Source organism: Gordionus sp. m RMFG-2023, chromosome 2 (genome assembly GCF_954871325.1).
Source record: "Gordionus sp. m RMFG-2023 chromosome 2, tfGorSpeb1-WG-v2, whole genome shotgun sequence".
Lineage (NCBI taxonomy): Eukaryota > Metazoa > Nematomorpha > Gordioida > Chordodea > Parachordodidae > Gordionus > Gordionus sp. m RMFG-2023.
This window is the reverse complement of record NC_088776.1, coordinates 14,263,236-14,407,414: the sequence shown is the minus strand read 5'-3', so window position 1 is coordinate 14,407,414 and position 144,179 is coordinate 14,263,236. Positions and strand designations below refer to the sequence as shown.

General features: G+C 26.3%; 4 protein-coding genes across 8 annotated transcripts; 1 reads left to right on the top strand and 3 right to left on the bottom strand.

The window, feature by feature from the left end:
• Window positions 1–671: 671 nt before the first annotated feature.
• Window positions 672–24,498, bottom strand: LOC135925519 (uncharacterized). Of its 3 annotated transcripts, XM_065460889.1 has the most exons (4): window positions 24,353–24,483; window positions 6,971–7,131; window positions 1,927–2,791; window positions 673–1,834 (listed from the first exon to the last, which is right to left on the bottom strand). In XM_065460889.1, exons 2-4 carry the CDS (start codon window positions 7,016–7,018, stop codon window positions 1,668–1,670), a joined length of 1,080 nt encoding a protein of 359 aa, XP_065316961.1. In that variant the 5' UTR covers window positions 7,019–7,131; window positions 24,353–24,483; the 3' UTR covers window positions 673–1,667. The 3 variants fall into 3 exon arrangements, with proteins under 3 accessions (XP_065316962.1, XP_065316961.1, XP_065316963.1); XM_065460890.1 differs by lacking the exons at window positions 6,971–7,131; window positions 24,353–24,483 and adding an exon at window positions 10,441–10,491 and having other exon boundaries at window positions 672–1,834; XM_065460891.1 differs by lacking the exon at window positions 6,971–7,131 and having other exon boundaries at window positions 24,353–24,498.
• Window positions 24,499–37,575: 13,077 nt separating this feature from the next.
• LOC135923923 (large ribosomal subunit protein mL45-like) lies at window positions 37,576–44,565 on the bottom strand. The gene is made up of 6 exons (XM_065458934.1): window positions 44,498–44,565; window positions 44,269–44,454; window positions 44,076–44,228; window positions 39,033–39,226; window positions 38,532–38,723; window positions 37,576–37,989 (listed from the first exon to the last, which is right to left on the bottom strand). The coding sequence occupies exons 1-6, from the start codon at window positions 44,529–44,531 to the stop codon at window positions 37,762–37,764; spliced, it is 987 nt and encodes a 328-aa protein (XP_065315006.1). The 5' UTR covers window positions 44,532–44,565; the 3' UTR covers window positions 37,576–37,761.
• A 28,335-nt stretch (window positions 44,566–72,900) lies between these two features.
• Window positions 72,901–114,953, bottom strand: LOC135923308 (uncharacterized). 3 transcript variants are annotated; one of them, XM_065457984.1, is made up of 25 exons: window positions 114,853–114,953; window positions 114,629–114,696; window positions 114,361–114,487; window positions 106,035–106,134; window positions 99,418–99,543; window positions 99,215–99,317; window positions 97,567–97,676; window positions 92,542–92,703; window positions 92,119–92,337; window positions 91,479–91,596; window positions 91,244–91,398; window positions 90,382–90,607; window positions 90,108–90,255; window positions 87,995–88,185; window positions 87,586–87,740; window positions 87,321–87,404; window positions 86,650–86,819; window positions 83,594–83,717; window positions 81,237–81,359; window positions 80,750–80,893; window positions 80,392–80,484; window positions 76,399–76,639; window positions 76,112–76,278; window positions 73,731–73,871; window positions 72,901–73,526 (listed from the first exon to the last, which is right to left on the bottom strand). In XM_065457984.1, exons 1-25 carry the CDS (start codon window positions 114,891–114,893, stop codon window positions 73,167–73,169), a joined length of 3,696 nt encoding a protein of 1,231 aa, XP_065314056.1. In that variant the 5' UTR covers window positions 114,894–114,953; the 3' UTR covers window positions 72,901–73,166. The 3 variants fall into 3 exon arrangements, with proteins under 3 accessions (XP_065314056.1, XP_065314057.1, XP_065314058.1); XM_065457985.1 differs by lacking the exons at window positions 106,035–106,134; window positions 114,361–114,487 and having other exon boundaries at window positions 72,902–73,526; window positions 114,853–114,926; XM_065457986.1 differs by lacking the exons at window positions 106,035–106,134; window positions 114,629–114,696; window positions 114,853–114,953 and having other exon boundaries at window positions 72,902–73,526; window positions 114,361–114,466.
• A 16,110-nt stretch (window positions 114,954–131,063) lies between these two features.
• Window positions 131,064–136,624, top strand: LOC135924103 (metallo-beta-lactamase domain-containing protein 1-like). The gene is made up of 4 exons (XM_065459149.1): window positions 131,064–131,220; window positions 131,258–131,424; window positions 131,465–131,579; window positions 136,084–136,624. Exons 1-4 carry the CDS (start codon window positions 131,064–131,066, stop codon window positions 136,260–136,262), a joined length of 618 nt encoding a protein of 205 aa, XP_065315221.1. The 3' UTR covers window positions 136,263–136,624.
• Window positions 136,625–144,179: the final 7,555 nt, after the last annotated feature.

Below are 144,179 nucleotides of genomic sequence, written 5' to 3'. Positions count from 1 at the left end.
ATAGCAGGGCAGTTAAAACACCCATTTATAAATACGCGCCTGTTTTTAAATAAATTAACTGAATCCAAACAAGTAATCATTGGGAATTTTTATTTTATAAATTTTCCAATTTTTTTTATAATCTATCTATCTAATCTATAGCTAATGGATAAAACGAATACACAATGTCATAATTAATTAACGTATTTTTATAAAAATAATAGTTAATATTGTGATAACATAAACATCAGTTTTCAATAAATATATTTAAACATAATATGGTTCTTAAAACAAATACCATTTAATAATATAGAGGGCGCTAAAATTTTAATAATCTTTCTATTATCGAATTAAGTGAATAAAATAATCCCAAGAGTTCAATCAGAAATCGGGAAAATTTTAAAACATAAAATCCAAAATAAATCCGCCAAAAAGAGTGGCAAAAAATCGCTTAGATTTCCAATAAAAGTTTGAAATTTTATTCGATATTTCATGAATCATTTAAAAACAAAATAAATAATATATTATTTTTATTATAATATTTTTTTTTAAAAAAATAACAAATTGGAAACTAAATATTTTTTTTTGTTGTAAATCACAGATTTTAAATTTTATTACAAATGTGACAAAAAATATTGCAATTTGGACATTATTATTTTTTTAAACATATAATATAAAAAAAGGAATATTTATTAATATATTGTGAATTATTTTATGCATTGGGTAAATTTTTTATTATTATTAATTTATATTAAATACATTAATGTGACTTATTTTTTAACTAACGAAAGTTTAGAATGTCATTCATTCATAAATATTCTTCTTTTTTTATCATCAATATGAAAATATAAATAATAATTATTTAAAATATTGAGCATAACAAAATTTTTCTTCTCTTATTCAAATCACAATGTTGTTTTGGGGAAATATAAATGATGGAAAAGTTTAGCGGGAACAAATTTCGAAAATAATACTTTATAAAATTTTGGACAAACAAAATTACATTATCAAATAACCTAATTTTCTATATCAAAATGAATAATAATAAAAACCTAAGAGAAAAAGTATAAATTTTCAGTCTGTTTTAATCATGACCGTAAATGACGTAATTAATACCTTCAAAAAAATACAAAAGGTATAAATATTATAAGTAATATAAATAATAATGTATCATTTAAATGCTTAGGTTTCAGAAATAAAAATATATGCTTTATTTTAAAACAATGGAGTTTGATGTACTATGAAAAATGATAAATTTTACTTAGTTTATTATCTGGAAAACAAAATGGTTAAAAACAAATTTAAGTATTAGGAATCATTTTTTTAAAAATATATATATATATGTTTTATTATAATCAATGTTTGAACTCTTTGGTGAATTTTATAAAAAAAAACAAAATATTATTCGAACTATTAACGTCTAACCTTGTTTTTTTCTAGTCTATATAATTTGAACCCTTTTTTTACTGCGATTAGTATTAATTAAAATTTTAATAATTAGTGTTTATAGTTGTGATGGGAAGGAAGGGGGGGGGGTTAAAATTATTGAACAATATTAGGTGTGTATAATCGAATTATTTAAACATAGATAAGACATTGCTTATTCAAATAGTATATATATTTTTACGAATCAATAGAAAGATTTCACATTAATATCTAATTTCTATATTTAAAAAAATCCTTTCGATTTAAGACGCGTGAGCAATAGGGACCACACTTATTTCACATCCATGAACATAATCTGGTCCTGACCAATCAGAGACTGACATTTGTCTTGCACTATTGTAGTTGCCCCAGTAATTCGATGTTTTCACATTTCTATTAGGTGGCGGTCTAAGGTATGTTCTTTTGGCTTCTTCATAAATAACATTTATAAGATTATTTATGAATGTAAACAACATGGATTCCTTTTAAATAAATTTAGTAAACATTTATCTCAAGATAAACCTTCATAGTAGGCGTCCTCGAAATCGTCGCAATAATTTGCTTTACATTTTTGAGCGGCAGCTTCTTTGAGAAACAGATGGGGAAAATAAAGTTCCTCTCCGTCCGGTCTAGCAATAGATTTAATAGGACGGAAATGGGGTTTGTAAAATTTATCCAATGGTTTTCCACGCGGATATAGTTCATCCGATCTGGGTTTGGTATTATTATCGATAGATAACGTTTGGTCAGACATGGTGGTTTTGTTTTTGAGTTTGTGAGGACGATTATTTGAAGCGCTGTCGGAAAATATGGTAGGCCCTTTTTTAAATTTCTCGTCACCAAAGGGGACCCGCGCTAGTCCTTTATTGTAATCATCAATGATTCTCGGGATAGGAGCAGTAGATTCATTTTTAGCGATATTTTTACACGAAATCTGAGCTGATGTTTTCGCTTTCAATCGGTTATTGGCGTCTAAGCGATATTGGTTTTGGGATTCGGTGTGAATCCATTTTCGCGGGTTGTCATTAAATGGTGATGAAGTAGATTTCGCGACGTTGTAATAATAATTATATGGATCATTGCTGGCACTTAAATTTATATCGTTTTTTGGGTCGTTGTTTAAAAAGTCGCACTTTATATAATGAGGAACGGAGGCATGATTATCAGTCGAATTTGATTCGCTGTCAATGTTTTGGAGTTCGAATTGGTAATCAATATTGGCCCATATATCATTATTATTGTGATCATTTTCGAACGACATTTTGTTGGAATTGGATTGGCCCTGCGGCACAATTTGTCCTAACTTTTTTTGGTTCAATGGAATTACAATAGAGGAAGAAGCTTGACTAGGATAAGCTGAAAGAACGTGATCAGATATGGGTTCAGACTTAAATATATATTTTTTTAAAAATTATGACTCCTGTATTCAAAATTTAAAATTCCTCATAAGAATTGGTTTTCACCTATTAAATTATATATAAAATTAATCTAAATAGTATCATATAAGCTGGATATAAACCCAAGTTTGTAATCCAAAGCTTGACATGAAATCTACCTCAAATCGTATAAATATTCCCTAAAATACTTTAAAAAAATTTGTAACCAAGTTGGGCTCCGACCTATAACATAAAAGGATAACTTGAATTGAATATAAAATTCTCTGGATTAGGGCAGAGCAATTTAACATAATTTAAAGATATATCATATTTAATTTTATTTTTCTATAAAAAATTTAATAAAAATCGGGAAGGAATTGAGAAAATTAAATTTAGAGGGCTCAGGTCTAAATACAGCTATTCAGAAAATCAAATAGACACACATTTAAAAAAAAATATAATTTTTAATTATACTAACACTACTAAAAACCCCCAGACCAGATTTACGAAAATATCGAATAAATTTTACAAAAAAAAATGATGGTATAAAAAGTTTTATAATAATAATACAAAGTCCCCGTTTTGACAAAAATTATCTGACTGGCGGCTAATAAAAAATGGTAATTTTCACTTATTTAAAAGTTAAATATAATTCTCAATATGTTGAAGAAAAGAAGGTTTTAACCCTATCTTTGTTTTATTTAGTTGATCCTTCAATTAGAGATCTACATGAAAATTTTTATTTGGGCCGCAAAAAATAGATGCTCGGCTCGATTAATAGAGGAGAATAGAAAATTATTCTTAAGGCTAATTTTGCTAAAATAATATTTTTTACTTTGCTTATAATTTTAATGATTATGATGGTTCATTCATAAATACGATTTACTTTTCCTATATTTTTTGTGTTTGTTGTTTAATAAAAAAATCATGAAACCTAAATCTTGTTATTGATTATTTTTCTGTAGGATTCTGGCTTTTAAAAAAATCTGACCAGGTAGGGTAACCTTAATATAAAAAATGGAACCGGGCAGGAAAAAACTAAATCCTAGCCTGGCTGGAAAATTTCCATTGCAGACTACTAATCCCAATCTATCTCGATAATTTTATAAAATTAACCTCCTTACAAAGTATAATTAGACAAATATTTTAAGGTATGAGATATTGCAAGGTTTAAAAATCGTTGTGATGATCTACAAAATTTTCATCTATCCGATCTAATATTTCCTTACTAAAAAACCGATATTTTAATTGATTTTATTTACCATTTAACCAATGTCATTAAAAATTAATTATTTTCTATTCAAAAGAATTATAAAGCACATTTTGTTTTCTACTCTCAAAAAGTTAATTATCTCATTAAAATATGGACAATGTTTAAGGCTGAATGTAGTATTGAAAATAGATTGATTTTGCCATTTTTTAAAAGTGACTAATCAAGATTTTAGCCAAATTATTGTTATTTGAAATTTCGACAATAAATTTTCAAGCCCTTCTGCCAACTCTGGGCAAAATTTTTGGATAGATAACTTTCGGCAAAAGTCTTGAGTAGGCTAAATCGAGCCATTTAACTAGCTTAATGTGACTTGTTAGATATTTTAAAATCCATTTTTTGTTGCTCAAATTTTTAGTATCTCTCTCTTAAAATAATTCTATTTTTTTAAACATTACAAATAACTATTATTAATTTATTATTACGAAATTATATAAAAATAAAGATATTAATTATAAATATAATTACAATATATAAACAATTGAAATATCGGATCAGTTATTTTAAAAATATCGGCCCGATCCAACATTAATATCAGCACGGTCATATTTATATTATAAAAATATTCAATTTCAAATTTTTACCAGCTTGAGAGCATACAATGTCATACAAACACTAGTCTCATTTTATTAACTAAAATCAACAAATTAAATGAGGAAACCAAACCGTATTTTCTTATGACGTTGACACACTTATTATAATGCCTATCTTAAGAAAGAAAAATCCGCTCCAGTTGCTAAAATTATAATGGTTTAGGTTTGGTCACGCTTCTCCTGCTAGTTAACGTTCCACTCCGGTTCGATTTTAAGCTTATAACCTATAATAAGTATCATAAGACAACTTCCTATGGTCAATTTGAAACGGTGGGAGTTATATTTCATTCATTTTAAAGAAATATTTTGACCACAAAAAATTTACTATATAAAAAGTTAAATTTTTAAAATTTTCATTTACAATTTATTTTTAAAAAAACCAAAAAAAGGAAGGAAACACTATGAAAATCGATATAGATAAAGGAGAGAGACATTATTATCCTAAAGTTATTATATATGATAGTCTTAAAATATTTGGTGAAGCGTGTGTTTGTTTATATAATATAAATGTCTGGCTGGCTGGGATAAAGAAAGAAATATTAGAATAAATAATAATAATAGAATAAAAAATTATTATTTCGTGGTTGGCTAAAAATATAAATTACCTTGAAAAAATTCGATACTAAAAATTGATTTTTGAAAAAATATTTTATCCCTTTTTTACTAGTCTGTCTGACCAGGCTTTCACAGTTAGCGCAAATTTGAAGTAAATAAAAAAAAACACAAAGAATATTTTGTATACTTAGCCGTGAATTCGCGCTAACTTTCATGTCGGAGAATGGAAAAAAAATGTATTGTGTATAAATCGCAGCGAATCTATTCTAACTATGAATGAGGGGTTAGTCTCATCCAATATTAACAACGTATTTGGTAATTATCTTCCTATCCGTCAAGCCTCAGTTAATTTTTTTTAGGTTTTTAAAAATAAAATTTGGTTATTAGCAAGTCTGAAGATTTTGTTCTTTTGTGGTACAACAAAGGTTTAAGACATCTATTTGCGAAATCTTGAGACTTAGTCAATATTTTTCTGGCTAAAATATTAAATTGACCATTTTAAAAAATTGGCTCAAAACTGTATAATTACTGAAATAAAATCAGAAAATGTCTCGATTCGAAATATGTTTAAAAGCCAAAGTGGAACAATTTTTTGGTCGCGGAGGGTATAAATACCTCGTTCAAACCCTGCTGAAAATCAATTTGTATAATTTCTATCTCTTCTTTGTCATTCATTTAAATCTATCATATTCAAATCACACGTGTACTGCAAAAAAAATCGCATGGTACCTTCCCTAATAAATGGACGGTCGTCTAAATGAAAATGGTTCATATTCTACTTATATTATTGGCATGGGAATAAGTTTTTTTCTTCAATATTTAATATTATTAATATAAAAATTTGTTTTTAAAAGGTAGTCATGTTAAAACAAATTTAATTTAATAAGTTTAAGATTTAAATAATAACTTTTCAATTAAAATAATTCATTCATTTCGAATTCTTTTTAATAATTAAAAATAATTTTTTTTTAAAGGAAAGTGATTTTTAACAGATGAGACGATACTAGTAATTTTGTTAAATTTAATAGCAGAGCTTATACATGCGTTCACTTATCATCAGAGACCTGCAGGCCCGGGTACACGAGCCGTATTATAATTTTTTTAAATATATCCGGGCCGGGCATGAAATTTTTCCAAAAAAAATATCCGGGCCATATATTTTAAAACCAAATATTTCATTAGCTATAAAAATCATAAATAAATAAATATATTTTAAAAAGATCCGGGCCTGGCCGTGCACATTATACTATATATCCTTTGTTTATAGCATGGGCATTGTAACTTAAGCAAATTTATAATTTAGTTTTTAGGTCTCAATGGCGCTCAAATTAGACCATCTATCAATCATATGCTATATAAAATACTTTAAACAAACAACCAAATTAAATCACATGATAATAAAGTTTTTTTAAAAAAAATTATCTCTTATTACTGATTAAAATTTTAACTATATCTATAAAAGGGTAAGAAAATATATTTTGCCCAATTATTGAAGTTCCAATTTTTACTTTATAATCTTAACTAGATAAAAATGGTTACTTTGTTCCTAAAATCATGCTTTTCATTTGGGAAGTTGCAATGTTACTAATAACAAATTACTTTTTACTTGTAATTATTATTTTATATTTTTTAATGGCTAACTTATTTTACCTATTTTCCGCTTTTTTTAATCCCAAAACTATCTTTAAATAAATTATTAAAATCTTAATGAAATTTGAATTTAGACAAATTATGCTAATTTAATTTAAATAATTTACTATAAAAAAATTTACCCCTAGATCTTTGACATAGGCTACGAAGCGAGAAAATAATTCCGTCATATTTATAGCGTCTTATAAACAGGTGAGATACAATTTTTTAGAATCCTAATATTCCATATCTCTTTTATTTTGATATTTCTCTAAATTTTGCGCCCCCAAAATCAATATTTTCACTGGCAATGTATTTTTTTAAAATAAAATATTTTAAGATGTAAAAAAAAATTTGATATTAAAAAAAATAAGATTTTTCGATTGCAAGTTAAATTAGTATGCCAATATTATTATATAAAATATTTCCCTTTTTTGTATATATTTTTTTTATTAGAAAAATTAAATAATTTTAATGAAAAAAAATTTATATTTTTGTTTTCAAAAGTTGAACATTCTCTCTTTTTTCCTTTTTTTTTAAAAAAATATCATTAATTATTTTTATTTTTAAAAATATTTATATATTTTTTTATACGCAAAATTATTATATTTTTCAAAAAAAAAAAATTAAAAAAAAAATTCAGACGCAGACGATGTCGATAAGCTAGTCGGCCAGCCATTTTTATTATTTTTCATATTATTTTTTGAACAAAAATATTTTCGCATTTTTTTTCCTAGAAAAAAGAAGAAGAAAAAAAATAATATTATAAATATTTTTTTATATAAAAAAGAAATAAAAATAAATGAATGAAAGAAGAGAATAAGTTAATAAAGAGAAAATAATCTTGCAACATGAATGGAAAATTAATTAGGAAAAAAGAAATAGATATTTTTTAAAAAGGTAAAAAAAAATAAAACATTTTATATTACAATTATTACTAATTTACAGACGCCTTCGCTTTATAAAAAGGTATGCAAATTTATTTTTTTTTAAATATTAAAAATTCATAAAAGGTCTGTCATCAATTTAGTAAACATCTTTTGAAAATTTCCCCTATTATGCCTATTTGAAAAAAATCGATTACAAGTTAAATATATTTCCTTAAATTCTTACAAACATTCAAATTATTTTATAAAACATTTATAGAGGCCAAATTACGGGTTTTTATGTTAAATAAAAAAAATTAATATTACATAGACAGACCTAAAAAATTATTTGAAATTTTTATTTTATTAACCTATTTTTAATTTATATAATATCTTCTCCAAAAACCACATCATCACACCCGGTATTTATTTATTTGTTTCTACTTATATAAATTTAAAGTATATCACAGATTTAAAAATAGATAAATTTTTATCTTTCAATTTTCCTATTCGGTTTAAAAAAAATTTTTTTTTATAAAATAATATTTTAATAGAAAACACAAATTTTTCTTGAACGAAGCTCAATCTCTAATTTTGTGTTTTTTTTAAAATTTAGCGTTAAGTTTCCTCTTAGAGGCCTTACGTTATTTTTTATAAAATGTGTTTTAAAATAGTGCAGAGCGACTGCGCATTATCTTAGCCAAAGATATTTTGAATGAAGATTGACACCTATGTGTAGAAGTAAATAATTAAATTTTTTTAAATATATGTTTTTTTCTTACCATTTAAAAAATTGACTAAGTGATATTTTTGGCCGGTATCTCTTTTGGCCCGGATATTTTTGTTCGGGTCCTTATGACCAGGAACGAAAAATAACAATGATACCAAATACTTAAAAAAATTAAAATAGTGTGTCCTTGTTTAAAGTATATTTAAAAACCAATTAAGTATCAAAATTAAGTCGTATCAGGACGCCGCCTATATGCTCGAATGTTTCAAAGCTAGAATGCTCTGGAATGATCTTAGTCTTGGAGCCAGCACGGTGCTTTAGAATCAATGGAAAAATTATGAAAAACCAAGACCAACCTATTAGAACCTAATATAATTATTTAAATCGTATCAATTATAATTTACCAGTTGTAAAATTATGATTGATAGATCATTTAACATTCAATAACCTCATATTTTAAATTCTCCTTTAAAATCATTTACAAAATATAGCCAATTAAAACCTCGGAAACAAACTTGAAAATCTGATCCGGACTAAAAATTTGAACCCTGTAGGCAAAAATTCTCCATATCAAGAATTCTTAAAATTGTTAAAATAAGATTCGACCATTGCATAAACATTTTTTTTAAAAGTGTCCTAATCCAAGGCCAGACTTTCCACTTTCCCAAGTAAATTAAAGAAAATTGGCACTATCTGTTTTGTAACCGTTCTAATGTCCAAAACTTTTTATCCAGCCAAAAGCAAGGTTATTTATAAAATATTTCGCAAGTTTAAAAGAAACTGACAATATAAATTTCAAACTCTCAAATATTTTGTAATACTGTTTTACTACCCGCCATTTTTGTCCTCTCCAAACCCGACCTTTTTAACATTTTTACGGGTACCCGTGGCTCTCTAATACAGAGAAAGGAGCATGATGTAATTGCATCATAAACGACAAAACTAGTGAATCTCACATTGGAGGAATAAAAAAGTAAGAAAAGTTTTCAAAATTTCCCTTTTAATTACGAATAGGCTGATTTGTAAATGCAAATATTACTTGATCACATGTTTTGATTTTTTTACTCCATTTTACTTTAGCTTGATGACGAACTAGAAATATTTCTAAACCAAGTTGTTAAACTTTTCGAATTTGATCATTTTTCGTCATCTTTCAAAAATTCATTATTTAAAATAAATTTGAATCTAGCTATCATTACGGTTAAAAGTTGGGTTTCTAGTAGAGATCAGCCCCTCCTGGTCCGTGAAAATTTCCAATCGGAGGTTTCGGCCTGACTTGTAATTATTTTTAACCAGCTTGGCCTAAATATATTTTGTACAAGTTGTTCAACCGGCAATCATTTTTTCGGCCCGTAAAACTATTTTAAACAATTTGCCTTGCCTAACCCGGAAATCTATTTTCCAGGGCCGTTGCTGCGATAAGCTCTAGTATTATATATATTTTTTATATTATAAATTACGGGAATAATTTTTTTTACTCATTTTCTATAATCTAGACAACTTTTTTTCACTTTAATTTGAGCTTAATTCTGTCTGCTCAATACTAAAAGTAGACGATATTTTGTTTTTCGAATATTTTATAAAAGATTTAAAAAATTTTTTTGGACTGCCATTGATTTTTAGAGAAGAAAAATCAATATTATCTAATTGTGCGCCTAGCGCAGTGCTTATGCTTATAAACAATTAATCATTTTTTTAAAAAAAAATTGTTATTAATTACAATTATGGTTTAAAATTTGAAATGACGTATTTGTGAATTTGTTTTTATATTGCCCTTTTTAATAAAATATAATCGAATCTCAAATATGATATAATGATCGAATAAATTATCAGGATGAGATATCCCCATTAAAGTTCAGCACAACTTGGTTTCTAAACTGGTTGTTAAAAATTTCGAAAGATTTTAGACCTAGCTCTTATTTGCTCGATCTGTAAAATATTTCGACCCGGCTCGAAAAAATATTTTTGTATAATTTCCCTGTCCAAAAAAATTTTCTGTACAAATAGTCCGGATTACCCCAATTTTTATAGCTCGGTCCGCGCTTCGGGACATGCAGATTTTTGATCTTCATGGCAAGAGGAGACGCTTTATTAATATCATATCATTCCCGCGAAGAAAGAAAACATTATATTTGTAATACAAATCATAATATGATTGGTCTATAATATAATAAAAGGCCAAGGCGTAAAAAATACTCCCGCGTCCAGGTGAAAACCAAATGTCTATAGATCAAATAACCAATTTATGGGGAGTTTCCCGTTTTTTGCGGTGGCAAGATTTATTGGTACACCTTCTCATTACGTTTAAAAGATTGTAGAATCTATCAAAGCAAATATTATCCATAAGAAACACATTCGCGATCGCGTATATTCATTATGTTCACTTATGTTCGAATCCATATTTTACATATTTTTGTTTGGATCACCACTTAAACATATGGTTATAATTTATATAAATTAATTCGGGTTATTTGAGTGATATGACCCGTTGATTGAAGGATCACTAAGAGCTTCGACCTGGGTTCAGACTGGGAGCTTTTTTTAAAACTAACTTATGTACATTTGCGCGTTACAGGATGTGATAAATAGCAGATCAGAAGCCAGAGCATGATTTGGTGGGGTATGTATCTATTTATTTATGTATATTAAAAATGGACCTTTTACGTTTGAGAAAATTTATTGCCAAATTCTTAGGCGATTGTTAACTAGATATCTACTTTAACTACATTTAAAAATAACATTAATTGATTTTAGAATAAAAATATTTTGTAAGCAACATGATTAAAGGAACAGTTTTTTATTCGCATTCGGAAAACTACAATCAATCATTTTATACAATACGATTGACCTAAAACAATACTAGGGAAACATCAGAGTAGGTACTTATACACCCTTTAAGCCTATAAATATATTACCCCCCCCCCCATTAAATTTGGCCCTTATAAACAGGTGTCCAAACCGAACCGAACCATTAAACCGCTAAAAACCGGTATTTTTATCGAGCCTAAACCGAACCTAAACCTCTACAAAAATTTCTAGCCGAACCTAAACCGAACCGCTAAAATGCCTCTGAACCGGTTCAAGTCTTATAATTTTATGCTTATAAAATAATGTGTAAGTTATTACTAGTATATTGCAAAAATTTTAATGATATTCTAATTGTTTTAAAGATTATTATCAATCAAATTTAATTGATAAGTGTCAGTCATAATTTTTATAAGCATTAGTATATTGCCATTTTAAAACATTTATTAAATTTTAAGCTTATAAATTAAATGCCTAGAGAAAAATTTAATCCATAGTATTAATAATGATACATCAAATCTGATATCATACTGGCAGTGCCGGCTACCTAAGTTAGCGTAAAAAAATGCTTTTCAACAATTAAATTTATATTATCTCCTTATAACTGTAATTTGAGTGAGACGAATTTTGAAATATATTAATTGTGCGGCTTAGTAAAAAATTTTAAATAATTGTTCATATTAAAATTAATCATTGATATTTATTTGTTATATTTATAAATAACATTATTTTATAATGTGCAATTAATAAAATAAAGGATTTATGTGTTTTTTTATTTTAATTATGAAATAAAAAAAAATTCTTCCATATACATAACTCGGATGTAGGTTGAATACAAAAGCGTTCAAACCGGTTTTTAGAGGTTCAAACTGAACCGATATTTTTATTTTTTGCAAACCTGAACCTTGAAACCGTTATTTTTATCCGAACCTGAACCGATATTCGTTTCTGTTTGGATCCCTGCTAATAAACTTCCATGCTACTAAATAAAAAGCAACAAAAAAGAAAATTTAAATCAAAACGACTCCCTTCCAATTTTATTCAAATAACCAGAGCATCTTCATAACTACTTACCCTCCGCCACCACTTAAGTAGGTGTTCCTGCATCAGATAGGCATATTAATCATTGAGTCTGAAAATCCTGGAAATCATTTTTATAGTAGAAATTTAAAAGTGGACTCTTTATTGACCGAAATTTTTTAAATTCTACTGTTTTAAAGTCGGGTCCGCAAGTCTGGGATACATATTATATTTTATTTCCTTGACAAATATTTATAATTTGCCGTGCTCTTATCATTTTAGGAATGAAAACGGTAGAAAATGATCATCTTAACTTTTTTTAAAAATTCTATTTAAGCAAAAATCTTTTTATTTTGAGTAAACCTCCCCCCCCCCCCCAACTTTCATGCTAAAATTATAAGAACAATCAATACCATTGGTCATTTCCAAAATCATTTTATTTTTTCGAGGGATTTTCTAAATCTAGAATCTAAGTTATAACATATGCTGGATGGGTGGCAACTTATTATGATGAAAATAAATAAATTACTGTAATTATCTAATTGACTACTACCTCTCAAAGCAAACAAATTTTTCAAAATACCAGAATACCCCCCCCCCCTTCAACATATACATCATATGATTTTAAAAAATAAGTCGGTGGAGGGACGTAAAAACTGGCAATTACGTCGCCATATTTATCTAAAATTAATAAAGCTTATGAATAGCATTAACAATGTATATGTTAATAATTGTTGAATTCGATCTCTAAGGAAGCGGACTGCTCAAATTAAACAGTTCCTCAAAATATATAAAGAGCTCAAAACGATATAAAATTTGAAAAATTTTTTTAATCACTAAAATAACAAGGATTATTTTATTTCTGTTATCGCAAAAAAAATATTTACGGATTACAGACAAACATTTTATTGATAAAAAACGAAAATTGATGAGACTTTAAATTCCTTTGAAACATTTTTTTTTGTCACTACAAAAGAATGGAAAAAAATTTATAATTGTGAAAATAAAATTAATTTCATTTTTTCTGATAGGAAAATGATCAAATAGAAATAATTCAATTAATAAAAAATATATATATTTATAAATTTAATCTTTGTAATTACATTTACAACAAAGTGACTAATACAATTTTAACTCTTGATACAATCTATAAAAACGGTACAATTTTAGCTCTTGATACGTTGTTAAATGGGTCAATTTTATAAAACGGCTAACCCAATATTTTTGCCAAAAAATATAACGCAAGCTTAGATATTTTGCTCAAGTATGGCAGAAAGGTATGGGCATCTATAAAGGAATTCTCAAGGCTTCCATAATATTACAGTTTAACAACACTAGATCTATAATAACTGGTATAATTTAGCTCTAATCTATGCTAGTCTTCTACTCTAATTTCTTATTTAATTCCGAGAAGAAAAAATTTGTTCAATGATTCGATCGATAGGACTATTTTATTTTAAAGATTTAAATCCAATCATCCAATTATTATTTTAGAAATGGTCCAATTCGATTTTTTTTGTTGAATGGACTGAGTGGCTATGCCCCAGGTGGGGTAAATAGGCAAAGGAAAATAACTTTTTGTTCCTAGAGGTAAACGTCTCAAATTTAGTCAAAAGATGTATTTTTTAAAACTAACTTTACTATATTTACCACATCTTATTTAGAAATGGGAACTCCACGTACAAAAAATATTAAACAAATTTTCGCACTTCAAGATATTTTTTTGCTTTAAGGTTTTATATATCCACCAAAAACCTACTTGTCAAAAGGGCTTAATATTTAAAGTGATAGATTTAGAGCATCATCTCATAAAAATACATTATTAAAATCTAAAAGAATAAAAATTTTAAATAAATGATTTGGCCTTGTGTTTATCTCCATTTATAAAAGTAATAAATTAAAAGCGAAGAATTGGCATGCTATGAAAACCGTCCTGAGTAGGCAAATTCTACTTTTCACCCTTAAAAATAAAATATTTGGTCTTTTGCGGCCCAAAATTTGATATTTGTCACTTTATCCCTCCATCTAACCTGGGATTCGATGGTAAATAACAAATAGCATGACTTTTATTAAATCCTAGATAGTGTACACACTACTAAAGGTAGGGAGCTCCGTTTTTATTCATTTTTTAGTTCTAATAATGAGGATATATGATACAATTAGTTTAATCACATAAATATTATAGCCAAAAGGTACAATAACTGCCATATAATCCAGTCCCTTAATATTTTTCAAGAAGAGCGGATAAAATTATAAAGGCAATAAAAAAAATTGATGTTCTTGAAAATTGGAAAAACAAATTTTTGATATTTTGTCGCGAGTTCGGTCCGAATAACAGTTTTGAAATCAAAGTCCGGTTCGACCGATTCCGAGAAAATAACTTTCCGAGTCCAACCAATCCTTCCATCCTAGTTCAGTCTGACGTGATAAGTCCAAAACAATATTAAGATGAACCCTTTATCTAGTCAAGATGATCGATTCTGAAAATAAAAATGCTAAAATCAGATTTAGTTAATTCTAGAAATCCCTGGCAGGATTGAAAAAAAATGAATATAGAATAGTATATAATCCTACACAATACAATAACTTGTATATTGCCTTTGACTTATAAAAATTTGACCATACTACTTTAAAAATAAAATTTGCATTTGAGTATTTTAGCTTTTAAAATGTGAATATTTCGATTAGCACATACAAAAGTTTATCATCTGATTAATAGTTAGTTGCTAAAGGGCACAAATATTTCAGACCGAGTTGCATAAATTGTGTAAAATATTTTTATGGATCGGACCTGAATTTCGCAATTTTGTAATAAGCATAGATTTGGGCAAATTCGTGTTTTTTTCTTATTGTAAATTATTTTAAGGGTCGGGCCGAAAACCTTTTTTAAAAAAATTTCCATGAACCGGTTTGAGCCAACTTTTATTAGTTGTATTAATTCCGAGTAAATTCAAGATTTTTAAGTAATAAGTATATGTGTCGTACGGGATAAGGAATCGGTGAGGAGTCTGAATCTTTCAATTTTAAATCATTTACTAAAGACACTTTTTAAATTTGAAAAAATTTTGACCGGAAATTCATTACAGCATGTGTAGAGTATCTACCAAGAGAATTTGACTTGAACTTTTGAACTGCGAATAATTTGAATTAATTATTTTATCGATTTTTTCATATAAATTTAAAAATTTATAAAAGTTCTTGGCAAAATTATCTGAAATTCGCAGTATGTGAAAAACTGTCTACATGATGGATTGGAATCTATTTCCAGGCAAATCAGATTTCTTAAATTCAAAAATCACCCTTTGTAGGTGGTTTAAAACTAATCATATGAATTCCATATCTCACGACATATATATATATATCAAAGACTTACGGGCCGCTATTAATTTCTTAAATATACCCGGGGCAGAGCCTAAAATTATTTTTTTTAAAACACCCAGGGCCTAAAATTTTTTTTAAATAAAATACCCGGCCAGATCCGTTATATCTTAAATAGGCATTATTAGCCAAAAAAAATTAAAAATAAGTTTAATATATTTTTTAAAACCCGGGCCAGGCTCTGCATGTCTCTGATATATATAATTAAAACTACCCTTAACTTTATATTAATGTATTTATATTTAGTTTTAATTTTTCTATATATAATTTAATTACCATGAAATGCTCTTGTATGGCTATAGTTTAGTCCACGCAATAAAAAATAATGACGCAATTATCCCCTCCCTCTTGCCATTCATGTAACGGGGCTGGAATCGATTTAATAAATATACCCATATTTTTTTACGTTATATTTTTCATAGACCGCAGAGGTATCATTTGCACGGCCAGGCCTGGATTTTTTTTTTCAAATATAATATATTTACTTTTAATTTTTATAGCTAATCTAATAATGGCCGTTTAAAATATTTGGTTTTAACATGTATTTAAATAAAAAATTAGGCCTGCAGGTCTCTGATATTTATATTTAATAACTAATTTGTATTGAATCTCAAATTCATATATTATTGAAATGAAATCATTTTGCAATATTTTATACATAAAAACAAAACCATGTCACAAAATAAAATTATAGCAATATCATAAATACGGGTTAAGGGGAGACAAAATAAAAGCCATTTATAAATAATGATTAATATCATATTTCGGTGTAAAAAAACAAATTTATGCAAAAATAATGAATATAAATATATTTCTTCTTTCTGAAATAATATACTTTTTTAATCCCCCCCCTCCCTAGAAGAAACTATAATACACAGTGATTTCCATTCTAAAAAATAAAATAATAGAGCAGATATATAGCCTGTCTAATTGAGCTCTTAGGGATAGCACTTGAGCGATTTAAAAAAAGTAATTCTTGCATGAAAAGAATTTATTATCACACCTTACGAATCATTATATCGCCAAATATTTAACAAAAATAAAAGCAATGCAAATTTCATCTTAAAATATTTTACGGCGCGCGTTATCCAATATTGAAAAAATCCTGATTTTGCCGGAATTGTATTTCAGCATGTTACAGATAGATATAAAATATATACCAATGCGAAATTATTGTTTTTTAATATATGAGCAAATTTTTATTTTTTTCGAGCAGGCTCAAATTCAAATATATACACTTAAATGACAAGAGATAGCGAATAGTGACACCCTTTTAATCAGCCAAATTTTATATGAATCCCACTAATCACAATCCATCACCGGTGCTATTTAAATACTTAGTTAAAAAAAATTTTTAAATGAGATATTTCATAGGATTGGAATAAATATTAAAGGTATATATGACTAAAATTACCGACATTAATTTGGCATATATATAGTAAAGAAGCCCGGCTGGTTAAATTTTACAAAAAGTTCGTCCTGTTAAAAAAAAATTTGCACGAATTTTCCAGCCGTTGATTTATAATACCTATATATCTAATTATTCTCTCTAACGCCAATAAAGGCTTTTATATCAGTCCTCTATGGTTATCCTAACCAACGTTTAAAAATCAATTATGTTTGATATATATTGTGTATTTTGTTTTTTGTCAATTTACTAAATTATTTATGGTTTAGAATTATACGTTGTCAAATAAAGAAAGGTTAGAACTAAAATGATACTAAATCAGACTAATATCCTCGATTATATATACTTTTCTATAATATTCGTCAAATAAAGAAAAGTTAGAACTAAAACGATACTAAATCTTTATTAAGTAATAAGATAAAAACATAATCAAAATAAATTAATATAAATTAAAAGTTAAAGATTAAAAAAAATTAAAATTAAAAATTAAAGATTAAAAAAATTAAGTTCGTAAAATCATAATTTAATCATCATTTTTCGCATCATAATTTCTCCTTATATATCCTTTTTCTTTAATCAACATTTGCATAGTCTCAATTTGTACCGAGATTTAATTCTTGTAGATTTGAATATCTTTGGGCTTCGTAATTTTATTTAAAAGTAATTTGCCTGTCTGGCGTTTTTCTTAATCTAGTAAATTTGCATGTTACCACAATTACAACAGATAACGAGAATATAAAGAACAGGCCCGCTATGCCCATTTGGATGGGGGGAGGGGCAGTAAATAAATTTTTCCCAACAGAACGAATATTTGAGTTATTTGATTGAATTTGAACACAATGATTTCATTTGAAAAATAAAAAAATATAATTGTGACCAATATATTCATATAAAATTAGATGGAAGATAAGAATTGACATATAGCTGAAAAGAAATAAGATGATTTAATATTTTTTACAAATATTATGATAATAACAATGTTGGTTTAGTTAATTGTGCTCGCATAATACTCGTTAGGGTTTCAATTAAAAAAATATATGTAATCAAGAAAATTATTTATGACTATATTAGAATTGATGTTATGACCAATGAATGAGCAATGTAAAACTAATAAAAAATTAGCATTAACAATATAATTTTGGTTGAAATTTATTTTAAATTTATACTTTCAATTATGTCCTAATAAAACCAACTAAAGAATTTATACTTCAAATGGGGGGGGGGGGGGAAGGCGTTACCAGCTCTCCTCAGTTCTTTTTTAAAAATAGTTTTAAAAAATTTACGCGGCTCTACGCAAGTCTGACTTTGAAGATCTCATCTTAAAATAATAATTAAGATTCACAATGGTGCTCAAACCAAACAAGTAGATACGGTATTTATCAAAATTTCTTTGTGTTAATGGTAAATAAATATATTAATTACCCCATTCCCCCTCTCAAAAAAAACTAATTATAAAATTTCTTATTTTTTAAATGTGAAAATTTTATGGTCAAAGATATAATATTTAACTCGTTTATAATAAATTAAATTTAAAAAGTTATTGAACTGTTATTTAACGATGGAGAAAAACGTTTTAGCATTAATAATATGCCCACAAACACATTATAAAGTAATCTAACAGTGCTGTCAACTAGCATTTATTACTTAGATGTGTAAAGACATATGGTATGATGAATTTCGGAGCTTAGAGATGACACCCCGGTCACCGACAGGCCTGGACAGCCGGGTGCTAAGGATACCTGTCCAATAAACAAAATGAAGGACACAAATGAAAATATGAATATGAAAGCTAGGGCGTTCCCTCCATGCGACGCGCAGGGTGTAGACCTCCATCCTGTGAAAAATAAAGTAAAGGTCAAAGCAAAGAAGACAAGACTGGCAAGTTTGAATATTGGGACGCTTAAAGGTAAGACGAGAGAATTGGCATCAATGTTGAACAGGAGAAAAGTTGATATAGCCTGCATACAAGAGACGAAATGGAAAGGACAGAAGACTTTGATGATTGGAGATGGGTATAAATTGTACTATAATGGACTTGTTAGCAATAGGAACGGTGTCGGCATCATCCTCAGTCAAGATCTAACCTCCTCAGTTGTAGAAGTCAACAGGATCTCTGATAGACTAATGAGGATAAAACTCTGCATTGGTCAATCAATACTACACATCCTATCAGTATATGCTCCTCAAACGGGTTGCAAGGAAGAAGAGAAAGATGACTTTAGAGCTATCCTTGATGAAGCCGTAATGGAAATCCCTAAGGATGACCTAGTCATAATTGGTGGTGACTTAAATGCGCATGTGGGGAAAGCAAGAGATAGCTACAAAAGGCATCATGGTGGTTTTGGATATGGAGAAAGAAATGATGAAGGAGAGCACGTACTGAAATTTGCGCAAGCCTTCGACCTTGCCTTAACCAACACCTACTATAGGAAAAAAGACAGTCATTTAATAACATATGAAAGTGGTACTAGGAAAACACAGATAGATTACATGCTAATCTCTCGCAGAAGATTAAAAGATGTAATAGACTGCAAAGTCATCCCAGGAGAAGATATCGCCGCTCAACACAAGCTACTAATCATGGATTTACAAATCTCAAATAAATCCACTCAAAATAAGATAAAACTGGAACCATGCATCAAATGGGTCAAATTAAAAACAATGACAGATGCCTTTGCAATCAATGCAAACATTGAAACAATAAATTCCTCACAAGTCAGTGAAAAAATCTGGACAGACCTTTCATCCAGATTAATAGACACTGCAAAATCGACGCTAGGCTTGACAAGAGGAGGCAACAAATCACACAAAGAACTATGGTGGTGGAATCAAGAGGTACAAACCACTATACAGGAGAAAAAAGCCCTTTATAAAATATGGTACAAATCCAAAAATGCAGATGACAAGTCAAGATACAAAAAATCCAAGAGATTAGCTACAAAGGCGGTGGCTAGGGCCAAATCTATGGCATACGATGACATGTACGAAGATCTACATACCAAAGAAGGGCAAAATAAAATATACAGATTAGCCAAACAGCGAGAAAAGAACTCTAGGGATATAAACGGAGCTCCGAAAGTAATCAAAAATAAAGATGGGAAATTGATAATAAAGGAAAAAGAAATAATGAATAGATGGAAAGAATATTTTCAGGAGCTTCTCAACTTTAATTCCCACATATTGCATCTCGATGAACACTCCCCTTGTCAAAACCTTGTACAACCTATAACGGAACAAGAAATAATCACATGCCTCAAGCATATGAAAAACAACAAAGCTAGGGGTCCAGACGATATTCCAATAGAAAGCCTTAAAGCACTAGGAGATGATGGAATACATCTCCTCACAAATCTGTACAATAAAATACTTGGAAATGAAGAGGTCCCCCAAAAATGGAGGCAGAGCTATCTAGTTCCTATCTTCAAAAATAAAGGGGATCCACACAATTGTCAAAATTACAGGGGCATAAAACTAATGTCACACTGTCTAAAACTATACGAAAAAATAATAGAAAAAAGATTAAGAGATATAATCGAAATAGGAGAGACACAGTTTGGCTTTATGCCTGGAAGATCAACAACCGATGCTATCCATGCAATTAGGCAAATGAGTGAAAAATACAGGGAAAAGAACAAAAAGCTACACATGGTCTTTCTCGATCTAGAAAAGGCCTTCGATAGAATCCCAAGAAAACTTATCTGGTGGGCGCTACGCCACAAAAAAGTTCCCGAAAAATATATAAGAATAATAGAGGATATGTATATGGGACATACAACAATGGTCCGTAGCACAACAGGTACTTCAGCAGGCTTCACAATAGCCGAAGGAGTTCATCAAGGGTCGGCTCTCAGCCCACTTCTCTTCATTACAGTAATAGATGTATTAGCACAGTCTATACCTCAAACAGTCCCGTGGAATATGATATTTGCAGATGATATTGTGATACTTGCCGAATCCAAGGATGAAATGAAAGAAAGGTTAGTGAATTGGATAAATATCCTAGAAACGCACGGATTAAAAGTAAATAGAGAAAAGACGGAGTATATGGTGATAGGAGGAGATGAAACGGAGAGTATTGATATAAATGATTGGCAGATATCCGCAATTGAAAGCTGCAAATATTTGGGCTCCACTATACAAACAAACGGCACAATAGAAAAAGAGATAAAGAATAAGATTAATCAAGGGTGGTTAAAGTGTAGATCTTTATCTGGAGTGCTATTTGACAAAAGAATCCCACACAAATTAAAGGGAAAAATTTACAGTTCCATAGTACAACCAACTATTCTATATAGTTCGGAAACATGGCCAACCAAAGAATCAGACGAGAGAAGTCTACAAACTATGGAGATGAGAATGCTGAGGATGATTGCTGGGGTAACAAGAAAGGTTAAGGTGCGCAGTACAAGAATACTAAATAGTTTAAAGGTAGTGCCCATTAAGACTAAGTTAATGGTAAACAGACTTAGGTGGTATGGGCACACAATGAGAAGGCCTATGAACTACATAGGAAATAAAGTTGAAAGATTGGAAGTGATGGGCAAACGTAAAAGAGGAAGGCCAAAACTTCAATGGGGCCATAAAGTTAGAGCCAATATAAAGAAGTATAAAATAGATAAAAGAGATTGTACGAATAACATAAAGTGGAGAGAGATGTTGAAGGAGCTTACCACCAGAAAAGGTGAAAGCTAAAGAGAAAAAAAAAAAAAAAAACACATTATAAAGTAATCTAACAGTGCTGTCAACTAGCATTTATTACTTAATTAAGTCTTACTAAAAAAAGTCGTTTTGTTCAAATTGAAAATATTGTAGGAGTAAGGGAGATCGTAGCACCTATTTTTTTATTTCTAAAATATTGTAGTATATGATTTTTTATAAGATAATGTACTTATATGCTATTTTTAATAAAATATATTAGTTTAAAATTCAGATAACATTTATTTTTAAGTGCAATCAATATTGTGATAATAAAAAAATTGTAGCAAACTATTCTATCTTATATTTTTTTGAATTGAATAACTTATTCTATAAGTATATTCAAATTTTCAAAAAAGGACCTAGAGGAACTAGAAGCATTATGTTGTCATCCTGCTCCAAGGATTCCAATTCTAAGAATTATATTAAAATCCCTCTAGAATCAGTTCTCTAACATTTCTAAAATTTTAAAGAAGAAGAAAAAAACAAAGAATTTTAGTATATTTACATAAACGATTTAATTTTAAACGTTATTATATTAGGTCAAAGCCGCGTAAGTATAATGATTATCCATCACCGCAAAATTTTTATCAGAAAAAGTCATCAAATTATTTTAAATTCCTTCGTTAGAACTTTATAATATCACTTGCTAAGAAAATTAGTTTTAATTTACGGCAGTCCTTTCAACTTTTTGGGTATATGACCCTATCCCCAGTCTCTAAAAATTATGGTGATACAGATAATGTTTCCCTAAGCCATATTAGATGTATTTTTTCTTCACTATGAATGAGGAGTAAATTTGATGGACGAATTTGAGGTACAAATTGCGAAGCCTATGCCAATATTTATTGCTTATATTTCTTCGTAATTGGCTAAAAACTCAACTAAGCCTAATTAGGCTTAGCCGAAAAATCGGCTACTTAATTATTCATAAATTATGTATTGGCTAAGGAGCTCGGCTAATAGACCGTCAACTCCTCACCTTAATTATCACTTATTTGGCCGAGCCGTATTTTAAATATTTAAAATATACCCGGGCCGGGTCTGAAAATTTTTTTTTTAAACCCGAACATAAATTATTATATTCGTCAATTAGATAGTTATAATGATTATATATAGTTATGATTAATATAATTACAGTTTTTCTGCCATGGAATAAATACAAAAGGATTAAATACATTATTATATAATATATGTAACATTTTTTTAATTAAATTATCAGTTTTATTTTTTTATAAATACAATTAATAATATAGTATATTTTCAAAATATTATTTACACAAATTTTTTATAGTATCAATTTATAATATATTAAATATCTGTTTATAATAAAAAAATAAAATAGTGTTGTTAAAACGCCTCATTTTTAAAAACGGCTAACTCAGTTTTTTATCCAGAAAAATATTACGCAATCCTGAAAATTTTGCTCATAGAAGGAACAAAGGTCTAGACATATAGTATCGAAATTTCGAGGCTTAGTCAAGCTCAAAACGAGCCGTTTAACAACATTAGCTAATATGCTTGCTTATTAAATGATAATACTAGCTGAAAAATATGATAAAATACCAAATAGGTAAATTTTTTGTATATACCAGGTCGAATATAATTTTAAACAAGCCCAAAACATTTTTTTTAAATATCCGGGCTGGGTCTAAAATTTTTAAACCCGGGCCGGGCTGTAAAAAAATTTTGAAAAAATCCGGGCCGTGCAAATGGTATCTTTGCAGGTCTCTGATATATATATATGTAATTATTTTATTTTTAAAGTAAAGCTGACGGACGATTAGCCTGAGCTTTTATCTGATGCCTAATTAGTTTTAACCGATATTTGGGCTATAGGTATAAGACTCGGCTAAGCCGCTTTTAGTTCGCTAAAATTAGCTGAATACGCACACTACCAGAAAGATAAATAGGAACATTTTGCTATTCTCTCTAAAAATCTAATATTCCATAAATTTGAAGTTAATCGAACAAGAAAAAAGTCTAGGCCATGTTTTAGTTCGTCTTATTTCTAAACAATCGTGTTTATACTTTAACAGCCTTAAAAAATTGGGCATAAGTAAAGATCATTTTTACCGAAAAATATATATTTATTTAATGTACAAAGCAGAATAGGGTGTCGTAGTTCAATCATAAATAATATTTCAAAAATTAAACGAACCAAGACACGGCCTTAAACTTGCAAACGGGATTTGGCTGAATCTCCCAAAATGTGCAAAATATTGGTCGCGGTCTTTAGAATGTGTAGACGTGGCTCTACCCGTACAACTTAACTCATAACTCGGTTTCGAATAACTTCACTAGTATTAAGGCACAACGCAATCCCTAAATTATTGGTGTAAAATCGGTATTTAAATTAATTTTTTTAAAAATAGATTTCAGCCAAGATTCCAAAATTTTCTCAATCTGTTTACAATTTCAACAAAATAAAATTTAATTAACCCTCAAACTTCCTCTGGGGGAAAAAAAGAGCTTCTTTCAAATAATTACAATAACAACATAAAATACTAATAAAGGATTTGATAGCGATTAGATTAGGTATGTTAAACCAGTAACTCATGTGCCAATCACATGAATATGTGCTTGTAAAAATCGAATTTTATATTTTTGAAAAAAAAATTACTTTCATTTCAGAGCAAATATCTTTCTGGATAGGAATTCTGAGAAAACCAAATTATGATGATGACATTTTTGCAAAAAAAATAATATATGAAATAAAATAAAATAATAGAGAAATCATATGTTTTTTTAAAAGAAAATTTAAAAAAAAAAATAATAAAAACAAAATTTATAAAAAGGAATGTCTGGTTTTTTTTTAAAAATAAATAATAAAATAAATCTAAATCATTTTGCTCCTGCGTCCAAAATATCAAAAAATTTAATTTTAAAACTATCAAAAAACATGTGATAAATTTTTTTTTTAATGTATAAGCAAAAATGTGGCCAAAACATTATTTTATAAAGATTTCAAAACTTTAACCTTTCTCCAGCCTCGTTTATAGTTCTAAAATTTTGAAACAAATTTTTGACAGACCAAACCTTAAAAAAACCTAAAGGTATCATTTTAAAAAAAATTATGAATAAATTTTTTTAAAAACTGCCCGATTTGAAAGTACTAAAAATATAGGATTTATATGTTTATATAATGAAAAATTAACCAAATACAATAAAATTTTGAAAGTCAACCAGACAACAATCTAAACGTTTTAATGAATATTTTATTAAAATATTGGGATAGGCTATAAATCGGACCGAACCCTTAATCAATGAAAACTTCTCATGAAATGATAAAATTGATAGAGAGGGATAAATAACATTTTTTTTAACTCTAAACAAATTTTTTAATATTGTTTTATATCACTATAGGGATATGATTCCAGTTTTTATGACTCGAAAAAAAATTCAACTGGAAAAGTACCATGTCAAAAATGTTTATTTTAATTTATTCGTTTTTTTGAAAACTTTGATGTTTAATAAAAGAAATGTGAGTGATTTATTTATGCCGATAGAAAAACCAAACGCGTAACGCACCCTCATTACAAAATAAAGCCAATATGGAACGTTACCGTGAATTCACAACGCAATTCGCGGCAAAGTATACAAAATTCGCTGCGAAGAATACAAAAATATAACATATTTTGTATACCTCACCGCGAATTCGCGCTCTATGAATGCAGGGTTATGATGATAACGCTACATAAAATATGAAAAACATAGTTGCGATGTGTTGATAAAAAATAAGCGATACGATTATAAAAATAATAGTGAATTCGATAAAAAGATATTATATAAAATACTTCTTTATTTTAGCTTTTATTTTAAAACTGAATCAGCTGTAACAACATGCACTTCATAAGGTAACGAACGATAGATAACACGTTTATTATAAATGCAGTATAAGTTAATCCAATTTTAAACCGAAAAATTTTGTTGGCATTAAGCTTATGTATCAATAATTTTTTTTAAAACAGATTATTTAAAATCTAAACAAAAAAAATATTCGAATATGTGAGGTCTAATTAAAGAACTTTTGCCCAATCAATAGCTATATTATAATTACTCACTCACTATTATGGAAAAGTAGTGAACTTAATTGAACCCAGAAAATAGGATTTTTATTGTGTGGTTTTTAATTTAAAATAAATTATTATATTTTTTAATTTTATTTTACAAATAGTTATTTTTCAATTTGTAGATTAAATTTTTTTTTTTTTAAAAAAAGTAAGAGCTTATTTTATTCGTATAATATATTTTTTAAAATGTAGTCTAGACAAAAATACGAAAAAAATAAAATATATTATAAAATTATTAGAACCAAAAAAGTGTTTTTTTTAATTCTCAAATAATTTAATTCAAAATCTTAAATATTAAAAAATGTATTTTGAAACCTAAAGAAAAATTATAAAAGAGAAAAGAATAAATCAGGGACCTGCAGAGATACCACTTGCACACTGCCCGGATTTTTAGAAAATATATTTTTTTTTAGAAAATTTTTTAGGACCGGCCCGAGGATGTGGATTCTCAAATAAATAAAAGAAAATAAATAAGTTATAAGATAAAATAAATATGGGTTTTTGAAATATTTTTTTTAATGGGGGCCCAATATATACCTGGTTTGTAATTTAATTTATAAGTTTAAAATATCGTGGATATAAATATTTTGGACAAAAAAGAGCCTAACAAAACTATCCCGGACGATCCCCAATTTTATAAATTTCTTAAAAAGGTTATTTTAAAAATGTATTTTTTTTGAAAATTGGGGTATTTTTTTAATGTTGTTAAAAGTTACTTTTGAAACTTATAAATCAAGAACTAGTTACTTTTAAAATCAAGTAATTTTAAAATCATATATATAACGCATCATTTTAAAACATTTTTTATATAAGAAAAATCATCAAAAATATTCATAGTATATTTATTTTTAGATTTAAAAAAATGGGTCCAAATGTTTCTCAATAATATTATTATTTATTTCAAAAAAATCATCCATAGTAGATGACCTTTTTGATCTAAAAATTTTGTAGGGGATAAATAGAGGGCCATGTTTGCTAACTAGCCAGGTCCCCACCCTTTAACATTTTATTTATTGAACCAATTTCCTACAAAATTGGTTAAAATGTGAAAAGATTGAAGTAAATATTTCCCAGCATGTTTAGATAAAATTTATAAATATATAAATAGATCAGTGGTTAATTTTAAGCATGTTAAACATCCAAATAATAATTTATCATATATTATCATTAGATAGAGGAGTCCGATGATAAAAAATGTTAATATTATTTATTGTAATCATTAATTTATAATATAATTCTTAAATAATATCTTATGATCAGTTGAAACATACCTGGACTGAACCAGAAAATCAACTTTCACATAAATTCCTCAAAAACTATTATAGACCCATCTTTGATTCTTTTAAAGATATTAAATTTGTTTGATATATAACAGAGACCTGCAGGCCCGGCCCTAAGCCCATTTTAAATTAATATACCCGAATTGGGCTTGAAATTTTTTTTTTAAATACCCGGGCCAGACTGGGCCGTAAAATTTAAAAAAAAATTTATACAACATGAATTATTATATTCGTCAATTAGATATGGTTATAATGAATATATATAGTTATGATTAATATAATGTTGGGTGAAAGTTAACACTAGCTAACACTCATAGTATCTATTACATAATATAATTATAGTTTTCCTGCCATGGAATAAATACGCAAAGGATTAAATACATTATTATATAATATATGTTATATTTTTTATTAATTAAAATATCAGTTTTTTTTTTTTTATAAATACAATTAATATAGTATATTCTCAAAATATTATTTACACAAATTTTTTATAGTATTAATTTGTAATATACTAAATATCTGTTTAGAATATAAAGAAATAAAATTAGTAACGGCTCGTTTTGAGCCGATTTTTAAAAACGGCTAACTCAGTATTTTATCCAGAAAAATATTATACATGCCAGAAAATTTTGTTCATAGAAGATAGTATCGAAATTTCGAGACGTTTTTAAAAATCGGCTCAAAACGAGCCGTTTAACAACATTAGCTAATATGTTTGCTTATTAAATGATAATACTCGCCGAAAAATATAATAAAATACCGAATAGGTGAATTTTTTATATACCAGGCCAAATACAATTTTAAAAAATCCGGGCCGGGCCCAGAAAATTTTTTTTTAATATCTCGGCCGGACCGGGTCTAAAATTTTTAAACTCGGGCCGGCCCGTAAAAAATTTTTGAAAAAAAATCCGGCCAGGCCGGGTCGTGCAAATGGTATCTCTGCAGGTCTCTGATATATAACTTTGAAATGTTTCATCGTTAAAGCTAACTAGTCTTATTTGATGATAAAAATCCGACAAATCTTACAGTGAAATTTATATACTGTAATAATTTTTTTATCGATATTAAAATATTTTGCGAATTCAGGGAAAAGAAATTCCATATCATCATCATTTTCCAGAGAAATTACTTTGTCGATATGATCTGTAGCAAAATTATTTTCAATATCAATCTCTATCGCCGACATTTTTAATTATTTTTAAAACTAGACTTATAAGCAGATTTTTAAAAATAATTTTCAAAATTAAATTTAATGATTATGATTTTAAAATTAGTTATAAATACATTTTAACAATTTTTATGAGTAATTATTATATATAATTAAAAGTATCGTGCTACTTCGTTACTTTCTAAATTAGTAGCGATCTACCGTTATCACTATTTTTAATCGCACGCTTAAGTTACCGTTTCTGAAAAGCGCGTTACTTTAACAACACTTGTAACGCGTCTTTTGTAGTAACGCTTGCAGCAGGGTTGGCAAGTGGGTAAATTGTCCGAAGGACTATTTTACATGTTATTGGTAAATAAATATATTGATTTAATTAACCAATTTTAATTAAATTAAAATTTATTTATTTGTATCATCAAGGCATCCACTTAATTATAATCTTATATTATAGAAAGTAGTTTAAATTAAATTTGTATAATTAATATGCAATATAAAATTTATGAGTTCCATTCCGTAAAAAAAAACATCTAACAAGGCAAAAATATATATACAATTTTTAAAAAGGGAATTATAGAATGATATCCAAACATACTTCAAAACAATAATTTATGTGAAGAAAATACTGTAACAACCGAAACGGCATTCATCTCTCACATGATAAAACATTCGCTTAGTTTTCTATCTACAGATTGCACGATTTGAAGGAAAATCATCCAATTTCTCTATTAACGAATGCATCAAATATTCGAAATTAATAAAACATTCCCAATAAAGATAATAAAGAGGTGTTTCAAGTAAATAAAAAAATTTCAATCGAACTAGGAGAAATCGACGGATATTGCATCTATGCTTGTGCAGAGCCTTGAAAATTCTAACATTTGACTATCAAATGTAACAGTTTTTGTGCCGATAACGCAAGTTTGAATTTTGAAAAAAGGCAAAGTGTTTACTAAAATATTAGTTATGAATAAATACATTACCCAATTTCGCATTTTAAAAAATATGAATTTCCAAATAATAAATGGGAAAATCTAAGCTAAGTATTATGAAGCTCAATAATAAATTTAAATTCAAGGAAATTGAATTAATAATAACCAATTTTAATATGATTGAATTAAATGAATTGATTCTGGATTTCTTTGCTTTATTTATAGAGTAAAATAATAATATTCAAATTTGGCTCATAAAAACTGGATATTTTTTTCAAATAAATTTCGCCAAATTTTGAAAAAATATGCAATATTATATTGTAGTTAAACGCTGATTCAGAGAGCAATTTAGTTTAGTGAAAAATTTCTGGAAAAAGGATCGCAATCGATTTATCAGCTTTAGAAGCGGAATTAATTATATTTTAAGGAATATTTAACAAAATATAAAAATTTAATTAATAACAAAATCTCCAAAAAAATATGAATAAAAATCAAAATATGTAAAAATATTTTGCATGTATATCTATTAATTCATATTTTTTAAAATAATATACGATCTTCCTTTATTTTACTATTGTGTATTAGATAAAATAATCACTGGTAAAAATAATATTTATAAATTTTTTTTGAATTAAGATTAAATTCTCCCGCTTTTTGTTTAAGTAAATCTGGCAACCTCAATCTCAGTATATGTTTACCTATACTCTTTTAAAGATTTCATGAATGTGAATGTGATGTGATTGTATTAAAAATTTTGATAAAATAATTACAATAAATTTATTTAAAAAAAAATTTAAGAGGGGATATATTTGGAATACATTTTGAACCCAGATCTTACTTAGCCATTGCCTTACTTATAATACAAAATTAATAGTGAAACATATTATGTTACCTAATATGCTTCCCCAAGAAAAAATATTAAATAAATGATTAAGTTATGAGAATTTAAGTTTTATATGAGCAATAGTTAATTATCTGAGCATTCAGTATTATCCTGAAAATTAAATATAAGCCTTATTTTAATAACCATTTATTTATGCATATAAAAAATAATTAAGTAAATAACATTATTCCTCCCAAAGTTACATTAATCGAATCAGGACATTATAGTTCTGCAATTTAGTTCTAGGCGTCCATCTATTCGCACGCCATCGTTCAGGTTTGGTTTTATGGGTAGCCACATTTTCAAATTGCGGGAGAAATTTAGTATTATGCGGAAGAAATATAAATATTGCGGTAGAAATATAAAAATTAATAAAAAATAAAATTTGCGGCCCTTCGGCCGGGATTTTGATTTGACTTAATTATTCGCCTATTATTTTTTATAATTAGTTTATATAAATACAAAGTCGGTAACTATTTTTCAAAATAAAATAACATTTTGATTTATTAAAATATATTAATTTATAACAAAAAACCTACGATAAAATTTTATAAAAAAAGGCAATTAAAAATATATTTTGACCGCAATTGGAAATCTACCGTGTGTGTGTATAACATTATAGGGATAGGCGCTTGATTATCACGTATCACGTTTAAATACATAATAAGGTACTATAAAAATAAGAAATAATACAAATCTAATTACAGTTGCGGATATTGTAATCACTTATCTCGCAGTACAGCATGCACAGAGATACTTATCATCACAATGTTGGTAGAATCTTTTCCCCATAATATTTAACTAATATAAATGAAAACTATACTTGTAGAACAAAAATGATCAAGGCTATCATCAATGTTTTAGGACCTAAATTCAGGAGGTCAATTCTTGACGATTTGAAAAATAAGCATACATATGCAATTCTAAGATGCATCTAATAAGGGAAATATTAATATTTCCCTTGATCCTTCGCTATTTCAACAAAATTAAGTCGTTTCAATAAAACTATTAAATTTTTTCCCTTCAAATAATGAAAAATCCAAAGACATAGCTAACCATATAATGGTAAATATAGCAGATTCGAGATTATCAATAAAATGCATTTCTGATCTAATAATGCCTCAGTGAATTTGGTAAAAACAGTGTATTTACAGAATTGAGTCATCACTATGTTGGTTGCGATATGTTTCTAATACCCGCCATCGATAGAATTTTAAAATTTAATAAACCTTTGAAAAATATTTCTAAATAAAGATTATAAAAGCTCTCCTAACATTTTGAAATTTTTTTTCAATAATGAATGGCAGAGGTATATTTAGGAATGATTTCACATGAAGGAAATCTACTACATGCTGTTAATGTGTAGTTGCAAATCTTAACAAAGATTCACAAAATTATGCTGCAGATGTGTTCATCTTTACAGTTAAAAATTGACAATAAATTTTATGTCGCCATTGCTAAAACTTAATTATATTTTACTTGAGATTTAAATAATAGAACTAAATATTTACCGTCGTTATTGGGATATTTATAAAATTCCTGGCATGACATATTATATATTTGCTCGGCCTCTAATGTTGTTATTTCTCTCCTTTTTCCAGGCAGTCCTCATCAGGCTAAAAATGCGCTTGGATGAGGCATTAGAATGAGGTAAGGAGAAGACATACTAGCATATTTTTTCCAAGCATGGGGATTTATCAGTATTACGAAAAATTCCTACCTATTTCTCCTCTGCTATTAGACCAACTAACTTTAATAATTTTGGCGATCATAAAAAATAGAGAGAATTACAATCTCCTCAAACAAGAAATCAATGTCTTTCGGTATTTTTAATATATTTATTAAATTATAAAAACCATCAATTGATGGTTTCTGTTCCAAGGTCATAATATTTATACATTTGTAAATAGAGTTATTAAAATCAAATTTTGATTGTAAATATTCTAAAATTGTCTTAATAAAAATATCTGCTTCATTTAAAAATGTATTAATTAGAGTCTTATTTGAACATTTTATTATAATATTTTTAGCAATAGCGCCATAAAATTTATTATCAATTTTTAACTGTATAGATGAACAGAGCTGTAGCATGATTTTGTGAATCTTTTCTATAAAGAATATTCTGATTGCAACTGAATATTAAATGCACGAAGTAGATCTCCTACATGTGAAACGAATCCCAAATATGCTTCTGCCATTTCATACTCGAAATTTTTTTTTAACATTTTAGGGCAGCTTTTAAAATCTTTATTTAAGAAGTATTTTTTTAAGGGTTTGTAAAATTTTAAAAACTTTTTATACATTAACTTTTTTATTTGATGACTAAATTCGTTAAAACATTTCATCACAATTATTTCGACATCCACAGATAGTACATTTATTGCCTTCTTTCAAGAATTATGTAATATATGGCATATACAGCCAATTGGTATTAATTCATTATTGTGCTGCCTCAATCCTGTAACTTTGGTTTTTGCCAAAATTTACAGAGGTATTATCAGCGCAGAAAGCTGACATGCTAATCATTGATAACCCTGAATCAGCTATATTTACCATTATGTGGCTTGCTACATTGTTGGATTTTTCATTATCCGAGGAATAAATTTTAACAGTTTTATTGAAATGTTCTTATTCTTGTTGAAATAGCGAACGATCAAGGGAAATGTTTTGATATTTCCCTTATTAGTTGCATCTGTTAGAATTTCATATGGGTGCCCATCTTTCAAATCGTCCAGAATTGACCTCTAGGATTCAGGTACTAAAACACTTGTGATAGCCTTGCTCATTTTTGTTCTGCCATAAGTAAGGTTTGCACATATTGGAGTCGTTAAATATCATGAGAAAAAGATTCGACCCACATTATGATGATATAGCTCTGTGAATGTTGAACTACATGAGAGATGTATACGATTTCCACAAATGTAGCTGCATCTGTATTATTTATTATTTGGGAATATTTTTGTATTGCAATCGATGTTGATATACTCCCCTGTACTGACTTATATGAACGAAATGATGTTGATTTATTATTGGATAAAAATAAAATAGGATAGAAAGAAATTTACAAACTAGACATGTTTTTCGAATAAATATTTAAAATTATTTTAAAAATAATCAATTAATGTCTCTCAAAATTATTATTTATATATTAAAAATTTTAAAATACTAAAAAAAAAATTGCGGGATAAATTAAAAAATTGCGGTAGATTTTTGCGGGAGAGATGTTTTGTAAACTAAAAAATTGCGGAGTCTCCCGCTGATGGGGGGAGATATGGCAACCCTGTAGCCACATCGTATCCTATTTTTTAAAATTAATACCCAGATTAATGGGTGTTTATTTATAACAAGATTAGAATAACGATAAATTGTGCTTTCTTCGTCAGATAGATTATTCTGATTTACGTTCTAGGTTTCTGGAGGAAATCGAGGCTCAATTCGACGTGGCTGGGATTGAGAATAGCCTCTGGCTACCTCCCTTGATAAAATTTTTGTGAAAATAATCGAGAAAATCCTTAGAATTGTTAGGAGTAGATATCCAGAATGTCATTACATTGCCCATATTACATAAGGGAACAAATGTTAAGCCGTCTATCAAGCCAAAAAAGAAGCTTACATCGGTCTTCATTGATAGCAGACTTTTCAAAATACATGTATATATAAAATAAAACAGGGAATAAATGCTTTCCTGATGTATTGCGTTTATTAGAGTAAACAAAAAATAGCTTTGGTAAAAATAGCGTTTATTGATATTCTAATGACGTATAATTATTGAAAATTTTTTTGGAGACATGGCAAAATTTATATCCAAATACCATGTTGTTTCATCCTATTCTATTCTCCTCTCCTTCAAGATGTAAATCAATCAGCAAAAAAGGAAAAATCAAACATACTTATCTCACCTTCTCACTTTACCCAACCCCATATATTAGTAGTATAAAGCATTCCTATCCCATTATTCTTCGATTTCGAAGATCTCGTAGAAGAGGTGTTTGGCCTAAACCAATTTTATTTTATGTAAGAGAATTTCAAAAAGCATTGTTTATAAGCGTCAAATTTGATTTTTTAAAAATAATCTTTTTATTTGAAATTAATTTTCATAATTTATTTCCCTGTGAATATTTTTTTATACGGGTTTTTTTCCTATTAGCAAATTTAACATGATTCCATTTCCACTTTTAGAATAAAAAAATAAGTGTTCTAGCAAAAGTATATTAGTTAGATCTATAATAATTTAAAAATAAAATATTAATATCCTATTGAAAATAAGATAGGCAAATTTTTAAAATTGCTCTCCTGAAAAGTTAGAAAATATAACATATACGATCTTCATCTGAGGATATATATAACACTAATAAAAGGAAAAAACACATGTTTAAAATTGTAAAAGATGTTTTAATGAGAAAACTAATTTAGAAAATGGGAAAGTATTAAAATATTTAGGTAAATATTATTGCCAACAATATTAGGAATATTGAAAATATATATAAATTATTTTTATAAATAACTATTTATTTAAAAAAAATTTATTTTAAAAAATTCGCTAGATGGAGTATTTATTATTATTTGCTTTTCTATTTAACAAAACAACATATTTATATTGGCAGATTATATAACACTTACTAATGAATAAGGAAAAGGTCACTTTTAACCAGGGTTGTTGATTTGACCGTCAAATTCGAATAAATGTTTTTTTAAGTCAATATTTACTTAATTTTATATATATTATTATAACGAATCTACAATTTAATTTTATAATATTTTTTAAATTCATTGTCATTCAATAACTAATGCTTCTCCCTTGTCCTGATTCATATTCAATTTCTTTAATATTTCAATCAATTTTGCTGTTGTCGAGATCTTCAATCGATTTCTATTTTAGTAAGAATATTAACTCAAATCGATAAATTTCTTTCTGAAGAAGTAGAACTAGATATTGTTTGTAAAATGCCTGGTGGGAAAATTTCATTCCACTGTGGCCGGAATCTGATTGTTTCTTATTGAAGTTATTGCTTTTCACATTATTTGCTATTAAACATGCCGAAATATTTTGATCATCACCACCTTGTAAAATGCTTAATTCTTGAATTATACCAATTCATTAAATTCACTATTAGTGAGATACTCACCTTGATATTGGGGACCCAATAAATAAGATCATATGTATTTATATCGTTTTTTCATTTTTCGAACATATTTTTAACTTTTTTTCCTTCAGATTTGTTAGAATATTTGACCAATGACCAAGTCAAATATTATTCCAGTTAATTTACCGAATTAGACAAGTCAATTGCCGACTTGTCAACCCTGCTTTTAACAGTTGTTGAATTGGAAGCATTTTTTCCTTGTCGTCAAAATATTAGCACGGCCCAAAATATATTACTTGTTCTTTCAATATATATGACTTAATGGATATTATACTACTTTGTATCAATAATTATTATTTGTGGTGTCCCAATAGTAGTGGGCAATAGTTATGTGGTATATTTGATCATTTGTTTTTAAATATATATATAAATTGAGAAATTTTTTAAAAACCAACTTATTTTTAATTATCTTGCACTATTTTTAAACTCTTAAAAATACTACCACCATTTTTCTATTTTATCCAAATACCAATTTTCAACCCCAAATAAACGTATAATTAATAAATAAAAATATAATTCATTTTTAATTAAATTTATATGATGATGACTGATGAATTAAATGACTTTGATTGATTAAATTATCAAAAAGTCCTCTCAAAAAGAGGGGTCATTGGGAATATGAATATGCAATATAATAACAGATAGTTGTCTAGAAGAATAAGATCCAATCTTATTATTATTCATATATTAATAAAAAGTAGAGCATAATTATTTTTTCTTAAACCTATAATCATCAACCTTTTTTTTATCTATAAAAACTATTTTTAAAGATAACTAAAAAATCAACCTAAAGATCTCCAATAAAATTTACGGGGGAAACCAACCTAGTACTCTCCCCTGCTACGCCTATTTAATCGGATAAATTTTCCATCCAATATTTGAATCAGTTCAACTCAGGTCCCCTTTTTAAAACTGACTGCATAATTTATTAACGAGTTTTAAAATAACATAATAGTGCAATAGGATTATTTTTTAATTAAAAGTCGAATTATTCAAAACAAATAGGAATAGTAAAATTTTCTATTCGTTTAAATGAATCGAATAATCCCCTATTAGAATTGTACTTGTTTTTAAATTTTAACCAGTTGTTAAATTACGCTAGATGCATTATTTTTATATAAGAGTGTATAAAGTGGATGCTAACAGGAATTATTAGTCAGAGCTATTTAAATTTGATTATGGCTATTAATCATAGTCATTTATGATTAGATCTAATAACTATAGTTATTTTTTTTTATAAACTATAGCTTTACAAAAGTGGCGATAACTTCGTTATCACACCAATAAACTATTAACATTTCCAAGAATTTGAATAAATCAGACAAACGTTTTTGGTATTTTCAGAGATGTAATACTAATAGACATAATATTTTTTAAAATTCCCAATCCATTTCAAACTATAACGAAATGATTAAATTTAATGGTTAATCTAACGGTTTGTCAGCTAGTGTTGTTAAACAGCTCGTTTTGAGCCGATTTTTTAAAACGGCTAACTTAATATTTTAGTCAGAAAAATATTGCCTAAGCCTTGAGATTTCGATAATATATGTCTAAACCTTTGTTCATTCTATGAGCAAAATCTTCAGGCTTGCGTAATATTTTTCTGGATGAAATATTGAGATAACCTTTTTAAAATAGGCTCAAAACGAGCCGTTTAACAACACTACTGCCAACGTGTCTGAAAAAGCCCAAAAATTTAATTATAAATTTAACATAGTGTCAAATCACATTATTTTTTTCGAAGTTTCCTCACTAAAAAAATTAAATTATGGGCCAAAATATTATATTAAAAAAGTGTTAAATTTTATCGTCCTATTTTTTAGGCTTCTAGATAAGAGGTCTACGTGGCCCGGCTGAACTAAAAATTTAAAGAGCTAGTAGGGAAACTTGTACAAAATATTCAAATTCGCCAATCAAATACAGAATTTCGTAAATTTTGTTTAATTTAGAATAAAGTAAATTAGTGATTTTTTTCCAAATCATTTTTTTTACAGGTCATGATGAAAAATTTTACTAAATCTTAACAAGCCAGATTGATATCTAATCTAGATTACTATGATAACTAAAAAGATTTGAATGGTTTATATAGTTTAAAATAAATAGAAGTAATTGACATGTCCATGTAACATAATATGATAAATTTTTATGTCTAGCCATGTTGTCATGTCAATATTCGTTGAGCCGTTCATGTGTCAAGTTTAAAAAAAATAATTAAATATAGAGCTAAATTTTATTCAGAAATTATTTGCAATCCTTATTATTTTTTTTCTTAAATATTGTCATCTTATCTTTGTATCTGAATAAGGCTTAAACACATGGCCGCTTCAGGATGTTAAACATAAAATGATATAAACAATAAAATTAAATATATAGTATATATTTATTTGCACTTAATTTTTTATGCTTAATAAAATAAATAAATATTATACAAATCTTAATGAGTATATTCCTTAATCAACAGTGACTATCCTTCTATCCTACAAAATATAAAATTTATCTAAAACAAAATATCAACATCTCTCAACCAAAACATATGTGTTGCAGAATTCAGTTTAATTTTTCCGTATCAATTCTTCTTTGTGATCAACAAGATCAGGTTCTGTTGTAGGATCCGGTTCGTTTAAAGATTCGGTAGCAAATGTTTTAATGATTTGATTGGATCCGCCTTGTAACCAATCAGGAACGGTCTTTGCATGCAGTCTCCATTTGCCGTAAGTATCCGCTAAATGGTTTTCAAATACTACATATTCTAAAACATCTCGAGGAGGTATCTCTGAGTTCTGGGCGTGGGTGTAAAGAAAAATTTAATTTAGTATTAAGGTATCGCATTAATTGTAAAATATAATTGCATATAGGATTAGGCGCTCTTAAATATATTTAAAAACCTGGGCTGGGCAAAAAAATTTAACCAAATAATTATCTAGTGGAGAAATCGCATGATGATTCATCTAAAAATTCATTCATTTCTCATATTTTCGACTTCCTTTTGAAGCTATTTATAAAATTCGACTGAACCAAATTTTATAAATATAGACGGTGTCAGAAAAAATAAGGGCGATTTTTAAAAAAGGAATGGACCTAAAATGGTCTTAATTTGTAAAAATGATTATAGACCCACATTTTTGTTCTTTATTGAGCTGTTTTATTATGACTACAAAAAATTTTCCTTGTAACCTCCTAATTATTTTATCTATAGATCTTTATATTATGATCCCATAAACTTGCATAAATATGGCAATAAAGGGTGCGTAAAAAAATCATTTCAAAGAAAACAAATAAATTAAAATTTCAGATAAATCATAAACGAATGTAATAATAATACTTGAACATGAGTCGGACAAGCCCCATATTTGAGCCTACCAAAACGATCGTATATAGCTAATCGTTGGCGAGTGTAGAGCCTAACTGTTATCTGTCCAAAGTCAGGTGGCCCTGATTTTGTGGGCTTGAGAGAAAATACTCGGGCGTGAACTATCTTGGGAGGTTCGATAGATTTGCAGAATTTCCAATCTACCTGTAAAAAATCAAGTTTGAATCCTTATAATATTTTGTTATCATATAAACCCATAATGAAAAAAATATACATTATAAAATTAATATGTAGATAACATAATTATGCTTAAATATTGCCAATCTCTTTTATAAGTTATCAATATAATCTAATTTCAAATAAAGGATTAAAAAATTCTATATCTATAAAAACAATATATTAATATTTAAAATCTTTGGTCTACTTGATAACTAATGGGGAGTGGGAGCAAATACAATAATAAATATCTTGGTGAATCCAGAAATTTTGCGAAAAATGTATTAAAAATCATACTGTGCAATGTTCCAGTCCATGAGTCATATCGACATATGCTTTCTCAGTGACCAATTCGTGTAATACTTTTTCATCAACTGCCATCATAGCGTGATGAGCTCTAATATAAATATCATGAGCTAATGAAGGAAACAATTTTATACTAAATTCAGGATCAATTTTTTTAATTTTTTGAACATCCAACATTGATCTTCCTATTATTCATAAGATAAAATTATGTGTATATTATATTTTGGTGCTATTAAATTTTTATGCAATTTTAATTTAAGAGAATACGTGTATAATTAAATGCTTTCTTGTTACTTTACAAATGAGTATTAATATCAAAAAATTTAAGCATTATTCAATTTTTTTATTCAATAAAATCATTATATATTAAATATACAGAGATAGAAATGCAAAAAAAACAAATCATAAATGTTAGACAAAAAATATTTTATTTAGACATTTTTATTAATTTAAACTTTAAATCTGATGGTGCCGATCCATAAATTTTTTACCGATCCGATCCGATATTACTAAAAAACGGATCCGATTCCGAACTGATATTTATTTTTATTAACCATCTATCATTGTATCAATGTCATAAATATATCAATATTTTTTACTTAACCAACTAACTTTCACGAATGATTAAGTGTATTTTATATCTTTCATAAGTTATTATTCTCATTTAATATTTGCAATATTCATGGGGAATGTAGTGTTGATAAACAGCTCCATTTAGCCTATTTTAAAAAGGACCAAATCAAAATTTTAACTAAAATATTATTACCTATGCCTCAAAATTTCGCCAATAGAAGTCCAAACCTTTCTGATATCTCTGGGAAAAATTAATAAATATGGGTAATTTACTCTTGGTCAAAATTTTGATTTAATCGTTTTTAATATTGGCAAATCGAGCCGTTTAGCAGCACAAACTGAATGGTGACTCGTTTCATATTTTTAAAATCCTCCTTTTTGCAGATAATAAAAAAATAGTACAAAATTTTAAACTATTTTTTTAAACATTACAAAAAATAAATTGTATATTAGTTCCTTTCATTAAATTATTATGAAATTATTTATAAAATAAAAAAAATATAATCTAACTAAAAACAATAAAAATTATTGGATCAGATCGCTTTAGTAAAAAAAAAGAACGGCTCGATCCGATATTTCTTGACAACCCTAAATCGGTGCTGATCTAATATTAAATCGGCATAGACCTATTGATGAGTACAATAAATCAAATGGGTATTAAGATATTTGTGTATATAAATGATATGTGTTAAAAAAATAAGAATAAAAACAATTTTAAAATAAATTTATTGTCATTTCTACAACTAATTTTCATACTTTTAAATAATTTTATTTTAGAAGAATCTATATTTTTCATGGGTAACATACAATTTTAATCATGCTCAGGAAGTCTTGCCTATGCAAAACTTTGGTAAAGATAATGCACCAAATCGAACCAGGGTGAATAACTTGTGCACATCCTTAATATCTCACTTCTTTCCCTTTTCTAGGCAATAAAATTTATGTTGCTTACATAATTTGTATCTCAAATCTTATTAAAATTTACCTAAAGAAAAACGATCTCTTTCAAATGATGGAAGCTAGTTAACTTAATGATGATCATGGATAATCAATAACCCAATATACCAAATGGGTCATTCCATATCAAATCAATCACTTTACAACTCTACCATCTCAGATTTTGCTGAAATTTGGTATATAAGTTAATGAAGTGTTGTAATTGACGGATCCAAAATATTAGCCCCCCGAAGATATAGGGTCTCAAAGTAGCTCTGCGGGGTCATTTTTCGAAAAAAATGATTTTTTAAAATTGGGATAACTTTAATATTAAATGTAGTATATTTATCTAACATGGCTCATTTTATAGTCCTAAATAAACTCTTCCACATATTTTAAATGGAATTAATTTTTAATTTTTCTTAAATTGCGGTCAAAAATTTGTAATTAATTTTTTTAAATGTTAGTATAAATTTTTTTTCCTGTTTTCAGATATTTTGTAAAGAGTATCAAGAACTGTTCATATAATAATTTTCAGAGTGGTAAAAATAAATTAAGTAAAAAAAATTCCAAAAATAAAAAACCGCTAGATGCCGTTTATAATTTTAAATAGATTAAGATTTAATTTTTGAAAATATAAGTCAATCTTCCTTTTATTTATATCCTATAATATAATATTTGTTGAATAAATCGCATTTTAGCACAAAATAAAATTTCCGCTAGATAGCGCAAGTATTCTAAAATAAATAAAAACCTCATTTTTGTGAAATATATCAGTAGATATTTTTATTTATTCTATAATATTTATTAATTTAATTCATAGTAAAATTACTTATAGTATTTTTAGATAAGAAAGGGTAACCATTTTTCATATTTTGAATTATCAAATCGTTGCTATTATTTATTTCCATAGCTGGTTGAAGAATTTCGCCTATTCCCTTTGAAATTCTTGCAAGCTTTTGCTTAGGATGTCTCTTATCTTTTAATCTCTTTTTTTTAATTGGAGATTGTCCAATATCTAATAAAGTTGAATTTAAGGATTCGAAGAGAGTTGTGGGTTATCATCCTTTTCTGTTTCTATGGTGGTATTTAAAAATTCATTTGAAGTTGAAGGGATCTTGTATTCCTCGTAATTTGGAATATCCTCCTTTTTATATTTATATAAAGTTAAGACACAGATATAATCTCCAATGTTGATATTAGAAAATTCAGACATCCATGGACATATCTTATGGAGTCCTTTCTTTGATAAATGCTTTTTTATATTAAAATGATTTTTACAAATCATGATATTCAAATTTAAATAGAAATAATTAATTTTAAAAATAGATAAAATTCTTGTAAAAATAGAAAACTGGAATTGGTAAATTTAATTTGGAAAATAAATCGAAAAATCGATAATTAATTTAAATCATATTTATCTATTTTAGAATACTTGCGCTATATAGCGGAAATTTTATTTTTGTGCCAAAATGCGATTTTATTCAACAAATTTCAAAAATTAAATTTTAAGCTATTTAATATTATTAACGCCATCTAGTGGTTTTTATATTTTTTCTATTTAATTCTTTTTTTTACCACTCTGAAAATTTTTATATGAACAGTTCTTGATACTCTTTATAAAATATCTGAAAATTGGAAAAAAAAAATTATACTAACATTTAAAAAAATTAATTACAAATTTTTTAACGCAATTTAAAAAAATTAATTACAAATTTTTTACCGCAATTTAAAAAAATTTTATAAATTAAAAATTAATTCCATTTAAAATATTTGGAAGAGTTTACTTAGGGCTATAGAATGAGCCATGATAGATAAATATACTACATTTAAATATTAAAGTTATCCCGATTTTAAAAAATCATTTTTTTCGAAAAATGACCTCGCAGAGGTACTTTGAGACCCTATATCTCCCGTTCTAGTAGAGTAAAGGGGCTAATATTTTGGTGAGGTTGTAAAGTGATTGATTGATATGGAATGACCCAAATATTAATTGTCATAATTAACATAAACTGCTAAATGCCCAATTCTATAATGTTATAAAAACGTCTTTCATAGATTCATTTGAAAAATGTGCAATGCAGAAGAGTATTTGTCTGTTTTAAAAAATTTTCTTTTAACTGTATGGGCCCACTTACTTAAAAAAGCTTTATTGTTAATTGAAAAACCTACACAATTTAAAAAAATGATAATCATTTTTATTTAAATTTACATTCTATTCTATATAAAGTGATCACAAATAAAAATAATAGAAAAAAAATACTTTCGATGAACAAAAAAAATTTTATATTTATGTCATTTTATATTATAAAATATATATTTATATTTGTAAATTAAACTACTATTTTTGATATAAAAATATTCAAATGCTCATTTGAAGAGATTTGTTAAACCATATTTTTGGAAGAAATTAGCAGAACAGATTTTTACATATTAAAAATAATAGGGCTGTACCAATATTAAATATCGGATCGAATCGGCAACGATACATGTAAAATTGATCTGATCTATTTACTTTTTTTTTGTTATTTTATGTATATTTATACAACATAATTATAAGTTTTTTTTATCTATTATAACATAATTTTTTTAAATTATAGTCTTAATTGTAGAAATAAAAAAATTAAATGCATAATTCGATTTTTTGCATAAAAAATATTGATTTTTTAATTACATTTGGATCAAAGGGGGGTGGTGAAAAAATCAGTATAAATATGGGATCGGTATCAGATCGGTTTTGAACCAATATCGAAAAATATTGGATCAGATTGGTGATAAATATGTGGATCGGCATTAAAAAATAATATTTTATTTCATAATGTTGCATATTTTATTAATTAAAAAAACATTAAAATAAATAGAGCCAAACTAGCCATTAAAATATGTGGGCAGTTAAACAAAATTTTTAGATAAATGGTTGGGCAGGTGGGTAAATTCTTTTAAAAAACTCATGGATGGGCAAATAAGCAGAATTTTGTTTAAATAATAAGTGAAAGGGCAGACATTTAGATTAAACCTGCCCATTGCAGACCTCTATTAAATACACAAATGAAAATAGTTAATTAACTATTATTAAAAAAATTAGAAGGTAAAAAAAATAAGAGGTAACATATCATTATAATTAGAGTTTGGAACTTGGACTAAAAATGGTTCTAGTTCTGAATATTTTATAAAAGTGGTTTAAATTCCTAAAATTTTGAAAATTAAACAAAATAATATTTAGAAACTAATAAATTAAAACTTTATCTAGGAGAGGTTCCACCAATTGCTTCAACTAAATAAGTTACAAAAAGGGTTTATATTTTTAAAAAACTCTTTTATATATGGTTTTTCAATAATATGAAACCATAAATTGCTTGTAAATATAGTCAATATTATATATAAATTATTTTTAACAGTAATAGTTTCTGAAAATTTTATAATAAGTTCTGGTTTCTATAAATTCTAAAAAAAATGAAGGTTCTAGTAATTTGTTTCAGTTCTGAGAGTTCCAAGCTCTAGATATATTAAAGATATTTTTATAACCTTTTAACATCACCCCTTTTGCTTGTTCAATAGCTTTCCCTTTTATATTAGAAGAAACACCATCTCCTTCAGGTGGTATAAAAGGCTCTAAAACACCAGAAGTACAACTAATAGTAATTGGCTTTTCAATATATGGTCTATATGGCAGAACTCCTAAAATTTGTAGTCTAATTATTATATAAAAGAAAAAAACCTTCTTTTTTCATTTGAGACCGAATCTCCTCTGGAGTTAATTTGGATCTTTTATACATTAAATCAGTGTCTACAAGATCAGTATACACAAATTTTTTGGCTCTCAAAAAGCGAAACCTTGGATTATAATGCTTAGACTTCATTTTATAACTCACATATCTGTAATTTATAAAAATGGGGCAAATACCTGATTATTAGATTTAAAATATGACAATATTAAATTATTTAACCTTTGACAACTATCTTTTTAAAAATATTTATCATTTTTTGCTTAATTCGTATGCATCCACATTGTGATTTTAATTATTGACAACTGTCATTTTTCAATGCTTCCTAAATCAAAGGGATAAATCAATGTATCTTTGGGTTGAATATAAATAAAATATTGCAAAATATAATAATTTAAATCATAAATATAAATAAATATATTGTTTATACCTTCTGTTATAACCCAGTCATTTTAGTTTTGATATTGGGTATAAGGTAGGGTAGGGGAATGACTAAAATACGCGTCCCCGAAAACTACGCGTCCCTACGCGTCCCCAGTCAAAACGACTATTTTCTATTATTTTTAATAGGAAATCTTATTAAGCTTTATAAGATGAGTTAGAAAATGTTTTTTTTAATTTAAAAAAAATACGGTAACTATATAAAATTTACAAAAATTTATTTTTTTAAAAAATAAACTACGCGTCCCTACGCGTCCCCGGTCAAAATACAGTTTTTTTTTAAAAATCAAGATTCATATTTAGCTCATTAAAAGAATACAGAATATGTAAATATTTTATTTTAAACTATTTTATAACTTAGTGATTTTTTCAAAAAACACTCTTTTTTTTCAAAAACACTACGCGTCCCCGGTCAAAAAACCGTTTTTTTAAAAAAATAAACGCAGATTCATGTTTAGCTTTTTAAGGAGATTCAGAAAATGGTATTAATAAAAAAAAAATTTAAAAAAAAATTTTTTCCAAAAAATTTTTTTTGGCTAAACTACGCGTCCCTACGCGTCCCCTGTCAAAATACAGTTTTTTAAAAAAAATCAAAACGGATTCATATTTAGCTCATTAAAAGAATACAGAATATGTAAATATTATATTTTAAACTATTTTATAACTTAGTGATTTTTTCAAAAAACACTTTTTTTTTCAAAAACACTACGCGTCCCCGGTCAAAAAACCGTTTTTTTTTAAAAATAAAAGCAGATTCATGTTTAGCTTTTTAAGGAGATTCAGAAAATGGTATTAATAAAAAAAATTTTAAAAAAAAATTTTTTCGAAAAATTTTTTTTGGCTAAACTACGCATCCCTACGCGTCCCCGGTCAAAATACAGTTTTTTTAAAAAAATCGAAACAGATTATTCATATTTAGCTCATTAAAAGAATACAGAATATGTAAATATTATATTTTAAACTATTTTATAACTTAGTGATTTTTTCAAAAAACACTTTTTTCGAAAACACTACGTGTCCCCGGTCATAAAACTGTTTTTTTTTTAAAATAAAAGCAGATTCATGTTTAGCTTTTCAAGGAGATTCAGAATAATTTTGGTAGTTGAGAATTCAAATAAAATATTTAAAAAAGCCAATGTCTAGCCCATATTTAAAATTAAAAAATTTTCAAGGATATCTATTTTAAATTTTACCCAAGTTGATTTCTATCATAAATGTAAATTATGATATTTCTAATACCCTTACATTGCAACATTTTTACCTCTTTTTCTCCTAAATATTAATATTTTTATGAAATATATTAATAAAGCATATTTAGTATCGTATACACCTAACTAATTAGTAATTACCCATCAACCCAGTCATTCTGATTAAATTAAATTAATTTTATAAAAAAAATTTTTTAATATATATATATACAAATATATCAAAATATAAAATTGACGGGGGGGCTCAATGGTTAGAACGTATGCCTTCCGAACGATAAGTTGCTAGTTCGAATCCCGTTTTGCCATAAAAAATTTTAAAAAAAAATTTTTAACATTAGCGAGATAATAATAGCTCTCGATTTATTTAACATTAAGATGATAGGAAAGTTGATAGAAAAAAAAATTTTAACATTAGGAGATAGGAAAGTGAAATTAACGTTAAGAAGATATCAAAGTTGATAGAAAAAAAATACGAAAACGTTCATTTTCTTGATTACATTTATAGATAGATAGATATATATCATATTAAATCAATGTGTTAAAAAGCTAAAAAATCAAACAAAGTTGAGGGTTCTAAATCTGATTGATGAATTAGAAAATATTATAATTATTAATTTATTTTTCATTTATGTTAGTAATAAGTTTTTTAAAATAACTTTCTAATCTTACATTAATAGTTAAAATTTATTTAAAAATTTATCATTTTATATGTTTTGTATATGGGAGACTGGGGTTAGGACCCCGGGCTTGGCAAAGCACTTAATCTCATTTCAAAATTAAATATCCTAATATAGTTTTTATTAGTTTACATCTATAGACAAAAAATCTTTTGAAATATTTAATTTCAAAAAATTTTTACATGACAAAATTTTAATTTTTATTAAAATATATAATCATTTATATCTAAATTAAATTTTATAGTTAATTTTAAACACTCTTCTATAATTTGGAAAAGTTCAATGTGTATTTATTATATCTAGATAATATTTCAATCATAATTTGTCAATAATAAAATACCATTTATATTACATATTATTATATACAATCGTAATAGGTAAAAAAATGTAAATATTCGTTTGTTGTAAAATAATGTGGGTGTTTCAATCACGGTAGTCTTTATAGAATGTTGTTTCCGACGTATCACGATTTAGTTTTCCAATTTCAATCATTGACCAAACTATAATATGATGTTGTTTTCATCTTCGATATCTATTTATAGTTTATATAATAATATAATATATTTATTTTTATATGCCTTTTTACTTTCAATAATTATAGTCAAAAATTTCAAATTATAGGACTTTAATAATTGGTAATATTTAAACTTAAAAATAACTATTTATATTGTTATTACAAAAAAATAATTGGATGCATTGTTCTAACTGTACAAACTTTCTCTAATATTAGCTAAACATTACATTATTTATACTATATTAATATATTTTATAGTTATAATATTATGGTTTTAGCCATAAAAATATGAAAATTATTAATTTTAATATTTTTACGTTTCCGCTCTTAGCCACGTGGAGGCAACCAGTTGAAAGAGCTTTTAGGTCTTAGTTTAAAAAAAATACCAAGACCATGGATATATAACAGGTTTAAAATTTTAAACCTGAAATATAACCAAAATATAATATATTAAAAAGTTTACATTAATTTTAAAAAAAAATATTAAACAAAAAATTTATTTGTCATAATCTACTTTTAGGTCTTAGTTTAAAAAAAATACCAAGACCATGGATATATAACAGGTTTAAAATTTTAAACCTGAAATATAACCAAAATATAATATATTAAAAAGTTTACATTAATTTAAAAAAAAAATATTAAACAAAAAATTTATTTGTCATAATCTACTTTTAGGTCTTAGTTAAAAAAAATACCAAGACCATGGATATATAACAGGTTTAAAATTTTAAACCTGAAATATAACCAAAATATAATATATTAAAAAATTTACATACATTTAAAAAAAATTAATTAAAGAAAAAAACTAGTCTACTCTAACAACGCATCTTCTTCATTACGCTCATTAGATTCGACAGTTAAATTATTAACCTGTGACACCAAGTCAACCTGTTGACTTGGCATCGGGGATATTGCTGGTTGGGGATTCGGTACTGGAATGGTCTCATATCGGGAGGGAGGCATTTGCGGCATGACGTTTGTCTCCTCAACGTCACGATAGCTTCGGCGGACTAGGGGTTCTGGACAGAACCTTACGATATGGCCTTCCCCACATCTGTAACAGATCGGGGGTTCTCTGGAGCCTCTGGAGAAGGAACCATAGTTTCGTCTTGGGCTTCGGGACCTACGAGACTGTCTGTCTCGAGTAGATCTGGTAATAGGTCTAGCTATATTGAGCATTTGCCCATATAACCTTGATGCTTCAAGCCTGGCATCCTCCAGCCAGTTGTCTGACTCCACTGAGCCATCAATCATGCGGATTTGAAGTCGTATGAGATAGTTGCCTACACGGAAAGTAGATGTCATCTTTGAAATATTTTTTTTTTTAAATTTAATAAAGTTATATAAATTGATAAATTTTTTATATGTCTTATATAGATAAAAAAAACAATGGATTTTACATAAATAAAAATTTATCAATCCCCTTCAACTTATTTAGGTCTAAAAAATAAAAATTATTTAAAAACATATTTTCTTCGCTCCCCCCCCCCCCCTTCTTCAACTCTTGAATGGTTATGATTAAGAAATATTTTGTAATGGTGGAACAATGGATTTTGATAAATTATAAAGTATTAATTATTTTATAGAAAACTAATTGTATCATTCGACTATAAATTTTAAAAACCGAGGCAATTATGTATAAGATGGTAAACATCATAATATGTTTACAAATATCTTTGTGGTTACAACTGTGATTATATAAAATAACAGCCTTTGTTCAACAAAAATGAAAATCATTACTTGTTTATCGCATTCGAATTTTGTGATGCTAGTTAATTTCGATAACAAGAAGGGGCAATTAAAATTAATTATGTTGTAAACACAACAGCATTCGTTATTATGCGATTCATTTTGAATAGTATTGTTTAAGTTATTTTGAAACAAAGGTGATGGGGGAGTGTTTCTATTAAAGGAGAGGGAGAGGGGTAATTTTTATTAGCTTATGATGATATTTACAAAAACATTCAAATTTCTGCAGGGAGTTATTATTTATTTAAAATTCATTGATTATATTTAAAATTAATGTATTAACAATATTGAAATATTTTTTTTTCTAAATTAAATGGTTTGCGTGAGTATTAATATTATAGTCATTTATCAGGCTCGTACCCAGTGGAGGACAGAAAGCCAGTCTCTCCTAGTCAAATAATGCAGATGCCTGTTAAAATATTTTTCGAAAATATTACTGTTTTATGATTATTAATATAAAATCATTCCTACCTCTTATATACATAATTCAATTTAATTATCACATTTACAGCAGAAATAAATACGCTATTAATTTATTTTATAATATCATTTCAAATTTTCCTTGGCCTTATATTAAACTTACTATTTTAAAATTTCCCAACAAATCATTTGAAACCTTTTCACTGCAAAGTTAGTAAATTATTTGAAAAATTTATATCTAATATAACAAGTTTATTTAAAGAATGGATATAAGGACCTTTTTAACCATTGAAATTATTCGCAATATTTGAAATTATTTTCATTTCCGGTTCTGAACATTTTTTAAAAGTGTTATGGTTCCTAAGATTTTGAAAATAAGTTCCGGTTCCTAAATTTTTCGCGGTTCCTTCGGTTCAGGTTCCGGCTCCAAACTTTAAGTAATCAAAAAATTTAAACATGAAATCACTCAACATTTTAAACAATATATATATAATATATAAGTAGAACCAGTTCCTGAAAACGTAAAAATTGGTTCCAGTTCTAGTTTCTATAAATTTTAAAGGAGGGGTTAGGTTCTGCCTCTGGTTGGTAACTCTTCATACAATAAATATGAATAGTGCCGTACAGTTAAAATAGTTTCAAGATTCCCTCCTGTGTAGTGAAAGTCACAGTTTAGTTTCGTCTGGAGCCAATTTTCAAAAACCGAACCATAAACCACAATATAAAGACCAAACTGTACCGCAGATCAATAGAGACTGAACCGATTTATATATTTCGAAAAAGGTAGTGTGCTACCTTTTAGCTTCCTTTCAAAAAAGTAGCTTTTGTTACCTTTATGCTAATTTATAAAAAAAGTGACGAGAAATATTTAAATATTATGTTTGTAATTCAAAATATCTAAACAAATATATAAACCACAACAATTTTTTACATTTAACCCATTTAAAACTATATCCTGTTTTATTTTTATAAATCTATGATAATTGATAAAATGAACCTGTCATGTTATTGATGGTATTTTGTTTAAATTCAATTCAGTGGCGTATCCAGAATTTTCTTATGGGGGGGAGGGAATTTTTTTTTGTGGGGAGGGGGGCTTCGCCCCCAAACCTCCTTAGCTGGCCTTCGGTCAGCTTTTGCCCGGCCTTCGGCCGTGTCTTATGTTTTAGCTTTTCTATTAAATGTTTCATAATTTAATAATAATTATATATCTATTTTTAACTTTTATTTACTAATTTGTGCATATCGATATTACAAGCCTATTTTTTATTATTTTAAGTTAGATATGCTATAATTAATAAAGTTTTTTTAAATATAAAGTTAAAATAAAGTTTAATGTCATTTTATTTTAAAATTAGCTTTAAAAGCTAGCCTCAGCTTAAATTCTCTTACAATATAAGTAGAATAAATTTTTTTTTATAGTGCAAAGTGTATAAAATATTGACTAGAAAATTATTTAAAAAGCAAGTTTTTATAACTTCTATCAAATACAATATTATCAAAAAGTTTATTAAACACTATAACTATAATGTAATTTTTAGTTTTCGTGTGGATGTTGCCAATTCATCTAGAATTTCGTTCGTCGTTGGAACTAAATCTCTATGAATATTTTACATAGCTAATCCATTTAGCCGAGATTCTGAAATAGTACTTCGTAAAAATGTCTTCAGCCTTCTCAAGTTTGAAAATGTCCTTTTATTCGTGCATGTTGTAATAGGCAAACATGCAAGAATATAAAATAACTTCAAAATATCGGGAAATTGAGCCAACATGCTCAGACATATTTAAATTTTGTATATCTTCTGTTCTAAACCCGGGCCAGGCCGGGCCATATATCTTAAAATATTTGAAATCGCCATTATTAGCTATAAAAATCAAAAATAAATATAATATATTTTAAAAAAATCCGGGCCAGGCCGTAAAAAATTTTTGGTAAAAAATCCGGGCCGGGCCGTTTCAAATGGTAACCTCTGCAGGTCTCTAATATATATATATCTCATTTTAAATTGATATATCCTTTTTTGTTGTTGTTAAATAAATAAACATACTATATTACAATAAACATAGACATACTATATCAAAATATATATATAAACACATGATAATCTTAAATTCTAAATGTTAAAGTCAGAGGCCTGCAAAGGTACCATTTGCACGGCCCGGCCTGGTTTTTTATTTTCAAAAATTTTCTGGCCCGGCCCGGATTTTTTTAAAATATATTATATTTATTTTTGATTTTTATAGCTAATAATGGCCATTTCAAATATTTGGTTTTAAAATAAAAGGCCCGGTCCGGGTATTTTTTTTAAAATTCGGGTCGGGTTTAGGGCCGGACCTGCAGGTCTCTGGTTAAAGTATTGATAAATAAGTAGTCAAATTAATAACTTTTTAATGTTTTTGAAAAATTTAAGAAATTTTTGTCTCTTCATTATATATCATATAAAATTTTTTTTTAAAAAAAAAATTAACTGATGGAATATATTGGAGTCTGATAAACCCATGTCACATCCTTCATAAAAATGTAATTTCAAAAACCACATCACTTTTCAATATGACCTATTGTAAGTATTTATCTCAAAACACATATTTCTTTTTTTCCTTTCTTTTAAATAAAAATGGTCAACAACTTTTATAATAATTTCTATAAAATAATTAATACATAAAGTTAGAGTAGACTAATTTTTTTCTTTAATTTATTTTTTTTAAATTAATGTAAATTTTTTAATATATTATATTTTGGTTATATTTCAGGTTTAAAATTTTAAACCAGTTATATATCCATGGTCTTGGTATTTTTTTAAACTAAGACCTAAAAGCTCTATTTATGGTTGCCTCCACGCGGCTAAGAGCGGTAACATAAAAAGGTGAAAATTGATTATTTTCCACCTTTTTATGGCTAAAACCATAATATTAAAACTAAACATTAAAATAAAGATCAAAAGCAATATATTAATAAATTATAGTATTTATTTTATTTTACAGATAAAGTCTTCAGACGAATCAAAGACGATATTGGGAACGATAATAGTCTTTACAATTCGCTTAACCGTCACTTAGTATTGCGGACATATATTACATTAACACTATCATGACTATTATCATCTTATTTTTATTAAAAAAAATTATAAACTTGGCTGCTCTGAGTAATTTACAAAATAACAAGTTTTTATTAGTTTCCTAAAGAAACACGACAACTGTATTTTTTTTATACTTCACTCTTTATTATCCCCCCCCCCCCCTTTTAACTAATTTTTTGTAAATTCACTAGAATATTAATATATTTTAATTTTTTTTTATTCATTTCCTATTTTTATTTATAATCTTATAAAATTTATGATTTATAATTTACTTTTTATATAAAAACATATGTCATAATCCAAAATCATGATAAATGTAAATCTCATTTTATTTTTTATTATTTTTATTAATTACAAATTAAAACAAAATAATATTTATATTATCAAAAAGAAATAAATTTTGAAAAGAGGATAAAAATACCACATTAACCTTACTATATTCTTACATAACAAAGTAAAACATTAACATTAAGCCTCTTTTTTACTATTTTTAAAAATTTAATTAATATATCTAAAAGACCTGCAGACTCCAGACACTACCCAGAATTTTTTATAATATATCCGCGCCGGGCCTATTTTTTATAAAAATTTTAATCTGAATAAGTATAGCGTATTCTGAATCCCATAATTATAGACTTTTTGAAATAATTAATATATATTTTATATAGACTTTATTTTTTTAATAAATTAATTATAAATAAATTTTTTTGTCCCAACCTTGACAGACTCTGTGTACGTTGGGACACACATGTGTGATAGAAGGGAAACTCATAAAATAGAGGTCTAAATAAATTTAAACATTTAAAATCAGTTATCAAGTATACTATTAGCAAATTTATTGTAATTCATAACCAATAACGATATTAAATAAAATTTAGCAAAATTTAGGAAATTTATTTTGATTTTACATAAAAATAGTGAAAAATAATAGAAGCCAAACATTTTTATTGTAATTCCGCATTAATAGTAAATGAAATAAGCTGAAATGGCGTGTCCAAATTATATATAAATAACATCTAAAATCATATGAATTCATGTTTATTGATTATGAAAATTTGTAAGATTGAAAAATAGGAGCCTTTCCTTGTATCTTGCATATTTGCGACATAAAAGTTTTATAGTTTTTTATTAGATCATATTTAATGATTTAAAGCATATAATTAATATATAAAATCATTTATAAAAAAAATGAGAACACTATCCACAATCTATGCAAATAAAGTTAGGATTAACTGCAGCATATTTCATAAATTTATTAAGATATTATTTTTTTAAACTATTTATAGAATAATTAAATTAATATTTATTGTTTTTTTTTAACAAAAAAGTATAGCCTTCTCGTCTCACAACGTCAAAACTAAAAGATTCAAAGTACATATAACTTATATTTAAACATATATTTTTGTTTTTCAATTGGATTTCCTCATATAAACTATGTTAAAAAAAATTTAAAAATGAATATAAATTTAAAACTATATGATTGGTTAGTTGAACCATTAACAAATATTACAATTTTTTAAAATATTTTATAATAAAATTATTTTTTATATTTAAATATTTTTAAAAAATTTAAAAACGTGAGAAAAAGTGTGAGACTAAGCGTGATTATTTTAATTTACTCAAAAACGTGAGGAAAGCGTGAGATGTCAGAAAACGTGAGTAAGTAAAAAATTTGGTAAGAAATCGTGAGAATTACGGCTAAATCGTGACATCGGGCAACCCTGTATGAGCTAGATGATATTATGTGAAAGTTGTTTATCTGGTAAGTCAAAACATAGTATGTATTAACAAGCCATATACTATGTGTTAACTGGCCATTATATATTATATAAGTATTTTAATATACCTATTAAATAATACAATATGAAATACTTGCAGACATTTCTTATATATTTCCTCATTTTTAAGATAAATAAAAATAAATTATACTATAATACAGTGTATTATCCAGGATTTTCCTATAGGGGGGGGGGTTTAGGGCGGCCTTTGCTTCCCTAACCTATAATTTTAAATAATTATTAGATATTAGTAATAAAAATTATTTTTTTAAATTTTGCTTTTTAAAGCATTTGCGTTTATCTGTAAAGACATTTTAGGGAATATAGTTTTATATTTTATGAATAAGAATTTTATATCAGGATTTTCTTTAAAAATACTAATATTTTTATATTTTATAAATAAATTATTTTAAATTTGTTGAGTAGAAAAATTTAAATCATGATTAACAAGCATATAGTTGAAGACTATTATAATTCATCAAATAATATTTGTATTAAAAATTTATTTCATTAAAAATGTTGGATGTTATCTTTTAAAATATAAAATTACAATTATAAACATTAGTTTAGTATATGGTGAATTCCATATCAAATCAACCAAAAAAAGTCGATTCTCAACCCGACTCCCTTCAATTTTTCTTAAATTTTGCATAATGGTAGTATATACTATAACTAAGAAAAAAATGAAATTTTACCTTCCAACAAGGTTTACTCGCTAAGATATGGGCGTTTAAAACGCGGAAAAATAGTACATTTTTGACAAAATGTGCCTCATTTATTTTCAAATATCTCGAGAAATAATTAAGTTAGAAAAATAATTTAAATTTTATTATGTAGCTTAATAATAGTTCTTTAATATGACATAAAAATAAATATGATATAAATTTGATGAATGTCCAAAACCGGATGTATAAAACCGGAAATGGCCATAGAAAAAAAAAGGTATAAGCGGGTAAGCCTTTTTGGGAGGTAAAATTTCATTTTTTTCTTAGTTATAGTATATACTACCAGTATGCAAAATTTAAAAAAAATTGAAAGGGGTCGGGTTGAAACCTTGGTTGATTTGATATGGAATTCACCATATATATCCTTAAATGTTTTACAATGTTGCAAGTTGAGGTAATGCTAACTTAAATTTTCGTATTTACATGGCAAACCTGTTTCTGTCAGAGATTTGTTTACTTTATTATAAGATATTATTTTAAAATTTATTATCTAAAATTAGCAATGGAAAAATGTCTGAACTGGTTGACGCTTCATTGATTATTATTTTTTCATCTTCATCGCTATTTTTATTAATCTAAATATATTTTTAAAATTTGTATAATAAAATAATATTAACCACTTCCATTGAAAATAAAAATAGCAGAATCCTTGAGATGCATTGTAATATCAAAATTTGTCTGCTTTATTGATAAACGCGGACATAATATTTAATGAATATATATTAAAGTTCTAATATTATACATATATTATTAAACTAGTCTTAATATTTTTTAATATATATATTTAAATTATATGCTCATATGAAAAAAAATAAATTTGGCACCAAAATATTTTTTATTTAAAGTATAAAAAAGCGTTAAATATAAGTATATCTAAATAATCTTAAAAAATATCTAAAAATAGATACAGATACCTATAAAATAATATCTAGATACAGATATTATTATAAATAAAAATCTATCTAGGTACAGTTACCTCATTTTTGTATCTAGATATAACAACTTTGTAAATTAATATCTTACTTATCTTTTTGCTAAATATTCATTAGATTATTCATAATTTGAAATTTCAACAAATGGTGTGACTGTGTGCATAGAAGGCCAATCAATATATGGCCAGAGAGTACTCATCTAATAAAATTCATCGCCTTTATATTTCTATTAAAATAAAACTTGTAAGCTATAATTTTTTGTGTGAATAATGCTTAATGCCTCAGGATAATATTTATAAAAAATATCAGTAATCTTAATTAGTATTTTTTTAACAATATAACATCATGTGTAACCTAATTTTTCCAGATAGAGGTATTAAACCGTTATAAATTGTTTTTTATTGGATTGCTCTATTCAATAAATGAACTTAGGCAAGGTACATATCATAATAATACACATTATGACATAATTATATATAATTCGGTCATAATAAGTATAAAGTTAAAGGGTTTCAAGCCTAGCCATTTATGCCACATTTGACCTATATTTGAGGAGAGATTTTTATCAAGTAGTGTATCACAATGCTCGGTGATATCAAATTAATCACAATATATGTTTTAATTTCACAACTTAGATATATATATATACTAATTTTAAAAATATTTTAATTTAGGATCTTTTTGTGCAAGGTTTGTCATATAAATATCAAGAGTACGACACCATCCATTGCATGTGAACAGTGTGGTGGATTCATTCTAAATGTTTGAATTTACAAGGCAGAGTTTTTAAATTATGGGGGAATATCGATGCCCCATTTTATTGTTGCGATTGTTATAATATTTCAGATGCGCTATATAGGCTAAAAAATGAGAGTAATATTAAAACTGCCGATAACGAGTTAAGACTTTTAGCGCTTTATAAAAAAACACCGCAACGTATTAGGAAACTAAGTAATTTTATTATAGATAACGTATCATATAATATCCTAAAAGATTATAAGAGAAATGATATATTATCGGAATATACTCCCTTATGGGTTATGGGGGACGGTAATTGCTTTTATAGAGCTATATCGGTAGCTCTATACGGCATACCAAGTGAGCATATTTATATCAGACTGATAACAGCTATTGAGATAATTAAGAATCGTGATTATTATGAAAAAGATAACCCAAAATATATTTTAAAAGATGATGTTCTAGATTTTGAACGATCTTTTGATGATATTTTAAATACAGTATTAGATTTAACAGAGTGGGCTACTATTGTACAGATTTACGCGACTAGTGCTGCTTTTAAGATCGCTATAAGATCTGAAATGGTAACTCAAGATAAAAGTTATAATAGGATTATATACGGTAGAGGGGTCCCACTTTATCGACATAACGATATAGCCATTCTTTGGACATCATATGAATATACTAAAAAAACAAATATTAATCATTTCGCGGTATTGTTTAATAAAGATGAAATAATTTCATCAAATAATGATATAAACGAGTTTAATCTAGTTAAGGATGAAGAAAAAGATAAAGATATTTCATCAGATTATCATATATACGACGTTTTTAATGGAGATGATATAATTTCATCAAATAATGATATAAACGAGTTTAATCTAGTTAAGGATGAAGAAAAAGATAAAGATATTTCATCAGATAATCATATATACGACATTTTTAATGGAGATGATATAATTTCATCAAATAATGATATAAACGAGTTTAATCTAGTTAAGGATGAAGAAAAAGATAAAGATACTTCATCAGATAATCATATAAACGACGTTTTTAATGGAGATGATGATATTAAGCTGAAAATCTCAGAATATATATCGAATAATAAACGAATAGATGATAAAAATAATTTAGACGTTAATATTCCTGAAAATATAATATTAGACGAAAAATTGGAAGGTTTACATTTTAAAAATTTTGACAGCCTTACCTTAGTAGAGATGTTAATAAACCCTTCAAATATAGTGCAATATATACCTCGTGGTATAAAAAATAATGTTTTTTTTACGGTTATGAAAACTAAGAAAAAAACAATGCAAACATCATATGACGATGATTGCGGCGCTTGGACTGGAAAGAAAACGTCCTCTACCAAGCGATATTTTGTAATAGAAGATACGATAAAAGGACCGTATCTCCTCATGGAAAATAAGTTGTATAAAAGTTATAATAGTTATAAAAAAAAATTGAGTATAGATATCGATTTATCATCAGCTAATGTGATTATATTATATAGATATTATACTAGTTTAAAACGAGATACTAATTATGCTAGAAGAATATCCTACCTGATAGGTATGTCGCCAAATGTAAATATTAAATTAGAGGATATATTTATAGTTGAATATTTTGGGGTTTATCCCGGAAATATTCGTCACGGTAATGTTAAAAATTATGATGAGGTGTATACTAAAACACCGACAAATGTCCTTAACTCTATAAAAGAGAAAATTGCGGATAAAGGTGTTCAAGACATTTATAAAGATTCGATTTTTAATGAAGACATTAATGAGTCTGCTAGAGATATAAAACAAATTCGGAATATTAAGTATAATATTAAACGTAAAAATCAAAAAGGATATACAGCCAATTTTTCCGATCAAGTTTTATTAATTCTTAAGGATATGAATAAATATCCGATGGTGAAAAATATAAATATAACTTCGCAGGAAGTTATTTCAATTATATTATACACACCATTTATGATACAAAATGTGAAATATATGTGTCATCAAAATGAACCATGTATATTAGGTGTAGATAAAACTTACAATTTATCAGAGTTATTTGTTACGGCAACAATATACAAACATAGAGCAGTTTGTAGAAAACAAGGCGGAAACCATCCTATATATATGGGCCCTATATTTTTGCATGGTAAATCTAATTTCGAGACATTTAATTATTTCTTTTCCCATTTACGGCACCTCTTTACCAAACATGATATCAATGTTGATAATCTAATATTTGGTAGCGATGAGGAATTCGCCATGATAGCTGCAATTAGAAATAATTTTGAAACATCGGACCATTTATTATGTTACGTGCACGTGAGAAGAAATATCATAAGATATTTAAGAGACAAACAGGGAGTCGATGTAAATCATCGCAAAAAAATTTTACGTGATATATTTGGCAAAGAGGGACTAGTATTTTCGATAAATGATGAGATGTATAATCGTAGATTGTTGCAATTAAAATCATATTGCATCGAAAAAAGATATAATTCATTTATGAATTATTTAAATAAAATATTACAGGATAATTTATTTGCTTATATTTATAAGCCATTACAGAAAAAAATAATTATAAATTTATGGTCGAATAACGATTGTGAATCGTTTAATAGTATGTTAAAATCTTTAGTAGATAGAAAGACGTCGGCTTTACACATTTTAATTGAAAAAATAGCCAATAAGAATAGGGTTCAAGAAAAAGAACTTGAACGGGCAGTCATTGGATTGGGCCAATTTGTTGTTGTTGACAGTTATAAGAAATTTATTTTGGGAAAAAATTGGGATAAAATAAGTGTCGAAGAACGTCGTCATCGTCTCATCGCAATGATGAAAGGACGGATTATAAATGATGATGATATTATATCGACCTGCGGTCAATTAAAATTAATTAAACCTAAAGGGTCTAAAAAACCGACACAGTATAAAAAAATTAAAGTAAAGCATATGGATGCTAATTTTTAAATAGTTTGTATATATTTGCTTTATTTTATTATTTTTATATGACATCCACATTCCGTGTTGACAATTATTTGGGATGATTGACGGATCATTGGAGTCGGACAATAGGCTGGAGGAGGCCAGACTAGAAGCTTTCAGGCTATATTGGCAAATGCTTAATATAGCGAGACCTACTCGAGACAGACGGTCTCGTAGGTCGGGTAGCCCAAGAAGGGGCTATGGTACCTACAGGTACGGAGAAAGAGAGTCTTTCTCGGGAGGCGCCAGGGAAGCCTCGGGCTATTGGAGATGTGAGGGAAATCATTATATAAGATACTGTCCAGAGCTGCGCCGAACCTATTATGATGTTTTGGAGACAAACCTCACCCCAGTGCGCCCAACTAATCGTCACTTTTAGGAGACAAACGACAAGGCGCACTTCTGCCCCCTCCCTAACGGCGCCCATTCCAGCCGTGCCGATTCACGTATGGGCGCTCATTCCAGCCGGGCCGATTCCCGTATCGGCAACACCACCGAGCCCAAGTTAACAGGTTGACTTGGCGTCGGAGGTTAATATGCTTGATTTAAACGTCACGTCTAATGACCATCATATAGAAGATGAGTTATTAGACTAGGACAAATAAATTTTTTGTTTAATATTTTTTTTGTTTAATATTTTTTTTTTAAATTAATGTAAACTTTTTAATATATTATATTTTGGTTATATTTCAGGTTTAAAATTTTAAACCTATTATATATCCATGGTCTTGGTATTTTTTTTAAACTAAGACCTAAAAGCTCTTTCAACTGGTTGCCTCCACGTGGCTAAGAGCGGAAACATAAAAATATTAAAATTAATAATTTTTATATTTTTATGGCTAAAACCATAATATTATAACTATAAAATATATTAAATATAAGATCAAAAGCAATAGCGGGACAAACCATTAATATAGTATAAATAATGTAATATTGTTTAGCTAATATTAGAGAAAGTTTGTACAGTTAGAACAATGCATCCAATTATTTTTTTGTAATAACAATATAAATAGTTATTTTTAAGTTTAAATATTACCAATTATTAAAGTCCTATAATTTGAAATTTTTGACTATAATTATTGAAGGTAAAAAGGCATATAAAAATAAATATATTATATTATTATATAAACTATAAATAGATATCGAAGATGAAAACAACATCATATTATAGTTTGGTCAATGATTGAAATTGGAAAACTAAATCGTGATACGTCGGAAACAACATTCTATAAAGACTACCGTGATTGAAACACCCACATTATTTTACAACAAACGAATATTTACATTTTTTTACCTATTACGATTGTATATAATAATATGTAATATAAATGGTATTTTATTAAAAAATATGTTTTAGTAATCTTATTATATTTAATAAATTGTATATTTCTTGAAATAATAAATGGTATATTTATCTGATTAATAAAATTATTTGTTTTATAAATTTGGTGAATATAGTAGGAGAGACTGCGGTTAGTCTAACCTATTTTTAAAAAATTGGCTATAGTTTCTGGTTTTTTTTTACATAATATAAAAAATAAAATATGATTAGATACCGAAAACAAAACTTTATAAAGGGGCCTTATAAAAAAATTTAAGAATATATTTATTTTTTTTAAATTTTATTTTTTGTAAAAATCAAATATATGTCTAACAATCCCCAATAGCGGGGTGAGGCAAACCACTTCAAGGGGCTTCCTAAACCATTGGTTTTTTAAGGCCATAATAAATTGAAATGTATTTTTATTTATTAATAATGATACAAATAGAATAATTTTGTTGTATTGTAGTATATATCATATACTTATAAATTGAGGCTTATTTTATATAAAAATTGAAACTTAATTTTGGTTAATTTAATAAACATTTTGGACATAAAAAATAAAGATCTTAAGGAGAGATTATGATAGCATAAATCCTAAACACCAATTATAAAACAGACATGAATTGCCTTTACAAGATTTTGAAATTTTTTTCATTATTAACTGCTTTAATTGACTTGTATGGTTTAGCAAGCGCCGCTAGCTCTAAATTGACAAATTATGATTGAAATATTATCTAGATATAATAAATACACATTGAACATTTCCAAATTATAGAAGAGTGTTTAAAATTAACTATAAAATTTAATTTACATATAAATGATTATATATTATAATTAAAATTATATCATGTAAAAATCTTTTGAAAACTTCATCAAAATTTTATTTCTTAAATAAAATTTTTAATAATTTAATATTTCAAAAGATTTTTTGTCTATAGATGTAAACTAATAAAAACTATATTAGGATATTTAATTTTGAAATGAGATTAAGTGGTTTGCCAAGCCCGGGGTCCTAACCCCAGTCTCCGATATACAAAACATAAAATGATAAATTTTAACTATTAATGTAAGATTAGAAAGTTATTTTAAAAAACTTATTACTAACATAAATGAAAAATAAATTAATAATTATAATATTTTCTAATTCATCAATCAGATTTAGAACCCTCAACTTTGTTTGATTTTTTAGCTTTTTAACACATTGATTTAATATGATATATATCTATCTATCTATAAATGTAATCAAGAAATGAACGTTTTCGTATTTTTTTTCTATCAACTTTGATATCTTCTTAACGTTAATTTCACTTTCCTATCTCCTAATGTTAAAATTTTTTTTTTCTATCAACTTTCCTATCATCTTAATGTTAAATAAATCGAGAGCTATTATTATCTCGCTAATGTTAAAAATTTTTTTTTAAAATTTTTTATGGCAAAACGGGATTCGAACTAGCAACTTATCGTTCGGAAGGCATACGTTCTAACCATTGAGCCCCCCCGTCAATTTTATATTTTGATATATTTGTATATATATATATATAAAAATTTTTTTTATAAAATTAATTTAATTTAATCAGAATGACGGGGTTGATGGGTAATTACTAATTAGTTAGGTGTATACGATACTAAATATGCTTTATTAATATATTTCATAAAAATATTAATATTTAGGAGAAAAAGAGGTAAAAATGTTGCAATGTAAGGGTATTAGAAATATCATAATTTACATTTATGATAGAAATCAACTTGGGTAAAATTTAAAATAGATATCCTTGAAAATTTTTTAATTTTAAATATGGGCTAGACATTGGCTTTTTTAAATATTTTATTTGAATTCTCAACTACCAAAATTATTCTGAATCTCCTTGAAAAGCTAAACATGAATCTGCTTTTATTTTTAAAAAAAAACAGTTTTTTGACCGGGGACGCGTAGTGTTTTCGAAAAAAGTGTTTTTTGAAAAAATCACTAAAGTTATAAAATAGTTTAATATATAATATTTACATATTCTGTATTCTTTTAATGAACTAAATATGAATCCGTTTTGATTTTTTTAAAAAAACTGTATTTTGACCGGGGACGCGTAGGGACGCGTAGTTTAGCCAAAAAAAAATTTTTTTTTATTAATACCATTTTCTGAATCTCCTTGAAAAGCTTAACATGAATCTGCTTTTATTTTTTGAAAAAAACAGTTTTTTGACCGGGGACGCGTAGTGTTTTCGAAAAAAAGTGTTTTTTGAAAAAATCACTAAGTTATAAAATAGTTTAAAATATAATATTTACATATTCTGTATTCTTTTAATGAGCTAAATATGAATCTGTTTTGATTTTTTTAAAAAAACTGTATTTTGACCGGGGACGCGTAGGGATGCGTAGTTTAGCCAAAAAAAATTTTTTCGAAAAAAATGTTTTTTTTTAAATTTTTTTTATTAATACCATTTTCTGAATCTCCTTGAAAAGCTTAACATGAATCTGCGTTTATTTTTTAAAAAAAACGGTTTTTTGACCGGGGACGCGTAGTGTTTTCGAAAAAAATGTTTTTTGAAAAAATCACTAAGTTATAAAATAGTTTAATATATAATATTTACATATTCTGTATTCTTTTAATGAGCTAAATATGAATCCGTTTTGATTTTTAAAAAACTGTATTTTGACCGGGGACGCGTAGGGACGCGTAGTTTAGCCAAAAAAAATTTTTTGGAAAAAATTTTTTTTTAAATTTTTTTTATTAATACCATTTTCTGAATCTTCTTAAAAAGCTAAACATGAATCTGCTTTTATTTTTTAAAAAAAACGGTTTTTTGAACGGGGACGCGTAGTGTTTTTGAAAAAAAAGTGTTTTTTGAAAAAATCATTAAGTTATAAATTAGTTTAAAATATAATATTTACATATTCTGTATTCTTTTAATGAGCTATAATATGAATCCGTTTTGATTTTTTTAAAAAAACTGTATTTTGACCGGGGACGCGTAGTTGTTGCAAAAAATTTTGCGAAAATTTTTTTAAAATTTTTTTTATTAATACCATTTTCTGAATCTCCTTAAAAAGCTAAACATGAATCTGCTTTTATTTTTTTAAAAAAACGGTTTTTTGACCGGGGACGCGTAGTGTTTTCGAAAAAAAAGTGTTTTTTGAAAAAATCACTAAGTTATAAAATAGTTTAATATATAATATTTACATATTCTGTATTCTTTTAATGAGCTAAATATGAATCCGTTTTGATTTTTTTAAAAAAAACTGTATTTTGACCGGGGACGCGTAGGGATGCGTAGTTTAGCCAAAAAAAAATTTTTTCGAAAAAAATTTTTTTTTAAATTTTTTTATTAATACCATTTTCTGAATCTCCTTAAAAAGCTAAACATGAATCTGCTTTTATTTTTTTAAAAAAACGGTTTTTTGACCGGGGACGCGTAGTGTTTTTGAAAAAAAAAGTGTTTTTTGAAAAAATCACTAAGTTATAAAATAGTTTAAAATATAATATTTACATATTCTGTATTCTTTTAATGAGCTAAATATGAATCCGTTTTGATTTTTTAAAAAAACTGTATTTTGACCGGGGACGCGTAGGGATGCGTAGTTTAGCCAAAAAAAATTTTTTTTATTAATACCATTTTCTGAATCTCCTTAAAAAGCTAAACTAAATCTGCTTTTATTTTAAAAAAAAACGGTTTTTTGACCGGGGACGCGTAGTGTTTTCGAAAAAAATGTTTTTTGAAAAAATCACTAAGTTATAAAATAGTTTAAAATATAATATTTACATATTCTGTATTCTTTTAATGAGCTAAATATGAATCTGTTTTGATTTTTTTAAAAAAACTGTATTTTGACCGGGGACGCGTAGGGATGCGTAGTTTAGCCAAAAAAATTTTTTTCGAAAAAATGTTTTTTTTTAAATTTTTTTTATTAATACCATTTTCTGAATCTCCTTGAAAAGCTTAACATGAATCTGCTTTTATTTTTTAAAAAAAACGGTTTTTTGACCGGGGACGCGTAGTGTTTTCGAAAAAAATGTTTTTTGAAAAAATCACTAAGTTATAAAATAGTTTAATATATAATATTTACATATTCTGTATTCTTTTAATGAGCTAAATATGAATCCGTTTTGATTTTTTTAAAAAACTGTATTTTGACCGGGGACGCGTTTCCCGAAGGAAGCGTAGTTTGAAAAAGTCACTAAGTTATAAAATAGTTTAATATCGAATATTTACATATTCTGTATTCTTTTAATGAGCTAAATATGAATCCGTTTTGATTTTTTTCGAAAAAATGGTTTTTTTTAAATTAAATTTTTTTTATTAATACCATTTTCTGAATCTCCTTGAAAAGCTTAACATGAATCTGCTTTTATTTTTTAAAAAAAACGGTTTTTGGACCGGGGACGCGTAGTGTTTTCGAAAAAAATGTTTTTTGAAAAAATCACTAAGTTATAAAATAGTTTAATATATAATATTTACATATTCTGTATTCTTTTAATGAGCTAAATATGAATCCGTTTTGATTTTTTTAAAAAACTGTATTTTGACCGGGGACGCGTAGGGATGCGTAGTTTAGCCAAAAAAATTTTTTCGAAAAAATTTTTTTTTTAAATTTTTTTTATTAATACCATTTTCTGAATCTTCTTAAAAAGCTAAACATGAATCTGCTTTTATTTTTTAAAAAAAACGGTTTTTTGACCGGGGACGCGTAGTGTTTTTGAAAAAAAAAGTGTTTTTTGAAAAAATCACTAAGTTATAAAATAGTTTAAAATATAATATTTACATATTCTGTATTCTTTTAATGAGCTAAATATGAATCCGTTTTGATTTTTTAAAAAAACTGTATTTTGACCGGGGACGCGTAGGGATGCGTAGTTTAGCCAAAAAAAATTTTTTTTACATTTATTTTTCGGAAAAAAATTTTTTTTTTTAAATTTTTTTATTAATACCATTTTCTGAATCTCCTTTAAAAAGCTAAACATGAATCTGCTTTTATTTTAAAAACGGGTTTTTTGACCCCGGGGACGCGTAGTGTTTTCGAAAAAGTATGTTTTTTGAAAAAAATCACTAAGTTATAAAATAGCTCTAAAATATAATATTTACATATTCTGTATTCTTTCAATGAGCTAAATATGAATCCGTGTTTTTTAACCAAAGAGACAACGTGAGATGCGTAGTTTAGCCAAAAAAAAATTTTTTTTTTTAAATTTTATTAATACCATTTTCTGAATCTCCTTAAAGTAAAATGTCTTTTTCGAAAAAAATGTTTTTTGAAAAAATCACTAAGTTATAAAATAGTTTAATATATAATATTTACATATTCTGTATTCTTTTAATGAGCTAAATATGAATTAGTTTTGATTTTTAAAAAAACTGTATTTTATTCGGGGACGCGTAGGGATGCGTAGTTTAGCCAAAAAAATTTTCGAAAAATTTTTTTTTTTAAATTTTTTTATTAATACCATTTTCTGAATCTCCTTAAAAAAATAAACATGAATCTGCTTTTTATTTTTTAAAAAAAACGGTTTTTTGACCGGGGACGCGTAGTGTTTTTTGAAAAAAAAGTGTTTTTTGAAAAATCACTAAGTTATAAAATAGTTTAATATATAATATTTACATATTCTGTATTCTTTTAATGAGCTAAATATGAATCCGTTTTGATTTTTTTAAAAAAACTGTATTTTGACCGGGGAGGCGCTAGTTTAGCCAAAAAAAAAATTTTTATTAATACCATTTTCTGAATCTCCTTAAAAAGAATACCATTTTCTGAATCTTCTTAAAAAGCTAAACATGAATCTGCTTTTATTTTTTTAAAAAAACGGTTTTTTGACCGGGGACGCGTAGTGTTTTTGAAAAAAAAAGTGTTTTTTGAAAAAATCACTAAGTTATAAAATAGTTTAATATATAATATTTACATATTCTGTATTCTTTTAATGAGCTAAATATGAATCCGTTTTGATTTTTTTAAAAAACTGTATTTTGACCGGGGACGCGTAGGGATGCGTAGTTTAGCCAAAAAAAATTTTTTCGAAAAAATTTTTTTTTTAAATTTTTTTATTAATACCATTTTCTGAATCTCCTTAAAAAGCTAAACATGAATCTGCTTACGCGTAGTGTTTTCGAAAAAAATGTTTTTTGAAAAAATCACTAAGTTATAAAATAGTTTAATATATAATATTTACATATTCTGTATTCTTTTAATGAGCTAAATATGAATCCGTTTTGATTTTTTTAAAAAAACTGTATTTTGACCGGGGACGCGTAGGGATGCGTAGTTTAGCCAAAAAAAATTTTTTCGAAAAAATTTTTTTTTAAATTTTTTTTATTAATACCATTTTCTGAATCTCCTTGAAAAGCTTAACATGAATCTGCTTTTATTTTTTTAAAAAAACAGTTTTTTGACCGGGGACGCGTAGTGTTTTTCGAAAAAAAGTGTTTTTTGAAAAAATCACTAAGTTATAAAATAGTTTAAAATATAATATTTACATATTCTGTATTCTTTTAATGAGCTAAATATGAATCTGTTTTGATTTTTTTAAAAAAACTATTTTGACTGGGACGCGTAGGGATGCGTAGTTTAGCCAAAAAAATTTTTTCGAAAAAATGTTTTTTTTTAAATTTTTTCGAAAAAATGTTTTTTTTTAAATTTTTTCGAAAAAATGTTTTTTTTTAAATTTTTTTTATTAATACCATTTTCTGAATCTCCTTGAAAAGCTTAACATGAATCTGCTTTTATTTTTTTAAAAAAAACGGTTTTTTGACCGGGGACGCGTAGTGTTTTCGAAAAAAATGTTTTTTGAAAAAATCACTAAGTTATAAAATAGTTTAATATATAATATTTACATATTCTGTATTCTTTTAATGAGCTAAATATGAATCCGTTTTGATTTTTTTAAAAAACTGTATTTTGACCGGGGACGCGTAGGGATGCGTAGTTTAGCCTTTTTTTTCGAAAAAAATTTTATTTTTTAAATTTTTTTTATTAATACCATTTTCTGAATCTCCTTAAAAAGCTAAACATGAATCTGCTTACGCGTAGTGTTTTCGAAAAAAATGTTTTTTGAAAAAATCACTAAGTTATAAAATAGTTTAATATATAATATTTACATATTCTGTATTCTTTTAATGAGCTAAATATGAATCCGTTTTGATTTTTTTAAAAAAACTGTATTTTGACCGGGGACGCGTAGGGATGCGTAGTTTAGCCAAAAAAAATTTTTTCGAAAAAATTTTTTTTTAAAATTTTTTTTATTAATACCATTTTCTGAATCTTCTTAAAAAGCTAAACATGAATCTGCTTTTATTTTTAAAAACGGTTTTTTGACCGGGGACACGTAGTGTTTTTGAAAAAAAAAGTGTTTTTTGAAAAAAATCACTAAGTTATAAAATAGTTTAAAATATAATATTTACATATTCTGTATTCTTTTAATGAGCTATAAATGAATCCGTTTTGATTTTTTTAAAAAAACTGTATTTTGACCGGGGACGCGTAGGGATGCGTTTTAAAATTTTTTTTATTAATACCATTTTCTGAATCTCCTTAAAAAGCTAAACATGAATCTGCTTTTATTTTTTAAAAAAAACGGTTTTTTGACCGGGGACGCGTAGTGTTTTCGAAAAAAATGTTTTTTGAAAAAATCACTAAGTTATAAAATAGTTTAATATATAATATTTACATATTCTGTATTCTTTTAATGAGCTAAATATGAATCCGTTTTGATTTTTTAAAAAAAACTGTATTTTGACCGGGGACGCGTAGGGATGCGTAGTTTAGCCAAAAAAAATTTTTTTTTATTAATACCATTTTCTGAATCTCCTTAAAAAGCTAAACTAAATCTGCTTTTATTTTAAAAAAAAAACGGTTTTTTGACCGGGGACGCGTAGTGTTTTCGAAAAAAATGTTTTTTGAAAAAATCACTAAGTTATAAAATAGTTTAATATATAATATTTACATATTCTGTATTCTTTTAATGAGCTAAATATGAATCTGTTTTGATTTTTTTAAAAAAACTGTATTTTGACCGGGGACGCGTAGGGATGCGTAGTTTAGCCAAAAAAAATTTTTTCGAAAAAATGTTTTTTTTTAAATTTTTTCGAAAAAATGTTTTTTTTTAAATTTTTCGAAAAAATGTTTTTTTTAAATTTTTTTTATTAATACCATTTTCTGAATCTCCTTGAAAAGCTTAACATGAATCTGCTTTTATTTTTTAAAAAAAACGGTTTTTTGACCGGGGACGCGTAGTGTTTTCGAAAAAAATGTTTTTTGAAAAAATCACTAAGTTATAAAATAGTTTAATATATAATATTTACATATTCTGTATTCTTTTAATGAGCTAAATATGAATCCGTTTTGATTTTTTTAAAAAAACTGTATTTTGACCGGGGACGCGTAGGGATGCGTAGTTTAGCCAAAAAAAAATTTTTCGAAAAAATTTTTTTTTTAAAATTTTTTATTAATACCATTTTCTGAATCTCCTTAAAAAGCTAAACATGAATCTGCTTTATTTTTAAAAAAACGGTTTTTTGACCGGGGACGCGTAGTGTTTTCGAAAAAAAGTGTTTTTTGAAAAAATCACTAAGTTATAAAATAGTTTAATATATAATATTTACATATTCTGTATTCTTTTAATGAGCTAAATATGAATCCGTTTTGATTTTTTTAAAAAAACTGTATTTTGACCGGGGACGCGTAGGGATGCGTAGTTTAGCCAAAAAAAATTTTTTCGAAAAAATGTTTTTTTTTAAATTTTTTTTATTAATACCATTTTCTGAATCTCCTTGAAAAGCTTAACATGAATCTGCTTTTATTTTTTAAAAAAAACGGTTTTTTGACCGGGGACGCGTAGTGTTTTCGAAAAAAATGTTTTTTGAAAAAAATCACTAAGTTATAAAATAGTTTAATATATAATATTTACATATTCTGTATTCTTTTAATGAGCTAAATATGAATCCGTTTTGATTTTTTAAAAAAACTGTATTTTGACCGGGGACGCGTAGGGATGCGTAGTTTAGCCAAAAAAAAATTTTTCGAAAAATTTTTTTTTTAAATTTTTTTTATTAATACCATTTTCTGAATCTCCTTAAAAAGCTAAACATGAATCTGCTTTTATTTTTTAAAAAAAACGGTTTTTTGACCGGGGACGCGTAGTGTTTTTGAAAAAAAAAGTGTTTTTTGAAAAAATCACTAAGTTATAAAATAGTTTAAAATATAATATTTACATATTCTGTATTCTTTTAATGAGCTAAATATGAATCCGTTTTGATTTTTTTAAAAAAACTGTATTTTGACCGGGGACGCGTAGGGATGCGTAGTTTAGCCAAAAAAAAATTTTTTTTTTATTAATACCATTTTCTGAATCTCCTTAAAAAGCTAAACATAAATCTGCTTTTATTTTTTAAAAAAAAACGGTTTTTTGACCGGGGACGCGTAGTGTTTTTGAAAAAAAAAGTGTTTTTTGAAAAAATCACTAAGTTATAAAATAGTTTAAAATATAATATTTACATATTCTGTATTCTTTTAATGAGCTAAATATGAATCCGTTTTGATTTTTTTAAAAAAACTGTATTTTGACCGGGGACGCGTAGGGATGCGTAGTTTAGCCAAAAAAAAATTTTTCGGAAAAATTTTTTTTTTAAATTTTTTTTATTAATACCATTTTCTGAATCTCCTTAAAAAGCTAAACATGAATCTGCTTTTATTTTTTAAAAAAAAAAGGTTTTTTGACCGGGGACGCGTAGTGTTTTTGAAAAAAAAAAGTGTTTTTTGAAAAAAATCACTAAGTTATAAAATAGTTTAATATATAATATTTACATATTCTGTATTCTTTTAATGAGCTAAATATGAATCCGTTTTGATTTTTTTAAAAAAACTGTATTTTGACCGGGGAGGCGTAGTTTAGCCAAAAAAAAATTTTTTTTTATTAATACCATTTTCTGAATCTCCTTAAAAAGTTAAACATGAATCTGCTTTTATTTTTTATTATTTTTTTTAAAAAAAGGTTTTTTGACCGGGGACGCGTAGTGTTTTTGAAAAAAAAAGTGTTTTTTGAAAAAATCACTAAGTTATAAAATAGTTTAAAATATAATATTTACATATTCTGTATTCTTTTAATGAGCTAAATATGAATCCGTTTTGATTTTTTAAAAAAAACTGTATTTTGACCGGGGACGCGTTGTTTATTTTTTAAAAAAATAAATTTTTGTAAATTTTATATAGTTACCGTATTTTTTTTAAATTAAAAAAAACATTTTCTAACTCATCTTATAAAGCTTAATAAGATTTCCTATTAATATTAATAAATCGTTTTGACCGGGGACGCGTAGTTTGTTGGGGACGCGTATTTTAGTCATTCCCGTAGGGTAGCATTATTGATCAAATTATTTTTTCTGATGGAAAAGATTCATAGTTAAATTTTTCAAAAATATTTCTTAAATGACGAAGGCTTCTTTCGCAGATTTATAATTGTTCAAACATTTTATGAGTAGCCCACCTTGAGATAATAGTAATGTAAAATTTAATTAAATAATACTACATATGGTATCTAAATATTTCAAAAATGATCTATGAATTAAGTACGATTCCAATTTTTCCAAAAAACTTATAAGAATACACGAATTATTTTTGATTGGGTAGGTTATTTTGAAAATTGTTTAATATAAGCACCTTAAATGATGAAAAGGTCTTGCAAATATTTATTATATTTTAATTTTGTCAGTATCCTATTACAATTTAATACTAGATTGTTATCTATATTTTAGATTGCTGGAATATCAGATTGTATAAAAATAAAACTAAGATGCACTTTGTATATTATTCCATATGTCGAGTGAGCGCATGTCATTTTAATTGTTTTTTGTTAATATCGTTATTATTTGGGTAAGATTCATTTATATACTTTACTAGGCTTGCATATAGTAACAATTTAATCATGTTATTTCATTCTATCAAAGTAAATTTCCATAATTATATCTAATGACACGGGAAGTTGAATGCATTATATCTAATGACACGGGAAGTTGAATGACGTGACATCTGATTACAATAATTTTATTTTGTACGGTGAATAAAAAATCTTTATTTATATTTCAATGTCGAACATTTTAAAATTGCCTTTTAGGCACATTCTACTGGATAAAAATAGTAATACTTAGGTGATCATATGAATATCGTTATTTTAGGTATTAAAAAGAATTATTCTATTCGCATTTTAAGAATATAACAAAACTATTTTTTATTATTCAAATTAGTCCTATTACTATTCTAATTTATAAATATTCATAATTATTTTAACTAAAAGTATTTAAAATGTTGCTAGCAGAGCTTTTTATTTATTTCTTCATATCTATAAATTTATTATTCGTAAGAAAGAATGGTAATAAGAAATTATTCGATTTGTACAAATAATAAATTATTTTCGTATGTTTGTAGGCAAGTTTTAGGTATAAAAAATCGGATAAATCCTCTAAAGTTTTAACAGTATTTGGTGTAATAATTTATGATTCCCTTTAGTTGGGTGGGAAACTAGGGATTCTCAGTCGAACGACTTGTTAAACAACGACCAAATTTTATGAAATACAAATAACCCATTTTCAAAACATCAAAAGGTGTAGTCATGCAATTGCTTCATATCTACTAATGTCATACGCCGATTTCCTGTAATAGAACTCAGATCTATATGATATCATCATTTTCTTTGCTATCACTTCATCTTTATAGCTCATTGTGAAGAAGAAATTAACTTTTTCATAATAAATATTTTGTATCTAGCCCTCTAGTCTATATTGTTTAAAAAGAATCTGTTTTAAATAACACTAGAATAGATATTTGTATTTAGGCAAATCATTATTTAAATAACGACGGATAAATATAAAATCAGATATTTTCCCAATTTTGACATCTGAAATCTTCAAAAATTTAGGTTATAGGGTGGCTACACGAAATTTAATCTGAGCTAAAAGATCTATTTCTGTGCTGCAAGCAAAATTCATTTCAAACTTATATAATTGCAGTAAGAAAATTTTTCATAATCTTAAAATTTTTTAACAATATTCCCTGACCTTTATCTAATTTTATTTTTACGTTAAAGAGCCTTTGATTAACAGATCTTCGAGTCTAACCCTGGCAGAGAAAATAAATTCGGATGAGCCATTAAAATACGTGCAATACAAGGCTCTAGTATTACATATAATTTTTTCCATAGTTACATTAAATGAATTTATATATAATTTATCATTAGTTATAATAGGATTTTCATAAATATACGAATTATTCTATAATTTCAAAAAAAATCATATTATAATTTTTGGCAAAAGGTCTATTTCTTTCATTTCTACTAAGTTCATCTATCGAATACGATTTTTTTTTCTTGTTGGGCTGAAGAACTCAGGTTTAACAATTGGAAGAGGATTAGTTCGAGAAGAAGTAGACAGTGTATCAGTCACCACGCTACAACAATCGTGTTCTATTTTAGTCGGATTAGGAACTCTGAACATATTTGAAAGATTAAGATTGATCAAACCGTTTCGACGGCGGTTTCGAATATGATGGGGTGATGATTCACCGTTGAGTTGTATATCCATAAGAGCATTATCGTTGCTACTTCCTGCTATATGGTTATCATATTCGTCAGCCTCCTCTGGTAAATTGGTTCGAATGAGAACCAAAAATTTGGTGAAGCCACCGAATTTGGCGTTTGGTAAGAGCTAAATAATACAGTGATAATTGATTAATATGCTGCAGTTTTGCCAATTCCTTACTTTTTTCGACTCTTAAATGCTCTCAGTATGGAATTTATTAAGATTTTATTTTTTCCCCCCATTTTATAATTTGCACAATTTGACATAACTTTCTCCCCAAAAAATTCATCTTCAGAAATAAATGTGTATTAAAATAAAAGGAAATCAAACTTTAGGGGTCAAAAGGAAGTATTGAGGAACGTTGGGCTTTGACGACAATTCGACTATAAGCTCTAAGACTTTGGATTCATTTAATTGATCCATTCCTTGATTTATTTCGTCGACCATTCTGAAAGGGCAACATGTCAATTCCTATAATTTAGGAAAGTTTGTTTATATATATCAGAAACCTGCAGGCCCGGCCCTAAACCCGGCCCGTATTTTAAATATACCCGGGCCGGCCCTAAAAAAATTTTTTTTAAACATATCCGGGCCGGGCCTAAAATTTTTTCTTTTAAATATATCCGGGCCGGGCTTAAGATTGTTAAACCCGGGCCGGGTCGGGCCTTAATATTTTTTATAAAAATTTTTACATTATGAGTTAATGGTTATAAGATTATATTATATTATAGTTATGATTAATATAATATTGGGTGATGGTTAACACTACCTAACAACCCACAGATCGATCTAATTATTAATTTCCTGCAAATTTATTCAAAGTATTAATATATTTTTTTATAATTCATATCTAAATTTTTACAACATATTTTACCAAAACAATCAAATAAAGGAATATCTTAAATAAGCCCCAATATTGAAGTATTATTAATATATTTTTTTATAATTCATATCTAAATTTTTAGAATATATTTTACCAAAACAATCAAATAAAGGATTATCACTTCTTAAAGTTTGTAATTGATTTTACTTAATATAAAGCATTTTTTAATTGAAAAATTTGTTTTACACAAGTATCATTTTATTTCTCTTTTTCTCTGTCCCAAATTCAAGCAATTACGTATGTAGTCAGGGACAGATCGCAAAATGACGGAAAACTATATAAAAGATTATATTAAATTACAAGAGGCTCAGGAAGTAAATGAAATACCATCGACCAGTCAAATTACGACTGTTGTTAATCAAACTGAATCGTTTTATGACAAATGGGGGGGGGATGGTAATTCTGGTAATATGTCAATACCCGATGATGAATATTATAATTACATAAATAATAGATAAAACATTTAAGGTGGATAATTTGTTAAAGTGGTGGGCGGCTCATCAAAGCGAATTTCCAATTTTAGCAAAATTGGCAATTCCTGCTTTAAGTGCAAGCTGTGAGCGGAATTTTTCCACTACTGGGAGAATTCTTGAAGAAAGAAGAAGTAATCTTCAACCTGAAAAGGTAGATATGCTTCTCTTTCTTCATGATAATTTGTGAATTTTTAATATCTTTCTTGAGTATAGGGTTTCGTCAATCATGCTGGTTTTTTACTTTGCAAACTGTCAAATATTTATTGCATTTATTATATTTACCTTGAGTCATGAAAGTTTTTAATCCAACATTTTTCATTATTTTTTTTTACAATATTATATAATACAATTATCTTCTTTTGTTAAAAATTTATCTTATAAAATAAATTATATTAATATTGTGCAATTAGATTATATTTTCAAAATACTATTTATTATACATGCATTTTTTTAAATAGCGATTTATTTTTATTTTATAAATTAAATAGTAAATTAAATACAATATATTATATTCTCAAAATATTTTCCATTTTTATAAATTAAATATTAGTTTTATTTTTTTTAAATGTAATATAAAATATAGTATATGACAAATATTATTACCATTTTTATGAATATTAGTTTTATTTTTATAAATGCAATATAAAATATAGTATGCTCAAAATATCCATTTTTATAAATAACTGTTTTATAATTTTTATAAATTCAATATAATATTCTCAAAATATTAGCTTTTTACATGCATTTTTTAAATAATAAGCGATAATACTGGCTGAAAAATATGGTAAAATACCTCATAGGTGAATTTTTGTATATACCAGGTCATTTTGAAAAATTCCGAGCCGCTTAAATTTTTAAATCCGGGCCGAGCCGTAAAATTTTTTTTTTAAAATATCCGGGCCAGGCCGGGCCTAAAAAATTTAAAACCGGGCCGGGCCGTGCAAATGGTACCTCTGCAGGTCTCTGATATATATAAATGTCATGCAGTAAAGTCTTCATAAAATGCATCTCTATAAAAGGAAAACGAAGTAGAGGTCATATTTCAAAATTTGAGAGTGTGTCATAATCCTGACAAAGTTCAATATCAGAGACGCAACCATAACGATACACATCCATCGGGTACTTTTAAATATTAGATACCCCACGATCGATACCAAATTATATTAATTTTTTGCAGAATATAATTTAAAAATTTATCTTAATTTATTAATTACTCTTTATGAAGCAAGGAGGAGGGAAGGGGAGGTTAACGCGATGATTTATAAAATTTAAAAGATAAAATAGATATTTATTAAAATAGTATGTATCATAAATATAAATAAAATGTTTAAGTGAACATTCGAAATAAAAATTACTTGCAAAGATAACAAGAAGAATATAGTAGAAACGCTACGTTCTCCACCAGATTGGTGCTTATGATTGAGCCTCTTTTGGGTGTCTTCCTGTCTAAACTGGACCTTGATATCGAGACCGTATTTAAACATGTCGTATTCAGGTAACGAAGACTTGGCCTCATCTTGCCCTTATTTTTTTTTAAAAAGCAAAATTAAAATTTTTAGGGGTAAATTCCATCATTTCAAAAAGTTATGATCGAATTAGATAAGAAATATTATGTATTCAATATTTTAAATTAAAAAGGAACCTTTTATTTTTGCCTCCTCCTGCCCAATCAGTTCAACCTTGCCCACACAAGAAATCCTTTCAAAAAATTGTGAAAATTTTTCATCTATCTTCTTCACCAATAGCGTCAATTCGCGTATCCATTCCTTGTGTAAGGGGGCTATTTTCTTGTTGGCAAGGGTGTAGGATTGAGCATTGTAGGTAGAAAGGGTCTGTTGTAATGAATCTATTTTAAGTTGACGAGAATGGTATTCTTCTACAACCTAATTAAATTATGAAAAGCGATTTAAAAATGTCTTCTTTTCGAACATATTAAAAAAAAACTCATAGCTCAACTTTGCGCACAAATTGAACTTTTAACGCAGCGTTTCAAAATAATAAAAAAACGTAAACGCAGTTTGTTTAAATTGAAGCGTTAATTTTGATTTTTTCAATATGAAACATTTAAATTTAATACAAAAAAATACTTGCCCTATATTTACTTAACAGAAATAAAGGAAGGAAGAGGTGTAAGACAATATATTAAAAGAAAACTTTATTAATTCCAAATTTTATAATTAACAAGAAGATAAAACTATTCATATATTCTCGGATTAATCTGAGATGATATACATCCAAAAATTACTAGCCATGCCATTTGTAATGGTTGGGAATGATGCATTTCTTTTATCAAATTATCTGATGAAACCCTACACTAAAATTAATCTAAAGGGGAATTCAACATGAGGTTAGTGTAGAGAGGAGTTTTGGGGAAATTATTAAAAAATTTGAGCTTCTAGCTAGTATAGAAATAGTCATAAAAACAATATGTATCTTACATAATATAATGATACATGCTACAAATATTTAAATTGAAATATATAATTATATTATTAAACATCTTATGTATTTATAATATTATTAAAATTATGTAATAACCAAAATTATACAGATACAACAATGGTAAACCTTCTTACAACACAACCATTGTTGCCTAACAGAGAAAATAATTCTTCATCAAAGAAATCAAACATTCTTAAATTTTTTTTTAGGGAATTTAAATTATTATTCCAGTTTACAAGGGGAAAGGTGATCCTTTAGATTGCGGGTCTTATAGAGATATTAAACTCTTGGAACATGCAAAGAAAGTAATTTAGAGGGTGTTAGAGAAGCGGTTAAAGGAACAAAAAACAAAAATTGATTAAATCCAGTTTGGTTTTATACCGGGGAAAGGCATGACAGATGCATTTTTTGTAGTGAGTGAGACAAATATAGAAGATTTTTCAAAGGAAAAGAAACTCTATTATGCCTTTGTTTTTTTTGGAGAAGGCATTTAACAGTGTGCCACCTGAGGTTACTAGATGGGACTGAAAATCAGGTGTGGCAGAATGGTTGGTTATGGCAGTGACAATATATGTGGGAGTACAAACTGCGGTATGGACGGATGATGGAAATAGTGAAAGCTTTGAAGTGAAGGTAGGACTTGATGCTGAGTCCATTATTATTTTAGTAATGAATGTGGTGGCTAGAGATGTATGAAGAACTTCCCTGGGAGCTATTATATTTAGATGACCTTGTATAGTGAGGAAGAATTGAGAGATAAAATAGTAGATGGAAGATGGCTATGGAAGCAAAGGGCGTAAAATGAATGCAATAAAGACAAAGGTGATGATTGGTAAAGATAGTCCGAAGATCGAGAAATCCGGCAACTGGTATTGTGGTTTATGTGGGAAAGGATTTTCTAGAAAAATCCAAAGCACCAGATGCCAGAAATGGGTGCATTAAAGATGTAGCGGGAAAAAGGAAGTCTGGAATTGCGATGAGAAATAGGTATAGAAGTGATTGGAGTGGTAATGTGAAGAAATGGACTAAGATGGTTTATGACAAAAGATGACTGGGGAAAGAGATGCACCTTAATGGAAGTAGGAGGATCAAGACCTTGAGGAAGGTCCAAGAGACGTATATAAAGGTGATTGCATCTGATATGAGAAAAATTAACTTATTGATGCTCAGGACCGTCAAAAATGAAAAAGAAAATCAGAGTGAAAACTGGCCAACCTGGAAATTGTCATTAAAGATGAAGATTAAATTTGTTTATTTATATTGTAATAAATTTATTAATAAAAATATTTTATATTTAATTCTTTTTTGTACCTAATTCATTCATCATACATACATAATTATGTTATTACATGATAAAAATAAATTATTTGAATGTTAAGAAAAATTTAATTGAAGTATCCCTTAACTTGTATTAAATTTTATATAAGGAATATAAATTACCTTAATTAATGTGAATTTGAAATAATATTATATAAAAATATAACCCGTAAATATAAATTACATAAATATCACATGTAAATATAAAGAATATAAATATCACTTTTAAGATACAAAAACATCATTGATATAAATTAATAACTAATTTATATAAAGCTATTAAATATATCTAATACAAATTCATTTGTAGGTTTTGGTAAAGTATCATTTGTCTTTAGTTGAAGTAGAAATTTTGAAACCGAATTTTTAAATAAGTTGGTTGTCTAAACTTAAGGTTTCTGCATCCTCTACAAGGTTATCGATAAAATGTAGTGATATGCATCGGGCCTAATTTTTCAAACATGGCCCGAACCTAAATTTTTTTTAAAAAATTTACCTGCCCAACTGGGCCCGAATTTATTTAAATATAGAAATTAATTTTTATAATTACTCAAAATAAAAGACATATATGGTATCTAGTTTCTATAAATAAAATAAAATCTTTTTATTTTACATAAAAAATTCAATATAAAATTGATAAATTTAGATATATTTAAAAAACTTTCCAAGGTCTGACCCGAGCCGGCCCGAATTTTTTAAAAAATATTAGTCCTGACCTGGCCCAAACCCGATAAAAAAAATTAAGCGGGCCAGGTCTACTTTTGCAGATCTCTAAAATATAAATAAATTATAGATAAAAATAAGTTTTACTGCATCCCAGATGGCTTTTCTTCCAATACATTTATTAACCTGTTAATATATTTGACATTTTAGGTTTTATCATGTTTGAGACACAGCATCTAAATTGCCAGATGTCGGTCTATCAGCAACAGTTGCATAAAATTTATATATTTCCTATATTTGTATTCATGTTTGCCACCTTCTGAACCCGATGGCCTCCTCTTATCTAAATCTTTATAATTTTTTAATCTTTTCCTTAGATATAAAGCGTTGAAAACCAAAAAATTCCAGAGCTAAGCTAATTTAATGATAATATTTAATATTCTTATATATTTATACCTGAAACCAATAACAGAATAATGCTCCATAACAATGAATGTTTTTTATGGTCAGCATGTTCTTGGTTCCATATTATCTCGTCTAGTTCAATCATTTCAGCAAATTTTTTTTTAATATCATCATTTCATAGGCTAAAATATTAATGTATCATTCAATATAATTATTCGTATTTTTAGAAGATGTTGTGTCCATTCTATCATTTCAAAATTTAAAAATGTTTAAAAAAAGGCAAGATATTTGTTTTTTAATAAATAATTTAAAATGCAAAACGGAAAAGTGCCCAATTTAAACGAATCCATTTTTGTGTTTTGAAAGGTTGCGTTGAAACGTTCAATTTGTGTGCAATATTAATAGTGAGGACCAGATATATGCAAGGCCAAAAAAAATTCCAACCGGGCTAACTCTGCAAAAAAAAAGCCGGCCCGGAATTTCTAAAATGTCTTTTTTACCCTTAATAATGTTCATTTATCATGGGTAGGGTAACTTATTATTTATAAATCAGATAGAAATTTTTTTGCTACCTGACAGGCCAGATCTTTAGTGACGATATCAAAAGACAAGACTGAAGATTGATTTGCAAAATACCAATCTGATTAAAATATTTTGGAAAAAATCAGTCTGGCACATTTTTATTTTTAATTTTAGAAAATCGAGATTGGATCATCACCCACACTAGTCTAATAAATCTTTTGATTATAGTGACAATTCAAACTCCGGATAGAGGTTTTTTAATGTTTTATATTATTTAAAAATATACATTTTCTCCAACTACCAACATTTCAGCTCTTGTCTTGATAGAAGATATCTTCTCCTCCAGCTTGTCAATATCGTTAGGTAGATCCTCAAATTCCTTTTGTGATTTTGATAAAAATTATAAGCCAAGTTACATATATTAAACTAGTTAAAATAAATGGGTAAGCGTAAAATTTAACATATTATTTTATACCATATTTTTATAAAACGAACTTAATCCTAAATATGGCACATGCTGACGCTTTAATATGGTATTTTCTTTTATAAATAAATTCAATACAGGCCCTGGTAAAAGTAATTTTGGTAAAGAAGCCTTTAACCAAAGAATAAGTTATATGCTGACTAACTAAAAAAATATATACTGTCATCAAAGTAGCATCCAGTGTTAACACATTATTGGCATTTTTGAAATTCTGAGTTTCTAATCTACGAGTAAGCTGTCGAACACTTTCTTCCAAATGAGACATCATATTATCGCATTCCTCTTTCAGCGATTGAACCTCGGACTTTAAAAAATTAAAGTAAATAAAATATATAATTCTAATCAACGGTTTAGATTATAGTTTTAATTAATAAATATATTTTTGTCTTTAAATTTATATGATTTTCTTGCTTAAATTCATCTAAATTATCCTAAAGAAAAAAATTTGAAGATAGAACACCAGCAATTAAGAATTTTAAACAAGAATGCATTTATAAACTCTATTTTCTGCAGGATATTAAAAGAACTTTGAGAATCTTTGACAAGGCGATCTGTTAAAAAATGACCATGTTGAGTTAGTATTGAATTAAATAAATTACCATTATAGAAAATATTATTGAATGATGTATTTCTCTTTTCAAAATTACTTTTAAAGTTTCGTAACCCGATTTAGCTTGGTCCAAGCCCATTTTCTGGTCCAGAGATAAGATAGTAGTTTGCAAGATAGATAAGCAATGCTTAACCATGACGTCCCTCTCATCTATGCTAGCCTAATATTCACATTGTTTAAAATTTTATTAAATTATATAATTAAAAAAACTGGGGGGGGAGGGTTTATAGAGCTACTTCTTCCGGTGATATAAAAATATATGTAAATAATTAATACCTATATCCAGGGTATGTCAAGTTGGCCAATTGACCTAAAAGGTAAGTGGGAAGATTAGACATTGTGTTATTTTTTCAACTTTAAATAATTTTTTGAGCTATTTTTTAAAAAGTTTTAAAATCTGATTTTACCAGAAATGTATTCTAATATGTTCATACAATTTTTCCATATAACTATGAGTCATTTTATAAAAAATCTATGAAAGAATATAAATTATATTAAGTTCAAATGTTTATAACAAAATTGGGTAAAATTCATAGGGTAAGTTATCCAAAATGGTAGAATACATTTCTGATAAAATCAGATTTTAAAAATATTTTAAAAAAGTGCTCAAAAAATAATTTATAGTTGAAAAAAAAGTGGCTCACAATGTTCCCACTCGAATTTGTAATTGAATAAATCAATGTATTTTCACGCACTCTGATAAAATGAAGACTAATAAATAGTTTTACTATGTGCCCCGGCTTTAGTAAAGAAATCTGATCGATTCTGACCCCTTATCCTAAAAAACGATATTAACAAAAAATGAGGATATTTATACTAGTTCAAATCTAATGAAGAAGTGCTTCAAATACAACTATTTTTAAGGGATAATATTTTTAAACATCCCACTAGAGACCAGAGTTGTCAGACCATCGATTTTTACTCTTGTTATCTAATAATTTGCATTTTCTACAGATTTTTTATAAAATAAATGTAGGCTTTCTAGAAATTTCATTATAAAATTTGAAAATATAAAATGCAATTCGTATAATCAGACGCTTACAATGCTATCATAGATTTAAAAGGGCATCTTGTTATGAGCTATTTTATTCTCCTCTTCATTTTTAGAAAAGAAATAATAAAATATTTAATATATATTCATTTTAAAAAGAAATATTATGATAAATCACACTTATTACTCCATCTAATTCTGAAAATGAATAAAGGATTTGAAGAAAAATTATCTATTTTATTTATTAATGGATGACTTAAATAATGGAAATACCAAAACATTCCCAATATACTGCGCTATTTTAATAAAGACTTCGAGTAAACTTCTAAAAAAAAATTCATCGGAATTGGAGAAACGAAGGATATTAAATTTATACTTGTGCAGAACCTTGATTTTAAAACAAAAATTAACAATTTAAATTAGTATATAAAATCTAAAAAAATATGAATAAGATTTATTTTATGTATTGATTTTTACAATAATATGTGTGCATATTTGATAAAGGTTTAAAAAAAAAAGAATTAAGAAAACCATAAAAGAAACGATGATATTTTATGTATTGATTTTTACAATAATATGTGTGCATATTTGATAAAGGTTTAAAAAAAAAGAATTAAGAAAACCATAAAAGAAACGATGATATTTTATTCTAAATTTAGGAGTATCGCCGATGATGGCGATATCCTTTAATTAATTTATTCTAAAATAAATTCAAATATCAAAATTTTTCATAAAATAAAGTGATCCTTACAATTTCTTTTTCATGTAATAAATATAAAATCTGCTATTTAGAAAATCATTTTATCAAATAAAATATAAATTAAAAAATAAAATTTTATTAAAAAAATATTTGGAATTATGGCTAAATTCGCTGGCTGTTTAAACGAATATGCTAATCCTGCTAGATACCTGCGAATAGTAATTTTTTCGATTACAACGAGACCTGTAGGAAGAAAAGTATTTTACCGACCCAACCCAAACATACCAAGCCAAAATCGATTTAACTATAGAAATATCAAGTAGAACTTATGATTAATTAAAAATGATGATAACTCCATTGAATCCCAAAAAAACTCTGCCAAAGCAAACGAAACATTATTTTTAGAATGGATCAACCAAAATATCATAAACTATTTGCCAAATCATTTATGAACATATTATGTAAAGTTATTTACTTTTATTATATACCAAATAAAATAAATAGTCATATAAAAATATAATTGCCTTTGACTTTGAGCAGTAAATTGACCGATTGTGCTTGACTTGTTCAAATACCTACTCCAGCTTATTTCTCAAAGATTAATAATTTTTTTCAAAAATAAATAAAATAGAACAAATCAATGTCACTTATCTAATTTTTGGCCAATAAAAATAAATATAGTATTTATTCTCTTTATAATAACCTTGAATGCGCGGGAATTGGCTTTGAGCTTGACATAAATTTCTGAATTTATAGCTTGCAATTTTTCCTCTAGTTGGCGCTTTATGAGGTCGGCATCTACCATATTTCGCTTTTCGTTATCTAGTCTGTGTTTGTTGGTTAATTCATTTTAATTGTGAGCATTCAATGTCAAATCGATAGCCATACTCCAAATCTTTTGAGATTTGGGTAAAATTTTGACAAACTAAGGTATATGTAACTAAAGAAGTGTTTGGATTATCCTAGTTCTTGTATTTTAGAAAATATCAAGGGTCAACGTATAAAAAATGACCTATTTTTAGGCTAATCAAATATCATTCAATTAAAGATTCACTAAAAACTACAGAATAATAAATAGTAACTTTAAAATCAAAATAAAGTGTATGCAATTAGTGTTACATAATAGCCTAAAAACTAAGCCTAAGTCTAATTAGGCTTAGCCTAAAATCGGCTAAAACTTAATTAGTCAAAAATTCTGCATCGGCTAATGGTCCGTCAGCGTTCCGTAAGACTGCCTAACATTAATTATTATTACAATTTATTACTGATTTTCACGCCCAAAATTTTAAGCAAAAAATATTTTTTGAAGTTCAAAAAGATTTTTGAACATATTGATTTGATAAGAATTTTAAATCTTCTTTGTAAATATATCTTTTTTAAATTATTTTTGTAAATAAATATTAATATTAAACTTTTTATGATATTTCTTAATATTATAATGTGACAATTGTCATATTCGTTATTTTTTAACATTTTTGAAATTTTGCACAAAAAATAATATTTATAAAGATGTAAAATTACAAATTCAATGAAGATGTTCCTTGGAAAAATGACAATTATCATAATCGGTATTTTTAAACAATATAAAATTTTTTTGACGCTAATGGGCAAAATATGTATTTTTAACATGTTAAATTAAAATTTTAAATAAAATGTACCATATAAAAGTGATCATTTTTAAAGTTTTTTGACGCAAATGGGTAAAAATATAGATTGTAAACATGTTAAATTAAAATTTCATAAAGATATACCATAGAAAAGTATCAAGTCTCATCGGTGGCTTTATGGAGATGTGAAAATGGTATGATATCAAGTAATCAGGGTTTCGAACTGACCAATAAAACCGGATTGAACCGTTATAATTTTCTAAACCGCAACTGAACCGTTATAAAGAAAATATAAAAAGCGCAAACAACTGTTATAAATATTTTAACCCTTTATTCATTTGAATTTATAATTTAACATCTTTATATATAAATATTATTTTTACCCTTTTGTGTCAAAAAATTTCAAAAATGGTAAAAAAAACGAATATGACAATTGTCACATTATAATATTATACTTAAAAAGATCATATAAAATAACATAAAAAAAATGTTTAATATTAATATTTTTAAAAAATTTTTTTAGAATAAAACAACCTCATTTAATATACTTTAGAAAAGAGATAATTTTACAAAAATGATTAAAATAAACTATAAAAGATCGCAAAAGAATTCCTCAAAAAAAGATATACTTACATACAAAGAAGATTTAAAATTCTTATCAAATCAAAATATGTTCAAAAAATATTTTTAGCTTAAAATTTGGATAAAATTGTAACAAAAATAATATTACATATTATCATCAAAGAAATAAATCCATTTTCATAATAAAATATTCATGTTTCATTTCATAATAAAATATAAATTATTTTACTAAAAAAAAAATTAATGCTAGACATATCTTAAGGAACGCTGACGGGCGATTAATCGATGCAGAATTTTTGACTAATTACATTTTAACCGATTTTTAGGCTAAGCCTAATTAGGCCTATCCGATTTTTTCGCCTAAAATCTAGGCTAAGTCGTTTTGTAGTTGACTATTAGCCGATTACGAAACAGCAACACTTTATGCAATACATTCTATTTTTTAAAGTAACGGTCCATTTAACCCTTCTAAAGTTTAAAATAAATATAAAAATAAGCAGATTTTTATCGAATTTTAAGCAAATGCCACTAAGACCAATCCATTTCTGTAAAAAATTGAAAAGCAAAAATTATTCGCTATTCATTGATAAAAACAGGGAAAACAAGGTTTTTTTTGTTTAATAAATATCATAAGTAAATTAATTGTTCTAATAAAATATAAAATGTATTTATTATACTTTAATAATAATACGTAAGGATTAAGGTTTAATAAATATGGGGTAATATTGTATAATACATGTAAAAAAATGTTCATCCTTAATTATTTATAATATAACATACTGATACATTTACTCAAATAAAAAAATTTATATTTTCTGTTTTAAATATTTTCTTATCAATAAAAATTTAAATATTGCATAAACCCGTGTTGTATATTCTTTACAAGAATATCATACAAAAACATTTTAAATCATATCTAAAACAATTTATTACATATTATGCTAAAAATATATTCTTTGAATTTGTGTTTGTATATATTTTAACCATAAATTGAAAACTTGGTATTCCAATTTTTTTAAAAAACAAAATGTCTTAATAACATTTGCTGAAAATTTCATATATGTCGAGGAAACTCATTATATTTTTATAATAATATTAAACTTTCGAATAGGAATAAATGGATCGTATATTTAAAGAAAAATAGAATGTATACATTTATTTTGATATTAGAATTATTATTTATAATTCTGTAGCGTTTATTAAATCTTTATTGAATAACAATCGAAAAAAGTAAAAATAGGTCCATTTTCATACTTTCCTTGGATATCTCGAAAAATAAACATTTAGTTACGTGTACCTTGTTTGTAAGCAAAATTTCACCCAAATTATAAGTTTGGGAAAATCATGTTTTCTTTATTTAATTATTGATAAGCTTTATTTATATAAAAGAAACCTAAATATAATGTTTTATATGCAAATTTTATAAGCGGCAATTTTTACATAAGATACACACGAAATTATCCCATAAAAATTGAAAACTAAAATTCTAGGTATTTTCGCCTTTTTATTTAAAAAAAAAATTATTTTACGTATACTAACTAGATTTAAATGAGTTTTAAAATGTAATTACCTAGCCTTAAGGGATTTAAGCTTTGTTTCTATAATATTTTGGGTATTTTTGTGTTTGTTGAGCTCTTGAATTTGCGTATTAATTTGTCTGATGGCATCTGAGAGTTCTTTTTCTTTGCTCTTACATGCCTTCAGGGCTTCGTTACTTTGTAAAAGTTGAGATTCTAATTTCTATATATCATATATTGTAAATGTGTTGAATTTATTGTCTCAGATAAAATAAATTAGAAACTTAAAAATTGTTTATTTATTATTGATAATATCAGTAGTAAAAATAATATAATTAGATTTTCTTTAAGTTTTAATAAAAAAAATTTCACCTATCCCTAAACCAAAAACAGATTCCGTTTAATCATATAACCAAAACCGATATATAAAAATGCCGGGCAAAAATATTCCGGTTTATTTAGTTTGAAAAATAGATTAAATCTTAAACAACCATTTAAAATAGCTTTTCCTGGCATTTTAAAATACTTTGTGAAAAGTGGACTATTTAAATCCCAAGTATTTTTACCAGATTATTATGAAATAAAATATTACTCTTATTTAAAAAAAATTTATTTAGGGGAGCTGAGAATATTTTTTTTTATAAATTTTGAAATTATTATCTCCTCTATTATTCAATGTATGAAGGTAAAAAATATTTTTTTAAAGCTTCTATTCTAAATTTACTTTATATGCATCATCATAAGAATCTTTATTATCTGCCTCATTGAAAACGTGATATTGCGTGAAGAAGTTGGATTTATTCCTGACCTGGATTCAATTAATTCATAAATTAATGTAAAACTAATTTCTCATTCAATTTTCTTATCTTTAATTGATTTATTTGACCCCTTCCTCTTTTGTATATTTGATTCTTTCTATTCTGCCTTTCATTTATTTTTATCCGTCTTGGAAGGAATTTTAATGTATAATATAATCGATAAAAATTAACCTGGGTCTGATCAAGGCAAGGCTCGCCTGGTCTGTACCGTGAACGCGTGATTTTTACAAGAGTAGAAAGCGCGTAAAAACTTGATAATTTAATGGGAATATTCATTGAGAATAATTGCTTGCATTTTGTTAGAATGTTCATTTCTTTTTTTTGTACTTTTTTAAGAACAATTATATAAGGTTTTTTGAAAATACCCCTAATGAGGTCCTTTTAGAAAAAGAAATAGTATAAGGATAAGGTCATTATAGAATACAATTAATTTATAGTTTAGGACCAAAGAAAATAGATTTTTAAATGTTTTTAGTGTCTTCAGAAAACAAAAAAAATATTAGTTAAAAAAGAGTGTTTAAAATAAGAAAACAAATTAGCCAGGTTAGATCCAACAAGATGAAATAGATATATTATTTACTGATTGAGGAGCTCATGGTTTCTTCCTTCCTGCAGATAGGAATTTCGTGGATCTTGTGTTTCCTACATAAGAAATTGGCAATCTCGAAGGGACAGCTGTGTATATAGTCTCTGAGGTGACAATCAAACAAGGACATGAACGATAGTATGTGGTTTAGATCATTAGGATTTGAATTGGGATCGGGTATATTACTAAACAAAAAATTGCAGTAAAATCATTTTTCTTTAAACTTTTTTTTCTCAGGTAATAAAAATAATGTTGCATCTGTCAGTTGCAAATGACAGGATATAGTATTGATTTTATTTTAATGGGCTGACTTTCCTTATGTGAAATCATATGGTTAACTATGTATTAATTTAGATATATATTTTTTAATATAAAACATTGTATTTTTTGAGAATTTTTAAAATGATATTTAATATTCGAAAGTGTGTTTTCTTGGTTTATAAAATGTTTATAATATTCTCGGTTTGTAAGATATAATATATCATCAATAAGAAAATATCCAAATAATATTTTATTTGACAGCAAATTTATATTGATAAATGCATCATTCATTTGAATCTCCTTTTTTTAAAAAATAAAAAACAACTTTTTTTGAATAAAAGTGGATGTGCCAAAGATAAATTATGGTTTATTACGCTTTTCATTATTTTAATAAACGGATGGATTTTTAATGATATCAGGTCGATTTATATTTTCTCTAAAAAGACTAAACCGCGCTGATCCGATTCCGATATATCGAACAGACATAATAATAAAGCCATAATTTAATAACTTCATTTATTTTATCTGTTAATATAAAAATATTCCATCAAAAATTGATTAAACAATAAAACTTCATTCGATATCATTATCAATATGTGTAAATGTAATATTATTTTCACTTGATATAGTCGAATCAACATCTTCATGTAGCATTATTAATTTTTCTAAACTATATATAACCTAAGGTTTTATCATTTGGCTCATTAAGGGAAGCAAATATATCTCAAATATATGATTTATTAAGTGTAAATAACGATCATTTTGAAAATTTAATATTTCTGCTTCCAAATTAACAGAAAATTTACCACAAACCTTGACATGCGGTCATTTTGATAGGATTCAGAAAGTGTATTTAAGGTCACAATATTTACATATTATTATGTAACCTTTTTTATTACTGGCATCTTCTTTTAAAAAGTGAGTCCAGCTCTCAGATCTATGATATATTTTGTTTGTTGAATTAAATCAAACATAAAACCAAAGAAATAACATAATCACAAGGGCGTAATTTAAATGCAAGTTGCAATGAACTATCAGAGTTGGGCATAAAAAATCAAAATTTTATTTTTAAAATCTAGATTTAGATTATGGATGATATCATGATAATTCGCATATATTCTAATTATAAGATATATGGTAAGGGCTAAATATAGTTAATTTTTTTTATAAAACTGATGTTCCTGTTACTCTTACTAAATTTTATATTTTTTTGAACCACAAACCCTGAACCCGCTTCAGAGATATTTCACTGAACCAGAACCCTTTTGTAGAATGAGGGTTCACAACCCTGGTAAAAGGGAGAGGTACACCAATACCACTTTTTTTTAGCTGATTAGGAATAATTTGATAAAAATTTGTTACATTATTTAGTGGGATTCAGAGAATAAACTGCCTTCGTTTATTTTTTAAATTTCCATTTTAAAAATAAATTACAATTATATTGAGATTTAAAAATAACATATTTTGATAAATTTGATCTTAAAATATAAACTTTGGGAAAAATCAGATAATAATTTTTTTTTTCTCATTAGTAAACAAATAGGTATCTTTTAAATTAAATAGATATTTAAAAAATCCAATAATAAACAAGAAAAGCGGTAAAAAAAAATAAGATGAGTCCTAAAAAATCAAAGAATTGACAGTATAGGAATCACATCATGGTATTTGAAAAGAATTACTCCACTAGTTATAATTAGAGTCTGCCCAACCAGCTCGCACCCAATAACAGACATTCTCCCCACCTTTATTTTAAAAATTTTCTTTGATCAAGCCGAATCTGAAAAATATTATCAGATTCAAGGTTTTATTAAATAGACATGATTTAAGAAAAATATAATAGGCTCACTGAGAGGGTGCATAATTGGATTTGATGTAAGAAGTAAATGGACATTGGTCAGAATCGGTTCTTGCGACATCTAAATCAGAATACATTCTATCAAATTTTTCGCTGTCTTCTACCAATCTATTCGATAAGCTTGTATTATGGTTACCACCTTTTTATTTTGTCACAAAAATAAAAAATATTAGATCCCCACCTTTTTGCATTATTATGAGATCATCTGTTTCTGGGTTATCATAAAGAAACATAATTGGTCAAAGGAATGAAATAGAATTTTTACCTGATACATTAGAAGACCTTCTGCTTCTATCATTCTGATTATTTCCTTGATGGGGGATATCGATAAATCTTTCCAAAAATATTGTGATTTTTAAATTCAATTCCTTTCTGACTTTTCGCAAGAAGAGCACAAAATCGCTTTGGTCAAAACACAAAAATCCCATCCATTCCTGGAATCCTATCTGATTTTCCATGTATTGAGAACCTTCCAGACTTTTGAATTTCATCTTGAAAATAAATCGCAAAAGTATTTAAAGTTTTCTGTTTATAATTAACAAAAATCCCATCCATTCCTAGAATCCTATCTGATTTTCCATGTATTGAGAACCTTCCAGACTTTTGAATTTCATCTTGAAAATAAATCGCATAAGTATTTAAAGTTTTGTTTAAAAATTAAGTTTTTTAAAAAAAGAAGCGAAAAGAGAAATATAATACACTTATATTAGAGTAATGAAATTAGATTCGATTAAGAGGTCAGTGCCACTGAACCTATGCAAAATATTTATAAAGGCCGCGTTGGATTTTTAGAACTTCTTTTAAAGCTAAGAATTAAGCAAATTTATGTTTTTTCCCTTTATAAAAGAGCCAGGCTTGACAACTTGTTATTTATCAAGCCAAAAACGTTTTAAAAATTTTAACGAGTCAGTTCAGGTTGTTTTTTTTTGTTTTATATTTTTGGATAAAATGTAATTTAATATCAAGACTTCTGACTCGATTTGGAGACACATAACCTTTTCCCATCTTATGTTTCCTTCTAAAAAAACCTTCTCTTATCTTATGTTTTCTTACAAAAAATCTTCTCCCATCTTATGTTTCCCTCTGAAAAACATTATTCCTTTTTTCATAATTTTTTTGTTGTTTACGTATAAGGATATGGGTCCTATAATCTTGTGTTTGAATAGGTGCTGGTTGGAGGTTAACCATTGATAGGCCTTGTAAGCATCTTGAGACTTGTGTTTGATATTTTCGAGTTTGTAATCAAATCTTGACCTTTGAAACTCAATGTCACGCAATATTTCTTTTTTTTGATAGCAAAAATAAAATGGTGGACCATAAACAATAATAATTCGATAAAATTATAATATATATATTTTAAACTTTGTTTTTCAGCATTCAAATTTTCGAAATCGTTTTTGATTTTCTCCTCCAAGGATTTGTTTTGACTTAATTTTTGATGATGTTCACGTTTCTCTCCTAACGATCTTTTTAGTTCAGGCTTTAAATTTTAAGAGAAAATTTGTTTTTAGAATGCCTAATTTATGCCTTTTGAGCAGGCCTATTTTATTTTTTTAAAAAAATAAACTTTTCAGGTTATCTCACAATAACGTTTCTGTTGACGATTTTAGATTTTAAAATAATTTGGTGTACAAAATAAGATATAGTAAATAACTTCGGGATAATAATAGATTGATAGAAGTTAATTTTGAGTTAATAAAAATCATATACGAAAATGGAATTACACAAATTTGTTTTAATGAAATTTTTGGTGGGATTATGAAAAATATTTTATGTCAAATTGCTTTTTAAATAATCTTAAAACTTTGCACTTGATATCCCAATTTAATACACATAGGTAATTAACTATTTCAATGTTAAAACCTTGAATGGATTCGCATTTTTTAAAAATCTAAACTCGATTTGAATTGAGGGATGCGGAATAAGAAAATACAAACTCTTTTTTAAAATAAAATAAAATGCAAGGCTTTTAATAAGAATAATCAGCAAATATTATACATACCTGAACTTTTTCGAATTTGGAACTCTCGTTAGCTGACTGTTTCTCCAATTCACTTATATCGCTGGTCAATCTAACAATTTGATTATTGCCTATTTGAATGGAGTCTAGCTTGAGTTCGTAATCGTCCTTAGCTTGCGAGATCTGGTTGGAGTATAAAGACCGGCATTGCAACAAAGTGGGCATGAGTCTCGAATCAAGCAGGTTGTCAATAGCATCCACCTATTGCAAATAAAATTTGTTAGGCTTTTTTTATAAAAAAATTATTTCCTCTCAGTCTCATTACAAAATAGTTAACTTAACGAATTTATGGCATATTCGATTCTAACTAAAAGATCAAGCAGGATTCTAATTATTGGATATAAACTTAATTCTAATGGCCACTAATAAAAGAAGAAAAAAGTAGGTTAATTGAAAATATTGTACTTTTTGTTCAAACAGTTGAGAATACTTCTTGATACAAGTTTCAGCTTCTGAATAATTTTTTTCCTTTTCGTTAAACGAACGTTTTGATTCCTCCAACTTTTTCAATTGAGTTTTGAGGGAGGCTTTTTTGGTATCGAGATCCTGTTTACGCTTGCTATATACCTTTGCAATTTAAAGGAATATATTTATAAATTATTTCTAGCTTATCTGATTAAATTGACCAATTTTCAAGAAAAGGAAGCAGGGGAAGCGAGAGCTTATTTATATTTTTAAATGTTCATGTCAGAGATCGCAAGGTCTGGCTGTTAAGATTTTTTACACAAGTTACCAACGATATTTAAACTAGGGCGTAGTCTAAGTCTGGGTTTTAGCCAGAGAGAGTTGCCTGGGATTCACAAATGGCAATTTTTAAATAATAAAAATAGCATATATCGTCCTTTCCTGATTTATGCAAAATAATCCATATCTTAGTAATATATTTGAAAAGAATGGTTGTATCTGTGATAGATTAATGATATTAGTGTAAGCTTAAATTAAAGAGGAAATAAAAATATGTCTGTAATTCTATTAATAGGTAAAATAAATTATATCTTATATGATATTTTTATTACTCATTGAAAATCCATGTTGAATATAAACCTAATTATTGTATGAGAAATGTGGGTGGAAAAAATGTAAACTAATAAAATATAAATATTGTTTACCTTTACTGTAATAATGGTAAAGAATATTTCAAATAGAGAACAATATTTGTGTAGGAGATTAATAGGTTATTTCAAAAAAAAATATGTTCCTTAAGCATAAATTTAAAATCATATTATAATAGTAAAAATATGTAGCGGTCATTGGAGAATCATACACAGAAGTGAAGTATGAATAGAATTCTATGTTGAAGAAGAGCAATAGTACGTTTCTAAAAAAATAGAATCCCTTAAAATATGATATAACATATTATTTACATAACAACAATATTACTATCTTCACTTTTTCATATATTCGATGAATATGAAGCCTAATGATTTAGGTGTGTAAGGTAATTAATTAGATTGAAACTCACGATATACCACTTTTTTGTAATAAATCTGTGATCATTGGTCACGATCTCAGATTTATGAGGAGAACATCCACTAGATATAGCGACATATATTTGACCATGTAAAATGACTGGTTGGGGTAAATAGAGGCCAATTTGTGCAACGTTTAACCCTGAGCTTTATTGTCATTATAAAAGCAGGTTCAACGGGAAATTGACTACGCCTGGTAAGCCAGAATCAGTTGGAATTAAGGTTATTTTTGGAATAAAAACGAGTTCCTAGAAAGGTAACAGATATAAATTCCGCCTCTTATATTTAGGCACAAAGATGTAATAATCAATTTAGTTTTATTGTTTAAGCTAGAAGCATAATTTAAATTGGACATTAAAATGATAGATACGCCAATTTTAAGTGAAAGTTTGTGCTGGAGTAATCCTGATATATATTTAAGGAGTTTAAAAATTGTGTGGGATAAAATGTAGCCTCTACATCACTAGTCAGACGACTAACATATATTAATTGAGATTTTTTTAATATTTTCAATTTATTTAAATATAAACGGTATGAATATAGATATTACTTAATAATGATAAATAATTTGTGCGAAAAGACATCTTGTTAATTTAGAGTAGGATTAAACCAATATCAACGCCCATTTTATCTGATGATAATAGTTCGGATGAAGTTATTGAACAGAACGATTTAGAGAAATTGATACAACTTAAGGAAAGGCAGGAGAAAATACTTAAAAGAGGGTTAACGATTGCAGAGACAAGTTGGCATCACTGGATGTATGTAATAGACAAGGTTTGTTATCAAATGATGTCGAATGGGGAAGATGTTTAGAGAATGAGAGAACTATAACAATGTCTTAACTGTGTTTGCTATTATATTTTTACACTGTGAGTCTCGAGAGTCTGTTGCTTTATGGCACTCTTTAAAGTATTTCCTTGTGGAGATTTTATTCTAGATTTGAAACATATCTCTGATAATAATGTTTACAGCGAGAATTTCGCTTTAATCCACACAAATCAATTTACTTCAAAATGATAAATCTTTTATTAATTTTTTGGGAATGCCTCTACAATATTCCCCCATTCTCCATCTTATGTATTAATATTCAACCTCTCCTTTTTTTTAGAAGAATACGACACTGAAGATATGCATAAAAAAATTATCTCAAACTACAAAATACAATCGCTATCAAAAAATATCCAGGACCATATTATTTTATATCCTTACCACTTGATACTATTCATAATATATTCATCGTAGATAGTTTGGAGGTACTGGAAAATATTATCTTTTAAACAAGATATTATACTAATTAAGAGCTCAAGGCAAAACTGATATGCCTGTTGCATCTTCTGGTATAGCTTCAACTATAATGGACGCACTGCCCATTCAGATTTAACAACCCCTTAAATATTCATGAGAGTTCCTCTTGTAATATATCTTGCCAAAGTCAAATGTAAGACAGGCTGCTATTATAATATAGGACAGAATATCATGACAAATAAACATATATTTGAAGCCGTGGATGGATCCTTTCAGGATATCTTAAAAATTGATAGACCATTTGGTGGATAAAATCGTTGTTTTTAGCGGAGATTTTTGCCAGATCCGATATCCAAAATTGAATTATGGTCACATATTGTTCTTGCGTTTGGGAATATGAGACTGCTACAATTCCAAAAAGCTCAGGTATCTATCACCGATACTAATTATTCAAATTTTATTTTAAAGGTTGGCGAAGGCAAAAAAATATCAAATGGCTCCAGAAAAAAATAAAAATTTCTGATGATTGCTATATTGCTTTAAATAAAATTGAGGATCTTATTAAGTTTGAAAGGAACATCTGCCCTTTAGCCAATCATCATTTATTGATAATGCCATGCTGACCTCTAAAAACATAAATGTATATTCCATTTTATCATGAAAACAATGAATAATTTTATTATATCTTTGTAATTAATTTCGTCAATTTATATATCTTTTACAAATCAATATAAATACATCAATTGATCATTATACATAATCAACAAATATAATTTGAATAACAATTAATTACAAATTGCCTTTATTTTCAAGGTTAATTGATTCAATTACACCATTGATTAACAAATTTCCTACATATATACAAGTGTTGTTGAGATGACTAGCGTAGAAAAGGCTACATTGTATCCCAAAGAATTTTTATACTACTTAAATATATCAGGATAACCCTATCATAAGCATATATTTAAAATCGGCGTATTTATCATTTTAATACACAATTTAAATTCTGCTTTTGCATAAAAAATTTAACTATATTTATTATTATATCTTTGCGCCAAAATTTAAATAAAGGGGAATTTGTTTCTGGTACCTTTCTAGGAACTAGTTTTCATTCCAAGAATAACCTTTCCAAATGATTCTGGATTACCATTCTTTTTAAGGCAGCGTCAATTTTCATCTGCTTTTAATGACAATTAAAAACACTCAGGGTCAAACGTTGCAAACTGTTGACCTCTATTTATCCCAACGCTTTTTACATGGCCAACTATATGTCGCTATATCTCGTATGTTTTCCTCATAACCAGATCATTGCCAATGATCACACAGTTATTACAAACAACGTAGTATATCATGGCTTCTCTCCCCTTATATGCCTAAATCATTAGTTTAAGTATTCATAAGATGATAATTTAGTTGTTATATAATTAATATATTACATCATATTTCTGTTACGGGATTCTATTTTTTTAGAAAGGTATTATTTGCTTTTCCTCAGCATACTTTTCTATTAATATTATAATTCTGCTTATGACCGTTACATCATTATTTTTTATGATTTTACCTATTAATCTCCAACACAAATATTGTTCTCTATTTGAAATATACTTTTGCCAATATTACAGTAAACAATATTTATATTTAGTTTACATTTTTTTCACCCTTACTTCCCATATAATAATTATTAAATTCTTTTTACATCCCTGGCACTCAATGGGTAATAAAAATATAATAGGTAAAATATAAATTTATTTTACCTATTATTAAAATTATAAATATATTTCTATCTCTTTAATTTAAATTCAATAATATCATTAATCTATCACAGATACAACCATTAAATACAAATATATTTCTAATTGATACTCATTTTTATAAATTATGTTACTGAAGATATTGATTATTTTTTATTTTGCACAAATCAGGAATGGAAGTTATAGTATGCTATTTTTTATATTTAAAAAGTATATCTGATTCCACACCATTTGTGATTTTCAGGATACATTCTCTTCAGCCAAAGGCTGGGCTAGTTCCTAATATAACTAAAATGTTTAAGCGAAAAGAATTAACAGTTAATAAAAAATAATATTAAGAAATATATGAAATATTTTTTTTTAAAATTTTTCTTAACCTACCAAATAAACTTTAACATGTGACCAGCCAAAGTTGAAACAAATTGTGTTTATTTTATTTAGTTAGACAGTTCTTAAAATAAAAAGTAACAAGCTCGTTGTTGGTAATTTCAATATTAATCAAATTCAATATTAGAGAATTGTGAGACCCAGCTTATTTTTTATGTGTGAATGCCTGGTCAGGTCTTCAATATTAATCAAATTCAATAATAGAGAATTGTGAGACCCAGCTTATTTTTTAAGTGTGAATTGCCTGGCCAGGTCTTCAATATTAATCATATTCAATATGTGAGACCCAGCTTATTTTTTATGTGTGAATTGCCTGGCCAGGTCATTAATTTTTTCCGTATAAATTGCCAGACCCAGCTCGTTATAATTTTGTGGGCCGGGTTTTGCAGATATCTGGGACTGACAATTTAAAAATATGTGAAAAATAAATATCGATTTATAATACAATCGAATTTACGCCTTTAAATTACAAACCTATCAGCCACCAAAAATGTGACCCACTTTTAATATTTAAAATTAACTCTCACAAAGGATAAACAATGAAACAAAAATAATATATAAATTGTTTTTTTTACTAGCCAAGATATCTTCTTTTTCATGTTTTCAATCTGTTGAATAAATTTACGCTTGCTTTTAAAATTTTGCACCTCTTGTTCCAATCTTTGATTTTGAGCCCTTTCCGTTTCTGATATGTTTTTTTAAAAAACAATTTTTTTCGTATTTTTTTAAAAAAAATAAAAGTAAATTCACGGCCTGAATATAAAACCGTAGCAGAGGCGAAATTTTTTTTAAAAAAATCGGGCCGGGCCGTGCAAATGCACCTGCAGGTCTCTGATAAAAATAGAGGTAAACTAATTTTCATTAAAATTTTATAAATGTAAAAGACTTAACAATTAATATATTTCAAATTATAAATGCAGGTATAATTGAAGTTTCATTAAATTTTTATAAATAACAAAATTTTTAATAATCATCATTTTATTATACAAATAAAAATTGACAATAAAATTTTGGATTAACTTAAACTGTTTTTTGTTCCTCTCTATTTATTTATCATAAATAAGAGTAGAAACACTGAATTCAGAACTAAATAAAAAGGTAGTGATGCTTGAAGCCATTTGTTAAAGAAAAATATTCAGCCACCATTATTATTCCATGTCCTACTTGGAGGAAATCAGCCAAGAAGGCTTAATTTTTGAAGGAGCTTGTTATTTATATAATTTTAGCGAGTAATTTTCCCTAGGGTTATCTGCATAGAGCTTAATATTTTAAGCCCAGCTCGGTCCGAAATTTTTCTCAATTCCAAAGAACCTTTTTTTATTTGTCCCAAAATGGTGAAGGTAAGATCCTATAGATCTTAGAATGGAACCGAACAGATTGATGAACCGTCTTTTTTCGAGGACCGCCGTCTGGATTGGTCTTTTGTTAATATTTAAGTTTGCTTTATTATTCAATTCATATAATTTTTTAGTAATTTTATTTTATATTACTAGAGGAGTTACTTTAGTTTTGTGATTCTATTTACTTTTTTAGTTCATTTTAATTTTTCAATATACAATTAAAAAGAAAATTTTGTCAAAAAAAAGCATTTTATTTTATATCAATATTTGTATTATTTATTTTATTATCCATATTAAATACTTTTATATTTTAATAAAATGATAAAACATGAATCAAATTAGGTAAAAAAAGAAAATATTTTTAAAATAGCAAAAAGGACCGATCTTTTTTGTTCGGACCATTGTCTGACTAGTCTTTAATTTGAGGACCGTGGTCCGGTCTTATCGGTCCATACCGTGACTAACACTACCCGAAATAATTATAAAAATTATTTGTCTGCCTGACCTGAATATTTTTTTTTCAGTTATAGTTTACATTTTTACATTAAATATAATCGAGTTTTTGATTATTTCTATAAAAAATATTGGAGCCATATTTCTTGAAATTTTTTTAAATATATCAATTATATTTTAAAATAAAACCTGACCTATCCAGAATTTTGTCGAAAAATTAGACCCGATCTCGCCATAAATTAATTTTTTTTAGAAAAAATAGGCCACAGACCTCCAGTAGAAATATTAAACTAAAATTGTAAAATATAACATATTTTTAAAATTTCTAAAATGGGAAACGACTTCACGGTATGTAAATTCTAAAATTTAGAACTAGACAAAATTTTAGGGGCATTAATTAAAAAAACATTGATTTAAAATTAAATTTAACCTAAAAGTTGTTCAGTGTTCTTAGCCATTTTCTTGACTTCATTAATTTCAGTGTAAAGAGACTTAAGTTGCTGATGCTTTTCGTAGAGTTGGGTGTCTCCAACCTTAAAAGGCATAATTAAATAATGGGTATAACAATACCTAATAAAATAAAGCTATGAAGGAAAAAAAATTCAAATAAAAAAAGAGGTAAAGAAGACATACAGCTTTTTCAGTGTTTTCCAATAATTCGCAAGAGTTCATCTTTGCAAAATCAGCCACCCTATCCTGGGGTAAGAACTGGCATAGATTGTCAACCTGGATATTCAATTTATCGACTATGGCTTGAATCTATTTGATTATATTTGTTAATATAAATGAATGAATTTTAAAAGTTCTAAATAACGATTGGGCAGTAATTCATAACTTATAGAATACAGTTTTTTGTTTTATTAAAAAGTAATTTAAAATTAATTATAAAAAAATAAAGTTAATTAGTAATTGGGAATTATAAAAATATAATTAAAATTACAGCTTTTTAAATAATATAAAACAAAATGGATATAATTATCAGAGACCTGCAAAGGTACCATTTGCACGGTCCGGCTCGGATATTTTTTCAAAAATTTTTTTTCGGCCCGGCCTTTTTAAAAATATTATATTTATTTTTAACTTATATAGCTAAGCTAATAATGGTGATTTAAAATATACGGGTTTGCCCTGTCCGGATATTTTTTTAAAAAATAAATTTTAGGCCCGGGTATTTAATCAGGGCATAATTAAAAAAAATAAAATACAGCCTGGCCCATGTAAAATTATGCATAAATTTTATTTTTTTCTCATTCATAGATGTTTATTGCTTCTTACTCCTTTTAATGTGGCAATTTGATCTAGAAAACAGTAATTTTGAGAAGAGGTTGTAGTTTTAGATAATAAACAAAACATGCTATAAATTTTTAATAATTAGAAAAAAAATAAAGCCAAATCAAGGCTAAACGCACATCTGCAAAAATAATGAAGGAAAATTTTGGTGTATTTATGCACTGCACTGTTACTTATGCTATATTTGGAATTATAATTTTAGTCAAAATATTATTACGCAAGTATCAAGATTTTTTCTGCCAATTATGAACAAAATTTCCAAGCTTGCATAATATTTTTTGGCTAAAATATTGGGCTAGCCGTTTTTAATAATCACGCCATTTAACAATACTAGGTAAATATATATATATAATACATGAGACACCACTCGAATTCGTATCTTTTACTTGAAAAAAAAACTACGCGAACTTAATTTGATATCCGCTATAGTTTAGCTAGATACCTACACAGGCTTTCCGAACGAACATTGAAGACTTTTTCTCGGACTCAGGTTCGACTGTAAGAGGCAGCTCGACTTGAATCCCGATCCGAAAATTAAATATAAATATACTCTCAATAATCATTTTGTTTCATTGAAATGTCAATCAGAATCACATGTCTATTTCATCTAACACATTTCACTTATTCCTTTACGCAATTTCCGCTTCCAAAAATTAACAATTTCCTTTGATTGTGATTTGTATTGCGAATAGTAAAAACTTTATATTACTTACTAATTGCTTATATATCAAGTTAATTAAAATATATATCTTATTTTACATTTAGCCAACATAAAATCTAGAATATTAATCTGTTATTAAAAGTTATAAAATATTTTCATTTGATAATTTTTGCTTTATCAATGAGAATGGATATAAATTTAAAAATAATTTTCCTTTCGATATCATAAAATTGAAACTTCAAATTCCTAATTTTTTTTAATCGAACTCGGGTTGGGCTGGAATAAAAAATGCTCGGACACTAAATATTTGAAATTCGGGATCATGCCGCGAAAAAATCACTTTGGAGAGATCCAAGTATAGGACATACCTTTGGATCAGCTGCAAGGGGAAAAAATAGCTATGAGGAAATTGGTCCAGTTTATAATTTAGATTTTTTTATTTGTTAGATTTTTACCCCCTAGCGCCTCTGTGTACTTATGGTTTATAAAAGGTTCTCAATTTTTTTAGGATTTAATTGTAATAGAAATTTTAACTTTTTGGCGATAAGTTCCCACCCATATATCACATGGAAAATGGATTCCAATTTCCTGGTATGTGAGCCAAATGTATAGCCTATATTTCAACTTATTAGATTGAAAGAATGAGAGATAACGGTTAAGTTTTTCACGAAAACGATATTTTTAATTATGGTAATTTTAATAGCTCCTGTGGAAAGACTTTTTATGTCGCATTTGCATAATTCGTGTTTCAATATTAAATTGTTAAAATATATTTATATGATGTAATCTCTTCGAATATATTTTTTAGTTAAAAAGCGCCTCTCAATAGATGAAATATGAAGATTCCGAATCAAAATGGATTCCATATCCTAAATACAACATAAATAACATATTCAATCTTTTTTAATAATAATTGTAATTGTTAAAAAAAATGGGTGAATAATTGTGATCGATGTCATGCTCATTTTGCCATTTAGCTGTTTAAGGTCTTTAATAAATTTCTTGATTTTTTATATAAATCCTTTACATAGCAGGCTATTCGACACCATATCTTCTTATTTTTAAATATAAAGGAGAAGATAGCTCCGAAATATGGACATTCTAATTTGTTAAAGGGAATGTTGCTTTTTATTATATACCTCATTATCAATTTATTTAGTTGTGTATTTTCATGTGGAACTAATTTTATTACTCCTACTAACGAATGTGTTGTTTTGCATTATTTTCCTAAATTTACTAAATATATATTATAATCATATATTAAATTTTAAAAATATACTTGAGGCTGTATGTATACTATAATGTGTATTGCAGTGGATATATTTACGAGATTTTGTTGAAGTCATCTTAAATATATTTGAAATATAGATGTAGTATCTTCTCCTTTATATTTAAAAATGAGAAAATATAGTGTCGACAAACAGGTGTCCGCTATGTAAAAGATTTATATCAAAAATCAAGAAATAAACTTATTAAAGACCTTAAACAGCTAAATAGCAAAATGAGCCTGACATCGGATATTTGGACGGGAATAAATTCCTTATCTTATTGTTCAATAACCTGGAAAATGATAAGCCCTCTCCTATATGTTATAGAGATACTGCATCCACATACGGGGCTAGAAATATCTGAATCTATTCTAGCCCCTTTTGAATCTTTCCAGATTCAAGAGGGGCTTATGTCTATTACTCAAGATAAGCATCGCATATAATAAATCAAACTTATGCATATATGGTTAATGTTTATATAGCTATAGGTGTCTAGCTCATATAATAAATATTATTGTGGGTGAGGAAATGATCATTTTAAATGATAAATTAGAATAAATAAATAAAAATTTTTTAAAACTGCATGTCTCCAAAATATATGCAAGAGTATATTAACATATCTAGCGGTACACGCATTCCAATATGTAACAAGATAAAATTCTAAATTCTTAATGATATCGTCCATTAACAAAGCTATAGTGTAATTTTATGTTTAATATTTTTTTATAGAATTTAGAAGTAGTTAATAAATTAGGGAAAAAGGCAGCTACCAAGATGGCCTGTTATTTATAAATAATGAAGAATCAAAATTTTTAAAAGATAGAGGAGATTTTAAAACTTTTTTACAAAATTATCTTAAAAGCATCATCAGTTACCAATATAAATTTAAAATATCTTAAATCATTATATTACTGACGATACCATATTGAAAAATACGGTGGTGATGTTAAAAAAATGTGTAAAATATATTAAACATATGACATCAGTTTCTAATTTGATATCAAGTATGGATCCTAAAATTAAGCAATTTTTACCTAAATTCATAAATAAATCAGACTTGTATCAATTTAAAACTTTATATACAAAATATAACATCTCATTATCAAAGTCGTCAGCCTCTGAAAATGATTTATTGGATATTGAGGCATTACCATATTCTGCAAGCATACATAATAGTCTATTTATTATTTAGGACTGCGTTACAATTAAATGATCCATTTATAGACGAAATATCGCTATATTTAAAAAGATGTAGCAAATCCAACAACAAATCTATTAGATTGGTGGTCTAATAATAATAATTAGAGATATGCAAAAGTAGGCCCAGTCCGTACCCGGCCCGAACGGGCTTCGGGCAGGGCTTAATTTTTTTAAAAAAATAAGGTTCATCCCGGGTCGGGCCAAATATTTTTAAATAAAACTCGGGCGGGGTCGGGTCGGGCCTTGGAAACTTTTTAAAATATATTTAAATTTATCAATTTTATATTGAATTTTTTATGTAATATAAAATATTTTATTTTATTTATTGAACTAGACCATATAACATTATGTCTTTTATTCTGAGTAATTATAAAAATTATTATATTTAAATAAGTTCGGGCCCGGTAAATTTTCTTTAAAAAAATTCAGGTTTGGCCCGGGCCTGTAAAACTTTTTAAAAAAAATTTAAGCCGGGCTTGAAAAATTAGGCCCAATGCAGATCACTAATAAATATATATCCACATTTATCGTTAATGGCCAAAGATTTCTTAGCGCAAAAAACGGCGAGTGTTGCTAGCGAAAGAATCTTTAGTAAGGCAGTGGAATGCATAACAAAAAAGTGAAATATAATGTCATCCACAACTCTTAAACATTGCATATCCCTAAATTGTTGGGAAATTGATCTTGAATAAAACATATTTATTTTTTAAATAATGTATATCGCGGTATTATTATAATGTAACTTATTAATTATTTTTTTACACAAAAAAATCAAATAATCTTTATATTTTTTTATTAAATAAAATTTAAATAATATTCATTTATTAATAAAATAGCCATAAATTTATGTGCTGATTTTTTTTATTGTCGTTTTAAGTTAAATATTTAACTTGTCACATTACCTGATAAGTCCTTTTTTTAAATATTCATAGATCAAAATTTTATTTTTAAATGATAATTATCAGCTTCCGAATTTTATGAATCCCCGCAATTGATCATACAAACCCCGTTTTCTTTAAAAGTCAAAACAAATCTTTTCCTCTTCAGGAATTCTTAGTATCTTATTATATGCATTAAAAATTTATAATCTTTTAAATTATCACAATTTATTCTCTTATGATTTATTATAAGTTGTTTTGTTTATCTTTATCCCATTCAACAAATTAGTTTTTCTAAAATTCGCACGATTTAAAATAACATATTTATGTATTTTATTTTCCAAATTTTAACAACTTATTTCTAAATAATAAATCATTTATTGTTATTATAATTATATATAGAAGACATGTCAAATCCAAATAACATAAAACTTTTTGGTTATTGCTTAAGTCGAGGGGTATATTATTTTATTTTTTTTGTTATTTTTTTTATGTTATTTTTTTATGTTTTTTTTAAATGTTATTTTAATATAGTATTATTATGTAAATATATTTTTCTGTAAATCAAAAGTAGTAATATATTTAAATCTATTTATCTTAGATATAATCGTTGGATCAAACAAATTATTTCCATTATAGGGTCAATCAATCCCGAAACTTCGTTGACCCAAATGATAGATCCATTCACACCCAAAAAGTCGAAAGACTGTGGCGGGATCTTAAGGAAAACTTTAAAAGACATGGGAATCGAGAGAATATTCATGAATATTTACTTGAATATAGATATTTTAGAAAACATAAATTATTAAATCGCTTTGATCTTTTTATTCTATTTATAAATGACTGTATACATTTTAATACAATTTTTCAATTTAATGAATAAAATTGACTCGTTTATTACTATATTTCGATATTTTTATTTTGTATAAATTTCAATAATATATTTCAATTTATTTCGAATTAACCCTTCCCAACAAAGGTTAAAAAAATCACTTAGAATTTAAAGATGGGGTCTATTTTACCTCTAATAAATACAAAATTTAAGTTTTATGCTAATTTTCCTAAAATTGCTTAGATTATCAGACTATATTAATTTAATGAATAAAATTGACTCATCACAATTCTTCTACCCTCCTCCCCTCCCTAGGAATTAAGAAATATTTTTAAAAAGAAAAAATACATATTAATTTAAAAATTTATCACCAAATAATAAAAATATGCTACATTATTTTAAAAATTTATCACAAAACCAAATAATACTATATTAATTTAAAATAACATTTAAAAAAAACATAAAAAAAATAAAATAAAAATACCCCTCGACTTAAGCAATAACCAACTTTTTTTATGTTAAGCAAGAAAATAAATAAATTCTATTTATGGATCCTATACTCCCCTCTCCAAATATATATTGTCAATATTTTATTTTAGTATATATCCGCCTGCCATTTCTTAGAATTAAAATTAATTTCGGAAAATTATTCTTTTAATTTTATATTTATTCACTTGATATTCCATTTTTTCTTATACTCCGGGTCTGTGCTCAGGGTTCATGGCGCAAAATTGGATTGTAAATTTTACGACCAAGCAAATTAACAAAATTTAAAAAGTGTTCTTTTTATTAATTTGTTACCTGATATTCAAATTCAGATATTAAAATCCTTGAAGTTCAAACTTCATTGCTAAAAAATTCACTAATATAATAAATCAAAACTTCAATGGTTTTACTTTTCCATACATCAGCAGACTCTCATTATTTTAAAAAAGCATTCCATTAAATTTAGGATAGAGGAAGGGGGGGGGGAGGGTGAGGTGATTACGATCTGAGCAGCATTGCTGATAAATTAATATGGATAAAATGGCCCTTTAATATATTTTCTATAATATTTATAAAAAAATAAAATCTGGACATGGGTATTATATATATAAGAATGATCAATCAAATATAATTACTTCTCTCTGAGTGGAACGCGCCCCATTGAAGGTCCAAGTAGAAGTAGAATCCGGAAATATGGTTCTATTAATTATATAATTAGAACCTTTGGAATTGTACCTTTTTTAATGAAGAATAAGATAAGCAAATTTATAAATAATAGTTGAACCATTTATTATATTTTTATGTAGGCTGGTCGAAAAATACATTTATATTAGATATATTTTTAGGCAAATATTATTCCCAGTTTTGCTGACCACAACCATTTATTGAAAAAATTTTAAGTAGAGGTCTACAAGAGACCAATTTTTCAACCGAACTTGTCTGAACCGCTCAAAGTAGACGGTTGCAAATTTACCAAACGAAATATACATTGATCTTTATTGTGTCTGATAAAAGATATTTTTCCAATTAACCCTATCAAATATAAAGATTCCATTCATGACTTACCCTAACATTTAATTACTCCTGTCAGGCGCGTAGCCAGGATAAAAATTATGATAAATATTTTTTATATAATATAAATAAAATAAATTATAATTTAACGTTTCGCTGTCTATTGCGTAAAATAAAATTTGTCTGGTTTGTTTTTGTAAAGAAATAAACTCGGACATATTATTAATGAATTTAATCATAAAATTGATACCGATACCTCTAGAAGAGTATCTAGATACCGTTATAAATACTCTTAATAAACCTGTATCTAGACATGGATACCGATGACATATTTTTTAATGTAGATACTTGTATCTAAAGTATCGTTGAGGATTATTTAATCTTAGCAAATATTTTATTTTACTTTTTCAATATTTAATATATCCTCAGAAGAATTTATAGGTAAAGGTATTTGTAAATTGGATAGAGCCATTTAATGAATCACAAATCGTTCATTGATTTGAGTCAAGGATGTAACTAAAAGTGGAACAACGGTTATTTTAATGTAACCCTCAATTGAGCAAACGTTGGTATAAAAACCATTTGTTTTTCTAGGTGCAAGTCGACGCTTTTGAAACTCAAAATCATATAGTTTCGCTTTCTAAGAAACAAGGCCCCAACATTTTTATTTGTAAAATAAAAATATTTTATTTTATTTATTTGTAGAAACTAGGCGCCATGTGACATATATCTCTTATTTTGGGTGTAATATAAATAATTTTTATTTTGGTACTAATAAAAAAAATTTATATTCGTGGGCCGGGATTGAAAAATTAGGTCCGATGCAGATATCCATATCATTTTTTTAGAAAATATTGCATAAAATTGTGGATCAGATTCTAAGAGCTGACATGGTCTAACCTGTTTAGATTCTAAAAGACAATTCAGTCTCTAACTATAAACAACTTAGGGTTGGCCAACCATACAATATCTGATGAAAAAAGACCAGATGGGCTTTTAAACATTCCCTGGTTTAGAGGAAAACACCTAGTGTTGTTAATCGGCTTAGCCGAGTCGGCTCGAACAGAGCTGACCCAAATTTTTTTCAACCTCGACCCGAGTTCAAGCCGAAAAAAACGACCTTGACCCAAAATATGGGTCGTTTTTTTCGACCTCGACCCGAGTCCAAATCGAAAAAACTGAAATATTGTGAAAAAATAGCGGAAACTCTTATAAAACAGGCTTTGAAATACTAATTATAAATAAAATCAGTTTTCCAAAAATAAATAAGTATTTATATGAGATAGTTTGCCACCATCTTTTTCTCGGGTTCTTCTTCACTAAAATATTAATATAACATGTTTTACAAATAAGATTTTTACTATTTGATTAAATAGAGTTTAAAAATAATTATGACTTTTATCACTTTTCTATGGCTTTTATTTTAATTAACTATATAATATATATTTTAACCATTTTCTTCAAAATATTCTAAAAAAATTATCAACATGGCTATTTTAATTTTTTCAGGGTTTTTCATCACTGAAAAATTGATTTAACATGTTTACAGTAAATATTTTTATCTATCTGCTTCAATTAAACTGAAAAAAGTTCAAAAATGACGATTATGACAACTGTCACTTTCCTATGGTGCATCTTCAACGATATTTTAATTTAACATGTTTGCAAAATATATTTTTACCCATTTGTCTAAAAAAAATTCGAAAAAGTTAAAAAATGACGATTATGATAATTGTCACTTTCCTATGGTACATCTTCACTGATTTAACATGTTTACAAAATATATTTTTACCCATTTGCCTTAAAAATATTCAAAAATGACGATTATGACAATTGTCACTATCTTATGGTGCATCTTCAATGAAATTTTAATTTAAAATGTTTACAAAATATATTTTTACCCATTTGCCTTAAAAAAATCAAAAATGACGTTTATGACAATTGTCACTTTCCTATGGTACATCTTCAATGAAATTAACATGTTTACAAAATATATTTTTACCCATTTGCCTTAAAAAAATTCAAAAATGACGATTATGACAATTGTCACTTTCTTATGGTGCATCTTCAATGAAATTTTAATTTAACATGTTTACAAAATATATTTTTACCCATTTGCTTAAAAAAGTTCAAAAATGATGATTATGACAATTGTCACTTTCCTATGGTACATCTTCAATGAAATTTTAATTTAACATGTTTACAAAATATATTTTTACCCATTTGCCTTAAAAAAATTCAAAAAAGTTCAAAAATGACGATTAGGACAATTGTCACTTTACTATGGTACATCTTCAATGAAATTTTAATTTAACATGTTTACAAAATATATTTTTACCCATTTGCCGTAAAAAAATTCAAAAATGACGATTATGACAATTGTCACTTTCCTATGGTACATCTTCAATGAAATTTTAATTTAACATGTTTACAAAATATATTTTTACCCATTTGCCGTAAAAAAATTCAAAAAAGTTCAAAAATGACGATTATGAAAATTGTCAATTTCTTATGGCACATCTTCAATGATATTTTAATTTAACATGTTTACAAAATATATTTTTACCCATTTGCTTAAAAAAGTTCAAAAATGATGATTATGACAATTGTCACTTTCCTATGGTACATCTTCAATGAAATTTTAATTTAACATGTTTACAAAATATATTTTTACCCATTTGCCTTAAAAAAATTCAAAAAAGTTCAAAAATGACGATTAGGACAATTGTCACTTTACTATGGTACATCTTCAATGAAATTTTAATTTAACATGTTTACAAAATATATTTTTACCCATTTGCCGTAAAAAAATTCAAAAAAGTTCAAAAATGACGATTATGAAAATTGTCAATTTCTTATGGCACATCTTCAATGATATTTTAATTTAACATGTTTACAAAATATATTTTTACCCATTTGCCTTAAAAAAATTCAAAAATGACGATTATGACAATTGTCACTTTCCTATGGTACATCTTCAATGAAATTTTAATTTAACATGTTTACAAAATATATTTTTACCCATTTGCCGTAAAAAAATTCAAAAAAGTTCAAAAATGACGATTATGAAAATTGTCAATTTCTTATGGCACATCTTCAATGATATTTTAATTTAACATGTTTACAAAATATATTTTTACCCATTTGCCTTAAAAAAATTCAAAAATGACGATTATGACAATTGTCACTTTCCTATGGTACATCTTCAATGAAATTTTAATTTAACATGTTTACAAAATATATTTTTATATATTTGCCTTAAAAAATAAACTTCAAGTCTGAATCGAAAAAAATGACCTATATTTTGGGTCGAGATCGTTTTTTCGGCGGGTCGAGGTCGAAAAAAACGATCCGAACTTTGGGTCGGGGTCGCGACGTTTTAACAACACTAAAAAACACCGTATTTGTGATTTCACTTGTGTCTCCCAATTTTCCTCTACCCAAACATCTCATTCTAATTATTACAGCCAAAAGGTCAAAAATTATAAATATAACTTTTCAAATTTTCACTTTATCCTAATAATTATTTCTACCAATGGTACTATAGCCCTAGGCTACCATTTTTTTAAAGATTTTATGCAAAAAAAATTCCTAAAATTAATAGCGATCATGGATGGATCCTCTTTTAAAATGTTATTATATACTATGCTATTTTTTAAAATTTGTTGTGTTCAACATGATACTTAGTAAGCCATTATTTACTTCACCATAATCATCTATTTTATTAGTTATTATACGTTTAATAATTAATTTGTATAAATTGAATTGACTTTATACACCTAAAGTATATAATATATATATATATATAGGTAAAGGATTATAATAAAAACAATTAATCCTTCTATTTAAATAAAATAAAGAATTATTTGATTTATTGTTGTGTTGATTTGATTTAGGGATAAAAGTAAATTCGTATGGAGCAATTCAAAAAAATTGGCTTTTGTAATGCTCAGATGAAATATCTGGTTCGGGCTATATTCCTTTAAGAGCATTCAAAGTATCTTCTAGATCCAAAAATACTGTAAGAGCTTGATATCAAAGGCTTCATCTTGTCGGGCATGCTTTTGCAGTTTATTTCTTCTTGTAGCACAAGATGTCTCAGAAATTATTCAGCAAATTCTGTCTCTTTAGATATCTGAACATTTCATACACTCTGTGTTGCCTAAATCATAGTAATTAATTAGTATAGTAATAAATTAAATTGATTTTATTTGGTTGACATAACTTATATTTATCAATGTTTAAGGTGTAAGAAAATATATTTTAAATTTTAGTGGGTTAAAATATTAATACACAAGGAAGAAATATTTAAATTTTGCTAAAATATAAAACAGAATATAGCCTATTTGAAATAGAATAATAATTTACAATTCACTTTATGTAAACCTTACATATTTTTCCAAAAAAATTTGTTACAGGGGGAATCTCGCCTTCTCCCTGTCTGTTGAGTATGCACCTGACACATGTCTTCCCAAAGCAGTGTTAAAAATAATAATCTAAAATATATAACATTATATTACTATTTTATAATTTAAAATAATGCAAATATTTGGATTAGTCTTCTTTTTGAACATGAAGATGATTTTGGAATAAAAACTATATTTCTGAGCCCTATCTAATGGCATATTGGCTTGTGACAGAGTTGGAGGTGGCCAGAGGGCTAGTTTACAAAGAACTTTTGTTTCAGGAGAAATAAATTGTCATAAAGAGTTTTTTGCATATTAAGAATTAAAGGTAGAAGATTTCTAATTTATTATTATAAATATTAGGGATGTACCGATATTTTTTATTGGATCGGGCCTATATTTCACCTTTTTAAAAATATCAATATCTGCTGATATTATAAAATTTTCTGATCCTATAGAATGGCATCTGAATTTAAAAAAAAATTCTTTCGTAATATATTTATCTTTTTAACAATACAAATATCACTCAAAAAGAGTTACTAATAATGGAGCAAGATTTCCTTTAAAGTTTTATAAATATGTATATGTTAAATAATTTATAGAAGCTCAGGCAATTTTTTGCCTTCCTTGTAAAATCTATAACTTAGAGAATGGTGAATCAAATTTATACCAAAACTGTTTTTACCAACTGGAAGATAGTTCTTATTATATATCAAGGCCTTGAGAAATATGATAATTGCAGAATAGAAGAGGATCATTTTTCCAATTTTTTGTATAAACTAGTTAATAAATTTAAATCAAGATAGCCATCTTAATTTTATAAACATAAAAAAAATTAAAACCTTTCAATCAATATTACTGAAGAGAGGTTAGTAATTGAAATTGTTAAAAAATTATTTGTTAAAGGTTTAGAAAATTATAAATATTGTGTTACATCAGTTTTCTCAAATTTTTATACCAATAAAAAAATGCATTTTCAAATGTTTTTCAGATATTTTGTATCAGTTTTGATCATCCACATCGATTCACCATTAAAGATTATTAAATCAGATAAACGTTTGAGTAGTGATATAAGAAAGAGCCACTTGGTTTTATTAGGACATGAAAAACAATCGATTAATCTTGGAAATGTTTTCAAGATATTTTTCCTTGTGATGTATTACATATTTTACCATATCTGTCTCATTATTTGTAATGATTAAATGATCAAAATATTTGTTTAATATCATAAGTATGTATAATATTTCCACTATGACATTGATCCACATTCTTTTAACTGTTTCATATAGTATTAGAGCATTCCTATTTTTTATGCAAAATATATAAATAACTAATCTGTATATTTTTGATTTAGTTGCATTTATTTAATTAAATTAAATAATATCACCACCTACCCATGAATAGTTTGATAGTGATCATTATTACCATACAAATGACTAAATTTATTAGGTTTTCGTTTTTTATATAATTTTGGCATTTGAGTATATTTTAAAGCATAAGTAGATAGCCTTTATTATAAAAAATAGATAATATGTTGTCTTGAAGTGTAAATATTTGCAAATTTTTCAAATCGTTTTTAATATCATTTATTAGATGGATTGCAAATTTTTAAACCAATAATATCCATATGATGTGGCCTAGCAAATTGATAATAAATTCTATTAGTTTATCAATATCATAATTTTACAATATATGTTTGCTAAATTGATAATAAATTCTAATTAGTTTATCAATATCATAATTTTACAATATATGTTTGCTTCAACCTGAAATTTTTTTGCATTAGTTGCATTTATTTAATGAATCTAAAAAATCATCAGTTTTTATATATTGAATATCCCAGAATTATATAAACTTGCTCTTATATAGTGAAGGTCAACGGTCCGGTCCTATCGGTATTAGACCGGGGTCGGACCGGACCGATTGTTGGACCGATCTTTTTTTGAGGACCATGGTCTGGACCGGTCTTTTTATTTTTTACATTATTGTTTAAGTTTGCTTTACTATTCAATTAATATAATATTTTTGTATATTTTATTTTATGATATTTTTCTAGAGGATTTATTTTAATTTTTATTTTACAATATGAAAACCTTAAGTTTAGTCCCAATAAAAACATAGAGTATGTGTTCACTGTAGTACCAAATTTAATGTATCGTCAGCAACTAGTAACAAAATTGTTTATAATTTTTTAAGCAATAAATTAATCAAAATAAGCAGTAATATTATTAAAATGTTTTGGTTATTATATAGTTCTATTTTTTTTTAAGAAACTGTTTGTATAATTTATTGTAAAAATTACTTAATCTTATTCTTAATAAAATAATTAGGAACCTTAAGCAGACATCTGATAAAACATAAAATATATACTTCTAATGATGAAAATGAAAATATCTCAAAAAACACAATTTACTCTTAATTTTAATATGCCCTTCACAAGCACAAAATCATTTTCTTCAATACCATTGGATAAATTTTATTGTTTATATTACTCTTATATTTAATAAAATGATAAAACAAATCAAATTAGATAAAAAAATATGTTTTTTAAACAAATAAAAAGTTAGGACCATGGTCTGGATTGATTTTTTTCTTAAGGACTGTGGTCTGGGCCAAGGGTATTGGTCCAGACCAAAGACCAGACCATGACCTTCACTACTCTTATAGTACTTGTGGTTTCCACAACAAAGTTTCTGCTGAAAGGGCCTTTTCAGGGCTAAAATTTGTGTTATCGTCAAAACAAATTTTGTCTTAAGAACTATAACCAAACTGTAACCATTATATTTTTTACATAGTGAACCATACCAAACTGAACCATTATAAATAATTTGGGTCCCTGCAGCTATATTAAGCAAGCGTGAAGAATTTGTTTATTGGTGGCACAAAGATTTGGACATCTATTAGTGAAATCTCAAGGCTGAGGCAATATTTTACTAGCTAAAATATTGGCAGCTTTAAAAAGTTGCTCAAATAGAGCCATTTAACAACACTAATAAAAAATATAGGGATGGGGAGCAAACCGTTTTTGAGATTGAATGAAAATAAGATAGTTGCCTTGGAACATGGCAATTTGTGTCCTAAGATTTTAAAAAAGGATCCATGATCATCATTGTTTATTTTAAAAAAAACAAAATTATAAAAATAATATTCTAAAAATAAAAAGTATTAGTGCTTGTTTCTTGCAAAAATTTTAAAATATATAAATTTAAACATTTTAGTCCAACCTTGCCCAATTTTTTTTAATAAATATTAGGACCATCCCAATTATTTTTAAAATATAAACAGGTTTTGGCCATAAACTAAACTAATTTTAAAAAATTATATAATTTTGATGTTTTCAAAATATATTTTTTTAGAAAAGGATTATGAGATTACCATTCTTGACACCTTGGTGTAAAATATTGAGCTTTGCATTATTACATATAAAATTGTAAAAAAATATTTCACAACCTGACCTAATCTCATGTATAACTATGGTAGTATACTGTAAATTATTCAAAATAATTATGTGTTTTTAAAAATTAATAATGTTTATTAAATTTACAATTCAATTTCTAGGGAGGCTTTTTCCTTCCCATGTTTGATAAAATCTCCTATCTTTTTAGCTCTATTTATAAATGTTGTTTTGCCATTTAAACTAAACAAGATCCCATTGAAAACGGATGATTTACCTGTAAAACCAATTTAATTTTTGAAAATGGAAAATAATTATCTAAAAGAGTATATTTATAAATTAAGTATTATTTTATGTCTTCCTAATGATAAATAAAAGAATTTAAAATATCTTAACAATAAATTTTTTTTTAAAAAACCTGTTCCATTGCCCCCAGATATAATGTTGAGGTGTTTGTGAGGAAAACTTTCAACCAAAGAATATGTCCTTTATTATTTATGACAATTACAAAACTAAATTTTTATTAATATTTTTAAAAGTATTAAAATTAAACTTAATAAAATAATATTTCAAACAATTATATATTAGTCCATAGACTTTCTCTTATAAAAATACCAAAAGATATTTTTATTTTTTACTTACATAAAATCCTTTAGTTTAAAACGAATTATATGTCCATCCATTTACTATACTATGATATGAATATTTGATATAATGAAAATATATATTTTAGAGTATTTTTAAAATTTTACTAAAACGCGAAAAGTGAAATTATGGCGCGATTATAAAATTTATATAAATATGATGAGAGTCAGAGCCAGACATTTATTAGTAAGTTTTGGAATCGTGTAAATTAGAAATTGCTGAATTAAGGATGAATTTATTTTTAACTGAACTCTTTTAAAATACCAATATAAAAATGCCAATATTAATTTTTTAACTCAAAATATTGTTAAAATATTATATTATATTATATATAAATCATAAATTAGTCAAACATTTTTAGTTAACATACGATCAGGCGCGTAGTCAGCTGGGGAAGACTGGAGATGAGGTGGGGTAGGAAAAATATTTTAAAAAATATATAGGGTTTTTATGGATTGTTAACTGCAAATGAATAGGTTATATATTTAAAATTTTAATAAAATTAAAATTAATCTAAATATTTCTTCTCAAATTTCTTAAATTTAAAGTATATTTTCTTACAATTTAGCCAAAAATATTTTATTTAGAATTATCTCTACTTATAACTAGGATTATAGGGTACAGTAGCGTGCATTTGGATTAAAGCTAATCGTGTTAAGAAATATTGAGCATTATTTTAGTTAGGTTATTCATATATTTTGTAACTTTTTTTTAAATTTGTAAGGATTTAGAAATAAAAAAATTTTTTTTGAGATAAATTAATATTAAAATTGCATTTTAATTTCGTTTTTAATGTAAATTACTAATATTTTTTACCATTAATTTAAGGAAATAAAAGGGTCAAATTTCTCATTCTTTATAATTTGATTTTGCCTTATATTGATAAAAGATCTTGCAAATTATTTTTGCTTAATTTTGTATTCTAAATATCAGATAGACAAAGATTAAAATTTCCTCTGAATATTTATATTAAAAATGGAATAACAATGGAAATGTACAGATTAATACAGATCATTATAGACTATATTGTAATGGTTAGCCCTTTGCCCAAAAAAATTTTATAACTTGCCCACCTCCCCCCCTCCCCAATTTTGCAAGTTCCCACTCACCAATATAAAAAAAAATTTTGGTCCCTGAATATTTTTTTTTGATAATTTTTTTTAAAATGAGAATGTAATGGAAGAGAAATTCAAACCACTATAGGTTAAAATAAATATTAATTCATGTCTGCTGAAATTTATAATAACGACAGCGCATTTTACTTTAATCAGGAAGGAGAAAATATTAATTTGGTATAAGAGAAAACAATCAAGATGCCAAGATTCTGAATAAGAAAAATGAGCCTGAACTTGCAAAATCAAAATTGATAGGATAGATTTATAAGTTATTTTTAAATTATATTAGGATTACTATAAAATAATTGTTGTTATTCCGTTTTTGGATATATTTTTAACAAAAATTAATGAAAGATGTGATTCGTCAAATGGCTCTATCCAATTTACAAATAATAATACCTATAAATCCTTCTGAGGCAGGTGAGTACAAATGTTTGTTAGGGTTAGCGGGAGGGGGGGGGGTGGTAATTAAAAAAATTAGGATTATTTTAAGAGTTATTTGAGAATATCCTACGTTTCAGAAGTATAATGACTAGGGACTATATATCGAATATTTCTATACAAATTTTAATAATAAATGATAAAATATTAAATGTATATAATTGGTGCAGAATCTTCACCAACGGATGGGCAGGTGAGTGGGGGGGGGGGGGGGTTATGTGCAGTTTGTTTTCAATCTTTAAGGGGGTTGAAGGTAGTCATTTAAGGGGGTAGGCTAGAGGTAGGATAAATTTTATGGCTTATCTTTTAAATTTTATGATGAAATAGCGAAAAATATTTTGTTGAAAATTTATTTATTACTTCATTTTTGACCTATTATAATATAATTATAGTGCAATACATGATGAGATTTATATATTGCTTACAATCAATTATCTTTCAAATAGGACATATTTTTATATAATTTTCTACTACCTTTTTAAATGTAATTTTAAAGTATTAGATCTTCTATCAGCAAACTCAAATTCATGTCAGACAATATGCTATAATAATGCATTCATGGTAACTGATTAAATTTTTAATTATTCATCTTCTAAATAAAAACTCTTTAACATTCAAAATATTTTGATATTTGATAGTAGAGTATTGATAATTAAAGTTATTCCTTTTAGGATATATGAAGGGAATAACACTATAATTAGAAACCTACATTTATCATGTAGAAATATTGCCACTGAAAAAAGTTTTTGAGGGGAGTTTACATCCAATGAATATCCTGTAATTTAGACGTTGAATAAGCATATGAATTAGAGGTCAGCGATGTACAAATTTTATATCCGCGCGCCCGCCTACCCCCACCACTTTTTCGAGAGAGCGCAATCGGGTTTTCAAAAATTATTTTCAACATTGGGCCGGTGATGGTCCTGGTCTGTAGTGTTGTTAAGATTTGGGTCGATTTTTAAAAACTACCTGATTATAATTATTACCAAAATAATATTATGTTTGATGGCAGTAGGGCTTGGACATTTATTGGCCAAATTATGAAGCTTACATAATGTTATGGTTGTTCTAATTTCAATGGGGCCAATTAACTCAAATAGGAATCTTTAACAACACTAGTGAGTCATTTTATGCATGTTTAATTAAAGATACATTAAAAGATATAAAAAAGCCAGACCAGCTATTAAAATAATTTTAAAACATTAGGCGCGCTGGTGGGTTATAAAAATATTTATAGCTAAATGGACTAGGGGAGAAAATTTTTAAAAAAATTTCAAATGGGCAATCGAGCTAAAAAAATTTAAAACAACGAGTTTAGGGCTTTTGGGCTAAAACCCACCTATTACAGACTTCTAGTATGAATTACAACTTTGCAAAAATATATAAATTGATTATGCCAAAAATAATCTTGAAAATTATTGTATATATATAAACTTACAATATATTCATGAAAAAATATGGTACATTAAAAATGGAGAAAATATAATTAAGAAGCATATTATAAATTTATAATGTGAAATTAAATCTTCTTTGGGAATGAGATAATTCTTCAGTGATGTGGTAAAATAAAATGTTTTAAAACAATTGAAATATAAATAATTATATGTAAAATTAAGTGTGTAAAGAATAAAATTAATAACTATTAATGATATCTTCATTTATTTCATCAAAAAATAAAAAAAAAATATTAAGTAAAAATATATCAAATTAAAAGCTAATAAAAAAAAGTAAAAAAGCAAAAAGTGAACACTATAAAATATAAAATATAAAAAGTAAAAGGACAAAATCTCTAAAATTATTCGGCATATAATATATTCCCGAGCACAGCGTCTATATAACAGGATATTCTATGGATGCAAACCTCTCTCATAAACCTATACATAATTCATGTTATTAATGCAGCGTCTACATGACAGTATATTCACTGGATGCAAACCCCCCTCAAAATATATATATCTACCCCCCTAAAAATACCAAAATGTTATCTATAGATAATTTAAAAATGGATTGGAAAATTTTCTAGATTATTATAGCCAACCCCCCATAATGCCTACCCCCTACCACCTACCTCCTACTCCTTTATAGATATTTGGATGCAAACTGTTCCTACCCCCCCCCCCCCTCCTCCCGCTCATGTAGACACTGTATTAATGACATGCTTTTAATTATGAAGATAATCCCTTCATAAATTTTAGAAAGAAAAACTTAAATTATTAATGCTATACTACATAGGCGTATCCAAAATTTTTATGAATGGGGAGGGGGGAGCACTTTTAGATAAATTCTTTTCACATGAATTTTATTGCTATATTCGATTTTTTAAAAACAATTTTGATTTTTAACTTATTTTTAAATTATTTTTTAAAGAAAATTTTGAATTATAATCATTATTTTAAAAAGTTATTAATTTTTATTTTCCATTCAAAATCTTTTTTATAATGATATATTGAGGAGAGGAGGTTAGGGGTGTGCAGGAGGGGTGGATTTTTAAATTATATTTATGAGAACTGACAAATTTGTGATGAAGCATGAAATTTCCCTCTTTACCTTCATTGGTTACGCACCTGCTCTACTATCAACTATCAAAATATTGTGAACGTAAAATTATTTTTTAGAGCATGAGTTATATTAAAAGACTTCACATTTACAATTGAAAGCGTTATTATAATATATTGTTTAACATGAATTTGACTAATAGAATCTCTAACCCTTTTAAATTTTATTTGAAAGAATAGCGGAAAGTTATCCAGGAATAGTTTAATTTTGAAAATAATGTCGGAATATATAGATTTATTATATGTTTAACAATATCATTGTATTTCAATAGGTCTATAATAAAAGTAATAATTTTTACAGCAATACATTTTGCCCAATTTTATCTAAAAATTTAATAGATAACTCTCCAATAAATTTATCTACCATTAGTGTACCACATGACTACCCCTACCACTCTCAAAAAAATAGGATACAAACATTTTCTAACCCCCCCCCCCCCACCCACCCAGACGATGTCTGGTAATATTATTTGCATTAATAAAATATATGTGAATAACAATATTTTCTTAATTACTTATATAAATATCACTCATAAATTATATAAAAAATATATTCGATTTTCACACCAGATTTAATATCAGTACTTGTTTTCAACTTCCTAAGCAGAATTGTTAAAAGATCGAATCAAAAGATCGATGATCCTGGATTCGATCGCAAATTTGTCAATTTTACGAGATTTATGATTCTGACTTAAATTGAGGATCGAGATCGAGATCATTTTGTTTAAAATTCGATCCCGATCTTTTTAAAAATTAATTTTTTACTTAAAAAGCAATAAATAAAATAAAAATTTTGAAAATTAAATTAAAATATTATTTTTAAAAAAAATATCTATCTTCATATTTTATCAACTTCCATTCCACCATTTATTTTATAGATAAATTTATTCATTTCCTAAATTTTACGAGATTTAGAGCTCTTACAAGTTATTTAATATAAATTTATAATAATATATTAATATTTATTTTAATAGGTAAATGTAAATGTCCATTATAGATTTAGAAGATTCGATTGCTTCTACTATTGATGTAACAGCAGATATAAGTGAGAATGAGAATCTTTTACCATTTTTGAAATTACGTAAGTATTTTACTTTATGTGAAATGGATGAAAGCAACTCTTATAATATGATCAGCACCAAATGCCGTCTCTGTAAGAAGATAATATCATCTTCCAAAATATCATCCTCGAACTTAAAGAGACATTTACAAATAATTCTTTTAAATTTTCTTTATTTGATAATCTTAATGTCAACATGTTTAAATTTAATTTATTACATTCCTGAGTTGAGCAGGTCCTGCAGAAATAGAATCTAGATGATTCTTTATAAAAAAATATTTTTTTATGCAATTATTTTATATTATGATATCTGCAAAATATATTAAAAAATTGAAGATCTGGCAAATTTAGTAAAATATTTTTAACAAGCCAGTTCTACTAAACCTCTGATATCTAGTAAAATATTAATGGGCCTTTGAAGACATTAAAAATTTATTAGATTATTTAAATTTTAAGCTAATATTTTGATTAATATTCGTAAATAAATTACAATGTTAATTTCTTTGTATATTAAGTATTAAGTTTACATTTAATCAATATTTATGATATGACCCAAATATAAATAAATACCATACAGATGATGTGCCAGACTTGACTGTAAAATTTAAAAGGGTTAAGTTTTGCAGATACTTGATTTGATTTAAATGAATAAAATAAATACTTATTTAATAATAAATTAATTATCATTTCATAATATAGATTTCCTTCACTGTATGAAAACAGTAACATTTTGGCAGCCATCATTCACCCTAAATTTAAACTTAATTGGCCTTATATTAATCTGCCACAAAATATGATGGTAAAAGAAAGATTAGTTGCCCATTTGGAAAATATGCAGGAACAACCATATGCGGATACCTCAAATGAATGTATAGATGACATTGATGCTTTTTTTGGGAAAAATACTGTACAAAATGCTTGTTCCGTTAAAAAATTTTTTTATTCAAATGATGATTCCATGAATATTTTTAATACTTATATTAATTTTAAAAAAATATTTATTGAATATAATACACCTTTGCCATCAAGCGCTCCTGTGGAGCGCTTGTTTAGTAAAGCTAAACATGTTCTAAATGAAAGACGCGGATGTTTAAATGATGTTAATTTAGAAAAAAATTTATTATTAAAAGCTAATTTTAATTATAAATAAATATATTATAATTGTTATATTTATTATTCAATTACAATAAATTTCTACCATATTTTATTTATTTTTATATTAGTTAATTTTGCATCGGTTATATTATATTATTATTCAATTACAATAAATTTATAACATATATTAGTTAATTTTGCATCAGTCAGAAATTTCCTTCAGAAATTTAAATAGAAAAAAAGGTCGATCCTGGATTTCGATCCTCTTTTTTTGAAAAGATCGTGATCGGGATTCGATCGTTTTAAAAAGATCGGCTAACAAGCCTGTTCCTAAGTATATCAAGAATGGCTAACTAACACCCATTTAATCTATTTTCAGATGTATTACTTCTCAGTAGTGTCTCTAAAAGGTTAGATTTGAACCTTCAAAAACGGCCTCTATATTTTATCTAGAAATTTACTACACAAATATCCAAAAATCGAATTTTTATTGTTTGTTACAATACATATCCTCTTCTCTCTTATAGACCTTATCTTCATTTTATTTAATTAAAAGACAAAATAGGAAATGAAAATGATATTTTATTTCAAAAATCAATCAAAAAGATATTAATAAACTATTATACTTTATTAAATAGACATTTTATTTTAGACTTTACAGAGAGTCAACGATTGTTTTCGTGTAATGGCTATTCTTTCTTAGTTTTACACGAGTGCAGAATTATAAGGGGAAACCTTCCCACCACCTTGCAGGGATTTAAAATCGAATTTGACAAGCTTTTATTAAATTTAAGTAAAATAAATTGAAAGTAAAATAAATTGAAAGTAAAATAAATTGAAAGTAAAATAAATTGAAAGTAAAATAACGGATATGAATTATAATAACTCTTTTTATATGAAAAGTAAACCAATTATTGATATCAAAAAGCAATTTCTTATTGATATGAAATAAATTTGTATATAACAAAGTTACTCTTTTTTTTGTTATCTATATAATATAGATACAATATCTTAAAGTCTATTTAAACATAATATATGAAAATATATACAACAAATAACTTTACTAAAGGTTGGCTTTGACAAAAAAGCTATTAAATAACCTGTTCTTTTAATTTTGGTTTATCGGGTTTCAGCTATTTTTTGTTTCAGTTTTAAAATAGCCTCATCTAAGTGGTCTCTGACTATTTTACCCTTTTTATATAATTCGCATCATTTCATAATTCACATAATAATTTAACTTTTAATTTTTGAAATTTCTAAGATTTTCATTTTATCATTGTCTATTGGAGAAGTTTAGTTTACCTAAAAATAAAAATTATCTCAAAAATAATTACTTTACATGAGTATAATTCCATATCTATCGTTCTTTTTATTTATTTTTTAAAGTCAATAGAATTCTATTTCAAGAGCGTCACTAGCCTTTAAATTCTCAGGGGGCTATTATTTTCAAAATTACCTTTTTTTTAGAGGACGTTATCCAAAATTACTTTCCCTTTTTTAGTTAACATTATCTAAGATTGCATTTTTTAAAGATAATTTACCTATTTTTTTAATGATATAAAAAAATTCAAAATTTTGAGGGGGTTCTTTAAATTTTCGGGGGAATTGAAACCCACTCTCCCTCCCATCCGCTAGTAACGCTATTGTTCTATTTCCATTATGAATTATAAATGTATTAAAATGTAAATTAATCAAAACTTGACTTTCATTTACAGAGAAAGGAGGGATATTTTTTACCAGATGTTAAAACAAAATAAAATGATATTATTATATTTTTATTTTAATCATACTTAAACATTAATCTATGTTAAAAAAATAAAACAACTTTTTTAAATGTCACACTTAAAAAATTTTTTTATAAAAAATATAAAGTTTTGTTATCACATATTTTTTTTAACTTAATTAACGATATTTATGTAGAATAATTTTAAAAATAATGATAAATTATTCATCTTAGTTATTAGATCTTAGTCAAAATCTTTTATTTCTGAAAATAGTTTTTTTCTCACTTTATTTTATCATATTTGAGACAAAACTTTAATTTAATATTTTATTCAATTCGTATATTACATATAAACATTATATAATAAATTCGTAATTACACTAATACATGAATATTGATTATATAAAATATGAAATATTTAATGGTAGAATATTTAATGGTAGTTCATAGTCATAAATTGCTTGCTTAGTAGTACCTATTTAATTAAAATATTAAAAAATATTAATCGTAATTTATTATATAATTAGATTACTTTAGTCAATAGGTAGTCCACGATAGCCCAGCTCCAAATATTGTTGCATATGATTATAAAAATTTGTAAAATCATAAGGAATAAATTGATGCATAATTTGATTAATATTTGTTATTATGTGCTCCCTTGTGCTTAGTGTTGTTAAATAGTCGAGTTTTTACGACTCTGAACTCAAGTCGGAGTCGCAAAACTCATTTCAAATTGAGCGGCTCAATGAGCCGCATGAGTCGACTCGATAAGTCGGCTTCAGAGTCGGCTAGTGTTGTTAAATAGTCGAGTTTTTACGACTTTGAACTCAAGTTGGAGTCGCAAAACTCATTTCAAATTGAGCGGCTCAATGAGCGTCGGAAAAAATTTATTCTGAATCCGCTTGCTATTATTATTTACTCCACGATAAAATATATAAAAAAAATTTTTCCCAGATGGATTTAAAAAAATAAAAGAAAACTAAGTCATCAAAAATATAAAATCAATCCCTTATTTTTTTAATGATGGATTTTTTTTAAAATATTATATTTATTTTTAATATATATTAATAACTAATTTTTTCCCATCTGGTTTTTTTTATTATAAAATTTTTTTTCTTATTTAAAATTAAAAATTATATTTCCATTTTATTTCTAAAAAATTTTATATTTTATTTCTTCGTTTTAAGACTTAATATTAATTCTAAATGATAAAAAAGTTTCCATTCTATCATATATAAAAATATTGACAATATTTGTGGTAATTTAATATCTTCAAATTAAATTTTAATTAATTGTGAAGACATGGGGCAGGTTTTGGTTTTGGCGGGGTACCTATTAGCCATTTTTAAGCAGGGATTATCTTGAATAAAAAAAATTCGACCAAATTTATCAAAACATTAAAAGCCACTAGTTTTTCTTGGGCCACGAATAACATTATGAAGATGATTGACTTATTTTTTGTAAATTATATGACAGTTTTAAGTGATAATAAGTTCTTCCGGCTAATATATATAATATAGATGAACCTAATAAATTTAACATATTTGACAATTTATTTCTATTTATTTAATTAGAATTAATATTTTTATATAAATTTTTTTATTTCTACCATAGAGATATATGTAAGGAATAAAACTACGTTTAAACATTTTGGAAAAATTGCTTCGTCTATTTTTTATAGCACTTCAATTTTTTATGGACAATATAACCCCGGTCTCCCCTATAATATATTTAAAAAAAATCATACCCAGGTAGGAATATTTTTTTTAAAAAAATCTTTTTTTATATTTATTTTAAATAATTGTATAGGTAGTATTGTTAAACGGCTCGATTTGAACCAATTTAAAAACGGCTAACTCAACATTTTATCCAGAAAGCTATTATGTAAGCTTTAAGATTGTGGTCATAGATGGCACTTAGACATCTATCAGCGAAATGTCGGGGTTTAGATAATATTAATAATAACATGGTCATATTCTTAAAATAATACATTTCGAATTTAAAAATATTTAAATTTTGGAACCATAGGGGTTAAATTTTTTTAATATATTTATCGTGGAGTAAATAATAATAGCAGGCCGATTCAAAATAAACCTTAGACGACTCTGAAGCCGACTCATCGAGCCGACTCTGAAGCCGACCATAGAGCCGACTCATGCGGCTCATTGAGCCGCTCAAATTGAAATGAGTTTTGCGACTCAAAACTTGACTAGATTTTAAGCTAAGTCGACTCGACTTAGCCAATTAACAACACTACTTGTGCTTGGTCTGGGAATTAATGACCTATATTTGTTTTTGAAGACCCCCAAAAAATTTTCAATTGAGTTCAATTGTGGTGAATATGGGGGGAGATACTCTATTCTCTCTTTAAAGGCATTAATTAGATGACTTTTATGTATAGAAGCATTATCCATAACTAAGATGGCATCTGGTGGTAACATACTAATAATCTCCATTAACGGATTTCGGAATAATATACCATTATATGATCCTTCGATGATTTTATAATGTATAACTCCACAAATTCTTATAGTGCAGCAAAGTACAGTTACATTTTTCCCTTTTGAGGGTGGAACCTTTATTGTTAGTCTCACATTGAGTGGTGCCCAAGCATAGACAGGTACAACATGAAAATTGATGCCTGTTTAGTCGGGAAAATAGAGTCTTTCTCTGGAGATGTTCAGAAATTTTCGGCAATACACCTGCCAAATATTGATAGCTCCTGGTGTATTCCTGCGATCTGGTTCTTTTCCAGCTCTTTTTTTTGGACCATCGGATGTTTTTGATATATGTCCTTATGGTTCCAATATATTTTGGCGAACCAGAAGGCAAATTCTCAATTATATCCTTCACCGTGAAGGTATTATTGTCCATTAGCAAATACATAATTTGCCTTTCAATGTTTGCTGTGTCTTTTATTTTTTCCCTCTTTGTTTAAGAGAGAATTCTTTTAAGGGCTCACCAATAATTTCTGGGAATGAATCCCTTTTTATTTTATGTATTGAGCCTTCGACATATTAACAAATTTAGCAATGTCCTTAATCTTCATTTGTTCTTCTTCTGGCATTGCTAAAATTTTCATTTTCATTACCATTTTAATTTTATCTTTGTTCCAACAATTGTATGTTCTTTTGGGTTTAGGAATGGAGGATACTTGAGAATGATTTATATTTTCATTAATAGTTGCTAAAGAATTATTATTTGCAGAAATGTTAGAATGTGATTGATAATTTTCCATATCATTCCCATCTGAGATTGGCAAAGAATAATTTACAGAAGTACTTGGGGGTAAAGGAGAGTTATTAAAATTATAAAGTAAGTAGTCTATATTAAACATTATATATGTAAAGATTGAAAAATTAATTAATATTAAATTAAATATACAAAAATATTAAATTTTTTAAATGATATGTAAAAATATGTGAAAAAATATGTGAAAAAATATGTTTTTTTTTATGTTAAAAAAGTTTTTTTAATTATAAACTTCAAGTGCGGCATTTTTTGAAAAAGTTGTTTAATATTTTTTTAACATAGATTAATGTTTTAGTATCATTAAAATAAAAATATAATAATATCCTTTCATTTTGTTTTAACATCTGGTAAAAAATATCCCCCTTTTCACTGTAAACGGAAAACCTTTTTTTTATTGCAAAAATAAAAAAAAACATTAAATATCTGATGTCATGTCATCGCTACGTCATGTCATCGGTACGTATTTATTTTTATTTTTTTTATTTATTTATTTTATACAAACAGATGAATGGAATTTCGAGAATTGATGATGTACGTGTACACATACCTAACATGGATTGAGAGATTTGAAAAATCATCTTTGAATTAATAAAAACAATATTCCCTCAACTTTGTAAATATGAATTAAACTTTTTATTTCACTTGATCCTTTCTTTATTTTTTAGATTACCTTATCATTTTTCATCTCATATTATCAATAACACATCAATGAAATCTCTACAAGAAATTTAACTTGTATATTTATTTTGAACATACTCACAATTTTTGTCAGTACTTACATTACAATTTTTTATACTCATATTTTTCTTTCATAACAAATAATTAAGAAGATAACCAAGTATATTCAAATATTTAAATATTCTTATCCTAACCTATTTATAATCTCCAATCCTTATTAATAACTCTTTCTTTATTTTTTCCCCTCCCTTAATGAATTTATTTATCACTAAATTTTATTATCTCATTCTTTTCTTTCTATCTCTATTATCTATTAACCACTATTTCTCAAAACCTTATCAATTCTTTTAATTTAATTTTTATTATTTTTATAATATAATAATTTATACCTTCTTCCCCCCCCCCCTTTTTAATCTTATTTTTTAAAAACCTTACAATTAATTAACCTTAATCTTAAAAACATTACATTCATCATGTTATTTTTTAACTTTTAGAATATCATAATAGGCTTGATAAGTCCCCCAAAATTTTTTTTTGATAATAGCCAAACCTTATCAATTCCTTTAATTTAATTTTTATTATTTTTATAATATAATAATTTATACCTTCTTTTTTCCCCCCTTTTTTAATCTTATTTTTTAATTACCTTACAATTAATTAACCTTAATCTTAATAGCATTTCATTCATCATGTTATTTTTTAACTTTTAGAATATCATAATAGGCTTGATAAGTCCCCCAAAAATTTTTTTTGATGATAGCCCTCCAACTACTAGATATATGCATCTAATATTGACCCATCTATCGGTTTTACATTATTTTAATGTTTGTTTAATTTCAACAATAGTTTATTTATATTTTTGCCTGATTTCTTTATTTGTCTAGGCTAACCCTAATCCCTCACATTGCTACAAAACTGATGAATCTATTATTAAAGATAAGCAAAGAAAATAATGACGATTAAACAAACGCCTCCCATTCTAGAGTTACTGGTAGACAAAATAATAAAGAACTACGCTTGAAATGAACTCATCTGGAGGTTTATTTTTATTTTTTTTTTATCTTATGTTTTATATCTATGTTTATTTTATTTTCACCCAGTTCTCCAAATTATACTATCACCACTACCACAATCCATATGCCTCCGCCTATTTTTTAACAAATATAAACATTTAATTCTGTACTATCATTCACTTCACTAGGAGTTAATATAAATATTAGTTTATCCGATTCTCTGAGAAACTTTCATGAATATTTAGAGGAATGTTCAAACTTGAATGTATAGTACGGCCAATTTCATCAACTTTATTAATGGAAAAATATGCAGTAGTTCTGTCGTGGCCTTTAAAACAATACTTACGACCGTTTTATGGCTGAGTTAACATTGTCGTTTATGATTCTATTTTAGAAGGGGATACTAATGCTGACATTGACAGAAATATCGTTTTGCGTGTTCAAACTTGAATGTAAAGTACGGCCAATTTAATCAATTTTATTAATAGAAATATATGCAGTAGTTCTGTCGTGGCCATTATAACAATACTTACGACCGTTTTATGGTTGAGTTAACATGGTCGTTTATGATTCTATTTTAGAGGGGGATACCAATGCTGACATTGACAGAAATATCATTTTGCGTTCTTCTTTTACCAGTATCCCAAGGCATAGGCATATCATCTTTATCAGGACCTAATGTGTTTTGTACACTGCTTTGTTAATCCGTCATCACTTTCATCTACAACCCTAAATGATATAAAATTATACATTAATTATTTCCTCTCCAGACGACCGCCCAGATTTATTTTGTCGCTTTTTCCATCAAAAATTAAAATGTCAACAAGTATTTGTTCTTAATTTTATCAAATACATAATAAATAATCCTCATTATTTTTAAAAAAATTATCCTAAATTTATATGTCAATAAAAAAAAATATCATAAAAAATACATAAATAATTTGCATATAAGTTTCATTAGTGTTTAATGGCATTTTTGTAATTTAAATAGACAGCATTTTTTTTACTTAACATAAAAAAATATATATCCCTTATCAAATTCTTTGACAAATAATTTCAGAAATGCAAGACATGCATTAAATTTATCTCCCTATAACAACATATTTTTTAGATATAATTTTAATTGATCATATTACAAAAAAGTACAAGAGTCGGTTATTTTTATTTTATTTGTCATGATTCTCTAATAAGTGGTTGCCCAGGCCTTCCCAATTACCCTTAATACCTAATTTACATGTTTTTTTTCCATATTAGACTAATTGGTAAATCAGAATTTCCCGTTCATGTGATGATATTAAAAATTTAACTATCTCCGAGGCGGGAAAAAATTTTTAAAATTATAATAGGTAGGACTGGGCTTGGAACCTCAAAATCAATATTAGCTTGCACCTGACTTGGGAATATCTTTTACAAATTATCAAGGGTTGAGCTGGGCTTGATAAACTTTTTTTAAATTATAAGATCTTGGATGCTTCCTAATATTGGATGAACCTGGCATGACATCTATCATAAAAAATGAATAAAAATCTCATTCCCCGTCATTTTTGACGGGCTTTCTACTAGTTAAACAGAAATTTCTAAATGATAATCATCTTTTGATTTGATATTCTAAGTGTTAAAACAATATGATAACCTTTAATTTATAAAATATATGAATATGTTAAGAAAAAGTCACAACTTATATGATAAAGAATAATAAAATATAATTATTTTTGACCGATCTCAAAAGTCAGCATTTTATCGCAGCCTATGAGCAAAGTGCTCACCTGATTATATTGCCATTGAAAACCTCATTTTCAAGAATAAATTAAACAAAAAATTATAAAGTTAAATATATTATCTTTTGCTTTAATTTATTTATAATTCATTTAAGTATAGATTTACATAATAAAAATATAAACAATTCCAACTGCTCCCCCTTTTATAATTGTGTTATTAATTATTTTTAGTTCATTGTCAAGATACTAAAAATTTACTTTCTTACAACTCCCTTTTAAATAATAAACTTTGTTTTGGAATAATAATAAATGTCCTTTTTATTAATTCAATTATAAATATATATCCCAATATCCCAACACTCAAATTTTACTCTAATGCTCCTCTTTTAAATTGTCAATTGATATATTCTGAATTCATCTAGGGTTTAAAAATGTAAATTTTTTTGAATTTCATCTTCATAATATAAAAATTTACTTTCTAGCAACACCCTTTAAATGGGTTTGAATTTCGATTTACAATAATATTAATTGTCCTTTTTCTTAATTAAATCAGAAACATAAAATAAAAAAAAATTTAAGTTTTCTTCATTACTTTTTGAGTTATAATGTCAATTCTCAGTCTAGTCAATTTTTTTTAGATTTTTGGGATTTTAAAAATATTTTATTTTTTTATATGAGTAAGTTTACACAAAATGAGTTTAAAAAAAAAATATTTTTAAAATCCCAAAGATCTAAAAAAATTGACTAAACTGAAAATTGACATTATAACTTAAAAAATAATGACCGAAATTTAAAATTTTTTTAATTTTATTTTTATATGAGTAAGTTTACACAAAATGAGTAAAAAAAATAAAATATTTTTAAAATCCTTAAAATCTAAAAAAAATTAACTAAACTGAGAATTGACATCATAACTCAAAAAATAATGAAGGAAACTTAAAATTTTTTTCATTTTATGTTTATATTAGTAAGTTTACACAAAATGAGTCAAAAAATAAAATATTTTTAAAATCCCAAAAATCTAAGATTTTTTGACGAAACTGAGAATTGACATCATAACTCAAAAAATAAGGACAGAAACTTAAAATATTTTTCATTTTATGTTTATATCAGTTTGTACCAAATAAATTAATCCAAAGTAAAGATTAATGCTTCTATAATTCAAATTTTAAAAACTAAATTTTTAGTCTATTACGCCATCTAACGGAAATATATTTATGATTTTTAAAATTTATTATGGGGATTATATTTTCTATGTAACATATTTGTTCTATACATATTTTAAATATATGGACTACAATTTCTTCTATATTCTATTTTATTTATTTAGATAAAATTAATTTTGGATAAATTTGATTTATATAATAAAAACATTTTATTTATATTTTTAAAATAAAATTGATAGGCTCAATTATGTCATTGGATAGGCTATAAAATAAAAATAAATTTTACCTGTCAATTCTCAGTTTGTCCATTCTCAATTTACCTGTCAATTCTAAGTTAAGTTACACCGAAAAATAAATTAATTGCCATCATATGGTCAAATAATTTTAACAGCATGTGCGATCGATATGAAATCTTGATTTTGAAAGAGGGTTACTCAAATATTTGCGATGGTTATCAAAAAGCTGATTGTTCGATAACTATTATAAGAGGAACTTCTATCATTATAGTAGATGTTGGTAACCCATGGGATAAAGAATATATAATTTCGAGTATTATAGCATTAATTGAAAAATTAATTATTTTAAGAAATGAAGGAATTTGATATTTTAACGAATGAAATTAATTTGGTTGTTTGTACCCATTGCCATTCTGACCATGTAGGTAACCTAAATCTATTTCTCAATGCAGATAAACATATTGTTGGTCATGATATCTCTTGTGTAGATATGTTTTTTGAAGGACCATTTATTAAAGTATAAATTTTAAATGGTTAGATAATTTTAATTATTGAAGAATGATAATTTTAAAATAAATGAAACTATTAATATATTTTCTACTCCTGGTCATACAGATGCAGATATTAGTGTAACCATAAAAACTATTGACAAAGGAAATATTATAATTTCAGGTTTATTTTTGATTTATTTTAAATATATTTACATATATAAACGGTTTTTGCTAAGCCTGCTTTAGTAATTTAACAAAAACTTTTACAATTTTTTTAACCCATTTAGTTATACTCATCTTACATTATTGAAAAACAAATTCATAAATATTATTTTAGCCACCAATGCTAAAAATGTATCAGCAATATTAGAACATTTTATCATTAATTAAAAAAACTATATTTTAAAAATAGACTTAACTAAAATGGTTTGGGATTAATCATTTTATACAAATAAGCCAAAACTTATATTTTTAACTAAGAATAATACTTATATATTTATGGTATGACCTTCAGAGACCTGCAGAGATACTATTTTAACTACCTGACTTGAATTTAAAAAATTTTTCGACCTGCCTTGGTTTTTTTTATTTTCATGCCCAGCCTTGACTGGATTCTTTATTTTAAAAAATTTTTTGGTCTGGTCCAGATGTTTTAAAATATTACATTTATTTTAAATTTTTTTAGCTAATAATGGTGATTTAAAATATATGACTTTGGGTCCAGGTTTTTTTTCGAAAATATTTTTTAGGAACCAGCCTGGGAATTGAAAAAACATTTTTTTAGGCCCGACCTGTGTATTCCTAAAAATTAAAATCAGACTTGTGCACCCAAACTGGGCTTCAGGCTTAGCCAGCTCTTATAATTTTATTACAATTCTCCAAAACCATATAAAATTATGAAACTAAATTTGTTACACTGAGATTGATATGAATAGTTATTAAATGAATAGTGAAAACTATCAAATGATATTTAATTTTAATTTATTTTAGGGTTATTCCATGTCAAATCAAACATCTTTTAGCTGACCCCTTTCAATTTTGATAAAAATTAATTATATTACCTGATATGGAGAATTAAAGGTACAGAAATCAATTTTTAGTTTTTACTGATATTAATTAATTAGTTTAAAATTAAAAACAAATAAGTTTGAATATTGAATCTAATATTAATACCTGTCAGTCAAAATTTGATAATTAAAGGGGAGGGAGGGGGGCATCAAAATTAAATTTTTAAAAATATCTGTTCAGTAAAAAATTTCAAATTAATATTTTGAAATGATTATTACTATGAGTTTCAATTTTTCAAATTTTATCTTCTATTCATTTACTATTTTTCTAATAATTTCTTAAATTAGCACATCTGGGTAATTATATAAAAAATATCACAAATAATGTATTAAAAACGTATAGATGGTACTATATATGAGCTATAAGTCTGCAATGGGTGGGTTTTTGGCCAAAAAGCCCGCCCATTTGTTTTGAATTTTTTTTATAAATTTTGTTTAACCCGCCTGCCCACCTATTGTTTTAAAATTATTTTAATGGCTCTATATATTTATTTTAATATATTTTTAATTAAAACATATATAATATGCAATATTATAAAATAAAACTATTATTTCAAATAAATTGAAGTCTGTTCTGCTCATTTCGCCTAAAAAAATATTAAAAATTTACCCTGCCCCCACCCCCACTTTTCAATTTAATTTAACCCGACTGCCACCCGCCTAATGGTAAAAATATTTTAAAAAAACCCCGAACACGCCCTCCAGAAATTAGGCGGGCGAGCGTGGGCGGGCTAAAAATCCCCCAATGCAGACCTCTAAAAAAAACATTTCAATGCAATAAGGCCTTTTTAATCGTTTAAAATTATTTCAAGGGTAATGTTGTTAAATAGCCTGATTTTAGTCGATTTTTTTTAAATAACCCTATTAAGATTTTAGCCAAAATAATATTATGTAAGCCGGAAGATTTTGCTCATAGATGGCAGAAGGTTTGAGCCTCTATTTGCCAAATCTCGAGACTTATAATATTATTTTGGTCAAAATCTATGTGAAAATTTTTTTTAGCCATATTTAAGAATAAATATTCTAGAAAAATGCTTTTCCAATATGCATGATTACTCTTAATTCAATTATAATGCCTTAAAATGATATTTAACGATAGGAAAAACCTTTTATCGCATTGAAGTGTTCATATAGCGCCATCTAGAAGTTTTTTGATAGATAATTCGTAATATTTTAAATAATTATCTAGCCGTATTAATTATTGTAGAAATATTAGAAAATAGTAAAAGAATTATAGAAAATAAAAATTTGAAAATTGGAGCTCATAATATATTTGAATTTTTAATAAATTAATTTCGATATTTTCCCCATAATTATCAATTATTGACTTAGTTTAATATTATAAATATTTGAAATAATTTAGCCTTTAATTTAAAACTAATTATTTAACATCAGTAAAATATTTAAAAAACCCGATTTTGTACCTTTAATCTCCAGTAAATTAGACATTAATGGTTATAATGTAATTAATGTTTTATAATGAATTTATATGTTTATATAATAGATAGGGTGATAATTGTGTATATTGGGTTATTGGCGCAGTCCAAATTTATTAAACTAATGAGCTAAAATTTCGTTTCAGATATTACTAGGACATATATAACATGCTTACAAATTTTTATCCAAATTGAAAGTAGTCGGCCTAAAATCTCGATTTTCTTGCTCATGTGACATGGAATGACTGAAATGTTATTAATTGCATGGTTCAATAATTATAATGTAAAAAAGCAATCTCTTTTAGATGACTTTTAATTATTTTTATTTAAATATATTTTATTCTATTCTAATAAATCAAATCGCCGGTCGCCAGCGGGTGGAATCCTCCTCCCATAGCAAATTTTTTTTAAAAATATAAAATCAAGACACATAGCCAGCACCACGCCAGCTACCCTTAGAAAATTCAGATTATAAATTAATTTTCAAAAAATATAATAGGCTTTTATTGACTTTTTATCTATTGAAGCAACTTCTCTCAAAATTGGTTAAAATGTCAAAGAATTGAATCATTATTTTTTAGCAAATTTTGATAAAATTTATAAATATATAAATAGATGAGTATACAATTTTAAACATGTTTAACATCCAGGTAATAATTTATAAAGTATTATCATTACATTAAATAGATGTGTCTGATGATAAAATTAATGTTAATATTTAATTCCTAAATATCTTATGGCCAGTTCAGTTGAAACATACCATGTATAGACTGGGCCAGAAAATCAACTCACATAAACTCATCCAGCTCAAAAACTATTATAGATATAGCTTTGATTCAAATTTTATTTTAAAGATTAAGGATTGGGCCACACATTGATATTAAAGTTGGATATATTACTTTTAAATGTTTTCTCGTTGAAATTACTAGTCTTGTTTAATGATAAAACCTTTTGGAATATCTTTTATGAAATTTATACCCTGTGTTAATTTTTTTATCGGGATTAATATGTTTTGCGAATTCAGAAAAAGAAAATTCCATAATATTATCATTTTTTAGGGAAGCTACTTTGTCGATTACAAAAATTATCTTCATCAATCTCTATTGTCAACATTTTAAATTATTTTGAAAACTAGATTGATAATGCAGATTTTAAAATATAAATTTTAAAATAAAATAAAATAAAAGATTATTTTAGAATTAATTATAAATATATTTTAACAATTTTGTGGGCATTTATTTTATAAAATTGTAAATTCGTAGCCAGCTACCACCGCTATTTTTTTAAAGTAGAGCGCTAAACTACCTCAACGAAAAAAGTGGCGCGTTAATTACACACATTTCAATTGTTTATATATTTTTTATAAAATACTGGCAATAAAATTTATGATCTTCCATAAATATAGTTTAATTTAATTACTTGTGAGTCATTTTTTTAATTTACTCTTATAACGACATCATCTTAATTCATAACTAATAAAAGAGGGTCCTCATTCTAAAGTGCTTAAATCTTGTTAATAAATGAAAAAAAATATTATCAAAAAAAACATTATAAATCTTTAATATAATAATTTTTTTTTGTAATAAGGTTGTTTTTTTAAAAAATGATTTTTTGGTACTTCAAGAAAATTTATCATATCTTTTACAAATTTATTTATGATATAATGGTGGTTATAATTTTAAATGATAAATTAACTTTTACATGATGTATAAGCCAAATTATAGCCCCAAATATTTATATTTGGCTAAGTTATTACATTTAAAAGATAAGTGTTTTGAAAACCCCATAAGCAGAATTTTGGGACGAATTTGAAGATACCAATTAAAGATCTGCAAAACCCGGGTTGACTCGGCAGCTGACCTATAAAATTTGGAAAATATCGATAATCAAACAAAATAGATTTTTAAAATAAATTGATTATCCTTAATTTGTTGATTTTTTTTAGTCTACCCATAATATTGCTGGACAGTCTAGCACATAACTCAACCAGAAAAATGATCTTTTTTATTAAAAAATGAAATTCTTTTGATTTCATTTTATAACAAGTTTTTGAAAGTTAGCGGGAAAATAAAAAAATTTTAATCCTCCGATAAGGGTTTTGCCTAAATCTCGATTTATGTATGGTTCAGTCGAACATCACCTGTTATATAAATTATTTATTTAAAAAAAAACTAAATTACAGGAGATATATTTGAAAAATTGGAAGACCTAAATGATCCAATTTTGTGGCAGAGGAATAGCTTTGACATCGATTTGCAAACCCTAAGTAGAAACAAAATTCTCAAACTAGCTGATCACATCATTCCAGGTCATGGACCCATGTTTATGGTTCCTGTTAATGTTAAGAGAGCTATTAATTAGAATATCGTTTAACAATTATATTGGAAAACGTTATGAATTTATTATTATTTTCAGACCAATCAAATTAATATTTTGCAATCAGATCGCATTTTTATATGATTATAACAAAGATATTAATTATTATTTATATACACGTTATATTTAATTTAGTAGAATTGTAAATTTGCAAACAAATGTATCTGAAATTACATTCTGTATCCATTATAGAAAATTATTGATAAAAATTAATCATGTAAATATATTTATTACAGGGCTGGGTAAGGCTGGCTTACAATACCATAATATTGGTATTGAAACTATTGTATTGGTTTAAAGTTTAAACAATATCGTTTTTTTAACAATTTATCCAAACAACTTAGGAATAAAACTCGTTATTTTTATTATTATTAAAACACTCTCGAATCATTTTTAAAAAGGATTTATGTTGAATGCTTGTTCATTAGAAAAGTTTAAGAGTCAGCATTTATTTAAGTTTTGATTTTTATTTTGACTTCAATTACTGTATCATAAATACATAATTGATATTAATGTATATTTTCTTTTCATAGATAAAATAAAAAAGTATTGCTATCACAAAATTTATATAATAAATTTAGATAAGTGATCTTATATTTAATCTTAATTAATGCACCAATATATCTTGCGATAAATTTAAAACAAAAATATATCTCAAGTTAAATAATAAATAAAATATTTTTTTAGCGTTATCCAAGAAATAAAGCCCAAAATTTACTAAATGAATCTAAAATATAAGATATTTGTATAATTAAATTTTGAATAATTAAATTGCTTTAAACCAATATATTATTACTATTGGATTGGTTATCAATTTAAAGTTCTTTTGAAAAGCACAGTTACAAATTAAAACATTCTCGAAAATGTAACGTTATAAAAAAGTAACTTGTAGTTAGTTAGGTTTCAAAAGTAAGTAGTTACATTGAAAGCTACCTTATAAATTATTTGTATAACTCATTTTTTTTATTACACAAAATTATTTATTTACAATTTTTTTTAACCAAAAGTAGGGCTTTAAACTGCTCGATTTGAGCCGATTTTTAAAAATGACTACAATATTTTATCCAGAAAGGTACTGCCTAATCATCGGAATTTTACTAACAGATTTTAAACCTTTGTGTCATTCACTAGCAAAAACTTCAGGCTTGGGTAATATTTTCTGGTTAAAATATTGAGTTAGCCGTTTTTAAAAATCGGCTCAAATCTAGCCGTTTAAGAACACTACCAAAAGATTGCAAATGAAAAGACAATTTGAATTAAATAAACTGACTTAAAAAACACCATATTATAATATCTGTTTGCACTGAAAATAGTATCATAAAATGTTATTTATTTTCACCAAAATATTTAAATAATAGATATCGGTTCCGATTCTGATTATTTTTTTTAAAAGGGAGTTTCACTGCCTAAAATTTTGTAAAGTGCCTTCCAGTTCTTAAATTTAACATGGTTTTGAGGATTCCAGTCTAGGTGCTGCTTGACGAAAGTGATTTTTCATGGTACTACAAAGTCTTGTTTAATTTTACTCATAAGCCTTTCGGAATACATGATAATAGAAATAGTTAATAAATATTTATATAAAATTGATAAATTGGGAAAGCAGAAAAAGTAAACGATAATGTAAAATAACGAATAGTTTAGGCTGAACTACAAGTCTCAGAAACATCATCAAAAGAAGAAACTAAATAATACAAATATTTTAATAAATTTATTTCTCAGAATCTGACACGTTTAAATTCTTTAACCCCCAGGTCATTTGTTATCATTACATCCCTCCATTTAGCCATCATATAAATATGACTTTGATATCTTCAAAAACCGAATTCGAATAAAATGGTAAAATTCACAGATATCCTCGATATCATTTTAACGAATGTTTTTTCTCCATTTCCTTTGGAGTAAAATAATGTTTGATTTAAAAATTTCATTGATTCATCATTAAATCTTTAATTAAACTGCATTATTTTCAAATTAAGTGCAGCATAGAACACTGATTTTAAAATAAAATATATTTTAAGAATGAAATATTTTTCCTTTTTGAATTGTAATGTTTTAAGCCTAGAATTTTTAAAATCAAAAGTAAGATTTTTCTTCCCTTCGTTAAATCTTGTGCCTTTGATAAAGCATCCAAAAATTCAGTTTTATTATCTAATAAAGATTAAAAAATGATACAAGACAATTTAAATTATACTTCTCAAATTATAAGGCAATCTTTTGCCAATTAGCTTGATTTATTGCAAACCCTATACCAGGGTTTCGAACCGAACCGAACAGCCAAACCGGAATGAACCGTTATAATTTTCTGAACCGTAACCATAACCGAACCGTTATAAAGAAACTATAAAAAGAGCGAACCGAACCGTTATAAATATTTTAAACCGGTTCAAAACGGTTTTAAAAAATAATTAAATTTAAACATTATTAACCTAAATTTGAAATTTGAATTTTCCTTAGGGAAATTTTTAAACTCTTTATTTCTTTTCAAATTGAATTTTTTTTACATGTCAATTAATACCACCATGTTTATTGTTTTTTCTTTTCACTTTAATAAATACTCAATTTAATAGAGATTAGGCGAATTACCAGTTAATTAGATAAGAATCTTAAAATCAAACAAGACTATTCTTTAAATTAACAAGTTTATTCTTATATATATATATATATGTATATTAGTTATTAATTAGCTTATTAATACTTGCGAATAATTTGGGAAAAATCATAATTCTAACTAACATCTAAAGAAAATCAGGTACTGATTACTTTTAATAAAATACTGTTTTATATTAATTTCTTATTAATTAATATTTTCATAATGAATAATTTATAATGACTTAAATGAATATTAGAATTCTGAAATTAAAAAAAAACATATCATTGTTATTTAATATTCCTGTATTTTATGGTTAATTTATTTATTTATTTCCATTTACACTTTAGTGGATAATTTCTTGAAATAAAAACTACTTACTGATTAACCTTCTAAATCTTATAGTACCAAATAAAATTAAAACACATGAAATTCAATTGGATAATTATAAAATGATAAAGTATCCATTAAAGTTTTAATTTAATTAACTTTAATTTTTTAATAAATGACAGTTGTTTTTGGAATTTTAAACAGCTTTTCTATTTCTTTTCTTCTTATTTTATATCTTATCTTTTTGCTTCTTTCTTTTCTCTATTAAATCAAATTATTTATTAAAATGGTATTAGTAAGCTCCATTCACTTATTTAGTTTCATCTGTGTACAAGGTTTGTTGTTAGTATCTTTGAGGAAAAAATCGGCATAATTATATGAAGGGTAGGCCTGCATATAATTCACGTTTTTGGGGGAGATCTTGTCAGATAAGATAAATAAAAAATTATACTGATTCTATTAAGAAATTTATTTATTCTATTTTTATAATAAAAGATTCTGATCTATTCATCATCATATAGCATATTAGTATCTATTAAATGGTTCGGGAAAAGTCAAATCCTGTGCGATCATATTTTAAATTAGATATTGTAAAAAATCAATCTACTTGTAAACTAGAAAACTGCGGTAAAGTTTTAACCGGGGACCCTGCAGCAAATCTTGAACGACATATAGAAAGATTCCACGATAAGGAATTCAAATTATTAAAAAAAAAGATAATTTGACTATTAAAAAAACAATAACAAAAAATGCAAATAATCAATACAATTCCAAATGCTTTTACCAAAACTAATACAATACAAATTAATATTAATAAAGACACTTTAATCCGCTCCTGCACTTAGTTAATCACAGTTCATGGGAGACCAATAAAATCAATTGATGACAAAGCATTTAGAAATATTATAGATCCGATAATTGTGGGATTGGGTGGTAATTTAACCATCAATTCTGAAAATATACGCAATAATATTAAAAAAATGGTATTTGATTTTTCGCAAAATTTAAAAAAAGAAATATACCAAAAATTTATATCGTTAAAATTAGATATTGCAACTCGATATGATAGGTCCATACTGGGGATCAATATTCAATTTATAGATAATGGAGAAATAAAATTAAGAACGTTATGCATGAAAGAGATAAAAGAAAGACATACATCAGAATATCTAAAAAAAATTATTCTAGATGTTCTAAACGGACATGAAATAAGAATTGATCAAATTTATACGATAACCACAGACAATGCAGCTAACATGATTAAATTAATCAAGCTGTTAATACATCATGATGAAGAAGATGATGAAGATGATATCCTTAATGATTATTTAGATAATGATAATTTAAATAACAATGATGATATAATTGTTAATGAAAATGAAGAACCTTTTTTTAATATTGAAAGTATTAATACTGTACCTCATACGAGATCCATGTTAATGGGCATTAGATGTGCCTCCCACACATTTCAATTAGCAATTAATGATTGCATAAAAAATTCAAATGAAATTGTTATTATTAATAAAGCAAGAAACATTTGCAAAAAAATAAGAAATCAGACTACAATGTCTATTTTGTCCAAATTAAATTTAAAAAAGCCACTAATAGATTGTTGCACAAGATGGAATTCAATCTATTTAATGTTGGAAAGATTATTAGAGTTAAAAAACTTTTGCCAAGAAATATCGGCCCAAAGTAATGATCGTGAAAAATGTTTGTCAGAGAATGAATGGAAAATAATTAGTGATATATTAAAAGCTTTATATCCATCTTATATTTTGACAAAATATATACAAAGTGAACAAATGACCATGGGCGATTTTTATGCAGCATGGATCAAATGTATCATGCAAACTAGCAAAATAGACACTTCATTTGCCAAACTTTTAGTTTGTACAATCAAAGCACGAGAGATTAATTTGAAAAATGAAGTTTTTTGCTCAGCTATATATCTCGACCCAAGATATAATGTATTTTGATCATTTGAAGAAAAAGATATCGCCAAAAAACATCTTTATAAAACTTGGAACTTAATCCAAAATTTAAATAATCAGAATATTGAAAATCTAGATACTATTCCTACGTGTTCACATTCGAAAGATAACTTAGATGATGATTTTGAAGATTTATTAATGTCGCATGAAAGCCTTAATAAGAATAGTTCTCAGGGCATAGAAAATTATAATAAATGTGTAGAAATAGAGTATATAATTCGGTCATTTGATAATATAGAGAGATTAGAAAAAGATGCAAATCTTTTGAATTATTGGGAAAATGTAAAGAATAGTATGCCAGAACTTTATAAGTTAGCTATGGTTGTGCTAGCAGTTCCAGCTACGCAGGTATCCGTAGAAAGAGCATTTTCTAGCCTTAAGTTTATACTCTCTGCGCAAAGAACTAAATTAAATCCTGAAATATTAGAAAATATTTTAGTTATCCGTTCCAATTCTCTTTTTAAAAATAAATAATATAAATTTCATTATATTTATGTGTTATTTTATTCCTCATTGTATTTGCGCATGTTTGTGTTTATCTTATTTATGAAATAAAAAGAATTGATTTGTCTAATTTATATTTACTAAGTTTAATAAAAATATCTATTAGATTATCATTCATGGTTAAATTAAATAAGAAATTATAAAAAGATTTTTCTCTAAAATTAATATATACATGGTTAATGATTAATTTTTTTTAAAATTAAATTTATAAAAACCGGAACAAACCGAAAAGAACCGTTATAAATTATAAACCGAACCGAACCGATATGATTATTTTTTTAAAAAACCGAAATGGAACAAAACCTTTATAAAATTTTAAACTAAAAACCGGAACGAACCGAACCGTTATACTAAACGGTTCGAAACCCTGCCCTATACCCTTCAACATGATCGCAATTTTTTTCATTTTTTTGCATATATAATTCGAGAATAGGTTTAGAATCTACAATTAGTTCTATACGACCTATCATTTTGCTTTCTGTTGCGAGTTCGGCTTGGTTTCGAAAAATCAACCAAGGTATCTTATTATGATTGAGCGATTATTATTAACAAATTTTTGGGGTATTAGAAATTTTAATATAGAATTTTAGTTATAGGCAAGTCTTCCATAATCAGCCCATCGCGATTTATATTCAGACATTTATTTATACCTTCACAATAAATGAAAAAAAAATTTTCTTTTAATGTAAAATACTTTTAAAAAAGTAGCCCCCTCCTCCCCTCCCCTATCGTCATATCAATATTTGCGTACATGATAAAATGGAGATATTTTCATTTGGTATTGATATTAATTTTGAGCAACTTTTATAAAAAAATTATTAGTGAAAATGTAAAATTTTGAAATTTGGTATGTTAAAATTTAAATTTGCATTTTAAAATTTCCATGAGAAATTTTATACGAAGCATTTAGCAGTGTTATTTAAAGCTACTTTTAAAAGTAGCGCGCTATCGCTACCACTTTTTTATAAAAAAATAGCGCTTTATAGCTTCCGCTAGCGTTTTCGAGTAACGCAAGTTAGTTTATAAGCCACTTCAGGATTTATTTTATTTATTGTCAATTTCCACAAATAAAAAATAAGACTAAAAATTTCCAATATATATAGTTTAATTATTTTTTATTGCATCTCAATAATAATAGCGACAATCAGAAAGTATAGGCTATGCTCTACACTAGCAAAACAATGCAGTAATAAATTTAATATACATATTTTTTATATAAGAAAAATCATAAAAAAATATTTATTTGAGTATTTTTAGATTTAAGAAAATGCGTTCTAAAGGAAATTTTTATATTATAAAACATTTAAAACAAATTTTTATAAAATATGTAAAAATTCAACCTTTTACACATTTAAGGAAAAACAACTAGTTTAAGATAAAAATAGGATTGTTTCCTAAAAGTTGCCTAGCCCACCCAACTCTTTAAATAATATAGTTTTGATAATTAATAGTATTCTTCTTCTCCGTTTTATGGCGATTTCCAGGTTTATCCGGGTAGGTCAGTTTTCCCTCTGATTTTTCTTTTTCATTTTTGACGGTCCTTAGCATCAATATTTGTAAGATTCATGCTTCTCATATCCGCCACTATCAAATTTGTCTACGTCATCTTGGGTCTTCCTCTAGGTCTTGATCCTCCTACTTCCATCATTGTGCATCTCTTTACTTAGTCATCTTTTGTAATACGTTCCACATGCCCAAACCATCTTAGTCTATTTCGTCGCATTACCATTCCAATCATTTCTATACCCAATCTTGCTCACAATTCCTTGCTAGTTTTTCTCTCTCTCAGAGAATACCCCACACATCCATCTAATCATCCTCATCTCGTTCTTTCTAATTTGGCTTCGTGAGTCGCTTTCATTGCCCATGTTTCACCGCCATAAACTAAACAACTTCACACACAGCTTACGTAAACTTTTCCCTTTAACTTCAGAGATACTTGTTTATTTGTAAGAATAGACGACATCTCTGAACTTCTTCCAAGCTTGTCTGGTTTTTGCAACAACGGCAGAATCTACACCACCATCTGCGTTTAGCATATCACCTAAATAACAAAACTTATCCACTTTTTCTACGGTTAATCCATTGCCAATATCCAGACCACCATTTTCTAGGTTATTATTATTATGTATGGGCCATTCCATGTCAAATCTATCAAAAAAGGCACTTTTTCAGCCGACCCCTTTTAAAATTGTTAAAAATTTCTGGAATTATTTAGATAGGTAAAAAAATGAGTAAGCCGTTTATTTTAGCTCTCTAGCACACCTGGTTCTTGAGATATAGGGGCTCAAAGGTACAAAAAAGAGCCACTTTGGAATCTGTAAAATTTTTAAAATGCTTATATCTCAAAAACTATTTATAGCAAAAAAAATTATAATATATCATTTTGTAGGTAAAGAAATTCTCTAATGGGCTAACAAAGAATAATAAATATTGGCGCCATTATAAACTTTTAACATCCGGTTTACCTAAATTGCTTTACCTGTA

Bases quoted from the DNA above. Each gene is read 5' to 3' on its own strand.
- LOC135925519 (XM_065460889.1), bottom strand. From the start codon at position 7,018: ATGACGGAATTATTTTCTCGCTTCGTAGCCTATGTCAAAGATCTAGGG. The intron at 2,792-6,970 runs GTAAATTTTTTT...TATATATTTAAG, and splicing joins CCTATGTCAAAGATCTAGGG to TCTGAACCCATATCTGATCA. The intron at 1,835-1,926 runs GTTTATCTTGAG...TTATTTATGAAG, and splicing joins CGAGGACGCCTACTATGAAG to AAGCCAAAAGAACATACCTT.
- LOC135923923 (XM_065458934.1), bottom strand. From the start codon at position 44,531: ATGATAAATATTTTTAAAAAGATAGTTGTCAAAG. The intron at 38,724-39,032 runs GTATGATTTTTA...GATTTTTTACAG, and splicing joins ATGGACTGGAACATTGCACA to GTAGATTGGAAATTCTGCAA. The intron at 37,990-38,531 runs GTATTATTATTA...ACCCACGCCCAG, and splicing joins CTTGTCCGACTCATGTTCAA to AACTCAGAGATACCTCCTCG.
- LOC135923308 (XM_065457984.1), bottom strand. From the start codon at position 114,893: ATGGATGGACATATAATTCGTTTTAAACTAAAGGATTTTAT. The intron at 91,597-92,118 runs GTATGTATAATA...TAAAATTTAAAG, and splicing joins CCAAATTCGAAAAAGTTCAG to CCTGAACTAAAAAGATCGTT. The intron at 83,718-86,649 runs GTAATTACATTT...CAACAAACACAG, and splicing joins CTTAAATCCCTTAAGGCTAG to ACTAGATAACGAAAAGCGAA.
- LOC135924103 (XM_065459149.1), top strand. From the start codon at position 131,064: ATGTGCGATCGATATGAAATCTTGATTTTGAAAGAGGGTTACTCAAAT. The intron at 131,425-131,464 runs GTATAAATTTTA...TAATTATTGAAG, and splicing joins TTGAAGGACCATTTATTAAA to AATGATAATTTTAAAATAAA. The intron at 131,580-136,083 runs GTTTATTTTTGA...ACTAAATTACAG, and splicing joins AGGAAATATTATAATTTCAG to GAGATATATTTGAAAAATTG.